The following is a 143812-nucleotide window of genomic DNA, read 5'->3' on the forward strand; positions in this document are numbered from 1 at the left end:
GATTATTTTATAGTCGCTCTCCGGGAGCTTCGGCATTGGTGCCCTTTTTCGGATGTTCGGGTCTTGCCTCTTTTTCTGTGTGGCAGTCGATTTCTTCTCCCCGGCGCCGTGATCGCCAGCGTTCCCGCCGAAATTCGCGGCGGCGTTCGTGCCAGCGTTTCCGCTGGCGTTTCCAGGCTTCCCGCCTTTTTTCATCATGCGGTCGTGCATGCTCAGAACGGTCTCCCACTCACCGTTCTCAAATTCCGAGGGTGCCAGTTCATCTCCGTCGACGGCGTTGATCATCGTGGTCGTCACGGGGCCGCCCCATGGGCCTGCTCCCGTCGAGTCACGGGTAGCTACGCTAGGTCTGGGCGTTAGGCCTAGCTAGCTCTCACGCGTCCGAGAGGTGAAAAGTGCCATGAAATGTAAAATAGTCCACCGTTTGCCCGAAATCCAGTGTCCCCTTGCACGGAGGGAGAATCCGGATCTTCGCGGTAGTTTCCGGCCCGCAGGCCCAAGTTGAACGCCGAAAAACAGCTGCTTGGCGGGAGCGCATGCGACGCACGTCTGCACCGCTCAGCCTTCGGTGATTGTTCCACTTACTGAGCAACTTCCTTTCCTCAAATACAATTTTCGACTGGTGTCTACTGAGATATGTGAGACAGTTAATGCGTAATTTCCTTTGCTCAAATACAATTTTCATTTTCTTCATTACGGCCCCTCTTTCTTCTTTCACTCACACTTCCTCCCTTCCTGTACGGTGCGGTTCAGGTGTCCACCGAGATGACAGAGAATTACAGTCCCATTTCCTTTCCTCAAAAAGCGTTGCGTTCAAAGGGCAACACATCGCGCCGAACGGGTGGTGGCGTTCCTTGGACTCCCTGGCAGCGCTACAACACACTGTCGCGTTCCACTCCCAAAGGCGAAACTTAAGCGTCATTAATTGGCAGGTAATTAATGCACCAACAAAATGTGCACTGAACAATCCCGTAGCAGAATGCAGCTCTCAGGCTTTCGCCTTTCACCACTTTAGCCGCTAAAGTTCCTCGTAATTTTTCTTTTTTCTTTTGCACGAACAATTTTCATGACAACGTATACAGCTTAAGAAGATAAATCGTTTGACACCACTTCGAATGACCTACGTCGAGTAGTTTGGTCGTAATAGACGTCTGAAGATCCAAGAAATTATGGTTTTGGGAACCAAAGGTCGTCGCTACGAACCACTATAACGCGCTGAGCTTCGATTTGCCTAGTAATTTTATGGTTCATAACACGCTATATAGTTTGATACCACTCCAAATAATCTACGCCAATTAAGTGGTTGGTTCACAATCTGTGTACCCATCAGCGCTTCAATTCGGCTGTTTGCACACAGGGGTATTTATAAGGAAACGAAGGTATAGGTTGTTGCGAGGCGCGTCTCTTTTTTAACTCTCCTCTATCTGTCCGCCAGTCGGCAGGCCCGTGATCTTTCCTTTTCGTGCGAAGGCACTCCATCGAGCGTACGGCTCCGAGCCGGACGCCGTATGGGTGCACGCTGCCTGCACGGGTGATGAAGCGACAGAAGCTGTGGTGGACTCTTTATGCCGACGATATCACCCTGTGGACCACCCACGGCAGTGACGGCGACATAGAGAACACCTTACAGGAAGCAGCCACCCTCACCCAAAATTACGCACGGACCATCGGACTGTCTTGCTCCCCAGAGAAGTCCGAACTGCTCCTCATCCGTCCTAAGAACCACCGCTGTCCCCGCTCCCCCATTGCCATTGAACTGAACGGTGACCCGGTACCTGAGGTTGGCACCCTCCGTGTATTGGACCTGCACATCCAGAACGATGGCAAAAACGCCACCACTCTGAAGAAACTCAAGCAGGTTGTAGGCGCGATATCGCACCTCATCCGCAGGGTTTCGGGACGTCATAGAGGCATGAAGGAGAGCGACCTATGTCGCCTCATTCATGCCTTTGTCCTCAGCCGTGTGCTGTACACTACCCCATACTTACAACTATCCAAACATGACATAAACGCTTTGGATGCTTTGATTCGCAAGGAATTCAAAGTAGCACTTCATCTTCCTCTCAACACACCCACAGACAGATTACTAGGCTTGGGCCTCCACAACACAATCGGGGAACTGGTGGAGGCCCACCGACAGGCCCAATACATCAGGCTCACAAAAACCTCCACAGGTCGGTATATCCTGGACTCCCTCGGAATCAGAATACCTGCCAACGACCCAACCCTCCTCGCCATCCCACAATCCCTTCACCGGGAGCTCCTCATCAGGCCGCTCCCGAGGAACATGCACCCGTCCCACCATGAGCAGCGCCGCAGAGCCCGTACGAAGGCACTCCATCGAGCGGACGGCTCCGAGCCGGACCAACAAAGGCCCCCGCGTCGCCTCCTCGCACAAGCGTCTACGTCACCAAGCTCAGATCCTCACTCGGATCGACGGTGACAGCCCTCGCCCAGCGGCTGCATGCGAGGGGGCAGAGTGGACAAGCCCACACAAGAACAGCTATGGATGGCTCGCATTGGCTTCAGCCGTGACTTTCGCCAGAACCCAAACTGATTTTTTTTAGTTTTAGGGATAATTAGTGCCCAAATATTACCAAATACCGCAGCAATGAGCTAATCGGTTTTAATTATACAACTATATTTTGAAGGAATGGCACACAACATCGTTAGGCAGCAACATTTTCATGCGCCTCTGTCGGAGTTTTTTTTTTTCACTAGTGCTGGCCACAGTGATCGGAGCTGTTTGCAGTCGTTTGCATCGGACATGGAGGAATCCTTCCTCCATGGCACCGGATGTTGCCGGATAGCGAGCGTGTAAGCGTGCGTCCTTTTTACGTCTGCAAGATGCATATTTTCGATTCTGTGCTGTGTTAGTGCTCGTGAACGAGCTGTGAAAATGCCGGGCTGCTGTTGCGCTCCCAACTGCAAGTCCAACTATGCAGGAGAGCCGAGTGTGCGCGTGCACATGTTTCCCAACGACCCGGTGCGGCGGGCGGCATGGACAAGAGCTGTTCCCCGGAAGGATTTTACTCCTACGAAGAACACAGTGGTAAGCTATCACACAGTGGTATATGATATGACTTATGAGTCGATTCGGGGGATTTTTATTAACGCAATGTGTACTTTTCCGGCTGAACGTATCCAGCAAGAGCTGAATCGGAATGCTTGCGTTGTTGGAGCCTGAAACGTGCTCATTCTTCTTTTTGTAGTATTGAAAGCCGAACCGAGCCGTTTATGTTTCTGGCGCTACAAAACGTGTTCGTACATAATTTTTTTTTGTCATTTCAGCTCTGCGAGATGCATTTTGTGGCAAGCGATTACGTCAAAACATCAAAGTACACAGATGTGAAGACGGGGAACGTTATTGAAGTGCCGCTGAAAGTCTTCAGGCTGAAGCCGGATGCGTTACCAAGTGTGTTCCCGAATTGCCCCCAGTATCTTTCTCGGCAACATGCATGCACTCGGGAGGCTCCGGAGGAGAAAAGAAAACGTTTTGAGGACGAATCACTCCGCATTGAAATGGAAAAATCTCTGGAAGAAAAACAACAAGACAAGCAAAACAAAGTTACAAGCTTTTCTGAATTCCTTCTTGCTCTACCAAGCTTTAACACTTCGCCGTTTTGGTCTGTGATCAAAATGGAGTCTAAGGTCCTATTCCTGGATTTGACTGTTGAACAAGGCGCCTCTGTACGTTCATCGGTGGTAGTTTGTGACAACATGTGTGTGGAAGTGTACTATGGGGAAACCCGCATTGTGGAACTTCGTGGTGTCACTGTGCCTGCAGAGTTGCAGGATTTGCGACAACTAGGTGACATCCTTCAGCATGTTGAGTGTCTGCGCACTCCTCATTCTTCCAAGAATGACCAGCGGACTCACCATCTGCTTGCAACTGTGGCGGTACTGTTGGAAGAGTTGATATGCAATGATCAGCCCCAGCTACACGAATGGCACATGGAAGTCGTGAAGTTCATAAAATCCCAAGTACACCTCATCCTCAACAACGCAGCACGCTACTCGTCAGACCTGCTGGTATTTGCAAGTCTCCTTTACACCATTTCGCCGCATGCGTACAGATTCCTCAGAAGTTCACTGAAGGTGAAGTTGCCTCATCCAGAGACAATAAGACGTCTCTGCTCCGCTCAACAAGGTAGCCCAGCCATTGAACAGCAAGGCTCCTCTTTCCTGTCATACGCTAAGAAGGTTGCTAACACATTGAAAGAGCATGAAAAGATAGTAACTTTAATAATGGACGAAATCCACATTCAGTCATACTTTGATTTTAAAGCTGGGTCAGTAGCAGGTGCAGCAGTCAACACTGCTAGCCCGGCAAAAACAGCGTATGTCTTTATGTATGTCAAACAACAAAGATGTGCATATTTTACCAGTGGCTACAATTGATGCAAAATGCTTGCATGATTTTCTGCGAATGCTGGTCGTCAAGCTTGAAGATGCAGGATTTAAAGTGATTGCCATCATCTCCGACAATAATTCCATCAACAGAAAGACGATGTCATTGTTTTCAGATCCTCCGAGACTAAAGATAGTTTATCAGCATCCAGTTGACAAATCCCGACCTTTGTTTTTTGTCATAGACCCTGTCCACGTGTTGAAATGTGTCAGAAATAACTGGTTAAATCAACGCAATGCAGGAAGGTACATGTACTTCCCCGATCCAAAAGGTCCAGACCCCAAACCCAAAATCTTGGCAGCATCATTTAACACTTTATGTGAGCTGCATGAGTCCGAACAGAATGAGCTTTTGAAGATTGCTCCGACATTGTCATTGAAGGCGTTGAATCCTTCAAACATGGAGAGGCAAAACGTAAAGTTGGCATTGAGAATATTCAATTTATCAACTGTGGCAGCACTTCAAAATAGCAACCTTCACCTTGCTGATGGCACGGCTCAGTATATCAGCATGGTGCTAACGTGGTGGAATATTGTTAATGTTAAAACTCCCCGAAAAACCAGCGGCTTTCAGACGACCTGCAGAAACCTATAACGTCGACACCTGGTCCCCAGTTAGAGTTTTTGGGGAAAATGATGCAGTGGCTAGACTACTGGGAAAGTTTGAAGCACGATGCAGGACATTTGACAAGGGAAACGCACTCAGCTTTATGTCACACAACTCATGCGCTCCATGAGATCACTATCTACTGCCTTGAAGAACTTGGTATGGAATATGTTTTGCTAGGCAAATTTCAGACAGATTCCCTCGAGGATCGCTTTGGTCGGTACCGTCAGTTGTCTGGTGCCAACTATCACGTGTCCATCAGACAGATTTATGAGTCCGAGACAAAGCTGCGGTTGCAGAAAGTGCTCGAGTTACCAGACATTGACATGGTGTGCGATGTTCCTGTCATTAGCTCCAACTCACTGTTAAGCCAGTTTGATGTCACAGTTAGTGACAGTGATATTGAGAGGAAAGTGGCAAGGCTTCCAGCTGTGACATATGTTGCCGGTTACTGCGCTCATGCAGCTCTAAAGAAACTGTTGTGCCAGTCATGTAAAGAAAATCTGGTAATGGATGATGCAGAGATAGACATTGCTAGGAATGTCCTTATTACCAGCATGACTAGGGGTGGGCTGAAGATTCCACGTGAACTTGTTGTGAATGCTGTGCTTACCACAGAAATAGTGCTCGACAAGCTTAGGAGTCCACGCTTCGCCAAACAGTTCTTTGCACTTCCTAAGCAGAAAGAAGTTCTAGTGGCTCTTGTGTACGACATCCGCAATGATAATGATCACCTGAATGTTTGTGTTAATGGGCATGCTCCTCAACAAGTCATGCATTACATTTTGAGTGCAGCAGCAAACACCCTTTTAAACAACTTGTGCAAAGCACCAAACGACAAGTTAGCAAATGACAAGTTGTCTGCCGCAAAGTCAAAGCGAAAAATTCAAACTGTTAAAAGTTGAGGTGTCATTTATGCAGTTTTGTTTACACGGTATGGTTTGTAAAAAAAATACCTTTTTCTCTCATCAATGTCAAATAAAATGCCCTTCATCCTACCTTCATTCTCAAGATGGTTTCTCGTGTTCTAATCTGTTTCTGTTCTGTGTGACGAAAAATTGTGCACGCCTGGTTTTGCAGGCTTGAAGCAATAGTATGTGCCAAAGCAGTGAAGTGTATTCGCAGAAAAGTTACTCTACCAACTTTTTTCTGACACTGACGTGTATCACATTTATGTGCACTTTTACCAAAATGTATTCTTGTACACCGACAAGAATGTCAAGCTGTGTATAATAAACGACCCTGTATTGCTGCTGAGCAGAAATGAGTGTCATTTTATGAGTGTTCATTTCCTCCACCTTGAACTCTTGACATTGTAGTTTCATGTAATGTCAAATTTTGCCATTTTCATAACATCCCTGATAGGGCTTTTGAAACTGTAAGCAAAAAACATCTGAAAGTGATAACTATATTATAATCGTGGCTGTAGGTTGAAAAGTGAATAGCTTATACTTACCTGACAAAGAGGTGATCCCCAACGGTGATGATAAAATTTTAATCTATCGCATCCAATCAGTCAGAAAACTGTTTCTTACATGTGTAAGCATGCAAAACGCCTCCTTAAGGCGCGAGGCTACAATCCGTGGCGATTTTTCCCGTCCAAGCTTCGTACATAACTGTAGATACGGCATTTTAGTCAGTTCCTACGTGTAACAAGAGTCAGCGAATTTAGTTTTATTTTGCGGCAACGCGCCGCTTACGTGGAAAATCGGGCGAGGTGAAGCCCACTTTCAGGACAATCTGACCTGCGTGACGTCACGCCGCCGTGTGGGGGCCTTAAGTCTTCTAGGTGGTGTTGGCCGGACGCCGTATGGGTGGACGCTGCCTGCACGGGTGATGAAGCGGCAGCAGCTGTGGTGGACTCCTCTTTATCTGCCCTCATCACACTACCTCTCCCTCCCGACACCTCCCCAGAGGCTGCAGAGAAAGCCACCATTGCACTCGCAATCACCCGCACGGAAGCCCGGTACATTTTCAGTGATTCAAAAACAGCGATTCTAAATTTTGCTCGAGGCCGAATCCATGTCCCTGCTTTTGGCATACTGGACTCACCCGATGCACCCCCGCCCCGCCAAGTGGAGCTGATATGGGTGCCTGCGCACTCCAGGAATCCCGGAAACGAGGCTGCCAACCATTTAGCCCGAGGTTCTTTAAACCGGGCTGAGGTGGCCTCGGATGCGGGATTCACGAAGGAGCGCATGCACTCATTCAGTGAGCTGACCCAGGTATACAGAGCCTCACGCCAGCTCTACCCTCCGCCCCACCCCTCCCTAGATAACAGACACGCAACACTTTGGCGCAGATTACAGACACACACTATCCCCTCACCCCTTAACCTAGCCCACTATCATCCCTCCTTCCCTACTCCGGCATGCGCCCTATGCCCAGAACCCTTTGCTTCTTCCCTCCACATCCTTTCCCTCTGCCCGGCGGACCCTCCCCCGCGGGACCTAGAGAACCTCAAGACCTGGGAGGACTGGGAGACACTGCTGCGCTCGGAGGACCCGGCCGTGCAGACCATCGCCACCGGCCGGGCTGCCAGTGTTATGGACCTCAGGAACATAAACACTTGAGTGGAGTGGGGTCGTGCGGGGGCCCTGGGGCGTGCCCCGAATTCCTGTTGTAATAAATTTCTCTCTCTCTCTCTCTCTCCTCTTTATCCGCCCTCCTCACACTACCTCTCCCTCCAGACACGTCCCCAGAGGCTGCAGAGGAAGCCGCCATTGCACTAGCTATCACTCGCACGGAAGCGTGGTATATACTAAGTGACTCCAAAACAGCGATTTTAAATTTTGCTCGAGGCCGAGTTCATGTCCCTGCTTTTGGCATACTGTACTCGCCCGATGCACCCCCGCCCCGCCATGTGGAGCTCTATATGGGTGCCTGCGCACTCCGGGAATCCCGGAAACGAGGCTGCCAACCTTTTAGCCAGAGATTCTTTAAACCGGGCTCAGGTGGCCTCGGATCGGTAATTCACGACCGAGCCCATGCACACGTTCAGTGAGCTGACCCAGGCATACAGAGCCTCACGCCAGCTCTACCCCCCGCCCCACCCCTCCCTAGATAACAAACACGCACCACTGTGGCGCAGACTACAGACACACACTCTCCCCTCACCCCTTAACCTAGCCCACTATCATCCATCCTTTCCCACTCCTGCATGTGCCCTATGCCCCGAACCCTTCGCTTCTTCCCTCCACATCCTTTCCCTCTGCCCGGCGGACCCTCCCCCGCGGGACCTAGAAAATCTCAAGACCTGGGAGGACTGGGAGACCCTGCTGCGCTCGGAGGACCCGGCCGTGCAGACCATCTCTACCGGCCGTACTGCCACTGGTACGGACCTCAGGAACATAAACACTTGAGTGCAGTGGGGTCGTGCGGGGACCCTGGGGCGTGCCCCGAATTCCTGTGTAAATAAAGTTTTAGAGCGCAGCTCTTTGGCGTCCGTTCCTGGGTTTCGCGTCGTCGTCGGCGTCGGCGTCGGCCTCGGCCTCGTAACCAGCTCCGCCCCCAATGTCACGCCTTTCAATTGGTCGAAATGCTCGTGACGTCCCAGTGCGCGAATTTCAAATAGGGCCAATTGTACTTTGGCTAGTAACCATGCAACCAATCAAAGGGATCGTATAGTGATGCTGCAACTAAGTTGGACTGAGTTTAGTTAATTGCTTAATTAATCAATTATCCTAATTAATATAGAGGAGAATGAAGAGGTCAGAAGAAAAGAAAAGAAAGACGCGCGCCGCAGCGACAACAGCGTCCGCGGAAGGAGACGCTGCTGAAAAAACAGATAAGTACGAAGCCGCGTTCCCTCCACCACCACGCACTTCCCCACTCAGTAAGGCGTTGCTCGTTTCATATACGTTGTGTCGAACATCCTAGACAGTTCCAACAATTGTCAGGTTAATGACAGAACACGATGGATAGAAATACAATAATATAAATATGAAATAGCCTAATTAACCTTTCTAGTTAGACCGCATAAATCAATAAAACCGAGAACAAAATTGGTCGAGTTGGGGAATCGAACCAGGGTCTCCGGAGTGCGATACGAGCACGCTAGCCACTCCGTAATGCCAGCTGAATGGTTTGGAATGAACAAAGGCGCGTCTAGCTAATACGGCGTCTTCGTTCACTCCCATCTTCCCCCTTTCCCTTACGGCGAGGTGCAGGTGTCCACCCAGATATGCGAGAGAGAGAGAGATACATTTCCTTTCCTCAAAAAATAAATTTACCGTCCAGCAAGGCGTACAGCCGAATTGGCGATGGCGTTCTGTGGACTCCCTGGCAGCGTTGCAAGACGCTGTCGCATTCCACTCTTACAGGCGAAGCTTAACATGTTAACCACACATCAGTAACACACGCAGACAGCCAATGGACGCGTCATTCGCTGGCAGCACTTAATTCATCATTCACAACCCCATTCTTAACGTACTCTCCCTTGCCGCACATGCCAAGGACGTACACCACGATCACATTCTGCGCCATTCCTCTGTACTTTGCTTTGCTGAAACCTGGATGGATCCCGAAGAGCCTCTCGAAATCATAGATTTCCTATACTGCTGTGGTGCTCGCAGAGACCACAACAGAGCGGCGGGAGTCGCTATCTACTTGCGCACAGGTCTCTCTGCAATACCAGTCGAAATGTTTGGCACGTCACATGAAGTTGGCGAACTGTGCGCCGCAAAGTTGCCCAACGGCTTGCTGGTAGTAGCTGCCTACTTCGCCCCTACCGCACTCACGAAAGACGTCGTGCACTTCCTGCAACTCGCATTAACCGTCCATCGATCCACACCGATGTTAGTAGTGGGGGACTTTAATGTTGACATAAAGACAAACAGCAATTTCCTAACACTTATGCGGGAGAACATCCCGTTCCTCTCGCTCGTAACGCGTCCCACGGCTGTGACAACCATGCGAGGCACTTGTATAGATCTCGTCTTTGAGAATCAAGCATTGGTGTACCAAGTCGAACATATATCAGTCTATTTCTCCGACCACAAAGCTTCCTTCATGACTGTCAAGAACTGTTAGTGGAGTCTTTGTTAAAGGAATACGTGTGAAAAATAAAAAAAAAATTCTGTGATAGCGCATACATGTGTTGCTCGATTTCTTTGCCTCAATCTATCGAAAAGGTGAAACAGCTTATTTGCTGCGCTCAAATTTCGCATTAGGAAGTAACGTAATCGTCGGTAATTTTTTTTCTCTCTCTCTCTCAGTCGCAACACCAACAAGGTGTAGTAGCATATGCGCACTTTTATGCGGCACTTGGGTGCTGCTTATAAGTATAGCTCGTTGTTATGCAACCGGTTGGGTCACATGGTGCCACCCTGCTGCGTTGTTATGGTACGCCTGTAAACTAGTGACTACCACCCATGGTTACGTATTAGGCGGCCATTTTAGTTACCTTATATAGAAATTTAATGACCTTGTGTTCAATACTCACAAGACCTTGAGTAACGTGAGTAGTAGAGAGAGAGAGAAACCTTTATTTACACAGGAATTCGGGGCACGCCCCAGGGTCCTCGCACGACCCCACTGCACTCAAGTGTTTATGTTCCGAAGGTCCATAACACTGGCAGCACGGCCGGTGGCGATGGTCTGCACGGCCGGGTCCTCCGAGCGCAGCAGGGTCTCCCACTCCTCCCAGGTCTTGAGGTTCTCTAGGTCCCGCGGGGGAGGGTCCGCCGGGCAGAGGGAAATGATGTGGAGGGAAGAGGCGAAGGGTTCTGGGCATAGAGTGCATGTCGGAGTGGGGAAGGAGGGATGATAATGGTCTAGGTTAAGGGGTGAAGGGAGTGTGTGTGTCTGTAGTCTCCGCCAGAGTGTTGCGTGTTTGTTATCTAGGGAGGGGTGGGGCGGGGGGTAGAGCTGGCGTAAGGCTCTGTGCGCCTGGGCCAGCTCACTGAATGAGTGCATGCGCTCCTTCGTGAATCCTCGATCAGAGGCCACCTGAGCCCGGTTTAAAGAACCTCGGGCTAAAAGGTTGGCGGCCTCGTTTCCGGGATTCCCGGAGTGCGCGGGCACCCATATCAGCTCCACTTGGCGGGGCGGGGGTGCATCGGGCGAGTCCAGTATGCCAAAAGCAGGGTCATGGACTCGGCCTCGAGCAAAATTTAGAATCGCAGTTTTAGAATCGCTTAAAATGTACCGGGCTTCCCTGCGGGTGATAGCAAGTGCAATGGCAGCTTCCTCTGCAGCTTCTGGGGAGGTGTCTGGAGGGAGAGGTAGTGTGAGGAGGGCGGAAAAAGAGGAGTCCACCACAGCTGCTGTAGTGCTAACGCTCCAAAACAGCGATCCTGCACCCGACGAGCAACCTACAAAAGTGCGACGCGGAATACGAGCCAGGTGACAGTCTGCGATTGGACACTGTAAAGCTACCATGATCTTAAAGCTAGGCCACTCGGCCGCTACCCTACCAGATCCTTCGACGAAGATGTGAACTCGCCTATGAATTCCCAACGGAGAGACAGTATATCAGCTACGCCGGCGCACCCAGAAGTAGTGAATATCAAGGGCCTAAAACCCACCCTATCACGTCCGGGTTTCCATCCTGATTGTTTATTTTGGCTGCCTTTGTTCCCTTCCACTCTCAAGCCATGTTTTTAGGAGAAAAGTAATGTTGTAAAACTTTTTCTTTCTCGGAAGCTTTGGCATGCGCCCTTTTTGCTTTGGTTTTGACGTGAGAAACGCCGAGATTTCTGCGGTTAAATTGTAGCCGAGGATAACTACTTCTACGTCGTTCATTATTGGCATAGATGCTTTTCGCACCTTATCTCAAAAGTTCCCCATTATCTTTACACTGGCCACTGCCGTCGGCGGCGGTAATTTTCTTTTTCGACGACCTTCAAGCACACTTGTTGTTGCCTCTGCCTACGAGTTTTTAATAAATGATGTCCAGGCAAAGCGTTATTCCGCATGTCTAAGTACTCGGCTCTCTGCCATCTGCACTACGTGAAAATATGTAACCGACAAAACAAAGATTATTTTGCTCATCACCTGCTTCCACATCTTTGGGACAGAATAATCACTGCAAGAGAAACGCTGAAAATGACTGGATTTGACATGATGCTCGAGAAACGATTCTTTGATGTCAGCAGAGAATGATGCTGATCGCTCTGAGGACACGCAGCATGTTTGGGAATGCGGTACGGTTCACAAAAACAATCAGGAACGTAAAATTGATCGTTTAAGTAAAACACTTTATTTCCCCAAAATCAAGGCTCCTTAGAGCAACGAGGGCAACATAGAGCTGCAAAGACGGTGCGGTACGACTAAAATCCCTACAGTTGCCGTGGTAGTATGATTCCGTATGGGTTCTCAATATTGGGAGGAAGCCTACCTTCCCCAAGGTAGCCATTGCCTGTAAAGCACAAAATATGTGAGTAAGTGTTTACCACAAAGATGTGCGAGTATTTCTTGTCGTTTCAGTAACAGGCTTGAGAATAAGTAAATTAGAAGAGTTTTACATTTTTTTAATTCGTTAATATTTCCACACCATCTTTTCAAAGATGGCGCCAATTGTTTGCGTGCAATATATTGGCGCCACTGTTGTAGCGGAGTTGTTCCGCAATGACCACATTTTCTATAGAGCTAGACCGTGTTTAAAAACAAAGGGAGCGCACGCGGCAGTCGGACTTTACAGGGGGTGTAAAGTAGGCCCAGCGCCCATGAAACTACATGAAAACTAATGTTTTCAATGCAGTTTTCTCATTTCGCAGTTGGCCTACGATGTCATTCTTTCGTGAAGAGTAACCATGAACATATTGGCAGTAAACAGCATTTCAAAGCCGTTGTATCGTTAATGCGCCTCGAAACTTGCGCATGACATTCTCTCGCCGCTGAAGGTAGGCACCCTGTGCGGCGACCCTCACGCCACACTCTCCCACATCCTTTTCGGCTGCCCTGCTGATCCTCCCCCGCAGGGACAGCCCGCGTTATCAAGTTGGGAGGACTGGGAGGTCGTGCTCTCGTCTCCGGACCCGCCATCGCAGCTTGCTGCGGTGCTTCGGGGTGCCGACGTCATGGACAAACACCGCATGAACGTTACGACGTAGAGTGGGACTGTGCGGTGGTCCAGGGACCCAAGGGGGGTCTAAACACACTTGCCATGATAAAGTTTTTCTCTCTCTCTCTCCATAAAAAGAAATGTAAGCAATACTTGCGAAATTATTTTTGTCCTTTCACAGACCACAAGTGGTGGCGGCCCTTCGTTAACAGTTGCTCAGCGCTTTGAAGAATACTGTGCCGTAGTGCGCTTCGTAACTTTGGTTTGGTTTGGTTTATTGGGGAATAACGTCCCAAAGTGACTGACGCTATGAGGGACGCCGTAGTAAAGGGCTCCGGAAATTTCGACCACCTGGGGTTCTTTAACGTGCACTGACATCGCACAGCACACGGGCCTCTAGAATTTTGCCTTCATAGAAATTCAGCCGCCGCGGCCGGGATCGAACCCGCGTCTTTCGGGTCAGCAGCCGAGCGCCGCAACTATTGAGCCACCACGGCGGGGCGCTTCGTAACTTCGAAGCTATCTTTTTGAAACACCCAGAAAAATGTTTTGTGAAACAGAGCTTACCGCCAAACAGCCGCTATTTATGCTCGATGTTTCTCCGAATCGCGCAAGCTTCTTTACCGTATGCTGCGGCATACGGTAAATTTTATTGCTAACACAGTCGCTCATACCACACAGGCTAGACAGGCTACCACACAGGCTAGACAGGCTAGACAGCACAAAAGGCACTTCTGAAACGCCATGGCAAGCGCCCGAAGGGAACCGCGCACTTTAGCAGCGGACGACCACCTACGACTCCGGCGTCCCTGAGTGCTTTCTGCATGTGTAATCACGGTGATGGTTATCTGATAATATACGCGGTTCGGTTATTTAGGGTTCCGCATAAGTTAAGGACAACGCAGCGATCAAGGTAAAGGAAAATGATAGGTGTAACTTTCAGAGATCTTAAGTGGATGAGGGAAAAAACGCGGGTTAATGACATCGTATTCTAAGTGAAGAGGAAGAAATTACCTTTGGCAGGGCATGTAATGCGAAGGCAAGATAATCGCTGGTCCTTAAGGGTAACGGAGTGTATTACAAGAGAAGGCAAGCGTGGCAGGGGGCGGCAGAAAATTAGGTGGGCGGATGAGATTAAGAAGTTTGCGGGGACACAGTCGGCGCAGATGGCAAAAGACGAGGCTAATTGGAGATACATGGGCGTAGTAAGGCTGATGAGGACGCTGTGCCATGTGGTAGCAATGTCTCACTGCACCAGGAAGTTGAGCGAATAGGAGAAAATCCCAGCGCCTTTGGGCGTATGTCCGACTTCACAACGCACATTTATTGCGGCTTTTGAAAAAGACGGCTTCAAAATGACGTAGCGTACTTTGTTCTACTTGTATCCGCCAACTGTTAACAAACAGGTCCCCCCCCTAGTACCCTGTGAGACGAGAGGAGTTACCGGTAAGTCTTGCTTGCACATGTTTCTACCAGTCGCGCATCTCTTAGCACCGGGAGCGGCATCCGACTCGTATGCGCGTGTTTCGCGGTGTTTAAAAATACTGCGCCTTTGAAATCACGCTGCATATTTTCACAACCTCTTTCCGTGTGTTTATGGTTACTCTTCTCCAAGGGACAAAAATACACGCGCACTTTGAAATCAGAAAACTGCTTTGACAACTCCCTATTTATCTCCCTCTCGACCTGTGCTCTAGCCACTAGAGGTGCCCACTCGATGGAGGCAGACTTTAAGCACTGCCATTAAGTAGCAGTAATCTCTTGCGTCCACATTTTGGAAACTATATTTGTTGACACTCAGACCATATTCCAAGTAAATGCTACAGGTAAAATTCCACTTCTGGTTGTGTGAGTATTAGATTTTTTAAATACGAATCGAACTCGAATAGTTGGCTTTCAAGACCAGATCGAATAACATGCGTTTATTCGCTCTTATTCATCTAACCTCGACCACAAAGTACAGAAATGCTTGTGAATGCACTCCGTGAATTTCGACTTTTTTGTAATGGCGGGGCCATTTTAAATATTCAAACTATATATAACAGATCTGTGCAAACGTGAATGCTTCTGCCGACACTGGTTGGTGGCATTTGTAACTACCACGTGCTTCACGTTCCAAGAGTAATTGTTACATACTCGCGAACACAATACCATTGGATTATTGGCTGCGTGCTCAGCGTGCACTGCTCTGAAAGTCAGTGGCCCTCCATTAATGCCTATCGTTAAAACAGCAGCGAGTGCAAGGATAAGAAATTAGAAAGCACAAGATGTGTAGTGCTTTAGTAGTCCGGTTATTATCTTGCTTTTTTCTCTAGTTCACGCTGGAATATTTTGATCGTCCAACCACCTTGCTTTAAGTGGTGTCGCAGAACATTAGACGAGAAGTTAGCCTTGACAGGCTTATCAGTTGCATTGATCTCAGAGAAGTTGTGACATCATTCGCAAATGCGAACTTACTAGAGTTCAGCTAACGGAGCTCCAGGTTAGTGTTAACTTTGTAAAATAGTAGTTGGCACCTATGCAAGGAATGTACTATCTTTTTCCTGTTTTTTTTGTGAACGCATTTTTTAGTTTATTTACGTTAGCGGCATTTTGTAACCTGATATTTGAAGAGTAAACTAGCTTCGAGGGCGACACTGTAAGGACTGCTGAAGTGTAGAATATACTTATGGATATAATATTTGCTCCGATCGAAGCCTGACCGCCATCATAACATGGCGAGCCCCAGCAGCACAGCTGATCGACTCAATGTTGGATATGTATTGACAAAGGCGGGTCTTACAAAGGAGAGTGGAACCATTCATTTGCAATTCTGGGCCGATTACCTAGCCGCTTGGGAACGGCTGCAATGAGCTCTCAAACGTTAGCATCAGTGTACTTAGTACGCGATCATCATCCCACCACCTCCCCTCTAAAACAGAAATACTCCTCTCGACAGTGAAGTGTCCAGAGTCTGCGGTAATGAGAACTTACATTGAATCTTGTCTAGGTCTGAAGCTACTCCCTCCAATGTCTGGTTGGAGTCAGAGCGGATCATCAAAGAAAAGTCTGCAAGCATCTCGCAAATCATCGCTTTTTTAACTTCTTGGTTTTTGAATTGAAGGCCTTCTTCGACGCAGCACTGTGGGAAAAGAGATCACCGCATGGTTAAGAGATGTTCTTGAATCCCACTATCTACCCTTCCGTAGCGACACAGAAAGGTGAGCAATTAATGTTGCTCACATACGCAAGTTTGTTTTCCTGCCTAACGCGGATATGTCAGCAAGTAATGGAGTGTATCTGGTAATTATATTATTTCTGACATGCCAGCTTTCGGTCAGTTATAAAAATCACGTGTCCACTGCAGCACCATACTGACATAATTTCACCTTGGATGTTACCCTCATGCATTCTTCATGCATTGAACTTTCTTAGCCCATTTTTCGGACTAACGCTTCATCATTTCATATCTTACATCATTACTTACCGTTGAACTTTAATACACATTTAATAGCCGCATTTTATCTTCCATCCTTTTTCTTTTATTTGCCTTTTCCGCTCCGCTCTCCTTAAGTCTGTCTCCTGAATTACCTTTGCAATGCAGAGTAACATGCCTGTGAATTTCAATCACCGGCTAAATTCTCTGTTTTTAATTAAAGGGTTTTACTCTCTCTCTTTTCCTAAACAGCCAGAAAAAGGAAACATGGCTCGTACCCCATTTCCGCACCGATTACAAGCCCCAGTCTTCGCATCACAACCTTCCGTCCATTTTAAATAAGGGCGGACACATCAACTGTACCATACCTGTTGAACTACTTCAGGTGTTTTTTTTTTAATTTCGTAATCCAAATCTTTTTCCTCTCTGCGTTTTCCTGTATGTTTTTTTCTTTTTATTCTTCGTTTGCTGTTCCTAGCGGTGATGTTTTTTCATTGTGTTATTATACTGTTTTTGCTCCTACATTTTTGCAGCGATTATGAACACTTTTGCTCTTGTTGTTTTATAATTTCTTGCCCTTTCTTTTCAAGCAACACATTTTTATTTTTTTGGCGATCAGTGGCGGCAATTTTAAGGCCTATTCATTTTACTACAAAAATCCTGCGAGCGAAGCAGGTTTCTTTTGCGGAAAAACAGGATCGTATCGTCATGTGTTGACAGTCTTACCAACAGAACCACCGGTGTTTCTCCGTCTTGTTCGAATAAAGGTAGATCTGACAGCAGTTTTTTTTTTGCATTTCGCGAGTTAACTCGCGAAAGCTCCCTTCAGCAATGGAGGCGTCACCTCATTCATAGAAAGGGAAAATGTTTTAGGCATTGCGACTGTTCTCGTTAGGCTTAGCAGTGGCACAATCGTCAAACGAGCGAATTCACTGCTCATACATTTTTTTTATAAATGAAAAGTGATGAACCGAAGTCCGTGCGCCCAATTAGGGGCCGTAAATATACTGAATAAGCACTAACGATGACATTCTCGATTCTAAGCGAAGGGTCCTGCTTCAAAGCGTGCCTTTACGTTACGAATGCTATCTCCTTGCGGGCGCAAGAGCCGAAGTGGACGCTGTAGAAAAGTTTCCGCAGCCACATGTCAGCGGCTACTATTTTGGGGGCTAACGTGTTACTACCAGTTGTTCACTTTTCGCACAATTTCTGTGTTCGGGTACTTTCACGAGCTCCGTCCTCCTAAGAGAAAATAGAGTGTCTTCAACTTCTGGTCAGACACTACCAAGGTTTCCTTGCTTAGGCGCGTCAGAAATCGGACGCGCCATATTCACCACAGCCGACGCCTCCGGCGCTGATATCTGCAGAGTCCTGCCGTACTTGGGAGAACCCTTTATTGGATGAAGTGGCAGCAGCTATCTTGCGGACAGGCCTAAGAGCTGTCGCCATGAAAACGCTTCATTACACAGCGAACAGCGCTCCATTGCGTCACACCTCAGCAAAACAATCGGACGACGAAAACGGTCCCATTCCCGAGGAGTCGGAGTAAGAAAGTTTCCTGAATTGAGTTTAAACGGAATTTGGCGCCCCTATACCGGAAGTACCCTCAGTGCAGGGCTACTGCGGGGACGAGAACTTCACGAAGCGGTAGCAAGCGTCCTAACAGCCGGAGTAAAACACATACTGCATTTTTAGCAGTTTTTTTTCTCCCTCTTTTGAAATAATAGTAATAGTGCACGGCATCGTATCTGCTTTTTGTGCCGCTGGTTTTGCGCGTTAGTTCTCGTATGTTTCTAAGCGTAATAAAATCTAGGGACATTTACTTGGGTTTTCATAAAAACCTAGAAACAGGGCTTCCACATCCAACAATTCTGAACAAAAGTGTTTTTAACGGGAAAGAAAGCAATTTTTTTGCATATTATCGGATTTGTATATAAAAGTCAGTATAGCCGCACACCTACTGTCGTTAGGCTTCCATGTTCGCTATATTAACGTTTCTGCTATCGTAAAAAGCGTTCTCCACTGGTTTTCTATGACACTCTAAACTGGTCGATGCGAGCTTTGGAAACACTCTAGAAGAACGATGTTGCAGCGAAAGCTACGTTGGCCGCGAACTTGCGATTTCGCTGTTGCGGTGCTCCGAGGAGGCACCGACACTGACCTTGAGACGTTGCCTAGCAACCGCCGCAGCTGGCGGACGCCGCAGCCGCCGCGAGCTCGCCACGCCATTTGGCATGACGTCACACCACCTGCCTCGCCGCGGAGCCGCCGCCGCCGTTTGGTATGACGTCACGCCGCTTGCCTCGACGTTGAGCTCGCCTACGCTCTCTGCGCCAGCTGCGTCGCATGCCTGATAACAAGCTTTCGCTACGTATATCCTAGCAAAGCCGAGCTAAGCCAGTGCCAAATTTTTACTACAGATCGGAAAAGTGGACCATTGCATTGGATATTTAAGTACCAGCACCTTGCAATATTTCAATACTCAAAATTTTTGTCCAGAAATGTTGGACATGTATGGCAATCGCATGCCCTGGGTGTACCTCAGCTTACCACAAGGGCGATTGTTCTGCACTGCCAGAGGTAGCGATTAATGGCCTCAAAGCGAGGATCAAAGAGAGGATAGTCTATAGACCCTGCAAAAGCTAAAAGTAAAGCTATTGCGCGGTTTAGACAAAACGACAGCGTCAGTTAACGAATACATCAGCACATTTCTCCCTCTCCAGTATAAAGTCGCTGAACAAGAGAATATGAAGAAACAGACTAGAATTGTGGACAAGTCGGCCAATTTTCAGCCAGAGATGCGTACTTTGCAGGAGGTGGTCATGGGAGAAAGAAATGCTATTATAAAATCTAGAGGATGGATGAAAAAGCCGAAACTGGCACATCACCTCGGGAAATAAAAGGAGTAGAACTGGACATCAATGAAATTGATCAGTGTTCTCGGAAGCTGTATACGTGCTTTTATAAAATTTTCGTTTCTTGCGCTATTGTCTTATCAGACCGAGACGCCACCTCTGTGTGCATCATGCCACTCCCACAGTATAATTCTCGCTCGGGCTTTTAGGGTAATTGAACAAATTGTGCTTTTGACAGCACCTAACGGTGTTGCACAGGCAAAGCCTACTGGCACAGTAAACGAGTATAAATCAAAAGTAAGATGAAATGCAAATAAATTTTGCTCGCGTGCTTTCAGGGGAATGGCCGATTCTTTGAAGCTACTTACCATAAAAGTGTTAGTTACGCGATCCTGAAAAGGAAGGCACAGGGCAATATGTTTAAGAAGAATCGAATGCGGCAAGATAGCAAGCAATGGACCATCCTTGTTATGATCGCCACAGCCACCGCACATAAGCAACGGACCTCCAGAGTTCACAGGAAACACTTCTTGAATAAGCAAAACGAATTCAACTCCTTACCTGGACACCTCCGACACACGAAATAGTACGGTACACGCGTTAACATACGAGTGGAGCTCTGCTGCTAAATCACAGCGTTCCCAGATATTTTCTGGTATGTTTTGTAAGCTGCACTGATTGCTGGTGAACAAGTTTACAAATGTAGCTGAACCTGAAATTAACGACGTTGAAGTGGTGACGTCGGCTTCTTAGATACGACTACTTTATGTGACGTTTCGTATTCCAGCAGCGCATCATATATATATATATATATATATATATATATATATATATATATATACATGCCTTGATGCCTTAGGAAGCATAAGAGGGTTCCCACACAGCATCCACTCTCGCCGTTCAATGACGTTCTACGCCACAGCAGCGGTATCTCAGGACATGCTACGTCCGCCACTTAAGAACGTGGGTGGCGCTGATGAACACTCTCAAGATTAGGTTATTTTTAAACATAAATACCCCCGAAAGCAGAAGATTTGACAGCCGTCGCCGTAGCTCAGCGGTAGAGCACTGGACGCGTAATTAGGAGGTCGTGGGTTCGGATCACACCAGCGGCAGGTGGTTGTTTTTTTCTTCTGCTTTTCTAACCAATTAGCTTTAAGCGATAACATATTCACTAATGTGTTAAATCGAAGAACAGCAAAAAATAAATAAATTGATTCCAAATCCCCTGTGTCCCTTGGTTTCTGTGGCTGTTGGCTTCTCTCATATTTACAACGAGCCCCTCATTCCCCTTCCCAGCCCCTCATGCCCTATATATATATATATATAAAGCGACTCAGGCTATGAGGGACACCGTAGTGAAGGGCTCCAGAAATTTCGACCACCCGGGGTTCTTTAACGTGCACTAACATCGCACAGTACATGGGCCACTGGAATTTCGCCTCCATCGAAATTCGGCCGCCGCGGCCGGGAACCGACACGGCGTCTTTCGGGCCAGCAACCGAGGGCCGTAACCACTAAGCCACCACGGCGGGGCATATATATATATATATATATATATATATATATATATATATATATATATATATAATGGTCTGTGAACCTTAAGGCTGTACTTTTGACAAAAAGCGGTTAATGTATTGAAGAGAAACCTTCCTTTTATATATGAAGCGTGACTACAGAAGAATAGAGTTTGGCGAAGCATGCCTGACTTACCCGGCAAGATGCAGAATTGTTTATGCACTGAAAGGAAAAAATGTGGCCTGGTATAAGCGGTTTAGTATGCAAGAGTGACACACTGGCTATGAGGGAAACCGTAGTGGAGGGCCCCTGATTATTTTCAACCACCTGGCGTTAAATCATGTGAACTGAAATCGCACAGTACACGGGCGCCTCCTCCATCGAAGCCCAGCTCCAGCGGTCGGGACTACACCCTCGTCATCGGGCTCTGACGCGGAGTGCTCTAACTGCTGTGTCGCCATGGCAGGTTTACAGAAAATAACTGAGGCTTTAGTCTGAGCATTTGTTATTGTAGTAATTGGATAATTCGATTATTGGAAACGAATGAAGTGACATATTTTAAAGCTTTAATGAGGGTTAGGTTTATATTAACACCGCCAATGTTATAGTTTTTGGAAAATTGGAACTAAAAAACATCCTATTACAGTAATTTGGAGAGAGAATAATCGAATGAAATTAGCAGCTCTGCTCCTGAATCAATAGCTCAGAATGCTTGCGCGAATGTGAGTTGTCTGATTGGAGACACGAGCAGTAGTTTTCAGCGGATAATTTCGAGAATATGTCGAATACTGTTGGTTCACAAGAGTTTGTTTGGCAAAATATACACTTTGAAAACAGTGAGTTTTCCAAAGCCGTTACAAAAAATACGCACAGAGTGCACGTAAAATTAATGTTTACCTGGTTGCGAGTGCGGAACTAAAAATAAAAAAACTGTCACAATAAACATCACAACAAAAGTTGTAATTAGCTTGAGACATCGGTCGAAACTCCACAAAAAGGCACTGCGCATGATATTGCACCAAGGAGACAGAGTTGTTGTAAAAACACAAAAATTGACAATGCTAACATGGTGCTGCGTAAAAGTCTCATATTAGCGGAAATCAAACTGAATCTCGCCATTTTTTGGCAACGAGTTCACAGCGCCCTCTGTACTATCCTCCTCACTATACTATCTATACTCTATACTATTCTATCTATACTCTATAGTATCCTCCCCACACTATCCTCCTCGAAATCTCCGCCTGCCTAGCAGTGCTTCTCCAAACAATAGCCTGCCTTCCAATGTTTGGCCGTCCGGTCAGTTTCCGCCATGCGTCCGAAAGGTGTGACGCAGCGTACATGAAGCATCCACATTGGCACACGGTTCTACGCTTGCTCCTCACTCCGATTCACCACCCTGCCATCTTAACAGTGCTAATGCGGCAGTGAAATACCGCTTAGATGTGCTATACCCGCGCGCCCTCGCTCTCCGAATCCACCGTGGCCGCAGCGCCATCCAGTGCATGTAACACTTAGTGCGCGGCAACAACTTCAACGCCCTTGGTGTTCGCCGTGCAACAAAGCGCAAACCAACACGGGCGCAGTGGTGTAACGGCGACACAAAGGCCCCCTATAGTGTACCACATACAGGTTTCGCTACAAAAGCGCATGCTTGTTTTCCGGAGGACGGCTGACATCCGCAGTCCGAAACTGTGAAATCTAAGCGGATTCATGTGAGACCAGTAGATGCTCTACATGCTTAGTGAGTAGGTGCTCCCACTTTCATCACAATGACTCCTGCAACTGAAAATACCCTTTAACTACTTCATGGGTTGCTGGTATCAAGGTGGATCTGTCGTCCACTGGTGCCATGCATGGTACAGGTCACTTCCCTCCGTCACGCAGCGTGCGAGGGGGCGTTGTGGTAGTTTGGCAGTTTTGAGGTAGTCAGTGATTTTTTTGGTAACTGTAATCGCTTGGTCGCTGGCTGGCCTAACCGCTAACCTGATTAAAGCCGCACCCTTACAGTTACCTGAAGTGTCATGTTTGGAAGATGCACTACCTGGACCGAGAGGATGCACTGACCCTGATTCCAAGGGTGAAACACTCGCGCTAGGGAATCACGCATATGAAACACTGACTTAGCACTTTCATTTCAACGTGTATAGCTCTTGACTCTCGGTTTTTTGGATTGAACTTGGCCATGCGGACACCGCCTCGATGGAACTGCACCAAAATAATTGTTAACTTTTAACAACCACAGCCATCGAAAATCAGGGTGGGGAGGGATTCCACGTACATTAGGGCTCTGAGGTAGGCACGCCCTTCGTGCTGGTGCCCGTTCCTGCCATGATGCGTGGGGATGCTCGTGTAAAAAGTGTTTTATAAATCGGTCCCACTAACGAATATGGTTCAATCGCGCCAGCACTTGTTTGCACGGCAAATGGGGCGACAGTTAACTTCCGGCAACCTTCAGATCAAGAGTAGGGTGGAGATAGACTGCATGAAAGACGAAAGCAAGTTCGGTTACGTGCTTAGTCATCTGGACCGCAAGCGAGTGGAAGGGACAGAAGTTGTACTGTTTCATCGCCTTCGATCGCCAGTTACTCTCGAATAGTAGCCTTAATTACGACCTCGTTGTCACCTGGCTCTTGCTTCGAGCTTAGCGGGCACCGCTCTGCCATCCCAAAGCAAGGGCCTGTAGAAAATTTCGGGACAGCCTGAAAAGTTGACAACGGGAATGAGAACAGTGGTTCAATCACTAAGAACTACATACCCGAAAGCGCGGTCTAGCCATACATCCTTTTTTGTCTGCTTAAAGATCACGGATGGAGAAACAGACGACGTCGGCCTATATTTCAAGTGTTTGTTGTTGCTTTTTTTTCTTTACAAGGTCTGGAAGTTGAATGGGCGAACTTATGTTCTGGACAAACTTATGCACTGCAATATAGGGTACAGGGTATACAGTATACAAATGCTTCGTAATTTTTATTAACCAGACACTCGGACAGAATCAAATATAGAATACATTACTACTCTGCCGAACATATCAAATCCTTGCAATTTCGCACAAACCTAGACGTGAGTTTCTGGCGTAACGCTTAGATCGTTTTGGCGACACACCGACACTGTTCTTATTATATATCACGCAATAAGAGAAGCACTCTCCATTCCCCTAGAAAGCCGCGAACAAATTTTCTCGGCCACTACGATCTCAATTTTTGTCATAGGCTACCAAGGCGTGCTTTTTTAGAAGAAAAAAAGACGGCCTAAGTAATAATTCTCTGTAAGTATACATATGCACAAATATCAAAGCCCAAATATGTTATTAAACCCGGTGCGCTTACCTTGTCCATTCCTGTAGGAACCCTTATAACATCTTCTTTGCAGGACAACTCTGGGGCCTGACTGCTGAGAGAGCTCAGTTTCTTCTGCAGAGATTCAGCCACTAGAAATGGAACGGCGAAAACAATTGCTTAGCTCTAAGGGCTTTCTTACGAAGGCCAGATTTCATGTAATCCCAAACGATAGCTGTGCATCGGAAAAGGACAAATTTAAGAATGCCTCTGTTACCTTTGAATGAAAAAAAAAATGCGCCCTTATGAATCACAAAAGTTTCGACTGCTATGGATTGTCACGATATCGTGAGCGAATTGATTTTTGGTTGGCACCGCAATTATAATTATTCGGGCCAACATGCCCACCACTGCACTCTCCGTAGGTTTGAAGGGGGAGGAGCGATAAACTTCTCTACCCCGTGTGCGGAAGATGAGGGTCGACTCCTCACCGGCGATAGGAGCCACGCCTGATTAGGCGTTGACCGGAGGCATGAGGCGTAGGCAAGTTCCTTACCAAACACTTTTATACTTGGGCAAAGAACATCCACAAAATGTGCAAAACAAAGCCCAACAAAGAAGCGTCAATCCAGAGGCCTGACGCGAACAACAAGCACAAAATCAGAACACAAACAAATATTAACAGGAAAAGGAAAACATGGGGCTCAGGACTGCACAGCGTTATCAGAACAAAGCAATACTATACAAAAGGTTAGAACAAGAAGAGACAGGACAAATAGAGTTCAAGCGAGTGGGGAGAAATGGTGGCTTAGCTGCGGGGTGGCAAGGTCCGGTCGCAGGGAGCGTCGGGCTGCAGAGGCCCGCGGGGCTGATGGGGGGTTGCGGATACTGGCGAACTTGGGCCACGCGTCTTGAGGGCGCCGTCGCCGCGCTCTACGCGTCAGACACCCGCCTAGGCTCGCTTGCCGACCACTTCCCTGGCTGACATCACACACGTCCGCACGCACCGAAATCTCCAAGCCAACTGCCCGGCTCGCGATTTTCCCGCCGCCGCGTTCTCATGGCAAACAAAAAAGAAACAACCAAACAAATCCTCAAGGCCCAGTGCGCCGACGATTCGCAGTTGTTAAAAAGGGGGGAGAAGAAACACGAAGAAACTGAAGGGAACGCAAGGGAAAGCTACGGTCCTAACGAGAAGCGATGCCAACTTGCCATGGGCGGGAAGGGTGCTGGGGCATTCAACCGGCCGCTTCCCGTCCCTACATCGGCCAAGCGCTCCCTTCCCGGTGATAATCCTGGGGAGGGGGCGGAGAAGTCTTGACCCTCCAGCGTCGCGAGCGGTCAACTACCCCCGCGAGGGGTGCAAAATCGTCGCCGCCGCATTGTGATCCTTTCGTGATAAACTGAGGCGCCTTGCCTATTTCTGCTGCAAAAGTGAAATACGTACAAGGCAGGCACGACTTTGTGACATGCATGCGACTACTTCTATCTTCCGCATACAGGAACACACGCCGCAAGTCTAACAATCAGCATCGTCATCGTCCTAACAACTTCCGCTACAGCCCAAAGGCTTCTCTCATGACCCTCCAATTAAACCTGTCTTGTGCAGCTGCCCTCGCCTTCTCACCACAAACTTCCTAATCTCCGCCTTCCCTCTACTTTTCTGCTCCCTGCCCCGCCCTCCTGCTAAGCTTGCCTAGTCACTCTTCTGTTCCCCGAAGGGCCCGTCGGCTATCTTGCCTTCGCATTGCATGCCCTGAACCTGGGGATTTCCTCTTCATTTCAATTAGCGTATCGATAACTCGTGTTTTTTCCCTGGTCAATTCTGATATTTTCAGGTCCCTTAACTTTACGCCATCATTTTGCTTTTCATAGCCCATTGCTGCGCCCTACGATTGTTTGAAAGCCTTTATTTAGGCTCCAGGTTTCCACACCATATATGAGTGCGGCAACATAAAGTGTTGGATACTTTCTTCTTGGAGGATACTCGTAAGCTGCTATTACTGACCTGAGAGTGCCTTCCAAGTGCACTTCACCCGTTCTTATTCGTAGTTATTTCTCTCTCGTAGTCCGGGTCAGCGGTTCCTACCTGCTCTGAGTACACGAATTTCTCAACAACTTCCAGTGCTTCACTGCCTATTATGAACTGCGGGGCAATACTCGTTGGGGGGCTAGTTAGTGCATGTTTCCAGAAAAGGGTTGTAGCGCCGAAACAGACAACACACAGAAAGCCAGACAGGACAGGTGCAACTTCCAACTGATTTATTTACCGCGAATGCAAATGAATATAAGGCAAACGATCAAGAGGGATACAAGAACCACATATGCGCGGGAGGGTTGTACAAAAATTGAAAAAATAGATAGGTGAGTCAAACAGGTGTCTTACCCTCGTGTATCTAAAAAACAGTTTCATCGCTGCAGTTGTTTTTGATATATAAAGCCAGTAACAGTTCACAGTCTTTCCGGTCCTTACTTCTGCTTAAAACCATTTTTGTTTCAGCCTTGCTGTACACAGTGATGCGGCTTTACAGTGATGCGGCAGATGTGAACTTGTGCCATTTTGTAAATCCTGATTGTGTTCTGCTAATCGGTCGTTAATACAGTGGCCGGTTTGGCCGATGTACTTCTTTCCGCACGTGAGTGGAATCTAGTAGACGACTCCCACGGCACATTTAACCATCGGAGCTGCATGTCTCTTCTTACATTCAGTTCTCTTTGCCTTTTTGGGATCAGTTGTAACGTATAGGGCAGCCAGTTTCTTTTGGGCGGAAAAAACCACAGGAACCTTGTATTTTGTTGCCACATGCTTTCAATTGTGCGCAACCTTATGGGTGTTCGGGATGACACCGGTCTGCTTTTGGCTTTGGTGACCTCATCTTCACTGCGTTTTTTACTACATTCTTTCTTCAGTTTTCTCAGCAAAGCTTCTGCTCCTGCGCTTACGATCGACGTTGGAAGGCTTGCTTCTCCAACTTCCGAACCTGGGTTTGAAAGCTTTCGCTCGCTTTATGGCAACACGATTTCTTCATCGACACTTCCATGCACATCTGGGCAATAGTGCGCTTTACTGTCTTCGAATGGGCAGTGTCATAGGGCATTACTTCTTTTCGTGCGCGAGGGCAATACATTCAGCAAAAGCTTTCGTCTTTAAGGGTGATGTTACTGTATCAAAACTGCAACCTATTGCCTTGGGCAAGCTCATGGGTAAAGTCCAAACCTTTTCAAAGTAGTTTAAAACCAGATAAGACATCTTCCACTCTTTGTAGGTAAGATGAGGGAACCTGATTTTTTTTAATAATTAAAAAATCGTCAACATATCTAAAAGTTTCCAGCACTTTGGCTTCGTAAAAAGTATCCACCAATGACCTGTCCAGCTCCGCAAGAAAGATGTTACACAGCACAGGAGCCACGCAGGAACCAAAACGAATTCCCATTTTTTGAACAAACAGCTGGTCTTCAAATGATACCACAGTGCAAGACAGGTAAAACTCTTACATTGCCATCAAATTCGCGATAGAAACATTGGCAGCATTTTTAAAAAAACTGCATCATTCATTTCAATGCATGGCTTTACAACGGCTAACAGCTCAGTGTGTCGGATAGAATAGAAAAGATCGACAACGTCAATAGAAAACATATAGCCTGAAGACCTATTGTCATGCAAAAATTTAGCAACATTAAGAGAGTTTCTGCAAGAAGAAGGGGTCTTCGACTTCTAAACTATTAAGACGCCTTAGAAGGAAACGACTGACATGTCTCTGCCGAGCTCCTCTTTCGCTAACAATACATATAAATGGAATTCCTTCCTTATGTGTTTTGGCGGTAAAAAACACATTTAAGTTATTTCCTTTGCAAAGACGAATTCCCTTAGCCAATTTATCCAGACCAATACTTTCACACAGAAAAACCGCATTAGATTTCAGCTTGCCTAGACTAACCACGGTCTTGCGGAAATTCTTATGCACAGCCTCATGAGCCTTCTCGTTAAACATACAAGACTGTATGACGACGAATCCACCTTATTGCCCGCTTGAGTGAGTCTAAGGTTGTAGAAGTCAAAGTGGTCGGCGACAGGTACGTCTGCTTTACGTTTGGCTGCAATTGATATGTTTTTCCCAGAACTCGGCGAACATTGGCGGCATGAAGCTTCAGTCCTACTGGCGGCTCGCCGCCCAAACCAGTGAATTCCTAAGGCAAAGGACGTTGCTGCTGTTATCTAAAAGTGTTGAAAGAAGAAACCAAGACAGTATAGCATGGCGCTTAAGGTTCTGGGAGGTATTAGTATCCCGGAAGATGTAGTCGCTGTCCTTAGGAAGGTCCCGATGTTCAGCACATACCAAGGATTCCGAGCCATGAGCTACTTTCCTTGAATCGAAGGATTTCCAGTAAAGCTGACCCCGAGGACCAGGAAAGGTGCTTGCTAGACGGCGTGGGCAGTCTCAACAGGACCGCGCCCATCAACGGAGCTAGACATTAGTCGACCACCAAGAGAGTCGTTAAGTTCTTTGCCGACCACAAGCTTCGACTCACTCAAGCGGACAAGCAAGGTGGATTCGTCGTCATACCATCTGGTATGTTTAACGAGATGGCTCATGAGGCTGTGCATAAGAATTTCCGCAAGACCATGGTTTGTCTGGGCAAGCTGAAATCTAATGCGGTTTCTCTGTGCGAAAGTATTGGCCTGGATAGAATCGCTAAAGGTATTCGTCTTTGCAAAGGAAATGGCTTAAATGGTTTTTTACCGCCAAAACACATAAGAAAGGAATTCCGTTTAGGTGTATTGTTAGTGAAAGAGTGGCTTGGCAGAGCAATGTTTTTAAGGCATCGTACTAGCTTAGAAGTCGAAGACCCCTTTTTCTTGCAGGAACTTTCTTGATGTTAAATTTTTGCATGACAATAAGTCTTCAGGCTATATGTTTTCTATTGACGTTTTCGATCTGCTCTATTCCATCCCAGACTGAATTGTTAACCGCTGTACAGTCATGCATTGAAAAGAATGGTGCAGTTTCTTTCCAAAATGCTGCTGGTGTTTCTGTTGCGAATTTCATGGCAATGTTACAGTTTTACCTGTCTTGCACTGTGGTATCATTGAAGACCAGCTGTTTGTTCAAAAAAGGAAAATTTCCATTGGTTCCTGCGTGACTCCTGTGCAGTGTAACATCCTTCTTGCGCAGTTGGACAGGTCCTCGATAGATACTTTTGAACAAGCCAAGTTGCTGAAAACTTTTAGATATGTTGACGATTTGTTAATTATCAAAAAAAAAACAGGTTCCCTCATCTTAGCCACAAACAGTGGAAGAAGTTTTACCTGGTTTTAAACTACTTGGAAAAGGTTTGGACTTTACCCATGAGCTTGCCCAAGGCAATAGGTTGCAGTTTTTAGACATTAACATCACCCTTAAAGACGAAACTTTTGCTGGATGTATTGCCCTCGCGCACGAAAAGAAATAATGCCCCATGATTCTGCCCATTCGAAGACTGTAAAGCGCGCTATTGTCCAGATGTGCATGGAAGCGTCGCTGATGAAATCATGTTGCAGCTGCTGCGGTGGCTCAATGGCTATGGTGCTCGGCTGGCCCCAAAGACGCGGGTTCGATCCCGGCCGCGGCGGTTGAATTTCTTTGGAGGAGAAATTTGAGGCCCGTGTACTGTGCGATGTAAGTGCACGTTAAAGAGCCCCAGGTGGTCGATATTTCCGGAGCCCTCCACTACGGCGTCTGTCATAGCCTTAGTCGCTTTGGGACGTTAAACCCCATAAACCAACCAAACCAACCAAATCATGTTGCCATAAAGCTAGCGAAAGCATTCAACCCAGGTTCGGAAGTTGGAACAAGCAGGCTTTCCAACGTCGATCGTAAGCGCAGCAGCAGAAGCTTTGCTCAGATAATTGAAGAAAGAATGTAGCAAAAAAGGCAATGAAGATGAAGTCAGCATATCCAAAAGTCGACCGGTTGTCATATCGTACACTCATAAGGTGGCGCACAATTTGAAGCATGTGGCAAAAAAATACAAGGTTCCTGTGGTTTTTTTCCGCCCCCCCGAAACTGGCTGCCCTGTACGTTAAAACTGATCCCAGCAAGGCAAAGAAAACTGAATGTAAGAAGAGACATGCAGCTCCGTTTGTTAAATGTGCCGTGGGAGTCGTCTACTTGATTCCTCTCACGCGCGGAAAGAAGTACATCAGCCAAATTGGTCGCTGTATTAACGACCGCTTAGCAGAACACAATCGGGATTTACAAAATGGCACAAGTTCACATCTGCCGCATCACTGTAAAGTCGGCGGTGAAGAAAGAAAGATTAAGTGTACAGCAAGGCTGAAATAAAAAAAAAAGGTTATAAGCAGAAAGAGAAGAAGAAGAAGTAAGGACCAGACAGCCCGTGAACTGTTAGAAAATTTCTATATCAAAAGCATGTAGCGATTATGTTAGAACCCCATCAGTTGCCATATATAAGAATGAAACTGATTTTTAGATACACGGGGGTGAGACACCTGTGTGACTCACCTATCTTTTTACAGTTTTAAGGCGGAAGCCTTTTAATGCCTCATCGCTGTAAGCAGGAGCTGTCGACAGAAATGTCACGCTTTTCATTTGGTCGAAACGGTCCTGACGTCACAATGCGCGAATTTCAAACGGGGCCAATTGTACTTCTAACCATGCAACCAATTAAACGGATCGTATAGTGATGCTCCAAGTAACTTTGACTTCGATTAGTTAATTGCTTACTTAACCAATTAGTCTAACCTTTCTAGTCAGACCACATAAATAAATAAAGCCGAGTCGGAAATTTGACGAGCTTGGGAGTCGAACCCCGGTCTCCGGAGTGCGAGCCGAACACGCTAACACTCCGCCATGCCAGCTGGATGGTTTGGAATGAACAAAGGTGCGTCCAGTGAATACGCTGTCTTCGTTCGCTCCCATCTTCCTCCCTTCCCGTTACGGCGAGGTTTAGGTGTCCACCGAGATATGAAACAAAGATACATTTACTTTCCTCAAAAACCAATTTACCGACGAGCAAGGCGTATTTGTCCGCGTTTCAGATTGGTCCAAATTGTCGTAACGTTACGGCGCGCGAATTTTGACGTGCGTCCACCGAAATAAGTGAGGCAGTTACTGCGCAACTTCCTTTCCTCAAATACAATTTTTGACTAGTGTCTGCTGAGATATGTGACACAGTTACTTCGTAATTTCCTTTCCTCAAATACAATTTTCATTTTCTTCATTACGGCCCCTCTTTCTTCTTTCACTCACGCTTCCTCCCTTCCTGTACGGTGCGGCTCAGGTGTCCACCGAGATGACAGAGAATTACAGCCCCATTTCCTTTCCTCAAAAAGCGTTGCGTTCAAAGGGCAAAGCATCGCGCCGATGGGGTGGTGGCGTTCCTTGGACTCCGTGGCAGCGCTACAGCACGCTGTCGCGTTCCACTGGTAAAGGCGAAGCTTAAGCGTCATTAATTGGCAGTTAATTAATGCACCAACAAAATGTGCAGTGAACAATCGCGTAGCACAATGCAGCACTCAGGCTTTCGCCTTTCACAACTTTAGCCGCTAAAGTTTCTCGTAATTTTTGTACAACACTCGCGCGCATGTGTGGTTCTTGCTACCTTATATGCATTCGCATTCGCGGTGAATAAATCAGTTGGAAGTTGCGCCTGTCCTGTCTAGCTTTCTCTGTGTTGTCTGTTTCGGCGCTACAACCATTTTCTGGAAACGGCTGGGCCCTTCTGAAACTATGAAACATTGAGTTATATTGCGTCATATTATTTTTAGACCAATCATTCTGCTTGGCCTTTCCGGTTCTCAATCATGGTTTGTAACCCGTGCATTTGGTTACGCAGCAAGAGAATGCCATCAGTAAATTTGATATTACGAAGGTATTCTCCATTAACTTTTACCCTCAACTGTTCCCAAACGAGTTCTTTAAAAAGCTCTTGTAAACAGGTGCTGAGTAGTACAGGACAGATCCTGTCTCTCTTCCTGGCGTCCTTCCCACTGATCTCCATTAGGTGGCTGGATACCGCATTCCCGCTTTCTGAGACGAGCGCGAGTGAAGCCACCGGAAGTTGGACGGCTTGTCCCGGAAGTCGGGTGTCTGCTGTGTATTTCAATGCAAAAAGTCGCGACTTTCGCCCTTTTGTTCTCAGTTTTTTGCGTTGTTCTTGTGTAATGTCTGCTGTTATATGAAAGGAACAAGCAAGCTGAACGCGAGAAATGTGAGCATTGTGTGCAGAACCCGGTAATTTCAGCGAAACAGAAGAAAACAGGCATGCAGGTCTCACTCTGCCGTGGCAAAGGAGTACGTGCATTAAACACTATGCTCTTGTGTGGTTCTTGCCTTCCGAGCGTAAAGGAGAAGTAGTGGAATGACGACGAGGCTAGGTCATCTTAAAACCGAATTTTCGTGCAGGAAAGAAAAGGCACAGCGCAAGAGGAACGACCGACAAGAAAGACGAATGCTGCAGTGCGCGTGAGAAGCGCTGTTAGAAGTCAACTGCACCAAGCATCACGAATTAAAACCAATTCAGGCTTAACTTGCTACAATAAGAAACAGTACATGACACGCTCCGTCGAAAAAGCAGTACCATACCTTTTGGAGGCGCTAATGTGAACCAACCGAACACCGTCGACACCTCCCCAGATAGTAACCTAGCCCTCGCTCCGGTTCGGTCTACACATAATTCGGTAAAATGGTCGCTGCAAAGTCAAATGCCTGGTGAATGTTTCCAACTATTCTTTCTTATATGTATCCCCCATTGATAGCATAACTTCGGCTTGAGCGCGGGAACAAGCATCACAGTAAAGAGCCGAGTTGGCGACGCTACCGCGGGGCGACACAGAGTTGAGAAGACGAAGCTCCCTGTGTGTCGTCTGCTAGCGTCGTCCCATTGCGATGCAATGGACCCTTATTTTTGAAACGTCTTTCCCGAAGACTTCGCTGGTCTCCTCGTTCATTTGACGGCGCAACAGGTAGGCATTGTCATGTAAAAAGACGAGAACGACGAAAAGACGAAATGCTAAATGGGAAAACAAAACTGGAACTGAAAAACCGTGCTGAGGTCCGATTTCATGCACTGCCAAAGGCTGACTTCCGGGAGAAGGCCGCTCACTTCCGGTGGCTTCACTTTCGGGCGCCCGGTGCGGCATCCAGCTCCCCTAGTGGAGATCAGTGGTCCTTCCTGATTGGGATTTTATCACTCTGCCTACCCAAGCAGCAGAGGTAATCGGCCCAATATTGCAAATGGATTGTTTCACTCTGTTCGTTTGTAGGACCGGCCTTTCCCAATACATTTCCAATGTTGGGCCGAGGGTATGAGGGACTGTGGTGGCCCTACAGCCGCTATGGATATTATCAGTACATTTTCAAACGCCTCTGCTACGCTGTGGTTCCGCAATGCCAACATGACTGATCATGTTTCAAGGCAGCTAAGCGCGTGCTCTTAATCTACGAAAGCTAGAAATAAGGGATGGTTATGTTCCGCTCAATTCTCTGTCTTTGTATATATGGCTTGAACACGGTTTTTTTGTCAAGCAGCCTTCATTCAAACCAACCCGGTTTTTCATTTTACAGAAGTGTTAGGTTCTACACTATTTTCTTAGTGAATACCATGAAGGCAATGGACTGCAAGCTGATGTGTCAGTAGTTTTGAACTCCTTGACCTGCCCTTTCTTCGGAATTATGATAATTTGGCGTTCATCCCAGGTTCTGGTATGCACGAGGTCGTATGACATAGCCTATAATAAGGTGGCGCTCGGTACCGGCATTCTCCCGGCTGACGTATGTAGTCCGGCTGACTTGTTACTGTGTCTCCTCTGCTTAGCGAACGGGGAAACATTAGCATCAAGCCACCTTCTCTTTTTCTGAATCGGGTGTAACGCTCTGGCGGCGATTGAAAAAAAATGGCTGGGGTTGAACGTGACTTGAACCTGGTTATAGGAGCGGAAGCTCTGTTAAGCATGATCTCCATTGTGTCAAATGAAATGTCGAGGTAAAGGGTCAAGGTCAGGTACCCAATAATCAAGTCATATGACCACGTGGTCGTACTACCATGGCTTGGACCATACCGCCACGCAGTTAAGTTTGGTTTGACTTTGTGAGGCACTTAAGATTATTGTCCCATCCATATAGAAATCAGAAATTGTACTCTGAGGATTAAAGCCCTCACTTTAATAATTTGAGGACTGCTCCATCAGTGACCTGAACATTGGAGTATTACCCACACGGGGCTATGGTGTCCAGGATACGCCATACCAGCCCCTAATCAGCATCGCTATTCGTGCAAATCAGTGTCCCTCAGGATTTCGTCTACGACCGAGTGTGGCTTACAGCAACTTGGTTGCCGCCACTTTGTAAACATCACCAACCTGACGGATCGAGTTTGCCTTAACAGAGACCTCGACGTGTTTTGCCAGCAAACAATCCAAACGGGCCGTAATGGATCATTAGAAAGGGCATATGACCTTCGCGATTTAATTTGTCAGTTAAGCGCCTGTCCACCAGAGAATTAACATATCTTTCGAGAATTTGCTCGCTATGGTGATCAGTAGAAGGGGCATTTATAATGTATTGATACATGCATTCGAAGAGGCAGAAGTAGTGCATGCGCTAGTAGAGCAAGAAGTTGGTTGTCTGTCGCACGCGCGCTCGAATCACTGAGGGACCGCCGCAGTTTTTTCGTCTCTGATCCGGTGTTCTATTTCGCGTTGCACGCTACAGTTTGGTGGAGCAGTGCTGGGTACGCTTACCGACCTGAGCACTCTGTACATTGTCACTACCGACGTCACACTGGTTCACCAGCGACCCAGCCGCCGTCTCCGCGGAGTCACCTGAATTTGGGCCCCTTCCCCAGCCAACAAGGACGACGCAGCCTCGAACGCCGAGTCCAGCTGACATGGCCACTGACAACAGGCCCCCGGCGCCGATTCAGCCTCGACCGTCGAGTCCAACTGCCATGGCCACTGACACCAGGCCCCTGGCGCCGATTCTTTGCCACCCACCGCGAACACCGCCATCTTTTCACGGTGTCGGGTTCGAAGACGCTGGGGATTGGCTGGATACCTTCGAGTGGGTCGCACGCTACAACGGCTGATGCGACGAGCGCAAGCTAAATAACGTCTACTTCGCTCTAGAAGAGTCTGCCCGGACGTGGTTTGAAAATCACGAGGATATACTTCCCACCTGGGAGACGTTTTGCCGGAGTCGCCTGGCCACGTTCCCCAACGCTGACCGCCGGGAGAAGGCTGAAGCTGCGCTGCACTCTCAAAATCAGCGCACGAACGAAAGTGTGCGCAAGTATACCGAAGACATGGCCCGTCTTTTGAAGTGCGCCGACCCCAACATGACAGAGGAGAAGAAGCGGCGCCAAATCATGCGTGGGGTTAAGCAGGAGCTGTTCGCGGGCCTCGTGCGCAGCCGACCCCGTACGGTGGCGAAATTTTTTACCGATGCGACAACGATGGAGACGACGCTGCAACAACGAGCCCGCCAGTACGATCGGGACATCAACAGCATGGTGCCCGAAGGCTTTTCGTCGTGTCTCGGAGGCAGTGCAGACACCTTGCGCGAACTAATACGCTCAGTTGTCCGGGAGGAACTTCAATGGATCCATCTGCCCCAGATTGCACCTGCGCCGCTGGCAGCGCTGACCGAAGTCGTCAAGGACGAGATGCGAGAGGTTGCGCAGGCACCTCCTGTCCCCAAAGCGCCGTCCGGTTTGATGACCGACCCACGTACTCATCCGTTGTACGTCGCACGACTGGCTACTGTCCCATTAAACCGACGCCTGGCGTGAGCAACAACGGCACATGTCACGCAAACGTGCCTAGCTACCGTATTACCCCGACGACTCCCGTGAGTAACATCGCCGCATATTCAGTAACCGCACCTGCTATAGCTGGGCCACGCCCTCGGAAGTCAGATTTGTGGCGTACACCGGACCGGAGGCCTCTCTGCTACCTCTGTGGGGAGCCCGGTCACCTCTACCGAGCATGTCCATACCACCCAGTGGGCCTTCGCGGTTTCCGTCTCGACGCACCTTGCCCTCAGAACGGCGAACGACCGCATGAGATTGTGCAGCATATCTGGGCGCGTCAGAATTGTGTCTACTCTGGGAGCCACGAGCCCCGTTCGCCCTCGCCTCTCCGTTATCGCGCTTCCAGCCCTGGCCGCCAGAGTAGCTCTGCTTGCGGTCGCTCGCCGAGTCCGCGTTGGGAGAACTAACACCAGAGACCTCTGGAGGCAAGGCCGCTGACGTTGGGACGTGTCAAGATCCTCCATCGCGAAACCATCTAGCCGACGATACCTGGACAGATAGAGGCAGCGACAGTATCCGATACGGCGCATCCGATTTGCGTGTTGCAATTGATGACACTGATATTACCACGCCACTCGATACCGGTGCTGATTATTCTGTTATGAGCCGTGCCTTTGCTGGAGAACTTAAGAAGGTTCTGACGCCGTGGACGGGGACCCCCATTCGCACCGCTGGTGGCCACCTAACTTCCCCTGAGGGCAAGTGCACGGCTAGAGTTGGGATTTGTTGTTTCACGTACGTTGGTGAATTTGTTGTACTCCCCGAGTGTTCCAAAAACTTGATTCCGGGGATCGACTTCCTGCAATCGAACGGCGCTGTGATTGGCTTTCATGAGGCACGTGTCACGTTCTCGACCAAGCAGGCAGTGGCGCACATTGACTCCCGCGATCCCTGCAGCAACGCTCTGCGCATTGTCGAGAACGACGTTACGGTGCCGCCGCGGTGCAGTGTTTTGGTGCTAGTGCGGAACGACCTCTTTCACGGCTTCGAGGGTCTAGCGGACAGCCATACTCCACTGATGCTTAAGCGGGGACTTGCTGTTGCAAGAGATCTCGTCCAACTACGTGACTACCGTACCCACGTCCTCCTGACTAACTATGCCAATGAATATCAGCACCTGGTCAAAGGCAAGCCTTCCTCCACGACGTTGCTGAGGTTCCAGATTCACCAGGGTGGAAATTTGGGCAAGTCGGTATTGATCCATAACGTAAGAGTGTTGTCGTTGTTGGTGTGGGTTCTCTCCCCTTGTGTCCGTCGTCCTGGTTTTGCGCTACTCTTACGTTACGCTGAGGTTCCAGGTTCGTGCACCGTGGGAGGACCTACTCCAGAGTATGCTGGCCCACAGAGTCAGTCAGAATAAATCCTGCCCTACCGTCGGTTCAGCAGAACCTTCTGTCGGACCTCTTGACAGACTTTGCGGACTGTTTCGCTACGTGCTCGAAGGTCAGCCGAACTCCACTCGCCAAGCATCGTATCATCACTGATGAGACTACGCGACCCGTCTGCCAGCGCCCATATCGTGTTTCCCCGGTGGAGCGAGAAGCCATTCAGAATCAGGTTGCCGAGATGCTTGCAGACGATGTCATTCAGCCATCCACCCGTCCATGGGCATCACCTGTGGTTCTTGTAAAAAAAATAAGACAATACTCTGCGTTTCTGTGTTGACTGCAGAAAACTTGACAGCGTGACCACAAAGGACGTTTACCCGCTTCCCAGGATAGATGACGCGCTCGAGCGATTGGGGAACGCACAATACTTCTCGTCATTAGATCTTAGAAGCGGGTACTGGCAAATCGAAGTCGACGAGAAAGACCGGGAGAAGACGGCTTTCGTGACGCCTGACGGCCTCTATGAGTTTAAAGTGCCCCCATTTGGTCTGTGCTCAGCACCGGCCACGTTCCAACGCATGATGAACACTGTTCTCTCCGGCTTGAAGTGGCAGTCCTGCCTGGTGTACCTGGACAATGCCGTTATATTTTCGACCACCTTTGACCAACACTTGGCGCGGTTGCGCATTGTGCTAAAAGCGCTCAAATCCACGCAACTAACCATAAAGCCGAGAAATGCAATTTTGGCTTTGAGGAACTGTAGTGTTCGGGCTTCTTTGTGTGGCGGGCCCGGGAGAGCGCCGCAGAGAGTCCGGAGGCTGCTGTGGTCTCAGACGAACTGTCTTTTAATAACATCTACAAAAGCATTTTATACACAAGACACTGGCGCCACGGTACGGACAAACTGAAAGCGAAACCGAAACTTAGACGATACAACATATTCTCTCCCTTAGAAAAACATGTCATGCGTTAGTCAGTGGTTAGCTGATTATTAACGATAATTGAACATGGAGTTGATATAATGCACACTTAAGGAAACGAGAAATAGAAACATAGTTTACAACCACAGTATGACAGTCTCACAGGTGAAATGAAGAGTAGTCGAAAGTCGCATGAAGTGAACAGAGAAATAGCGCACACACATCACACACGCTGGAACACTGAAGCACCTAGTTGCCTTGGTGTTTTCAGTCACAGAACGACTTCTATGAAGGATAGCCGTAGCGATCCGGTGGCTCTCTAGCTCTTGTAGGCTGAATGCGTCGGTGCTGAACTTCGACTGTTGGAGGATTGGGCATGCTTGGCAGTGCTGCGCCGTGGCATGCTTGTTCCTGTGTAGCAGACAATGGTGGATCAGCCGAGGTGGGTGGCAGTTTAACACTGTCGTAAGTGGACGATGACGAGGGCACCTTGGTGAGTCTCGATGCGTTCCAGATCTTCCCGTCATCGAGGAGAAACGACGATGGTCCCTTCCTCGTTCTCTTTACGCGGCTGACTGTAGGAGGGATCACCCTTGAATGCCACTGTAGGCGTCTTTACACGGACGAAGTCATCTTCTGTCACCGTTGTCTGTCTTGCCGCCCGGCGAGCATCTGCGTATTTCTTGCTGTTTTGTTGCATCTCCACCACGCGTTGGCGCATCCGACGAAGTTCTGTTGCCGGATCAGTAAAGAAGGACGGTGATGGATGTCCAACAATGTCAAGCCGTGTTCTAGGCAATCTTCCGTGCAGTAGCAGAGCGGGAGCTATCCCTGTAGTAGCATGAGGCGTGCACCGGTAGATGCCGAGGTAGTCAACGGCTGCTTGACGAATGGGACGATGTTCGAGCAAAGCTAGCTGAACGAAAGTCTTGAAGACGCGGTTAAACCGCTCGACTAGCCCATTTGCCTGTGGATAATAGAGAGACGAGTGCGTGAGACGAATGGCGCGCTCGTTCAAGAACTGTGTGAATTCTTGCGACAAAAACTGAGGTCCATTGTCGCTAACAATTTCGTCGGGGTAGCCTTCGCGGGCGAAAATGGACACTAAGAAATTAGTCACCGTACTTGTTGAAACTTCGCTACAGAAGTGTACTTCCGGCCATTTTGAGAAGTAGTCCACTAATGTAATAGCGAACCTACAGTCTTGCGGGGCTCTTTCCATGGGGCCGACGATGTCGATGGCCAGCTTTTGCCATGGGCGCTCAGGAAGCGGTACCGGCTGAAGAGGAGAAACCGCAGTCTTGGCGCTTTTGTCGGCTGCCTGACAGACGCTGCAGTTATGGATGGCAAGCTCGACTTGCTTGTCCATGCCTGGCCACCAGAAGCGTTCCCGTAGTCGCGCCTTGGTACGAACTATTCCTGGGTGCGCTTCATGAGCCGTAGCTATTAGCTGCGGTGTCAGCGAGAGGGGAACAACCACTCGTTCTCCACGCATTATCAAGTCGCTGACCACGGAAAGTTCTTCGCGCACAGTGAAGTAGGGCTGCAGTTCGCTTGAAATGAACTTACGGAAAGGCCAAGTCGACTCAACATAGGCCTTGACGTCTTTCAAAATAGGGTCCTCGCTAAGAGCCTTTTTGAACTGCTCTTTTGTGAGGCAAAGGGGTGTAATGAGACGTAATATAATCTCCTCCTCAACGGAAACATCTTCATGTGAAACAGAGGCAGGAAGACGAGAAAGGGCATCTGCAACGGCGTTCTCTGATCCCTTACGGTACTCTACTGTGTAATTGTAGCGGAGAAGGCGTTCGGACCACCGTGCAATGCGAAGAGGCCGCCTGCCCGTTCCCTGAGAGGACAGGAGCGAAACTAAGGCTTGATGGTCCGTGCGGAGTGTGAAAGGACGACCCCACAACTACGTATGCCAGTGCTCGCAGGCCCAAATGCATGCAAGTGCCTCGCGCTCTCCAACCGCATATTTCCTTTCCGCCGGAGATTGCGTACGAGATGCAAATGCAATTGTACGTAGCTTGTGCCCGTCCAGCTGCTGGAGAACAGCGCCAAGTCCGCAGTCAGATGCGTCCGTGGAAACAATTACAGGAAGAGTCTCGTCAAACATTTGAAGTACCCGGCCGGATTGAAGCAAGGACTTGATACTTCGGAAACTAGCGTCTGCAGCGGCAGTCCAACTGAAAGGCTGGTTCTTGCGAAGGAGGACTCGCATTGGTTCAACAATGTCCGCAAGACTCGGGAGAAACTTCGCGTAGTATTCGACTAAGCCAAGGAAAGAGCGGAGTGCAGTTGCATCAGTTGGGGCAGGAGTGTTAATTATTGAATTCACTTTTTCCGGCATTGGCGAGATACCCTGGGCGGTGACCTTGTGACCCATGAAGGACAGCTCTTGTACGCAAAAAGTGCATTTGTCATTTAGTTTGAGTCCTGCATTCTTGATGCGCTCAAGAACAGTCGTCAGGTTGGTCAGGTGCTCCCGCTCATTCCTGCCGAACACGATGATGTCATCGATATAGAAAAGAACAACTGAACACCCCTGAAGAATTCGCGACATCATTTGCTGGAAAACGGCAGGGGCCGGCTCCAATCCAAAGCAGACTCGTTTGAAGCGGAAAAGCCCTTCATGGGTTATGAAGGCGGTTAAGTCACGGCTGTCGGGGTGAAGCGGTACATGATGGTAGGCTGATGCCAAGTCCAACTTCGAGAAGTGGGTTGCTCCTACGAGACTGTGCAGGAGCTCTTCTGTGTGGGGAAGGGGAAAGCTGTCCGTGACGACGGCTTTGTTGGGTTCTCTCAGATCCACACATAATCGGATGCTAGCGTCTTTTTTTCGTACCACGACAACGGGAGATACCCACTCAGAAGCGTTGATACGCTCGATAACGTCAAGTTGTTCCAAACGGTGCAGTTCCTCCGTTACCTGAGGTCTAAGTGTGACCGGAAGTCGACGGAGCTTCGATGTTACAGGTGGAATGTTGGATCTAACTTTGACGCGATGAATGAACCCTTTGGCCATGCCAAGGCCTTTGTCAAAAATGGTTCCGAATTCGGCAGACAGACATTCCGGAAGGTGTTTATTCTGTTCATTTCCTCCGATGGCAGAAGTTGTTGAAGTCTGAAGACAACTCAGAGAGGAACCATCAATGTGCAGGTCCAAAGCTTTTATGGCGTCAACACCAAGGAGAGACGTGCCTTGTAATACAACATAGAAAAGAATAGAGGCGGAGCGGTCCTTGTATTTGACTTCTGAGTAAAAGCAACCACGCACTGGAATGGGCTGTTGGGAATAATCGAGCAACTTCACCTTAGGAGAGTAAAGCGTTGACGTTAGTTCGAAATGTTGTTTAAAAATACTGTCGGCTAAGATAGACACAGAGGAGTCAGAGTCAACGAGCAGCTTCAAAGGTGTCTGAGCAACAGAAACATCAACAAGAACACCGGCCCGACGGGGGCTACCCACGGAAAGAATGTGCAAGACTTCAGCCTCTTGGGAAGAATTACTGCATGCGACGTCCTGAACAGCTACGGGGCTGCGTTTTCGCCGATTACAGACAGAGCGAAAATGCCCCAGGCGGCCGCAATGTAAACAACGCTGGTCTTTTGCGGGGCAGCGCGGGTACGAAGCCAGATGCTGCAAAGAACCACAGCCAAAACAAAACGACGTGGAGCCACGCGAAACTTGAGAACCTTTTGGGGGGCGATCAGGAGGGGCCTGGTTGTCGGAACGGGAGGCACGTGAGGAAACCGAGCCGCGTCGTTCGGGCTGGATATTGGAACGGGCCGACATTACGGAGTTCCGAGCTCCGCGTAATGTCACTCTACTGACGTTTGCAGAAGAGAACTCGCGTAGCTGTTGCGCGGCTTGTTCAATCTGAAGCGCGAGCTGCACGGCGCGAGAGAAAGAAAGTGGGGAAACTTCAAGAAGAAGGCGTTCGCGGATCTGTTGAGAGGCGACGCCTTCCAAGAATTGATCACGCAGTGAATCCTCCACATCAACAAAAGAACAAAGCGCTGCGAGCTCTCGTAATGCGGCAACAAACTCCTGGATAGACTCGCCTGGCTGTTGAACTCTGCGACGAAAACGGTGCCGCTCAACAATTACATTGCTCGTAGCAGAAAAATGCAACGACAAGGCTGTGATGGCTTGGTCATATACAGACGGTGAGGCTGGGGCTTCGGCGGTGCTTGGGTCAGCGGCAGCATGCGCGGATGAAACCTCTTGGGTGATTTGTGAAGGTTCGGAAACAGGGATAGGCAGGGTGTAAAAAATACGCTGACCTTCTGTACCGATGCTGTGCAGAAGAAGGGCCTTGCGACGCTCGGGTGAGAAGGTCGACGATCTTGAGGCCACGAGGAACGTTTCGAACATGCGGTGCCACTGGGGCCATGGAACAGCGGGACGGCCCGGGACGGGAAGGAACGGCGGCGGCGGAGGGATGGCGGCGCTCATGGTGCTGAAGCAGCGAAGGAAGGCTCAGGAACGAATATGAAACCTCGTCGCCATTGTAGTGTTCGGGCTTCTTTGTGTGGCGGGCCCGGGAGAGCGCCGCAGAGAGTCCGGAGGCTGCTGTGGTCTCAGACGAACTGTCTTTTAATAACATCTACAAAAGCATTTTATACACAAGACACTGGCGCCACGGTACGGACAAACTGAAAGCGAAACCGAAACTTAGACGATACAACAGGAACTTCGCTTGATTGGTCACGTTGTCAGCGCACAAGGTGTTCGCCCGGACCCTGAGAAGACCGCTGCCGTCTCAGGTTTTCCACGCCCAACTGACAAGAAGGCTGTTCGCCGGTTTTTGGGCCTGTGCTCATATTATAGGCGCTTTAGTCAAGATTTCTCGAAAATCGCGGAACCATTAAACGCACTGACCCGCGACGACGCGCCCTTCCTGGAGGGGGGGGGGGACCGACGAAGAGGCTTCATTTTTTTTTTAGTTACTGATTCTGTGTTCGCATCTATGTACTCTTGTTTGTGCTTATATGTCCATAATGCCTTGTTTTTCAGTAGGCTAGAATAAGCCTCAAGTAGAACTTTGTTATTAGATGTAGTGTTTCATGTATGTCTTGGACTCTGTTTTCTGATTTATATACTCATCGTACATTTATGATGCAAATTTTTGTCAAGCGCTTTTGTCTTTTTTTTTGCTGAGTGTGTATGTATTTTCCTGTGTTTGTTCTTCCGTATGTATTTTCCTCTGCATAACGCTTACTTTTGTGCCTACTTTTCTTTGGTTTTTTTTCCATATCAACAATACTATTTTGTACCGGCCCGCCGGAATTTTGTAATTTTTGTTTGTTTGTCATGTAGTAGGGGGCTGAGGCCCTGTCAGGCAACATTGTGCCTTTAGCCTCAGCCCCTTCTTAGGCAAATGTCTAAGCAACAAATAGAAAGAAAGAAAGAAAGAAAGAAGGAAAGAAAGAAAGAAAGAAAGAAAGAAAGAAGGAAAGAAAGAAATAAAGAAAGAAGGAAAGAAGGAAAGAAAGAAAGCAAGAAAGCAAGAAAGCAAGAAAGCAAGAAAGCAAGCGAGCAAGCGAGCAAGCGAGAAAGCGAGCAAGCAAGAAAGCGAGCGAGAGAGAAAGCGAGAAAGCGAGCGAGAGAGAAAGCGAGAGAGAAAGCGAGAGAGCAAGCGAGAGCAAGCGAGAAATAGAGAAAGCGAGAAATAGAGAAAGCGAGAAATAGAGAAAGCGAGAAAGAGAGAAAGCGAGAAAGAGAGAAAGCGAGAAAGAGAGAAAGCGAGAAAGAGAGAAAGCGAGAAAGAGAGAAAGCGAGAAAGAGAGAAAGCGAGAAATAGAGAAAGCGAGAAAGAGAGAAAGCGAGAAAGAGAGAAAGCGAGAAAGAGAGAAAGCGAGAAAGAGAGAAAGCGAGAAATAGAGAAAGCGAGAAAGAGAGAAAGCGAGAAAGAGAGAAAGCGAGAAATAGAGAAAGCGAGAAAGAGAGAAAGCGAGAAAGAGAGAAAGCGAGAAAGAGAGAAAGCGAAAAAGAGAGAAAGCGAGAAAGAGAGAAAGCGAGAAAGAAAGAAAGAGAGAAAGAAAGAAAGAGAGAAAGAAAGAAAGAGCTTCGCAGCCGTATACAAAGTACTCCGATATTCGGCCGTTTCGACGAGCATGCTGCCACGGACATCCACACTGATGCCAGCAATATTGGCCTTAGTGCACTACTGATCCAGTGGCAAGACGGTGCAGAACGCGTCATCAGTTATGCCATTCGAACACTTACGCGTTCCAAGACCAATTATTCTACGACGGAGAAAGAATATCTTGCAGTGATATGGGCCATCGATGGCAAGTTCCGACCATACCTCTACGGACGACCCTTCCATGTGGTAAGCGACCACTACTCATTATGCTGGTTGGTGAGCCTCAAAGACCCCTCAGGACGCTTGGCTAGATGGAGCTTACGCTTGCAAGAATACGACTTTACAGTAGTTTACAAGTCTGGCCGTAAGCATAGGATGCGGATTGTCTGCGCCTATCCCAATGAATACCGAAGAAACCACCGATGATTTTCCTTTCCTGGGCTCTGTTAGTACCACCCAAATGGCGCAGCTTCAGAGGGCGGACTCGGAGTTGGCGCCGCTCATCGATTACCTCGAAGGCACTGAAGCTCCAGTAAAACAATTATGGTGTTGTTCTGTCTTGTTTCCTTCTCTCTTCTTTTTCACTCGTTGTTGCTTGTAGTTTCTTCTTTCTTCTTAGTAGGTCCCGTTTCCCTGCTTCGCCCCTGAACCTCTCGATTCCGCCGGATTAACTGAGAACATTTATTTAATTAACACTTGATTAAAACAAAAAGGTACAGTAAAGTTATAATGATGACAGCAGCATTGAAAAGAATAACTGAGCTGGGCCGCCCCTGGACTTAAGACAGTCCGTCGTCCTAAGCGAGCATGCGGGAGGAAGTCCGTCTCCTACCCAGCTCCGACCTCAACTGCCGCCCGCTCAGAGCTCGCGGCCGTGGCTGGGCTTCTACAAAAACATGTATTCGTTCAGCGCTCTCATATTACCGAGGACGCTTTCCCCCGGTTTCGGGGAATCCATGTACCGCGGACGGGGCTGGGGCGCCGGCGCGTCTGGGCCTTGGTCCGCAAGGTTAGGATACCCATCCCCGCCGAGAAGCGCACATTTACGACCAGTGGATGCGACATACGGCAAAGAAAAACAACGCAAACCCAGGCACCTAACAGATGTGCGGGTGTAATCTGTCGAAGGCGTCCGGAGCCCCGCACATGCGCGAAGCGGCGCCGTCTACGGGGACACACGGCGCCTTACATGTCGGTGCTAGAACGAGACCCAACTAAACCAGTTGCACACTCAATGCTCACTCCACGCAAAGTGCGAGTTCACCCGCGGAAACAAACATCTCAAAATGCGGGTGATGAACGCGCGGTCTGTCCAGGGGGCCCGCTCCGCACGTCAAACAACAGACAAACAAAAGGTCCGCCCCCGAAGGCACGCGGCACCCCGCCGACGCGGCTCGGGGGTATCGCTGTACGAAACAGAACTCGAAACAGCATACAAAAGACAAAAGTTTCCTCCCCGCCCGGGACGCCCGGCATCCCGGCGAAGCGGCTCGGGGTGTAACTGTATAAAAAAAACACAAGCAAAAGAAACGCGTACAGGCGGGTGCAAGCGACGACCTTACACGCCCCTTCTAAGATCGTTGCAACAACCTCACTCGTTGTTGCACACGATATGTAACATAATTAAAGGTCGTCGTCAGCACTACCCCAATGCTCAGAATGCAACTGTTTCAAAAAAACTATGCGGTGCCGTGTTACGTGATACAAAAAGGTAGTTGCCACATGCAAGGCGTATACCATGGCACCGTGCAGATGCATCTTACATGACAACAACCACTGAAGTGGTCCCTATACCAGCCCTCGGAAACCACAGGTGGCGATGGCGGCTCTTGTTTTTGGTTCCAGTCACCACAGGCAAAGCATCTGCCAGGCTTTGGTCCAATCGCTGCGCCTCGCAGGATACCCAATTCTGTGGCGGTGTCGTTTCCTCGGCGAGCGTCTCGTTTACCGCTACGCGTACCTCATCTGTACTCAGATCTGTCTCGATGTTCTCCGACGACGGAGACTCTTCGACCTGCCAGCTGCCTGCATCTAAGGTGTTCGCCACCTTCCTTCTATTGTCGGGCATTCTGCAAGCGCTGCTTCGTGTCCGTTCAAGCAGGTGCCAAGCCCCTTTGGAGAGCAAGCAGTCTGCGTCTTTCGACGCCAGCTCCTTCGTTACGGCGCATAGCAGCTGTGCAGCTCCTCTCACCTGCCGACTGTCACCTGCTGTTAAGACAAATGGTACCCGAGCTAGTTTTGCTACTACTTTAGCACCAAACGCGGCAACAAGTGTGATGTTGCCAACATCCTCCGTCAGGTTGCTAGGTATAGCGCCCTCTTTGATCACTGTGATTTCGGCGCCCGTGTCGATTAGCGCTCTCACAACCACGTCGCCGCATTTCAAGTCAACGTACTTTGGCGAACTTAGTTCTTCTGTCCTGGGTGTCTCCGCACCGGACTGAACATCAACATTAGCTCTCTGCTCGGTAATATCCGTAGCTCCACCGCTACAGCTGCCAGCGACGTTATAATCAGCCTGCGCTACCCTGTTCACGCTTTTCTGCTGCGTACTGCCAGCTCCCTGGTTCATAGGACATGACCGCGCAAAATGTGGGCCGTTGCAAATGAAGCATGCCAAGGGTTTCGAAGCAGGCGACTTTTCTCGGGAAGCTGGGGCGGAATTTTGCGGACACGATGGTTTGTGGACCCCGGAGGGGCTTTCGGCAGCGAATGTTTGCCTCTTTCCCGATCCTTTTCCCTCACAGTCCTCGAACGCCTCCACTAGCTTCGCTACTTCGTGAGGCTTAACCCAGCTGTCTCCTTCCTCTCTCTTGACATGTTTGTAGGCCTCGGTGCTTAGCGTCTGCTTCATCTGGTCTGCCACATTCAGCGCAGTGAGGTCCTCGATCGTTTTGATTCCCCGTGCCGACATGTAAAAAGCATAGTAGCTCTCAATTCTCGACGCGAAGTGTTGCCAGGTCTCGTTTGGCGCCGGCACGGCGTTGCGGAACTGCCTGAGGTAGTCACCTGGGGACAGACGGAGCTCGGACAAAATTGTCTTTTTGACCTGATCGTAGCTGTCGAGCTCTTCGATAGAGAGCTTGGAGAACAGGTGTGGGATCCGCCCACTTACAAGAGGCAAAAGTAAATGGCTTTTAACCTCGTCCGGCACCTTATAGGAGCGAAAAATGCCCTCGATCCCCTCAAGCCATACCGGCACTTCTGGATCTTTTGGAATCTGGGTCAGCAAACTCTTTAGACGCTTAGCAAAATATGCAAGCGTCTCTTCGCGCGTTTGCCGCCCGCCCGCTTGCGAGCCCTGTGCTGAACCGGTTTGCAGCTCCAACTGCCGGGTTCTCTCTCGCTCGATAAGCAGCGTAGTTTTCCTCAACTCCAATTCCATCTCCATCTCCAGCCGCTGCATGGCCACATCCGAATCTGCTGCATTACCTGCCCCCTTCGCTACTCCCATCACACTTTCTGTCCCCGTCAACTGATCTATGCTAGACTCTGTGGTGTTACTACCACTTTCATCTGTATTCATTTTTGCAACCACTGCACCGCTACGTAGGATCATACAAAGGACCTGTGACTCGCCTTAACGCCTCAACTCCGCGTCAGTGGGTTCCGAGGACCAGCAGAAAGACCACTCACCTTCCTACAGGAATTGCATGCCCTGTCGTCCCCGAGACACCCGCGTCTGTTGATCTTGCGTCTCTCCCTCCGGTCGAATTTAGGCACAGTCTCCGTCCCTTGCCGCCCGTAGCTCTCGCTGCTCTCCGTTGTCGCTCTCGATGTGAGGCACGGCGAACGCGAAAGCACACCGCTAGTCCGTCAGCGGCTGACGTGCCTCTTGTGGTTTAATGGCACCGCTGGCTCAATCCGTTGTCCGTCGAGCCGGAACTCTGCGGCTGCTGTAGCGCTAGTCCGTCAGCGCTAATGTGTCGGTCCGTTGACACACCCAGAGCCGGTTGTTCCGCCCGTCGACCGCTGCGCTGGGAGTCGATGGCTCCTGCGTCGTCAGTCGCTCAGCGCTGATCTGTTTTTCCTTTGAGCCTTGAAGCGCTCAGCACCGCTGGCTCGGTCCGTTGGCCGCAGTGCTGGACGCCTCTTGTTGCTGCGTCGCTAGTAGTTCAGCAGTCCATGTGCCGGTCCGTCGGCACGGCAAGCACAGCTGGCTCGGTCCATTGGCCACTATGCTGTGATAATTCTTCAGCTGTTGTCCTCTTTCCGGCGGAGACGTTTCTCAGGCACGGTCCGTCGGCCCGATCGTTTTCGTCCTCGAAAGGCCTGATGTTCGCCGAAGTCTGACAGGAAACGGCGATCCTGTCGCAGGCTGCGCCAGTAAAACAATTATGGTGTTGTTTCCTTCTCTCATCTTTTTCACTCGTTGTTGCTTGTAGTTTCTTCTTTCTTCTTAGTAGGTCCCGTATCCCTGCTTCGCCCAATGAACCTCTCGATTCCGCCGGATTAACTGAGAACACTTATTTAATTAACACTTGATTAAAACAAAAAGGTACAGTACAGTTATAATGATGACAGCAGCATTGAAAAGAATAACTGAGCTGGGCCGCCCCTGGACTTAAGACAGTCCGTCGTCCTAAGCGAGCATGCGGGAGGAAGTCCGTCTCCTACCCAGCTCCGACCTCAACTGCCGCCCGCTCAGAGCTCGCGGCCGTGGCTGGGCTTCTACAAAAACATGTATTCGTTCAGCGCTCTCATATTACCGAGGACGCTTTCCCCCGGTTTCGGGGAATCCATGTACCGCGGACGGGGCTGGGGCGCCGGCGCGTCTGGGCCTTGGTCCGCAAGGTTAGGATACCCATCCCCGCAGAGAAGCGCACATTTACGACCAGTGGCTGCGACATACGGCAAAGAAAAACAAAGCAAACCCAGGCACCTAACAGATGTGCGGGTGTGGTCTGTCGAAGGCGTCCGGAGCCCCGCACATGCGCGAAGCGGCGCGTCTACGGGGACACACGGCGCCTTACATGTCGGTGCTAGAACGAGACCCAACTAAACCAGTTGCACACTCAATGCTCACTCCACGCAAAGTGCGAGTTCACCCGCGGAAACAAACATCTCAAAATGCGGGTGATGAACGCGCGGTCCGTCCAGGGGGCCCGCTCCGCACGTCAAACAACAGACAAACAAAAGGTCCGCCCCCGAAGGCACGTGGCACCCCGCCGACGCGGCTCGGGGGTATCGCTGTACGAAACAGAACTCGAAACAGCATACAAAAGACAAGTTTCCTCCCCGCCCGGGACGCCCGGCATCCCGGCGAAGCGGCTCGGGTGTAACTGTATAAAAAAAACACAAGCAAAAGAAACGCGTACAAGCGGGTGCAAGCGACGACCTTACAGCTCCCATTCCGCGTGTTTTTCTTCGAGGGCTCCGCACCTTCACTTTACGGTCTGGTGTTCTCTACAAGCGCAACTTTACCAACAGCGAAGAAGCGTTCCTACTTGTCGTACCGTCACAGCTGCGGCCTGAGATCTTGAGTGCCTGTCATGATGCACCATCCGCCAGCCACCTTGGAGTCAGCCGTACACTAGCCCGGATTAGAAAAAGTATTATTGGCCCAGGTTACTCCCATCGGTGCAGGCCTGCGTAAAAACATGCCGTGAATGCCAACGTCGGAAGACTCCTCCATTGAAACCAGCCAGATTTCTTCATCCCGTCGATTCACCCAAGACCCCTTTCCATCAAGTGGGCATGGACCTCCTTGGTCTATTTCAGAAGTCTTCTTCTGGAAAGCGTTGGATAGTCGTTGCAACCGACTGCCTCACACGGTACGCTGAGACCACGTCTCTTGTCAAAGGCACTGCTGCTGAAGTGGCGCAGTTCTTCGTCCACAACATTGTCTTGCTTCATGGAGCACCCGCCGTTGTTGTTACTGACCAGGGAACTGCTTTCACGGCCCGCTTAACCCCGTCCGTGATGTTTCTGACGCACACGAGCCATCGATGTGCTACGGCGTATCACCCGCAGACAAACAGTTTGGTAGAGCGACTCAACCGCACACTAGCCGACATGCTATCAATGTAGGTTGACGTCGAGCATCGAACTTGAGACACCATTCTGCCGTACTTAACGTTTGCGTACAACACCGCCCTGAAGGTGGCTCAGTGGTTATGGTGCTCGGCTGCTGACCCGAAAGACGCGGGTTCGATCCCGGCCGCGGCGGTTGAATTTTTTTGGAGGAGAAATTCTAGAGGCCCGTGTACTGTGCGATGTCAGTGCACGTTAAAGAACCCCAGGTGGTCGAAATTTCCGAAGCCCTCCACCACGGCGTCTCTCATAGCCTTAGTCGCTTTGGGACGTTAAACCCCATAAACCAACCAACCAACCAACAACACCGATTTGCAGGAAACAACCCGACTGACCCCCTTTCTTCTTGTCTTCGGTCGGCAGGTACCACTCCGTTGCATGCTATGCTGCCCGTCGACCCCTACTGCGACTCTGGCGCTGACCTCGACGTTAACATCTTCGTTCAGCGTGCTGAGGAAGCACGGCAACTGGAACGCCTGCGAATTAACCGCCAACAGGAGACTGACGCCGCTAGGTACAACCATGGACACCGTTTCGTCAGTTACGCGCCCGGCGACCTTGTGTGCATTTGGATACCTGTTCGTCGCCGCGGGCTTTCTGAAAAGTTGCTGCGCCGATACTTCGGCTCTTACGAAGTATTGCTCCGCATCAGTAATGTGACTTATGCGGTTGCTCCCGCCCCAACAGCTTGTTCACCGCGCCGGTCGCACCGAACTAAAGTCGTGCACGTTGTTCGCGTGAACTCTTATAACGACCGGCTACCTGACTGAACAGCGGTTCACTGCAGCTGCGTTCTACGCTCTCGCTGGCTTTTCTCTCCTAGCCGCATCGTGTCGATGCTGCAGAAGAGGGGGGCAGTGATACATGCCTTCGAAGAGATAGAAGTAGTGCATGCGCTATTAGAGGAAGAAGTTGGTTGTCTCTCGCACGCGCGCTCGAACCACTGAGGGACCACTGCAGTTTTTTTCGCCTCTGCTCCGGTGATCTATTTCGCGTTGCACGCTACAATATATAACTGATTGGGTCAGTGCACGTTGCACTTCATCTTCAACAGCTCTTGCTTGCGGCTCTTCAAGTGACCAACAGTCAGCAGCTCTTGTTTTCTTAATATATGCCGTCACTGGAGTGCCGTTGCAAATGATAACGATTAATCAGTGCTGTGCTCTTAAAAAAATTAGAACAAAAAGGCGTGTATTGATTCTACTGGCACGACCGCAAAAATGTTTTGAAGGTTCGAAAATATTGTGAAACGCTTCACAAAATGGAATACTTATTGGCGCCCTAAAACGGTCAGTATGCCTTTCACAACGCAAACTATTTGTACAACAAGCGGAGCGTTTCAGGAACATATGGGATGCATGCTACGGCCTTGACAATAAGAGCTCAACTGATTAGACAGACAGACAGACAGACAGACAGACAGACAGACAGAGAGACAGACAGACAGACAGACAGACAGACAGACAGACAGACAGACGGACGGACGGACGGACGGACGGACGGACGGACGGACGGGCGGGCGGACGGGCGGGCGGGCGGGCGGGCGGACGGACGTGCGGGCGGGCGGGCGGGCGGACGGACGGGCGGGCGGGCGGGCGGGCGGACGGACGGGCGGACGGACGGACGGACGAACGGGCGGGCGGGCGGGCGGGCGGGCGGGCGGACGGACGGACGAGCGGACGGGCGGGCGGACGGGCGGACGAACGGGCGGACGGAGAGACGGACGGACGGAGAGGCGGACGGAGAGACGGACGGACGGACGGGCGGACGGAGAGACGGACGGACGGACGGACGGGCGGACGGAGAGACGGACGTGAACGTGGATGTAGACGTGGATTTAGATGTAGATATAGATAGATGGATAGAAATAGATAAGAGCAACTAGCTTTCGTTTTCGTAAATCGTCTTTGCTCAAAGCTGCAGGCAGAATGGTTGGCTTGTCATTCTTACGGTGGAGACTACCGGCTTCTCTAAAATGGAAAGGTTTTGGGATGTCAGAGCCAAGGTTCGCTTTGCCTGACACAGATTTAGAGCTTGGGGGAGGGGGTATAGTCATCCACTGAGCGGATGAGAAGCAAACCATGCTGCCTGGGTTCTTTTTGCAACGATGATACTTGGCGAAGCTGGTGATGCGAGTCAATTCACTGTTAACACAGAGCAGATCGAGCCAGCTTTGAGGCCTCCGAGGCTCGACCAGCAGAGCCCTCCACTTCATCCTCACAAGTAATTGGCGCTGCCGGTAAAACAGATCGATAAGCTCTGTTCGTGCTCTTGTAATCTCTGCAAGTACTCACCATTAGGGTTCCTTTCCTTTGCTAATCGTACGATGACCTTTTCGAAGAGAGCTGCTAATACTTCCGGTTGTTTCCATTGACTACCCAAGGTGCACTAGAAAGAAACAGGTATTGTATTCTCCCTTGCTGGAAACATCAGGTGTGGAGTTAATATATGATAATGTGGTAGAACGTAGGGTACAACAGAGACCACATAAACGGGTCTTGTACAGGCGTGCCAACTAACTGCACACCACGTGGCAATCGCGAAGCTTTCCCTGAGTCATAGATTTTGGAAAAATATTATTTCGGCATCCTTTGACATCCTTGGCTTTGGACGTCCTGAAACAAAGGTGCACTAACACTAGAATATTCTTATGTTGCCTCCAATCCGAAAGAATTTTTTGGTGGGGAGAGGGGAGGCACGGCCATTTCTGGTAGAAGCTGGGCCCAGCACCACTTCTTTAAAGGAAGAGAGTTTCCCCTCTGGCTCGTTACACTTAACTGCGCACTCTTTAAGCAGGACACCTCTTTTACTAAATTTAGGCCTTAAATACACAGGCAGTGCAAACTGACTTTTAGGCTGACACCTTGCAGGAACCGTAATCTATCTTCAAACAGGTAGGATAACCAAGGCATTCGTTGCGAGATTTTTTTTTTTTTGCAGTGGTGTGTAACGCATAGTGAATATGAATTGCTGCACACATTTGGCGTACGCTTGGCAAAAAAATTGAACGAACTTCGTTCTCCAATACAGTAGTTGCACCACTTTTCTCCTGATTTGTATAAAATTAAATTCTGTCCTAATTATTGCGACAATTCCAGCATAATCAACGGCAGAATTAAAAAACAAAAAATTTCCTTGCTTTGCTTTCTTTTCTACATCCATGTGTGTATCGCAACGACTATGTCATTTCATCACCCCTGTCTGCTCAAAGCTCCTCATTATTAGAAATATCCTTTCCTAGATAATTCGATTATTTTCTAAAAAGTCAAAGGGGGATGCCTTCTGCCAGAAAAAAGCTCTTGGTGGAGGCGATCAGCTCATCAGGGCTAGCCCTCAATGCAGACGAGCGCCATTTCGCGCTCGAGTATCTGCTGTTTCTAGGCTATATCATATCCAACAACTTATACGCCTGTATCCACTGAAATTCGCTGCTATCACACAGTTTTCACAGCCGTAGGACAAGAAAGCTGTGCGTAGATTACTGGGACTCCGTGCATATTGCGGACTATTTGTAAAGAACGTTTCGCTCTTTGCGGAAGCCTTGAGGCGACTAACGAGGCCGGATATGCCATTCGAATGGGAGTCTCCGCATCGTGAAGCATTCGAAATATTTCAATGTTGTTTATATTTGCCGCCCTTGACCGTACACCTCGATAAAAAATTCTCCGCTAACACTGACTCAGTGTTCGACTTAAGAGTGTTAGCTCCGAGAGCTTGAAGTTTTTACATCTGTGTGCTCAGCAAAAGTGGACAAGACCAAATCCAAACATCCGCTGATGCTTCCTTTCCTGAAACATCCCTTCTAATGCACAAGTAGTGCCGTCTGCCCCAAGAAATTTGGACTATTAATGCAATTTACAGCCACCTTCGCTATATCCGGTATATTTCCAACACGACGAATTGTTTGACACCAACCGCAACCTCCTGCAACAAACGGTTCGGCCGTAATGGCCGGCCGTCTGAGGGTCCTCAGAATGAATGGTTTGGGGACGGAAAGGTCGTTGCTGCGAATCCCACACATATTTTGGGCTTTATCGCAATAAGTAATATTATTCTCAGGAGCATTCCAAGTCATTTGACATCACTTGGAACATTGTGCGTCGAACGGGTGGCCCCCTAATTTTATGGAATTGGTGGTCCCGGGGGGTCCCACTTAGATGTCCGCTATACTGGCACATATATAACTGATCGAAAGCACACGTATAAGTTAAGACGCTACGCTCCCGGTGTTGCTGTGTGATATAGTGTGGTCACGTGGCTACTTTTTTGGTCAATTTGACCTTTATTGCAGAGAGATGCGTCCTTTACAAACGTAAGCAGTAAGAGTTAACGCTCTTAAAAGGCCGAAATTGAAATTTATACAGCCGCAAGCAGTGTGGGGTTGCGCGCTGTTCTCGCTCAGAAGCAGCAAAGCGGCAAAATTGTCCCAGCGTACGCAGCCGCTCTTTGCCAAAGGCCGTGCAACGATGGATACCGCCACTACTACGTGACAATATGAACTACCGAGAGCTGTTTAGAGCTGCACAGCTCTGCACACAGGAGACGCCATCTTCTGCTATTATTCGCATATTCGCCGCAGGTTCTGCACGTGTCTACAGTGTCTTTCAGTGCGCACGTGAGGATACCGGACGTTAAGTCCGCACCATTTCACATTCTGCCGGAATAAAATGTATAGTTTTCAACCCATGGATATTAACGAAGCTCATTCTGTATTCCGCTTTGCAGTCGTGCTGCATATTTGCTTTAAATATGTCGTCGTATCCGTCTCATGAGCCATCATCACGGCTCCTCGTATAGGTCTTGTTCACTTACGCGGAACAGCATTGGTAGAGCGTATCCAAAGAACTGCATCAGAAGTCAGGTACATGCAGAAAGAGAAAAACAGCGTAAATATAAAAAAAACGGTGCTCAAGAAATTCGGCGATGGCGTACTAAATAGAGAAGGAGGTGATTAAGCATGCGCACATTAGGCATAATAAGAGCGCAGATAGTTTATTCATTTCTTAAGCAGGATCTGAGTACGGATCCTGAAGAGGGTACCATGAAGAACAAAGTTTGTCTTCTTCTGAGTGCTGGCTTAGTGGTATTTTTGTGGATTTTTGAGGATTTTTGGTTCTTTCATTCACACTGCCTATCCTCTTCAGCTTCCAACTATTGAGAATAAGCGCGGCGTTGGCTTCTACAGAGGAACTGTGGGATTAGTCTATCTCTCGGCTCTGTAAGTCGCTGCCAACGTTGGATTTCTCGGTGATGAAAGTGCGCGCTCCTGTAACTGTGGCTCACATAAAGAATCTTAAAATTGCCAATTCTGAGCTCTTTTTGAGTGTAAGCGGAATAATCATTATTAAAATCGATTACAAAGTTTCAAGCATGGTGAAAGTGATAATTCAGCTATCGGTTGAAAGCACAGGTGACTAAGTTCCAGCGTTGCAAAATCCATCCCTAGTTGATAGATAATAAACTGAAGTGCAGATAATGGTCAGTCTGGAAGATTATGATCTCCATCGTAGGCAAGGTACAGCTGTTACAGATTCGGCGAAAAGTTACCATGTTATGGGGACCGCCTCTGAGCCATGCAGTGAGGTTTTGTGATAACTGCGACAGTCTATGGCAGAGCATTGTACAAAAGCTGAAAATTATTTTTCTGCGGAGATATTTCCGTGTTTGAAAAACATTCACCGAGACCCGCAGCGTGGATTATCGTACATCCTCACGTAATATATCACCGCTATTTCTTTACAGTATAACCCATTTCAAATGAACGGCCGTAATGGGGCCTATGACGAAGTAAGGCGGTGGGACAGAAGGAAATACGCACACGCGGGAAAAGATCACGTCGTTTTCAGCTTGCTTTTCCTATCCGCCTTACCGAAAAGCGCTGTACGACCACTCTCTTGAAACTCGGGAGATGCTGTTAAACAATTGGCCGCGTATACATAGTGCTAAACCCCCGGCACTTCTACCGAGGTGTACTAGGCTTCTGCCAACACTCTGTCATCACCGTTTTTCTTTTCATTCATCTCTGTTTTGCATTGGGTTTCACTGTGATAGCACGCATAAGGCATCGTTATGATTTGGTTTTGCTGAATGCTGCTGCACAACTTCTAGCCGGGAGGATTCTAGAGTTCGCAAGAAATTACAAGCAGAAAACATAGTGCTATTGCAAGAACAGTGTATTCGCTTTTCGCACAACAAATTTCCCCTTCTGTCAGGTTCACGTTTCGTACTCACGAATTCTCTGATGCACGTGTATTGAACATCGGGACACTGCAAAGAACGTAGAAAATTTATTGAGACAACTTGAACGTGCGGCAATCTAATTAGGAAACCGTACTCCTGAAAACTTCCCTCCCGCAGTAGGCGGCGCTCGAGGTGCATGGAAGTATTGCCAGCCGCTGCTTTTATCGATATGACTAACCTCAGCTACTTCCTCACTACACCTCAGTAACGCGAAGTTATTTTTGCTTGATACCCCTCCACACACGGGATTGAGCGCGACACACCATAAAATGCTCACTCGGATTTGTTATGAATATCTTGAGGTATTGAAAGCGGCTATTGTTATGAGCTGAAGCAATGACTGCTAATTTAGCTGCCAGCGGGAAAACAATCGTTGCACCAGGTTTCGAAAGAGCATTTTATTCAAGCCGCTTGGCTAAACGAGGCACCGAAGCCACAGCATCAAATTAACATGTTCTGCCAATGGGGTTTATATTTTGAGATCGCTTTATAAATACCATAAAAGGCGCCATTGCGGGTTAGCGCGCATTCCGAGTCCACCAGAAGTGACATAAATCACGAAAAAGTCAGAGAAAAGTTTTTGAGCCTTTGCTGCTGCCACATTGCTACGCCTAACGTCGATATGTAACAATGGTAGCCTGTTTCTAGTGACAGCGTCACCGGAAAGTGGTTTGAGAGTGTTGATTGTTTTTTACACATTTCTCAGTTTCGCTCCGTCACGTCCGCAACGCCGTCCGCCGTGTATTTTGTAATAAAGACGCTGAAGACGAAGTTTCAGGGACGCTTCTTCGTCATCGTTGATCTCTCGCGCACGAGGATTCAGCTGTCCGCACATGCTGGTGCATCCTGCCTCAGCTGCCTTGTCTGCTCCTGAGCATGTGCGTCGGGTTTGACAAAGAACAACTGGTGCGCCTCATACCGGTCGCGACACGAAGAAAGTAGGCCTGCGATCTTTGTCACGCATATAGGGAGTCCATGGCGAATTCTCAAAGCGGATGATGCGCAAAATATTAGAACGAGGAATAGCGACCAGATTAAAAGCGGAGATTAGTCAAGCGCGATGTTGCAGAGTGGGTGCTTGAAATGCATGGTAACTGGCTTGATGTGCTCTCTATAACAAGCAGGATAGGCTCAGCTAGAACCGGGAAGATTCGTACCCTGACAATGCTTGAAGCTGGCAACAAGAGCCGGTTTTGAAACAAAAATGCGGAGTTTTTGAAGTTAGGAATGTGACTTCATTTTCACAGCAACAGTGCATTTTATGTGGCAAGTCATGGTAGATTTTAACCGCGGTCATGTGCCTCTTGCCGCAAGCAATTGAGGCCACGTGACGCATGACAAGTAGCTAAGGCATGCATAATTTTCTGGAGAGAAAAATTTATCATCGTCTTCATCAGGGCAAAGGCCTCTCCCGTGTCTCTCTAATGAACCCGATTCCTCGCCATTTGCGGCGACCGTATTCCCGCAAATTTCTTAGTCTCATCCGCCCACCTAACTTTATGCCGCCCTCTGCTACGTTTCCCTTCTCTTGGAATCCAGTCCGCTACCCTTAAGGACCAGCGGTTATCTTGCCTTCGCGTTACATGCCCTGCCCAAGCCCACTTCCTCTTGATTTCGACTAGGATGTCATTAACCCGCGTTTGTTCTCTCACCCACTCCACCCACTTCCGATCTCTTAAAGTTACACCTATCATTTTTCTTTCCATAGCTCGCTGTGTTGTCCTTAATTTAAGCTGAACCCTCTTTGTTAGCCTCCACGTTTCTGTCCCATAGGTGAGTACCGGTAAGATACAGCTGTTGTATACTTTTCTCTTGAGGGATATTGGTAAACTGTCATTCATGATCTGAGAGAACCTGCCATATGCGCTCCACCCCATTCTTATTCTTCTAGTTATTTCCCTTTCATGATCCGGATCAGCTGTCATGACCTGCCCTAAATAGACATATTCTCTTACTACTTCCAGCACCTGGCTACCAACTGCGAACTGCAGTTCCCTTGCTAGGCTGTTGAGCATTACTTTGGCTTTCTGCATGTTTATTTTTAGCCCCATCTTTCTGCTCTGCCTGTCTAACTCATTGTTGATGCTTTGCTGTTCATGTCCTGAGCGACTTAGCAAGGCAATGTCATCAGCGAATTTCAGATTACTTGGGTATTCTCCATCAACTCGTATCCCCAACTGCTTTCATTTCAGGCCCCGGAATACCTCCTGTAAACAGGCAGTGAACAGCATAGCCGAGATCGTGTCTCCCTGCGGGACACCCTTCCTTATTGGAATTAAAATATCTGTCTTTATGGAGAACTATGGTAGCTGTGCAGTCGTTATAAATAACTTCCAATAGTTTCATCAAATCTGTCCCTTCATTACAGAGATTGTCATCAGAATTAACCCGGTGAGTCCAAGGTGTCTAATAAAAGAGCATGCTTTCCACTGCTTAACAGGGATAAGATTAAATTTAGACATCAAGAATAGTTTCACATAACACTCTTCTACACCCGGATTCCGCTATGCCTGCATGACTGCTAAGGTTTCTACTGAGTCGAATGCTTCCTCGTAATCAATGAACGCTAATATATAGGGGCTGGTTATACTCTGCGCATTTCTCTATCACCTGATTGATGGCGTGAATATGGTCTATTGTTGAGTATCCTTTACGAAAGCCTGCCTGATCATTCGGTTGATTGAAGTCTATGGTTGTCCTGACCCTACTAGCGATTACCTTAGTAAATAACTTCTAGGCAACAGACAATAAGCTGATCGCTCTGTAATTCTTCAAGCCTTTGACGTTTCCTTTCTTATGAATTAAGATAATGTTAGCGTTTTTCCAAGCTCCAGGTACGCTCGAGATCACAAGGCATTACGTATAGAGGGTGGCTAGTTTTTCGAGCACAGAAATTAAGGTGGACACTTAAGGTCCTTACGTGCGTTGAATGCGAACGCATCGTTTGGCCTTAAGACCTTTACCCTATAATCCTTGGACGTAAAGGCCTTTGGGGTAAAGCCTTAAAGGTCAAAGGATGCGACTGTGATGGCATTTGACCTAAAGGCCTTCGACCTAATACTCTTTTGGCGGAAGGCCTTTACCTTTACAATACAATACATCTTTATTTTCCAGACGACAACTGGATGGTCTCTTGGGCTAAAAGCTACACAAAAGCTTGACGAGGCCCAAGAGACCATTACAAGGCAGCAACGTAAAGAATAGAAACATAATAGATGAATATTACATAGGTAGACAGTAATAGGGTAATAGAAACAGTTACTGTGACAAGTAATAATGATGTCAATCACATAAAGCAACCAGTAATGAACTGAAACCAAAATAAAACAACTGAAAAGCACATACGCGGAAACAACAAACAAAAATTAATGGATCACAGCTGCAGAAAATAGGAATGTTCCTCAATTCCTTTAATGTTCTTTTAGGAATGTTCCTTTAATTCCTCAACTCTGAATGTGCTTGACCTAAAGATCCTTACAATATACTTATAACGCCACTGTGACGACTCTATCGCTATAGTCGCTCATGCGCCATTAAACCCAATACAACAACAACGTCTCTATCGCTATGTCTGCACAATGTCTACAATGCGTACGCGCATTGACTATCTAATAGCCTTTTTGTGATCACGTGGCTAGTCAGATGGCATAACACCGATTTTTCGTGGCTACTTTTTACGGTCAAAGCCGTCACCGGGTTTCGTTGCTCATGGGCCGTATAATGCTTTCGTATCAAAATTCACGATGTGACAACCTCTTCATATGTGCGTTGTAGTTTTAGGCCAGCGTCTACGGCGTGGAGTATACCTGTGTATGGTCGCGTTGGCTTATAATCCTGCGAAGATAGGTACAGGGTAGCCCTGTAGTCAAAATTACAATTTTGTAGAATTCTCTTCTATGTTTCGGCTAATATGGCTTTGAACAATGTAAAGCCATATTAGCCGAACCATAGAAGAGAATTCTACAAAATTGTAATTTTGACTACAGGGCTTCTGTCCCAGCTTATTCTTCGTATATTAGAGTGTGCGCAAAAAGCAAGAGCGTTCTCATATGGGCCTACTGCGGCGCGGTCAAAGCACAGGAGATGAGAAGCGCTCATCTGATGGGCAACGGCACCACTCGCAAGGGGTCCGTAAACTTAACGGCTAGAAAACAGCGCCCAAAATAACTGACCAAAGGGAGTGAAACAGTGCGGTGGCAGTACAGGGTGTTTAACCTAAGTCTTTACACGATTTTTTAACAGGCTTTTCGAATTAAAAGAGCGCTTTTTTTCGCTATTTCGTTACAGCGGCTATTTCGACGAGTTACGTGCATTGGAGAGTTCAGAAGACTAGGAAATAGAAAGAGGCGCTCGCTATAACATTACTGACCAAAGAGTTGCTTTGCTTGCAAGCGCCGCGAAACCGATATGTATTTTGGCACGTTGTAGCCAAAATTTGCTCGTCCGCAGCGCCGATTTTAACAGCTTTTTCGAAATTCTAGAAACTGATGTGTACACGCCTCTCAATAATTAAAGACCCTAACAGTAATAGTTAAGAGGCTCACTATTCAATATTAGTTAAATAGCCGGCTAGTCAGCACCTCTTGGCTGTATTCTGATGTACTACTGCACTGACAATGCTATGCCGAAAAAAACGCTTTTCTAACAGAAAAGTCTAATTTTAAAAGTTGTGTAAAGTCTTAGGTGAAACAGCCTGTATGTAGCCCAGGCTAAAATGAGCAAGAAGCCGGATCGTAATCGTGGGTCATGAAAGGCGTTGCCTATAGGCTTTCGCCGTAGACCATCTTAGTACTACGTAAGGGAGCGCCAATGTTCCAATATTTTTACTGTAGTTTCTTTTTTTGTTTTTAAGGCCTATGTAGCATATCTAATATAAGTGCTCAGCGTTGTTAGTGCACAAGTACTGACTCTCTGGAGCGAGGTCATTGATGCCTCTAATGCTAGTCGCAGTGTTTTGAAACCCGTAAATAATTTGGTCTTGTTAAGTTTGTTATCGTTAGACGACAATATAATGGCCTAAAGTGAGGCTGAATATTCCATCAGCCATAATCAAAATGGCTACAAAGCTGGAATAAAAACATGACTAGAATATGCCCCAGCCCCTCTTTTTCACTTCGAGTACACAGCGACCTTTTCCACTGCAGCGTTGAAGAATCCATGAGTTTGGGATACCAGAATAAAAGAGACTAAAAAAGCGCAAGAATCAATGGTTCTCACTAAATACTGGTGAAATCTAGGATATTTTGTTTTAAGTATCGCTTTGAATGTGCTGCACTTTTTCATAGTCAGACTCTGTACTGAAGTGGCATTATTTATTACTGCGCATACTGAGACAGTGGTTACAAACGGAACAGGCATGTGCATTTTAACTTGCCTTCAGAAGGTCTTGATGGGAAAAAAAAAAACACTTACGCCTCTGATGGTCCCTAAGTCAGGAAACTCCACGCGGACGCAGTCTGTAAGTCACAGAAAGAAGACGCGAGATTTCACGTTTTGCTGAAAGCACTCGACGTAAGATTGAAGCGATGGTCAAAACCTTCCTTCTTTCCGTCTAAAAATAGTGCAGCAGTGAAAAGATTGTGGAAGAAAATATTACCGTGGAAACAATTTCAGCACTGTTTTCCCAAAGCAGCCTGAGGCAAATGCACTCTGGATGTGAATTCGCGTTTCATAAACGTATGACAGCTCATTTACATTGTCATCACCCAGCTAGACCGACTCGAGTGTAGTTTAACATCAATATGCAGCCCATGATTGTACGCGCCTTTTTCATACAAAAACAACAAAAAAAACGTTACAAGCGACGTTAGATTGCTCAAATCATACAAATCGTGAATAGCAGCTCAACCTATGTGCTTCAAATGAATGTTCTTCTTAATGGAATTTGTAACAGGCTATGTGCTTCGGAGAGCACATTTAGGGCATAATTGTTCTCATTCCTGCAGGTGAACATGTTTTCGGCGTGCGTCTGAAAACTCTGACAATAAATAATGAATTGCTGCGTGTTTACCTCAACGTTCTAGCACAAAACTGAGATGCGCTACAGGGTCTACCAGTTGCTCTCGATGTAATTAAACAGGAACTAATTCTTGCCCTTTGCGAAATAAAATATCTTGAAATATTATCATTCAACAGGGTTCAGATATATTAAATCGGCTACATGGTAGGAGTTAAGCCGGCTGGCTATTAATATAAGCCATGTTTGGAAAGAATGCGATATCAGCGAAATATACTCAAGACATTACAAGTTTGAAAATCCGCCGCCCTCGCCTTCAAGTTCTGCAGGTGGAACAAACGGTCCAGAGGTTATTACCTGATGTCGATGCCGGCGGGAAGAGTCCTCCTAGACATAAAGCGGTGAAGAAAAGGCAAGAAAGGGCCTTCATTGCGAAGTACAGCTTTCGACTGCCTAAGGAAAGATATGCTGCACGGTCACGACGCCCGGAATATATAATCCACCGGCTGCTACGAATATGCGCATGGTGCCTGAACATCGTGGCATGCTACTGACAGATGTACCTTACCTGCCAGCCGTTACGTAAACCTCACATCACCGCTTTATCGTGACGTTCGTTAATGAAGCTCGGGAACGGTAGACAGACTAGAGCAGCAAATCATTCGCTGCTTATTAAATGTCAGAGTTTGATGGTGGCTTTTGTTCCTAACATGACGTGAAGAAATATAAAGTCTGAAGTATGAGCTGAGAGTGCTTATTATCCAGGAATTCCGAGGAACGTCGAGATGGGAAACAGAATTAAGAAAACAGTCTTTCCACAAGTTGTGACTCGGTACGAGCCATAAAACTAACCGACATTGCGGGCCGTAGCGCAGATGTTTACGACCAGCAGATAATCATTTTCTGCGTGACGGACGGCGAAAAGCTGTACTCCACTTGACGGGCTTATATGGAGGTGTACGGGAGAGCCCTTTGTCCAGCAGAGTATGTAGTTAGGCGGACGATGATAACATCCGACTGCCAGCTTGCGTCACCGCTTCACTGCTCCAGTAAACCTCATTTCAAAACTCGCAATGTAGGACTTGTCATCTGCATTGTCGCTGGCTATGGCAAACCCGTGACAACCGGCAAGCATTGTACCGCCATGCGGACCCTTGTAGTCAGGAGTACGACGTTTGCGATGGCTCTAGTTATCTTTAGCTTTCATGCACATCCTAAAAGCGGAGCTCCGGCTCTTTGCGAGTACCGTTTTTATTTTATTGAAGAGAGTTCACTCAATAAAGGCTTCCAATGGAGAAACGTAGGATATTAATACGTAACTCAAGGCATTTCGCGGGAAACAAGATGCGCTAATACCGGAGACTGCATTTTAACTTGAACCACTGATTCCTTTTGAAGAACTGTTTGACGTACATTGCTTGACAAAAGCTAACAACAACAGAAGCCGAAGAGCATAACGCATGCTTTTTTTTTAAATATAATTCGTGCTGCTCTTCAATGTGAGATTAAGAGAGCAGTTCTATTAAGCATAATTTATTAGAAAGCAGAAGAAACAACAATCACAGGCCGCAGGTGGGATCCCAACCCACGACTTCCGAATCCGCGTCTAGTGCTCTAACCAAATAGGGCTGTCCGATCTGCTTTCGGGGGTATCTATGTGTAGTGTAAGCGAAGCTTGCGAGTGTTCACCAGCGCCACCTTCGTCCATAGCGGTGGACGTAGTGCGTCCTATATTACCGCGAGTGCCACGTAGAAACATGATCGAACGGTGAGGGGGGAAGCGGTGAGGGGGGAAGTCTTACCCTGACTAAGGCATCAAGGCTGCCAAAATCGAGGTCATCGTTAGCCATTGAGCAGACAAGGGAAGGGAAAGGGGGGATCGTAATGATATACATGAGGAAGCTAATAGTCACCGATGCCAAGGAGCATACTTGACGTTTTTTTTAATATAATTCATGGCGTTCATCAATGACAGATTAAGAGGGTAATTATGTTAAATATAATTTATTAGAGAGCAGCAGAAAAAACGGCCACATTCCACAGGTGGGATCCGAACCCACGACCTCCGAATTTCGCGTCCGGGCTCTACCAACCGAGCTTGACTTAATATTGAAGCGGGTAGACGACGACGACAAACAGCGATGGCACGAGTGGGAAGAGTAGAAGACGAAGAGTAGAAGACGACAAAGAAGTTCGGACTGTGTTCTCGGTGCCGCTCGCAGCTGTTCTTGTCTATTTGTAAATATCTGTAAATATATTCTTTCCCGCAACATATTTGGTGGAGGTGCGGATTTCCCCTACGTCTACCGACGACGGAGCTCCGCAGCGGCCTTCACTCATCATGACCCAAGACGCCGCCCAGCAAACCTCAGCCCCGGCGATGACATCACTCGTTCTTTCTCCCCCTCGTGACCCTGGGACATTTTCTGGTACAGACAACACTGACGTCGACGACTGGATCAGCATGTACGAGTGAGTGAGTACCTACAACCGCTGGGATCCGACCCTCATGCTCGCAAATGTAATATTCTATCTAAAAGACACCGCCCGGGTCTGCTATGAGACGCACGAAGACGATTTGACCAGCTGGGACGTGTGCAAAGAGAAACTCCGCGAATTGTTTGGACGGCCGCTCGGCCGAACGCTTGCCGCTAAGAAGGACCTCGCCTCCCGAGCTCTCATAGCCTTAGTCGCTTTGGGACGTTAAACCCTATAAACCAAACCATCAAACATCTACGGAGTCCTATGTGTCGTACATTCAAGATGTGCTGGCCCTCTGTCACAAAGTGGACGCCAACATGCCCGAATCTGACAAAGTCAGCCACGTGTTGAAGGGAATCGCCGACGATGCCTTCAACTTGCTTGTATACAAGAACTGCACTACAATCGACGGAATTATTAAGGAATGTCGACGCTTCGAGGAAGCCAAAAGCAGGCGTATTAGCCAGCCGTACACACGCCTCCCCAACACGGCTGCGACTTCTTCATGTGAAGACCTGCGACACCGGGAAACTCCAGCACCCCCAGAAAATCTGACCCGCATCATCCGACGCGAGCTCGAAGCTATGTCCCCTGCCGCCCTGCATCTACATGATGGCGACAACCGCTTGCCTACCATCTCTCTGGTACAAGCTGTCGTCCGCCAAGAGCTTGCAAACCTTGGTTTCCAGCCCGTCAGCCCTGTACGGTCTTCACCACCACCCGAAATCACTGCGATTGCTCCTGGACGACCTTCGTACTCCTCTCCACGTCGCCGAAACCCTAACGATTGGCGGACAACCGACGACAGGCCCATTTGTTTCAATTGCCACCGCATTGGCCACATCTCCCGCCACTGTCGAAATTATTGGTCCCGTCGCAGCACATACCGTCCTCTCAGCTCCCACCGTGACGACGAACAGTCCAGCCACTACACGCCCCCTCCAGCCCAGCACAGTGCTCCAGTCGACGGCCAGATTCCCCGCTCCAGCCGCTCCCCGTCCCCCCTGCGTCGACAGTCCCGTTCGCCCCAACGCCGTCGCTCCTCTCCTGGCCCCTACGGACGCTCGCAAGCGGAAAACTAGACGCTGCAGTGTCTGGAGGTGATGCTGCAGTACAGCCCCAGTCCCAAAATCCTCGATTAGCCCTTCGCGCACACCATAATTTGCTCGCCATTCATGTCGATGGAGTGCCTGTGCGAGCCCTGATCGATACAGGCGCGCACGTATCCGTCATGAGTTCAGCCCTACGACGCCGCCTCCGAAAAGTACTGACCCCTGCACCCAAAGCCGTTCTCCGCGTTGCCGACGGCGGAACGCCTCATGTTGTTGGACTATGCACAGCCCGTGTGACCATATCCGGCCGCCATACATCCGTTCTGTTCTCTGTTCTGGACCAGTGCCCTCATGAAGTCATTCTTGGCCTCGACTTCCTGTCTGAGCATTCAGCCCTCATTGACTGCGCCACTAATGTTGTTCAGCTTGACCTTCCTCTTTCTGCTGAGTCGCCGTCCCCAGTTATACACCGTCTTTGTGCTGTCGACTTTGTCCGTCTACCGCCTCAAGCCGCAACTTACATTTCTTTCTCATCTGTTCCCCCCGTACCTGATGGTCACTACGTAGTCACTCCGGAACTTGACGTTGTCCTGACGCGCAGCATTGCGCTTCCACACACTGTATTTACAATGTCGGCCAACCGAGCGTACCTTCCGGTCCTGAACTTTGGTTCATCCATCCAACCACTCCCGCAAGGCATCTCACTCGCCACGCTGTGCCCTGCTGCCGAATGTGTGATATCAGTGGTGGACAGCTGCTTACCTTCCACTCAGCAATGCCGGCTGCCTGCGGCCCCATCAACAGTGAACCCAACGGACGACTACGCCGACATGATCGCTTCTGACCTACCGCCGCTGCAAGCTCGCGATCCTAGGTGCCTCTTATCATCTTTCCGCGACATCTTCGACTTTGATAGCCGTGTTTTGGCTCGGACCTCTGTGGTGACGCATCACATAAACACCGGTGATTCCGCTCCTCTCCGCAGACGTCCGTACCGAGTGTCCAGCGCCGAACGCACCGTCATAAATCAAGAGGTGGACAAGATGCTCGCAAAAGACATCATCGAGCCCTCGTCAAGTCCTTGGGCTTCACCAGTCGTCCTGGTGAAAAAGAAGGACGGCAGCTGGCGCTTCTGCGTTGATTATCGGCACCTCAACCGCATCACAAAAAAAGACGTATATCCACTCCCAAGGATCGATGATGCATTAGACTGCCTCCACGGCGCCAAATATTTCTCTTCAATTGATCTTCGATCGGGGTACTGGCAAATTGCCGTTGATGAAAAGGACCGCGAGAAGACCGCCTTCGTGACGCCTGATGGCTTATACCAGTTTAAAGTCATGCCGTTCGGCCTCTGTAACGCCCCGGCTACCTTCGAACGATGATGGACTCCCTTCTTCGTGGCTTTAAATGGTCCACTTGCCTCTGTTACCTAGACGATGTTGTGGTTTTCTCGCCTACTTTTTCCACGCACCTCAAGCGCCTCTCTAATATTCTGACAGTATTTCGTAACGCCGGACTTCAGCTGAACTCATCGAAATGCAAGTTCGGTCGTCGCCAACTCACTATTCTCGGACACCTCGTTGACGCTTCTGGTGTACGCCCAGATCCCATCAAAATTCAAGCTGTGAAGGACTTTCCTCTTCCAAAGTCGTCGAAAGATGTGCGCAGCTTTGTCGGCTTGTGCTCGTATTTTCGCCGTTTTATCAAAGATTTCGCCGGCATCGCTCGTCCCCTCACCGATCTTCTGAAGAACGACACCCCCTTTACTTGGGGCCCTGCTCAAGAGAACTCATTTTCAACCCTCGTTCATTTGCTGACCACTCCGCCCATCTTAGCACATTTTGACCCGTCATCTCCCACAGAGGTTCGCACGGACGCCTCCGGATATGGCATCGGCGCCGTCCTAGCCCAACGTCAACAGGGTCAGGATCGAGTCATCGCTTATGCCAGCCGCCTACTTTCAGCCGCAGAGCAAAATTACACCATTACTGAGCGTGAGTGTCTTGCCCTTGTCTGGGCAGTGGCTAAATTCAGACCCTACCTGTTCAGCCGTTCATTCGCTGTTGTCACTGATCACCACGCTCTCTGTTGGCTGTCTTCACTAAAAGATCCCACCGGTCGCCTTGGTCGCTGGGCATTGCGCCTCCAAGAATACTCATACTCCGTCGTGTACAAGTCAGGGCGCCATCACCAGGACGCTGACTGTTTATCCCGGTACCCTGTAGAACCACCTGACCTAGAGGACGCTGAGACCCTGCCCTGCCTCTTCGCTATCTCCGGTCTTGCCGATATTGCCAACGAACAGCGCCACGACTCATCTTTACGTCCTGTCTTTGATGGCATCCGTTCTGCAAACCGATCTCCGTCTCTGAACCTTTATGTGCTCCAGAACGGCATTTTGTATCGCCGAAACCTACGCTCCGATGGCCCTCCGCTCCTGCTCGTGATACCCCAACGTCTACGCTCTTCTGTCCTTGAAGAACTGCACGATCTGCCGACAGCCGGTCACCTTGGCGTGTCCCGCACGTACGCTCGGGTGCGGCATCGCTTCTTTTGGCCTGGTCTCTATCGTTCCGTCAAACGTTACGTGGCCGCTTGCGACCTGTGTCAACGTCGGAAAAGGCCCTCCACTTTGCCTGCCGGTCTTCTGCAACCCATCGACATCCCTCCGGAACCTTTTCACCGTGTTGGCCTCGACCTTCTTGGCCCTTTTCCGACGTCCCTCTCCGGCAACAAGTGGATCGCTGTCGCAACTGATTATACGACTCGGTACGCCATCACGCGTGCTTTGCCGTCCAGCTGCGCTACCGATGTTGCCGATTTTCTTCTGCAAGACGTCATCCTTCACCACGGCGCCCCTCGTCAACTGCTCACCGACCGCGGTCGTTATTTTCTATCCAGAGTAGGTCACGACATTCTTCGTTCGTGCGACACGCAGCACCAACTCGCGACAGCTTACCACCCACAAACCAATGGGCTTACGGAAAGGTTCAACCGCACGCTCACCGACATGTTAGCCATGTACGTATCGCCAGACCACCGAGACTGGGACGCAGCCTTGCCTTATGTGACATTTGCATATAACTCTTCCCTTCATGACAGAACAGGCTATTCTCCTTTCTACCTTTTGTTTGGTAGGCATCCCACCTTGCCTTTGGACACACTCTTGCCGCCTTCTTCAGCCCCCACCACTGCTTACGCTCGGGACGCCATCTCCCAGGCCACGCTGGCGCGCCAAATAGCACGTAGTAGGCTTCAAGCCTCTCAAGTTTCCTAGAAGTCAGCCTACGACCGCCGTCACCAGGCCGTCGAATTTACCCAAGCATCACTCGTCCTTCTCTGGACGCCCTCTCGCAGCGTCGGTCTCTCCGAGAAGCTCCTTTCGCACTACCGTGGCCCTTACCGTGTCGTGCGCCGTGTTACCGACGTGAACTATGAAATTGCTCCCATTCAAACCTCACCATCGTCCTCTGGCGCCACCACCGACATCGTCCACGTCTGTCGCCTGAAACCTTATCACGACGCTCATACGCCGCCGCCCTAACGCCGAGACGGCGTTTCAGCAGCCGGGGGTCCTGAAGCGGGTAGACGACGACGACAAACAGCGATGGCACGAGTGGGAAGAGTAGAAGACGAAGAGTAGAAGACGACAAAGAAGTTCGGACTGTGTTCTCGGTGCCGTTCGCAGCTGTTCTTGTCTATTTGTAAATATCTGTAAATATATTCTTTCCCGCAACAATATTTACAGATGTCGCTGAATGACGGTAGGATGTAGTGTCTTAAGGTTCCGCATGCCATCAGTATTACATCGTGAGACTCTTTCTGTGCTGACAGTTGTTAACGACGCAAAAGCCAGTTTTAAACGTTCCAGTGCCGTTCATCAACGCGCCATCTACACTGAAAACAGAAAACTAGTTTATTTTCTTTTCGCTTTGTCTATTTTCCTCGCGGCAGCTATTTCTGAAGCACTGTTGAAAACACCGGAATGTACAAGTTGAGAATGGCCAAAGTGGAACCCTCCATGAAAGGCGGCAAATGTTGCCACTCAGCCGCATCAACATTTGACTGTGCATTAACAAAGCTGCTAATCAGCAGCTTTTTTGTTGCTTGCCCTCGCATATTTTGTACCCCTGTAAAAAATGCAAAAGAAATTGAATTGAATTGAATTTTGACCGATATCTCGGCAGCAGCGACTCAGGGAAGGCTGCCGCATAATCCGACTTTGGTGCAGGGGGCGATGAAGAACCGGTTAGTATTTTACTTGGACCCGTTTAGGATTAAGCCGCGGGTTTGAAAAGGGCATTGAAGTTGCATATGTTACCGGTTTTCTCTGTGGGCTTTCCGCATCGTTTACGCATAATTTTATGCCTCCTTCGCTGTGAAGGGTACACCTGGCTTTCTCGCGAAAGCGTGCCTCATTATTGGGTCTTAAGTGATTGCTTCCAACCAGGAAAAGTGCACGATCTACAAATTTGGCTTTTTTCGGAAGTATTTGCTTTCGGGTAAGCAAACAGTTTTGATATCGAAAAGTTTTTCTCAATTATTTCTTTCGTTATGGAGTATGTGAAGGCAAATTTTGCGACAAATTTTCTAAAAACAGTTTCGCAAAGAATTTCGAGAAGAAAGTAAACATCTATGGGAGGCTTTATTTTATAAGTTTCCGCTAAAATTTCATTCCAAAAACTAGGAGATTTAAAATTTAACTCCGTAGACAAAAATGAAGACAAGTGAACGCGCATCTTTATCGTTTTATTTGGCTTCCTTTTGTATGTATGTTGTGAACTTATTAATGCGATTTTCCTGAGCCCAAAAATATTTAACGAAAACGCATAAATATTTGTAATGGGTGGCAGGCAGAAGGATCAGACATGATGACAGATGACTCAGAAAATTTAATACATTATGGCGTATCGCGAGCGCTCCGCCTGTGTAGCTGCCTCCATCATTGTCTTCCTAGTCCGCAACACGACCCGGGGCCAAACGATCGCCGCATACTCATAAATCCTATAACACTGTGGACTAGACAGAGGGGAATACGTGCCACCGGCTGAAGAACAAGGCAAGGGACGGGAAATAACACTGAGAAGGATACGAACACACACAAAAGCTCAAAAAGACTTCCTGCAATCTACCCGGAAGACTATGAGCCACAGTGCGCACACTGTGGTATAGGGACGAACCTATACCACATGGTATGTCCTGCGAAAAGCACGAGGTGTTAGAAAGAGTGACAGAACCGGCGATTGAGAGATGGGAGGAAATGTTGTCCAGATCCTCCCGAAAGTTCAGCAGAAGCTGACCGCAAGGGCAAGAGCGGCTGCAATGTCCAACGAATTCCCGGAATATAGGGACCGACCACATTTTAGTTGCAATTAAAGTACTTTATCATCGTCATCCCGATTGCGAAATAAGAAGGCTTGCTCAGTTGATGAGATGCAGGACATGACCAAGGGTGTGACTGGATTGTTGTAGACGCAAGAGAAGGTCAAGAGCTTGCCGCCACGATTAAAAGACATAACCGGATTATGGGCGGATGAAATCTGATCAGTGACACCTGCTAAGCCACCGGTCGCCAGAAGCCAATGTCTAGGTCCATGGATTCACCAAACGGTAGGGGCAGAAGTGCCGCCTTTATGATCAAAAGCATCGGGCGAGTCAGAGTAAGTCAGGACCATTCAGTGGAGGAGCGGTTGGTTGGATCTCGTCAAGTCGAGCTGGAGCGATACTGGCAAGTGCGAACCACCAGCTCACCACAGGAGACCTCGGCGGACAACAGTATCCGAAGCGCAAGGGAACGGGTTGATGTCCAGACCCCAAACTTTCACCAGATGTTACGTGATGGCAAACGAAACGACGAGACATGATGAGAGATAGCTATGAGATGATTTAATATCTGCCAGCTTAGCGCAAGCACTCCAAACATGCCACGGCGTACTTCGGCGCCTTCTTGCTCCGCAACAGTGCCCATTTCATCCGTGGTTGGGAGAGAGTTTAAAAGTAAAATATATTTCATACCTCCCCTCGATATCCCAATTATCGACGTGTAGCACTCAAAAAAGGTCAAATGCCACTTGGTAATTCGTGCGGTACGAACTGACTAATAGGAAGTTCTCGTTGAATTGGAACGATTACTCTTCTTGCGGGATTATGAAAATTCTTAACAGCTGTGCGAACCTTGTTAGTCTGGCCTCCCACGTACATAAGCCGCCCAAGTAGTAAGCAACAAACGCGCAGCCCTCGCCATTCAAAATGTAAGCTGTACTATTGGCTATTTTGGTGTAGTGTGTTAAAGGCAACTGTCACGGCCGGTGGCTCCCCGCGGGTTATTCCATGGCAGAAAAGCGGCGCATACTTGAAGAGCTGTTATCTGCCCAGTTTCCCACAAATTATCGGCAGCCATGTTCGGAGCAGGAGCCCCCACACTACCGCGGCTCTTAAGCCAGCGCATTCGGTAAATTATAGATGGAGAAAAAGAGCGTGTGTGCTCGCAACGATCCAAGCATGTGCTCGGTGTTTTGTACGTGTGTACCGCAAGAATGGCCTTGGCTTACGTTTGAATTAAAAAACCTCACCGTTATTCTTCGTCGCTTGTTGCTGTAAACAATGTCCGCTTCTCACTATCATGTGCACCAAACCTAAACTTCGTGGTAGCATTAATGTAAATGTTAAGTTCTACGTCAGAAGGTTTACAAACGCTGTTGTGTAGTCCACAGGTTTTGCTGTGTAGGGTTGTGTAATCGTCGAAAAACTGCTGCTGCATGCATGATACCTCCGCGCATTGACGCACAGCTCAAGAAGCAGTGAAAATAACCTGTGATGTGGGTGGCTTGCGTTTACAGGCAAAACCCGCTCGGAAAGCACGCAGTTCTACACCAGCATGTGTTCTTTGTTCCGGTGTCGATGGCTTTATTGAGGATGTGCATATTTTTCAGGCTTGGATTATAGATATTCAGGACGTCACTGAGACATCGGCGTTAACTTGATGCTGCACACTGTATCATGCAGATATATGCTGAAGAGTTATTTACGTAAGCATAGGCCCGAGAGTGCTGGTTTTATTCTCAATTATACCGAACAATTCAGGACAAAGATGACGAAAGTCAACAGTCACCGAAACTACGGAGCATAGGGGATGATTTTTTAATCTGTAGTGTTCATTAACTAGGAGATTAATAGCGTAAATGTTCAATTACTTAAAGGAAGTTGATAAGAAGGCAGAAGAAAAACAACCACAAGCCGCCGGTGCGATCCGAACTCATGACTGAAATTCGGAGGTGATGGGTTCAGATCCCACCCATGTGGCATGTGGTTATTTTTTCTTCTGCTTTCTTATCAACTATATTTAAGTGATTGAATATTAACACTATTGACCTCCAACTAATTAACACCACAAATTAAAACAAAAACCCCTATGCTGCTTCGTTTCAGTGACTGTTGGCTTCTGTCGTGTATGTCAAAACCGGCACCTCTTTTCCCTACCCTTGTCGGCTTCATAATTGAGGACAAAAGTGCTTTTCAACCGGCGGGGTAGTGTTACATTAGGCGGTGCATTCATAAGGAAGGAAGAAGAAGAAGCTCTTGAGTTTTGTGAAGAAGACGACGGTCGAGCAGTGTCGGCCTGTGCCTGCAGTAAACGCCTGCGGTTTTAAAGCCCTGTTTTCCGTGTCCGCTCTCTGCAATCCCAAGCGGAACTACCCCGTAACAATATCTTTGAGCGGGATAGGGTATATGAACGCATTTTTTAAATATATTGTAAGATTTCACTGTAATAAATCAATACATCCGCAGATCTTTCTTCGACACGCTTGTATTTCTTGCTACTAACGCTTGAGCTAAAGCCAAAAGCTTTCCATGTGTGTTTTCTATGGCAGTCTTGATTGCTCGGTGCGAGAGAAGGAAAACTTTAAAAGAAAGATTTTCATCGAAAGAATGAGCCATTACCGTCAATATTTCCATAAGAATACCTTACAACATTCCAGTATTCAAAGATTATGACCATGAGCGTTGTACGTGGTCAGGAGATGCTGTATTAGTGATACACTGCGCAAATTTCCATGATGGTAACAAAGACGCGGCGGCGCACTGGTTGTTCGAGCGGGGGAGGACGGACACTTCGGATTCGCGACATGCTGCATGGGGATTACAAAGTCCACGAGGCACAAATCACACTCCGGTACTAGGCACGTCTTGTGTGCGCCGAACTAGTTCGGAGAGGCGTCAGCACTCTGCCAGAGTACTCGTGGTAGCGGTCATTTTCGCAAGGCCAAGGGGGAATTTCAATGCGTTCCAGAAGCTTGATGTGAACGTCTTCCAGGGGCCGTATTACGGAACTGTCAAATCAAAAACTTGTCAAAAACGCGTCAAAAACTCGTCAAAAAGCACCGCCGTAGTCGCGCTCCTATTGGTCGGCTGTGTCCGGCGGCCATGTTGCTTTCTTGCGTCATGGGTGGCTGGCGTTTACGTCACGGACATGACAGAAGTGGTGACGTTGCACGCCTAATTATGCAGGCGCATTTTGACGATTTTTTTTGACGGCTTCGAGGCGGTCAAAATTGGACCGCTCCGTTTTTGACAGAAAATGGCGGCGGCGGCAGCGGCGTCGTATGTGGCTGCGGCGACGCGAGCAACGGCGAAGGAGGGCGCACGAAGACGCGTTTGACTTGCCGGACGAGCTGTTCCGACGCCTTTTTCGACTGGAGAGGCAGACTGCGGTGTGGCTATGCGACGAACTCGCCGATAAATTTGGAGGTTTGCGTGCGAATGCGCTGTCGGTGCAGCGGCGGGTGCTGTGTGCACAGCGGTTATTTGCGACCGGCGGCTTTCATGCAAGCTTCGGCAGCCGACGACACCTCTGTGCCACAGCTACATACAAATAAAACATGCTTATGCTGGCAAAGAACTTTATTTTCACCTGCAAATCGCACTTCGTGGCCGTCTTCTGTTTACCGGTCGAGGAAAAAGAAACAGACGACCACACATCACATACAACGCTTCACGCTTTGACACTTTTTTCATCGACCGTAAGAGCCGAACACAGACCTTAACAAGTTGGCTTCGTCGATTTTTCCGCACTTAGAACAACCGTACAGTACCTTGGTTTTCTTCGCCACGTAAGAAAACAGTAGCAAGGCGTGGAACAGCTGTTCACGTGCAAAGCGGCTTGTTGACGTTTTACCGCCGTCTGCGCATCCCCGCGGCAGCAAAAGTTACCCACCAGGAAATTTAATAGCCTAACTTCTTGCGCTTCTTGTTTTTCTTAATATTTTTTAGCTTTAAATATCATTTTTTGGCAAAATAAAATAAGAGTTATTTTTATCGCTGTGCATTTCTTTACTCTTTTAGGAAAAATTTAGCAGACGGTCCCTCGTCGTGCAGGCAAATGCTTCGGGGCGCCGCTCTGCTGTAATTGGCTGATTCCTCGTTGCGTCAATTTCGCGTCAGGTGTCGACGTCACATCGTTTCGTCATTTTGACGTCAGTGTAAATAACTTTTGACAGATTTTTGACAAAGTTCCGTAATACGGGCCCAGAAGCTTGATGTGAGCTTGCCGCATGCTCCAAAGAAGAGGGAGACTACCGCAGAAGGCCTTCACAAAGCGTTGCATACAACCGTGATGAATTTTCAGTGAAGCATCAACTTGTGGTGATGAAGAGCGTGCGGATGATGAAGGCAAGTTAGCAAAATTTCATATAAATTACAGACATGCAGTGACCAAGAGAGTAACTTGTCAATGGTCGCATTTAAAAATTTTTGGTTAGTGACGCTAGTTACTGGGGTGCCTGCACCTTTCAGCACGCAGTGTGCAAGGTTGGCCCTAACAAAAAAAAAAGTTAACGCGTTTCTTTGGTCATTGACGCACTCCGTTTTCATTATATCACTTCAGTTGAAATTTGGGCCTTCTGCAAAATTGCATGTGCAATGAAGCTATTCGACTTATATACTATACAGGAATGTCGTCAGCGCACAGCTAGATTTCCTCAGATGGTGGGATGCATTTCTAAAACCCAATCAGTCAGATAAAAAGATGCGGCACCTAAAACTCATTCCTGAAGAGTCCCTAGAGATACGTGGTTTTGGGTCGTCGTCGTCGTTGACGCGTATGAAGACTTATCATGAGGATATGCAGCTGTACAACAGGCCATTAATACCATTCACTTTAAGACTGGACGCATTAACTCGCGCATGACGGTGAGAACTGCTTCCTTGACATCAAAGAGCATGTAATATGTTATAGACCACACCACTCTGTTACATTTGACGTGGTTTGAAAGGGAAGCAATGTTGCGGATGTTGCTATTTGAGAAGCCTCGCGTTTATTTATAGATAGTAAGACTTCATCACTATCACTTTTCAGCCAGGAACGTAAAACTACTAGGACTGAAGGCGTTTGTTTCTGAATGACGCACAGCGATTCCAGCCTTTCCAAACGGCTTATGTCACTCGAAACAGAATGTTACTAGAGCGAAGTCATCTGATGAACGTATACTCCGCGCGTTAAATGCAAATGCGATATTTCTCAGTTAATGTCAGCGTAAAATAAATATGAAATAAATGCGGAAGCACGTGCTAAGCCATTCAGGATCGAAGGACAAGAAGGAAGAGAAAGTGGAGAAATGTTTCTTTAAAGCAACGGCATAATTGATCTTGAGGTCGAGTGGGTGGCTTCGTCATTCAGGACATCCACTGGTCACGGCTGCTTGACGAACTTGCTGGCAGAGCGCTTCTTGCCCCTCGAGGGCATCGCCGGACAGCTGTACCTCCCACAGGCGGCTTTAAATTTCGCGGTTTGCACCCGCAACCCCCCCCCCCCCTCACCACCCATTCGAGATGTGGAAGAGTGTGGGTCGTGTGTCGGCGCACCAGGTGCAGGCGCCATGATGTGTTAGTGGGCACATTTTGCTGCATCTGCGTAGGTTTAGGAATGTGCTTGTTTGGATAAGGCTCAGAGCTACTGCGTCTTCAGGGCTGAGCATTTTGTGATACGGACGATGCCTCGAGGACGATCTGGATATCGAGGCTTTCGCCGTAAATTGACGGCAGGGACACCAAGGGAAAGAGTGAAAATTGTTCGTACGATTGGTTTTGCCCCCCTTGGTTGGTCTATAGGTCTATCGCGTGAACGCCATCCTGCCCATCAGGACCGATTTGGCATCATCAAAGATGGTTTCTCGCATCTGATGTCATTCGGCCCCTTGAGGATGGCCTCGTGAGAGATGTTGTCGAAGGCCCCCTTCAGGTCGAGTGCGAGCATCCCCTTTGGGATGCCCTATAGGACTTCTCTTAGGATTAGGAGCGCATCTTGCGCAGAGAGCCCCAGCCTGAAGCCCAGCATGGTGTGCGGGAAGATGTTTGCCTATATGAAATTTTGCACTCGGGCTTGGATGACCTACTCGTGCACCTTATCGATGAGTGAAGTCTGCGAGAAGGGACTCAGGGCTTTGATCGCGGAATTATTGTCGGTCTTGGGGTTTGCCACGATTTTCACATGTTTCCACTACTTCGAAACCTGGCCATGGCTCCAGTTCTTCGCTCAGATATTCGGGTCCCGTGGGTCACTTCTCCCTCCAAGATTATCCAGTTCTCCCTCTGTCCAGTTGTAGTCTTGATTCGCCTTCGTATTTTAGGAGGCAGGGTTGTACGAGGTCTCTGCCCAGGTATCCGACATAGACGCCCTGATCGTTTCCGGTAAATTTGTGAGCTATGTCTTGAAACGTGCGACTGGTTGCCAACTTGGCATTGTCGATCTCGATCAGGAAATGCAGGATGGCCCACGTCTGCGCCGTACAGAAGCGCTTCGATTGATATCCCGCATGTGAACAATCATTGTGCCCGTTTTTGTCAAGATTTCGACAGCTACTTTCACATATAAGTATGTTGATGTACCAAGGAACGAAAGAACGTGACTATAAGATTTCAGTTCGACATTCTACAGTCAGGATATCTACGATGATATTTCTCAAACTATTTGCTGATCGCTGTGGTGTCTTAAGAGCAATATCTTCTGCTATGAATGCATTTCGCCCCAAAAAATTATTCTTGCTGTCTAGGAATACTAGCGTTAAAGGATAGTACTGAATACCCAAAATAAGATACTTTTTCCCGTTACACAAGAAGTTTGTTACTATTTTCTGCTACACGATATCTTTAATGGGTTAATGCCCACATATGCAGAATTGGTCATTCTCTACTTAGCATTCATAGATCCCTGGGAGCCATCATACCACTCCTGGTACAGTGGTAGAGCGGTTAAGCGATGCGCCTCTGACCTCTGATGGCAGGTGCTGCACCTGGTGGGGCTGGTGCGACCAAGGTTGCTCATCTCGAGTAACCTCTCGCGATCAATCATTAATTTAGCTTACATCTACCATGTTGCGCAGTTTACCCACAATCCGGTGGCCAGGCTGTGGTGACGCCACAAGGTTACATGACCTATGTGGCCCGTCTGCCCCCTAGGTTGCTTCTGTGGAGATTTTTCGGTCATGGTTAACGACGCCGACAACGCCGGATTTTCAGCGACACGAGCCTGCCACGCTAATACTATTTGGAAATATTTATGTTGGTGAAGTTGGGTAAACTACCTTCCTGTCTTCTCTCGTCGCCTCCTTTGATTCTACTTCCCCGTGAATTAGAGACCCAGATCTGACTGTTTCGTCAAAACATGCGAGCCGTGCGTGCTTTATTTCTTGCGATTTTTACCATGCCAAAGACCACCGAAATCTGGGGCCCATTCAGTGGAAATAGTTCATCTAGGTTGAAAAAGAATGCGCGATTGTAAACCTGCCCACAGTTTAGTTCAGTGCGAATTACGGTGGCCTAATGGCGGCTACCAACATGGAGCATGCCAAAAAAAAAGAGAGATTGTTTTGGAGTAATTTATTCCCTTTGGCTTCTTTCGGGCTATGCAAAGAAAAATGACTGCTGCACTTTTTTTCGGTTGGGTTTCCTCGTTATTTATACGCCACAAAGTTCTCGCTCTATAGTACAGTTGGCTGAAATACAGAATCATTATCTAACAGCAAATAAAAATGACATGGTTATAACGTAGTTAAACTGAGTAGTAGATTTGCGAAGGCACGCGTTTAGCCTAACTGGCTCAATGGCTCAAGGTTTTGCTTTGCTAAGTCGTCAGCACGTCTGGCGGCGATATTAAAAGACTAGCGCAATAAAACTAGGACAGACGTAGAAGGAGACAGGACGAGCGCTCGTCCTATCTTCTTCTATGTCTTTGCCCTAGTTTTATTGCGCTAGTCTTCTAATTAACGATGACACACCAACTAACCCAGCTTTCCGCCTTGATTGTATAGCTTTCGCACTAGTATGAAATCTACGGAGGGTGCCCGAATAGTTGCCATGAAAACATCGCGTCACGAGACGTCGCTTGTAAAGCTGTTGGGTGAGGTATTTGAGAACTGAATAATATGAACATATTTCCATTGTCTAAAGAGAACAAAAAGATCTACGCTCTTCTCACTTTCGTCTCGTTGCGCATCGCGTGGTCTCAATAAAACTTCGAGACGCTGCTGCGGCGGTCAGCTGCGCAAGAATTCTGCTCAGATGATTTTCCTGTCACACTGCTAGAGTTCAAGAACAAGAGAGACCGTCAAGCCGGCAACTGACGGCCGCTGTGGCTCAGCGATTATGGCGCTCGGCTGCTGAACCAAAGACCAAAGAACCATCCCGACCGCGGCGGTCGAATTTCGCGAAATACTAGAGGCCCGTGTACTGCGCGATGTCAGTGCACCTTAAAGAACTCCAGGTGGTCGAAATTTCCGGAGCCCCCACTACGGCGTCTCTCATAGCCTGAGTCGCTTTGGGACGTTAAGCCTCTACAAGCCGAAACCCTGACTGCGTAGGGACAATACTGACGTTTTGTTAACTGCTAATGTCAAGTAGCAGTGCGTACGCGTACCTGGAAACTCCCACCGCAGAGAGGTTTTCAGTGCTGGATGCTGTCAGCGTTTAATAGGGCATTAGATCGTCGCAGAGGCCTTCCATTAAGCAGGCGCGTATAGACTTCGAAGACTGGAAGCAAATTTCGCAGCATATTACATTCTGAACGGCACTCGCTAAATCAAGACTTCAGACTGCTGAAGCTCACGAAATTATCAGCCCTAAGCGCCGCTAGGTATAAGACCGGGGTGATCGTTCTTGCGTGTTAAAAACATTCAACTTCTTATTGCTGCCATATAGTTCGAGTTATATGCGTACCCAATAAGGATTAGGGTCAGACGCCAACCTTGCTCCCTCTTTGTGCGGTTCTTCGGCTTTCCTTTGACTATGACTCGTTCGGGGCTTCGTCTACAAAAGGTTCTGTGTGTGCGACGGTGTAGGAGTCGCTTCTCAGGAAAGGGATCCCCGCAGAAGAGTTTGAGCTGGCGGACCAAGAAACAATGGGAGACCTCCCACCGGACCACACCTTCTCCCTGAGGGAGAAGTGAGTAGCCAGTGGCTTGAGATGCGCCGCAGGGTCCCCCGTCGTCCTCTGCCAGTCCTGAGGATGATTCTGAGCTGGGCTTGGCAGGTATCTTCGTGTCAGTGGGTGCCGAAGTCCTCGGGATGAGCGATGAGGCAGCAGGGATTTCGGACCGTCCCGGATGCAACACAGCGGCAATCATCGGCAACACTATGCGAGTAAGCGGTGGTCCGATCAGGAACTGCGACTGGAAGCTGGACGTCACAGCCGACAGCGATGACGTCTTTGTCACGGAAGTCTGGGATCGCAATGTCTGTGCTACCTTCGCTGTGGTTATTTCTCGGCTTGTAGATGATATCCCGGCAGCAGCCGTTTGTTGGGTCAGAATAATAACACGAGATAGTTCAGGGTTCGTAGCCACAACCGAAGACTAGGAATGCCTCGCGTGGTTGTTTTTCCCTCGTATGCCAACCTCTCTGGCCAGTTTCTCCCTGGTGAGAAAACAGAGCGAATTACGTTGAGAAACGAACTGTAACGTGATTAACAACATATTTCTGAAAGATGCGTTGCCCATGTTTCGTAAAATGAAATGAACTATGCTAATTGAAGCCATGAAAAACGTCGACTTAAGTGTCCCTATAAGTTCAGGACGAATTAAGTCCAATAGACAAATACAGTCACTCATCGAATAGGACACTTTATAGTAAAGAAAAAAAATCGCATAAAGCAGCTATTAGACTTCATGCCAGTGCGCTACTCTTGCTTGTTTACAAATCAAAGCATATCGAATGCCATTCAACCTTAACCCAAACCCAATCGAAGCAAGCCTGGAGACGTCTCATGCGCTGCACAGAGAACGTTGTCTATAGTTTAGCCCAGCTTCCTTTGCTAGCAATTCGCTTTATACCAGAAAATTTCTTCCTTTCCTCAAGGAGACCCACGCGATATGATGAGGACTACGGTTCATTTTTCTTTCTTCTTTATTTTACTCCTACCACCATCTCTTTCCTAATGAATCTTCTTTGAATCTTGTGGGAATCCTGGCTTTCCGCCGTCGCCTTTGCGCGGCTGTGCCGGCCTCCCGCGTTGTTTCTCCTCTTTCCCTTGCTCCCGCCTCAGGCGGTGGAGAGGCGGCTAGGTGACTAATCACTGTCATTTTGCCACAGCTCCGCCCCGGCTCCCCAACGGCCTTTGCCATTGGCGCCTTTTGGCGGGAATTCGGGACCCGCTAAGGGCGGCCACGCACGGCGCGACCGTCCGAGCGGGGCCCAGAGAGAGAGATCCCTCCGAGACAGCGTAAGGTGCGTACACTACTGTTTGTCCGTGCCAGCCTTTGCCGTTCGGACCAGTGCTTACTCGAGCTCGCCCGCACGTGTCCTCTGACCTGCAGCGGCTCGAGCCTGTCCAGCGGGGTCCAGCGACCTCCGACAGGCGCACCTTGCGTTGATTGCCCACTCTCTCTCGCAACCGGCCCAACGGTCGACACGAGAGAGGGATGACAGCACTGCCGCGGGGACATTCTCCTACAGCGGCGTGCTAGCGGCGCGCATTGCTCGAGTCGCTTCGTGCGCGCAGCGGAGCCTTGCTCCTCGCGCGCCCCCGGGACGGGGTGACGATTGAGTGCGTGTGTACTGCTGAAGGACGACGTGAATAAACGTCTCCTTTGTGAACTTGGGGGCCTATTTCTTTGCGGCGAATCGCTCTCCTCCCAGCGGAGGTTGAGTGCGCCGCATCGGTGTCCCAGTGTGTGTGTGGTGACGGCTGATCGGGGCCCTTGGCTCGCGCGAAGCTCGAACCCGCGGTGGGTGGTGGCCTGTGTCTACGTAGAAACCCACAATCTTTGCTTCACGCCCGCTTTCACGGTGCGATTGAGATGCCCAGCGATTCGCTAGATAGTTGGATCCTATCGTTTCCTCAAAATTAAAGTGAATTTTAATTTGCAGCTTGGTTCTTGTGTCCAACCAGAATGAGATATTTACTGCACCGTTCCTTTCATCATGAGCATTTATTACTGTCAATATATGTTCCGCACTGGTTATTTATTGCTCAAGCTGCCAAATTACTTTCGACATGGAACTTAAAATCAAAACTATATGGAGCTGCGAAGAACCTTTTCGTCCTGTCGTTGGTCGTGCTGCGTCTCAGTTTTGTAACACTCTAAGATTTCTTTCCTGGCGGCGCAATGGACTGTACATCTCATACAGAGAGAGAGGAAAACTTTTCTATCAACAAAGGTTGAGTGATACCGCAGAGGGTGGAGCCCTTTTTTTATTAGAACAGGACTAATTTTGTCCGGAAGAACGCAAACCTTAAAATAAGATATAAAAAGGCAGGCGTTGCTAAGACGGTAATGCTTATCTTTGCGACTAATTTAGTTTCCAACGCAATTCTTTCTGGCTTTTACCCACAAAAAGTTTCCTTTCTTTTTACGTTAGCTTGTCTTTTTTTGGTTTTTGTTACACGTGCGCTCTGCGGTGTAGCGCACTCCTTAACATTCTCCGGTAACCGAAAAGGGTTCGTTCGTTTTCTCTTCATTATTTTATGATAATTAGAGTTAAAGCTCTAGCGCGCACAAACTAGTTTGGTTGGCTCGCAGGTAATTTCACCCTGAAATCCAACCCGGAACATTGAAACCCAGCGGATTCTAATGGTCCTCCTCGGACGGCCGCGCCCCGGGCGTGACAGCCAGTCTTGGAGTGTCCATGAGCCGGGTGACTGATGTCCCTGCTATGCATGAACAACACTAGCAGAAGAAGCTCGAGCACCTAGCTGACACGGCGCGTGAACGTCAGAAGGCGGCTGAAGTGGAAGGCGACCTTTTGGAATAAATCGCAAAAGGGCACACACACGGAAGGAACAGCGAAGAGCGCCAATAAGACTACTCACTTCTCGAATCAAAAGGACGTCTTTGTCACGCTTGACATTTGGTGGATTTGGTACTAGCCACAAGAAAAGCTACGAATGAGTCCAGTTGGCTGTTTTTGAATGACTTGCTTAGCGCGCTGCTCTGGGTACAAAGCTGAATGGAGGGAAACAAAATATAGGGGTCACTCAATATCCGCCTTAAAGGTATGACGCGATAGCGTAATAAGTAATTCTTCCCGTATATGCAGAAGGCCCACTGTCTCCTGAGTGGCTCTTTGGGCACAACCGGCCAAAGTCATGCTCGTGATTTTTCGCTCACAACGCAGAGACTTCCCCCTAGCATGGCGAGAGCATAGGAAGGCATAATCAGAGGATGGTTACAGCGGTAACCGTGCGGAAGGTGGTTACCGTAAAAGGAAGAGGGTATAGCGAGAGCATGAGAAAGCGCAAATGGTATGTCGGTGTCATGGGAAAAAATCGGAGGGTAATTACCACAGAAGGAGAAAGATGGTTGCCGTCGAAGGAGGCTACGGCGATAGGAGGAGGTCATGGCGAGAGTTTAGGCACGCGTACCAGAGTAACCAGAACGTGGTCACCATGGAAGAATGGCGAGGGTGCAGGAATGTAGCAAGGTCCAATTGCAGCCGCTGCTGCGAAACGCGCCGTCCTAGGAGATTATCGGTGGCGCTGCGCTTCTAGAGCGGTGGAGAGAGAGAAAAAAAAACTTTATTGTAAAAGGAATTCGGGGCATGCCCCAGGGTCCCCGCACGACCCCACTGCATTCAAGTGTTTATGTTCCTAAGGTCCATAACACTGGCAGAGCGGTGGACTGGAGAGTAGACCTAGATGAAAAATGACTACGTGTGAAAAATTAGGCAGAGTGCCCCAGAAGTATACAAATCTGAGGTCGCTCTATTTACCACTACCACACCATACCATAAAGTATAAATACTTTAATAGCTGTAGCTTAATTCCGCGTTAACCAGTGGGAACCGTCCGGTGATTTTTTTTTTATATATACCCCTAGCTTTTCGCCCAATATCGCTCTTTGAACCACTCAGTTGAAATCAATTATTCGCTCGACTTTTTTCTTTTCGCTCCTTAACAAACCATGACCTGCACGCAAATCATTTACCATTCTCCGTGGGAAAATGCGTTGCTGTTTAGTTTGCATTGCGGAGTGTTTTGCAGCCAGATTAGCCATTTGAGCGGTGGGAGGAGAAATCAGATTTGATGGAATGCATCTTTGCGCATGAGCCGAACACAAAATTGTGCGGAGGCGAACTTCAGGTCAACTAAGCTAACCAGAGGGGGGGCAAGCGATAGCAAGGCAAGCTTGAACTGATCAAGAAGACAAAGATAGAATGGCGTTAGACCAATTAGAGATTAGTGGGGGACACCATTGTACCGCTGAGGACGTCATCCCGCAACAATGAGCGTGCTATGAGTCAAAGGCAGTCTTGCCAACCACAAGAAAAAAAAAGGTTGTTCATTTTTCTCAAAAACAAAAATGCTATTCTTGCCTCATTGCCAGCTCTTGCATTGCCCTATTCTGTCTTGGAAGGAAGGAAATCACAACGGGGGGCATACAAACCACGAGAATCCCATCGACTGCCGGATGAGGAAGAGGAAGAGTAGTGCGAGTTTAAATTTATACCTATGCAGATGTGGGTGGTCTCCGACAAACCTATGTGACTCATGCGGGGACGTTGAATCTGTGGACCATTTCCTGCTCTACTGTCTAAAGTTCGCACTTCAGAGAAAGATTTACCTGGAGGTCCCTCTCTCCAGGTTAGGACTCCCGTTATCTCTGCCAGTGTTGTTATCGTTCGGAGCGAGCGCCAAAGGATTTGCATTGGGTTCAATTTGCGGGAATCTCCATGATTACATAATTGCAACTGATAGGTTGATTTGCTAACTCCTTTAAAAGTCTCGGAGTTTTTTTTTATTATTATTAGTATTAGCGCCAAAATGTTCTTTGTTATTTCACTTCAAATATTCTTCTGTCGTTTTTCATGAATACATTTTTCAAAATTCACGTTTGGCTCCGATATTTTGTCGTAATCCTATGAAAACTTCCTTATGTATACCACTATACCTTGGCCAATCCCCCCATGTGGGTATGTGCCATTATAAAGAGGTGAAGAAGAAGAACAAGAAGAAGAAGAGGTTGGCCAATCCCCCCACGTGGGTATGTGCCATTACAAAGAAGAGGAAGAGGAAGAAGAGGAGGAGGTTCGTGGGCTGAGCCAAAAGGCTATTCAGATTGTTTCAATAATCGACGTGACCACAGACGGCTCCGAGTTCCGGGCAGCATCGAGACCGCCAGGTTCCACAGTGAGTGACAGCTATAAATGCTGCTTCAGTTCCATAAACTAGCTGTCTTAGAAATTCGCATCGCCGTGTAGTTTTCACGGCGTACCTCCTACCTTCTGTAAAGGTTATTTCGAAAACGCTGTCGTTACGTGAGCTGGAGAAGAGTGTTGCCTGGCGCCACCTCAACGCGATTACAGCTGCGCCTGCACAGCCAGATTAATATCTGCTCTCGCTGCTTTCTGACCACGGCCAACTGTTTTGACTGGCGACGCTGGACCTCAACGTGCCGTATTGCTAATATGTCCAGATCTAAAGTCGACGCCAATCATATCTGCGCCTTAAATCATGACCGTGGCTTGTATTTCCTTTTAGTTTAACCGCATACACGAACATCCATCCCGAGCAGCTGTAGTTGCTTCATACTCCGCTTTCTGCAATAAAAGGCACCTCATTTTTATAGTTGTGAGACGGAACAAGTTTGTGATGACAGCCGATGTGATTGTTTGCTCCACCAAACAGATCGGGAGCGCATACGGTTTTGTTTATCGATAAGGCATCGGCTCTGTCACCGAGGCTTTTCAGTGATAGGAGACATCTTTGGCGTCAGTATTAGAATTCTCGGTTACGTTATCATGTGAGCAGATAATCGCCTTCGCAATCACGTTAGTGTTCCTCACCATCGAGCACAGTGCATGTATACACGGCTAAATTTTGCAAAGGCAAAGCGAACTCACTTTGAACCTTCATTCGTAGTTAAAAAATGATAGTGAGGGGCAGCTGTGCTTGATTACCCTCCCCTCACCACACCGTTGCAGGAGCCCACAGACGCGGAGAAGTAGAGGACCCACGATGAAAACAGAGTCGACTGCAACGCTTTCGGCGGCGGGTGGCGAGGTGAGGTGACGCAGGGCACTGTGCTCTCTTTTGGAGGTAATGCAGTCCAGTGGAGAGGTCGATGTTTCACGGAGGGAGGCCATGATACCATTCAAATCTCCGCAGCGGCATGCTGCAACCTATAAAGGCGTTTCGTGTCCTCTTAAAGGCTGGAAATGTGGCCGCGTCAAACTTTAATTTTGGCAATGATTAACAGCCACGAAAAACAAACAATCTAAAAAAACTGTAGGAGAGCTGCTTCTTATGAGTGAATTAGGCCAGCGATGATAGCCTTTGTTGTGTGGAAAGTGAAGTGCAGTGTTGGATAGTTTCGTGTGTCTGTATTTCTGCGTGTGGCCGCACTGGGGCCTTGTAAGGCTTTTAATGCAAACGGGCAACTTAGTACACCCATCTGTTTAATTCCACCACACAAACCAACTTGACATGCAGTGCGCAGGAAATAACAACAGGGACTTGGTCAAAGGTGTTCAGGCCTCATGGTCTGCTTCTGAGTCTTGTTGGGATTGTTTGCGACATTCATGAAGTTTGAAATCTTTAGAGTGGAAAGGAGTGTTATTCTCGTTGCCCAGCATTTTGATAGCTTCACAGGCGCAGTACGTGCCCCACTACGTGGGCTGAAAAGCATACCTTCTGTCCTGAAATATTTTCACCAACGTTGTGCGTTAATGCCTGCTAAGTGCTTTTGGCGCCGACATTATCATCATCACCATCAAGCTAACTACGCCCACTGCAGGACAAAGGTCTCTCTCATATCTCTCTAGTTCACGCTATCCTTTGTTAGTTGCGGCTACAATATTCTTGTAAACTTGCTAATCTCAACTGCCCACCCACTTTCTGGCGCCCCTGCTATACTTGCCCTTTCGAGGAATCCAGTACGTTACCAATGAAGACCATCGGTTATCTTACCTTTCCATTAAATACCCTGCCCCTGCCGATTTCTTCTTATTATAATCTACATCCCAAACTTTGCAGCATACCAATGCGCTGTCTCGTGCGCAGCGGAGGCGTTCAACAAACGTGACTGATGTGTTCGAGGTACATGACTGACCAGTGCGCAGCACCTGGCCAGCCATGACAGGGAAGGACTAGACGGTCCGAAAACGATACAGCGTGAAATATATGCCGCCTATCGGAACACACCCAACTTTCATCCACGGGGGGCCTAGAAAAAGGGCCCGAACGTATCGGATCCCTGCCAGCTTTGGTTACACCAGCTTTGCGGTATACGGCAGAAACAAGCTCAGAAAACAGGCTAGGAGCATCACGGTTGAGTTCGCACCGCGCAGCACTGCTCCGCTAAGAAGTGAAGCTTTTTTAGAAAGTTTTGTGAATTTCATTTTGAATAAAATTTTCTTACAAGGTGACGAAAAAGAAAAAGCAACACGTGTCTACAAGCATCTATGTCTGGTAGCCGTTAGTGACTTTTTTGAGAAAGAGAAATATGTCATAATAAAGGTCTTGTTTCCGACATGTAATATCGATGCGTCAGCCATACTGCGCGTCCTTAATATGTATTCCAGCACGCGTAATACGAACACATTGTTTAAATCTCCAGCTTTTAGTCCCTAAAACTTTATGTCGCTGACAAGTAAAGGAGAAGCGGAAATTATCTACTATAGGATCACAAAGCTTACCTCCTGCGGGTAATATATAAAATATCGGCATTGTATACAACGTAAGCAGTAACACTGCCAGCGGATCTTAGAGCGATAAAGACACAAAATTTCGGATTTTTTTCTTTTGCTTATAATGATGAGCAAGGCCAGGCCTCCGGAACGATGTAACGGGAGCTGCTATGTTAGAGTTGTCTTTAATTTATTGCAGCACTGTTTCTTTTACTAAGTTTCAGTTTCGATTTCCGGGTGGTTTTCAGCTCAATTCACAAGGTACGAAACAGTGTGGATATCGCTGCACCTCTTTCTGCTGCGAACGAAAATGGCTTGAGACGGTTTAGCGGATCGCGGCGGACGACGGTTGTGCGAATTTGTTACTGTCTAACATCGCAAGTGACTTGCGGCGGGTAGTGGTAAACAAGCTGTTGAAGTCACAGTCCGTGGAAACTGAAAAAGTAGGATAAAATCGGTTCTCTAATCGTAGTCCTGTTGCAAGAACCACTTCGAATTCTGCTCAGTTGAACGGCAGTTAAGCTTTCCGTCCGACATTGAAATGAACAGCAGTCTGCTGCAGTTACACGGCATTTTTCGCGAACCACAGTTCTACCTCTGGATTACGTAATCGCGCCATGCTCAGGCAGTTTAAAATAAATATGCTCGCAGTTTGGTATTTTTAATTTTAATATTGTGCAAGTTTTGTATTTTTGGTACGCTCTGGTAGAACGTCACATGGAGCGCAGCCAATCCAGTAGAGCCATGTTTGGATACTTGCTTGGCCACAGTTTGTCTAATATCACTTCACTCATCTGCCGGTTTGCACTCATGCCACTAGTGAACTTTGCTGGTTGGGACTCAGGCTATACTACCAACTGCAGAAACTTTCTGGTGATATGAAAACAAGTGGCAGCGAGGAATGCCCCGATTCGGCCAGTACGTTGAGTCCATCGACCATCATCTTGTCAGTTCACCCGCTGCTCAACTGATAGCCCTGACCTCAGTTTAACTGTGAGCGGCCTTTGGGATATCAACGGTAGTTGGCGCTGCCACGTAACAGAGCTATCCGCCCTTCACTTCGTCTGATGGTGAAATGAACTGTCATCAAAAAAGACGTGTAACAGGGATATAGAACACACTGAAATATATCTTCAGTTCCACCAATCCTAGGGTACTGCACACTGTTATCCTCAAAAACCAAATTTAGGTAGTTGGTCTCTATACTCTTTTGAAATGTTTTATGTAGAGTAGCAGTGTAAACGAAACTGACAAAGTATAAGAGTCATGCAGACAGATGAAGCTTGCGCGGATAGACGGAGGTTTTGTTGGGCTCAGCCTCAATATAATTGGATGCGCAAATATTTGTTTTGAGCTTGCGTGAGAAAGAGTGCCATCTTTGAAGGAAGATTAGATGAGTGAGCCGTCGGGGCCAATTTGGAGAGACGGAGAGCTTTGTTCAGATCTGAGAGCGAACTGCTTGGACAATAATAGTTTGCAACCGCCGCCGCGGGGGCTCAGTGGCTATGGTGCTCGGCTGCTGACCCGAAAGACGCGGGTTCGATCCCGGCCGCGGCGGCTGAATTTCTTTGGAGGAGAAATTGTAGAGGCCCGTGTACTGTGCGATGTCAGTGCACGTTAAAGAACCCCAGGTGGTCGAAATTTCCGGAGCCCTCCACTACGGCGTCTCTCATAGCCTTAGTCGCTTTGGGACGTTAAACCCCATAAACCAAACCAATAGTTTGCAACCAATGAATGCCACCAGGGAACGACAGAGCCATGTGGGTGACTGACGATTACATATCTGCTGGAGTACGGTGGCTTCCAGTGGTGCAGGGCAGGGTTAATTTGAGACGTAGTTAGCCTCAGGATGCAGATGCACGCTGCCAGCGCTGACCAATGGAACTGGCGCTTCAAGGCTGCAAGAAGCGGCCAAGAATGAAGCCATGTATGACGTCTGCCACTTTGCATAAACAATATCTTATTTTCTATCGGGCATGCGAAGTGGCGTGAAGTGAAGACTGCCGCATATATAATATTAAAAATCGTGGTTTGGTGATAATACAGCTGCAGCCAAGAGGAAAGGCGAGGACGTAGGGCATGCAGTGCGAAAAGCAGATAATCGGTATTTTGTTATAGTAACAGACAGCATATCAATGGGGCATCTATTGACTGCGAAGATGGTTCCACGAAATTTGAGTGGATAAGACGGAGAGGCTTCTGCTCGTGCAGAATAAGTTTAGCCGGTCATCAGAGGGTAAACGCAAATGTTCTCCAGTGGTGCGGACTTGGACAAAACAGTTATAATAGTGATGACAATGGAATAGACAGCGATTATGCGATAATTTTAATCAGCGCAGAAAGTGCTAGGTATGATGATACTTTACCGGTCACCTGGTGAAAGGCTCGTTCATTTTGATTAAAGCCATGTCGGTGCTCTTCCAGACTCACACATTTGCCTATTAACTCACTCACCCATAAGCGGTGAGTCGACCTTAGACTTCGAGTTCTCTTATTTGGTTTTTCACAACGTTTGCACTACAAAGTCTAATGAACTGAGGAAAACTGCCTGTTTCGGGGCCCGGAAAAGAAGGTTCTGCAGCAGTGGCTGCATGTTTGTAAGCCCTCGTCTTGAATGTTTCCCCTCAAACGTACGCTGGTAGCCTTGGCGTGCGCATTTTTTGAATCAGGGAAAACTTACTTAGACGATACGAAAGACCACATTTTTATTTATTTCGAACACCTCAAGGGCCTTCGGGTGATTGCTTTAAATGCGGTGTGGGCTAACAGCATGGTATTAATAAAACATTAATTTGGTGGCTTTCTTAAAATTATCCGGGCTTGCATGAAGGACAGCACCTACGGGGAGACTGTTCCAATGAGGAACTGTTCGGATAAAGGAGCGAAGGTGGGTCATAGGGCAAGCTGTAGGTGGGTGAACGGCCATGTGGTAATTTGTGCGAGCTGAAAAACGACGAGCAGGTTAAATAGGAAAGCTGTGAGGGAAAGTGTTTTATATTTTATGACACAAAGGTAGTCTTACCATTTTACCACAGTGCTGGAGATTGGGTAGGACTGCTTCAATTTTAAGGTAACACTTGCGGAGTGCGAGCAGTTAGAGCTGATTAATTAAAAGGCTTGGTTTTGAGCGAGTTTGCAGATTCGTGCTCTATTTTGGATCGAATGAGTGCTTTATAAGCTAGTAATTTATCCTCCGGCGTAGCTAGATGAAAATTACGACTTAGGTAGCCGAGGGTTTTGTTAACGTTGTTAGCTATCCTCATTATGTAGGTAGACTAATTAATTAAGATTCTGTGAGATGTCAACACCAAGATACTGAGTAGTATTGAAGGTTGAGGCAGTGGAGTCGTTCAGAAGATAATTTGTGATGGGGTAACTTTGTAGTCAGAGGAAGGAAATAATTGCAGTTTTGTTAGTGTTTAAGACCATCAGCCGTTTCAGACGCCACTCATCTAGCTTTACGAATGAGTAAGTCGTAACGGTCCCAACGTAGCAAGCAAAAACTCAATATTTAATATCAGATACCCTTGTTTTCTGCAGACTGAGAGCAAAATGCGAGGCCGGGCGGCCAGCGAAAGCTGTAGAGACAAAAACAAACCACGAGACAGCAAGGATGGCATTTTCGGTATAGCCACCAAAAGCATCCACGTGTTCGGAGTCCTGGCCATCGTCTTGCTCGTGTGTGCCTTCCTCGGCCTGGTGGCGTGGTCTCAAGAGAAGGTACGACCATACACGTTCACACTATCTTAGAATTGACTACTCGTGTGGTACTAAGCTGACGGGACACCCCGAAATAGACTTTGTGCATACATGACTACCAAAATGAACAACAGATAACAAGAAATAATGGGTGCACAGTACAGTTCTAAGAAAACCCCTATAAAAGGCAGCAATCGACGAAGATAAAAAATTTTTGGATGTGACGGAAGTGTTTACCTTCAAAAAACGGGAGTTTCTATAGGCTCTTGCATCGCACCAATTCTCAGCGACATCTCTTTGGCACCAGTGTAGAGAAAGTTAGCTCCGATTCTTGCAGGTTTCTTTGTCGTTAAAATTTTTGGCATGTAGACGACTATTTGGTTTTGACAAGTGTAAATAGACAGAACTTTCACGCCACTGTACAACGGATCTTAAAACGCTTTAGCACGGCCTTATCTCCCTTAAACATAACTCATGAGATGCCAGAAGATCTGTCTATTCAAATTCTGGACATAAAACAGAGCCTCCAGGAACGTCACATCTGCTGGTCCTATGAACCACGGTGGAAAAAAACCTGATCCTTCCATTCCACTCGGCTCATTTTAAGATAGTGAAACATGCCATCTCTAACTTATGCCTCTCCAACGCGCTCAAAAAAGTCTTGTACACATTGTACAGCGTCTAGTGTTCTTAATCAGAGGAACAGGCTAAAGGAACCAGGTCACCCGTCTTATCTTCTGGTATCTGTCGCTCTGAAGTTGCTGAAGCATACACTATCTCAGTCCGGAAAGGCCAAACCTAGTGAGCCTATTCCAAAGAATGAAAGCAGAAACACAAAAAGTGACGGTTATTCGATATTTCCACTCTTTCCCACAATCTCAAGAGGATAATGAGCCGTGCAAAAGTACAGTTGGTGTTCTCCGCTTCTGAGAAATTATCAAACTTGTGTAATCGCATGAACCCACGTCCTAAAAAGCCATAAAATGTAGAAAGAAGTATTAGGACCAATATGTCACATGTGAAAAGAACGTAATCTATTTTATTCTGTGGAAACGCAGCTGGAAATACATAGGGCAGATCGGCAGATGCCTCAATGATAGGTCGCGAGAACATATAACGATGTCAGGAACGGTGTCAAAGGGGATCTTCCTTGCCACATCAGCGCAAAGGAAAATCATGAAAAAATAAAGAAGTTCCGTGGCTGTTATCCGGATTTAAAAACCTCTCTTGTCATTGATTACCACAAAGATCAGCTCACAAGAGAAATTATAGAGGCGTTCAATTTACATTCGCAAAAAGAAGATACGTCCGTCAGTGCTGCCTCAGTGCTTTTATCTGACAAAAAAAATGCATTTCATGTCTGCTAATCCGTAAATGTTGTTCGACGATGACGCTGTTCGAGTGATTCCTTTATCTTTCCATGGTTTTATATTTGTTGTTCTCTGTAAAGTGCTTATATTGCCTGGCTTCATGCAACAAAACTTCAGTTGTAAGTTAGCGCCCGTCCTGTTTGTCTCCCTGTGTCCGTGTCTGTTTAGAGCTATGTGGCAATTGATACTTACGCGACTATTTTTCCACGCAGACCATTCCATCGAAGCCTAACCCGGGTTTTACGGATAATAGCATCTTTGGTGACCCTGGTGAATCCGGATATTTCGGCTTTTTCGGCGGTTCGGGCAACACAAAGTTCCCGCTGCCACCTAGGAGCGTTCAAAAGGCGACAGTTTCACCGAGGAACGCTCCATCGATAAAGCGTTCAACACTAGCACGTCGGTCAGTAAGGACGAAGCCGCAGCGATCCAGCGCCCTGAAAGTTGCGAACATTACGGAGTTCGCAGCGCAGGACTCGTACCCGTGCACCACAGAGGACTGCCGCCGCCAAAGTGCTTACCTGAAACAGACCATAAATTTCGCGAATGACCCTTGCCACGACCTCTACGACTTCGTGTGCGGCAACTACCGGGGCAACCCGGACGGTCCCTACACAAAGGTAATTGGAAAACGTTTGGTCTCCTCTCACGGCTGTGAATCGAGTATGCCATTTGTTCTTTATTGCGTTTATGACTCTACTCTCCTCACTCTCAGCTTTCATTCCTCATCATCATCAGGCTGACTACACCCTCTGCAGGGCAATGGCCTAACCCATGTCTCTCCAATTAGCCCTGTACTTTGCCAGCTGCGGCCACCCTATGCCCGCAGACTTCTTAATCTCATCCACCCATCTAACTTTCTGCCGCTGTCTGCTACGCTTGCCTTCTCTTGGAATCCACTCCGTTACCAAGAGAAGGCAAGCGTCTTACGTCGACTTCACACTTGGGGTGCTTCGGAAAATAGCATAGCATACACTGTAAGGACCTAAGCCGCTTATATTAGGTGTTGTTTGCTACCTCAGTGTATTTTCCACTCTTAGGGGAGAGTGCGTCAAAAAATGATCAAACCAATCTGTGCTTCACGGGAACGGGAGCCAGCGCCTTCACTTTCGGCCGCTTGCAGGTGTTTCGTTTACAGTGCTATGCTTTAGAACGCAAGGATGCATGCCATTATTATTCATTAATCATGGTGCACTTCAACGCTGGTATAGTTCTTACTGGTTGAACATCATTACAAATAGATGGCGTGCATAAATCGTTTTGTCTGTAAATATTATTCCGTTGTATTCACAGGCGGCATTCGGTGTGCACATTAGGCACCAGTTGCTCTTGAGATAGCAGAAGTTGAGTCGCCATACGTGTTCAGTCGATTGCTGCTCAAAAGTGTGTAGTTTATTGCGAAGAGTTTTGCTACCTTTACTTGTTAAATGGAGTCCTGTATTCGGCGCACACAAGCAGCCAGGCCGGCCATCTTCCGCGCTCTCCGTTCGATCACGTTCTTCGTGGCATTTTCGCGTTGTTTCATTTTTCTTTCACGTTTCAAGTTTCATTCACGTTCTGTGGGAAGGTGGCAGTGGTGGTGAAAACTTTATTTACAACTGGGGAGTTTAAGACACACAGGTCCGTGGGCCCCCGCACGGCCCCACTGCACTCAAACGTTCATGTCCCGAAGGCTCATGACGCTGGTAGCCCGGCATGTGGCGATGGCTTGCTTGGCCGGGTCCTCGGAGCGCAGTAGGGTCTCCCAAGCCTCCCAAGTGGTAAGGTGCTCCAGGCCCCGCGGAGGAGTATCCGCCGGGCAGAGGAAAAGGATATGGTCTAGAGTGGCTTTGGGGTGGTGGGAAAGGGTACAGGAGGGGTTTGTGAAGACGTGGTGACAGCACGAGCGTATATAAGGGGAGAGTAAGGTGCGTGTTTGAAGCCGCCTCCAAAGTGTCTGATGATAATGGTCGAGGGAGGGATGGGGTAGAGGGTAGAGCCGACGCTCGGCTTTCTAGGCCTGCGTCATTTCACTGAATGAGTGCATGCGCTCCCGCGAGAACCCCAGGTCGGAGGCCGCCGGTGCCTGGTTGAGAGAACCTCGGGCTAAAGCGTTGGCGGCCTCGTTTCCGGGATTCCTGGAGTGGGCAGGCACGCATATCAACTCCATGTGGCGGGGTGGGTGTGCGGCGAGGGAGTTCAGTGTGCGAAATGCAGGGACGTGAACTCTCCCGCGAGCAAAATTTAGTATGGCAGTTTCAGAGTCCGATGGAATATATCGGGCCTCCGTGCGTGTGATGGCCAGGGCAATGGCGGCCTCTTCGGCGTCCTCCGAAGTGGCATTAGGGGATATGTGAAGGGTGTAAATCGGTTGGAGGGAGGGGTTCGTGATGGCTACAACCGCGTCCTCGCCCTTGCATGCGGCATCCATCCAAACGGCATACGGTTCCGTGCCATAGTGTTTGTGGAGTGCCCGTGCGCGAGCTCTGCGGCGGGGTTCGTGGTAGGTGCGGTGCATGTTTTTGAAATTATTTATTAAACCTTCTGTGGGAACGTTCCACGTCCAGCGCTGGGTTCGGGGGTGGCGCTGGTGAACGCACTCAATGTTAGGCGAAACGCAAGGCATGCAGAGAGTTATAAGGCTAGACAGACGCCTCCGTAGCTCATTTGGTAAAGCGCGTACACGCCATGCGTACTTTGTGGCTTGGGATCCCATAGGCAGCATGTGTTTGTGCAGAACCGTGCTTGAGACCGCTGTGAATTAAGGCGTCTACGGAGTTGCGGGCTCGGCATTTCCAAAACGCTTGGCCAATTTGCAGGCCGAGCACGACATGCGCAACGCCTCGATCTCTGCCCTCCACACTGAAGCGGTGCCGGCCAGGAAGCAGAGCGCCTGGCAGAAAGCCGCTGGACTCTTCCAGGCCTGCTATGGGTTGGTCACTACGTATCGTAACGAGGTGAGTTCGAGAAAGCGCTGTGAGAGATGTATTCTTTCACACGAAACATACATTGGCGAGCGGAACCTTATTATCCATTTGACAAGTTGCCGTAGGCTATGTCCGAGAGTAGCCTGTCCTCTCGGACGCAGCCTATTTTCCACGGGTGAATGAGAACTGACGACAGGCCCGATAGCTAGTCCAACCAGGGCTTAACTCGTTTCCTTTCTTGAGGAAAATGGCCGCCTTCTGAGAGGTTTCTTTGAATTTATTGGTTCAAGAACTATGTGGTTTAATCTTTAATGTAGTGCGTCAAAATGAGGCCTCTTAAACCAATTTTTAGACACATGTTCTTACAGTCGAGCCTCCTTACAGTACAACGAGCCTCACGGTCACGCGGATTGCGTTCGTTATACTTGATACTCGTAGTAAACGGACGCTCCTTATTCGTAAAACTCACCTTTTGAAAGAAGAACCTTTCTTTGGAGGAGAAATTCTAGAGGCCCGTGTACTGTGCGATGTCAGTGCACGTTAAAGAACCCCAGGTGGTCGAAATTTCTGGAGCCCTCCACTACGGCGTCTCTCATAGCCTTAGTCGCTTTGGGACGTTAAACCAAACCAAACCAAACCAAAGAAGAACCTACCGCGGCGCTTTCCAATCTCTCAAGGGCGGTCACGTTCTCCTCACTGAGATCATTGCTGCCAAAAATTTGCTTGCTTCAGGGACGGGACATAACTAACCGTGCTTCAAGCGTCCAAACCACCTAGTGGCAGGAAATCCACATTAATCGCATTCACCGGCTCCACCAGATCCCGACTGTGCCATCTTGTCTTCATGCGAACGTAGTCATCCGAGTCAGCATCCGGCCAGCTACGCACCAACGACGCGTCGCCACAAATCTACGTGCGTCTGATTACGTCTGTTTTCGGGAGCGCCATCTAACATTGTTGGACACAAACAGCGACTAAAGGATCGCAGCTCACGTTTCCACACAATGTATCAGCTGCGCGTGATAGGAGAACAAAAGGTGGAGCCTAGGGTGCAGGTGGCGCATACCATACCGTGACCAGGAAGGCACTCAAGCATCTCAATTCGCTGCCATTACGTGATGCACGGCCATGCTCAGTAGCTTCTGCTCCTACTACGGAGGATTTGACCAGCCGGTGCATACGCAGGTGATGATTTACCGTGTTGGCGATTAGTGCACGCTTAGCCTGCGGTTACGTACAGTTTCAATGTCGGCTTTTTATATTTTTTCTGGGGTGGCGTCGCAAAGGCTGAGAGCTGTTCCTCTGCATGCGTTTGCTGGTAGCGCAGTTTTCCAATTCGCGGCCGAGTTTACGACGCCTCCTCGTTTGCTAAAACCGAGCTGTGCGGCCAAATTTGTTCTTTTTATCTGAGACGAATTTCAATTTCTCTAATGTATATTTTGGTTGTAGCCCCGCAAACGTTCGTAATATGCTAGCGTTCGTTATACCTGCTGCCGTTATAAGTGAACTCCACTGTATTACGTATAAATAAAGTTCGTTTACGAAATCAAGTTGCTCATATAAAATGTGAACAAAACGTGTAAAGATACGCTTGTACCCACAAAGCAAAACTTTTTTAAACTTTGGAATATATAAAATGTCTGCTTATGTAATAGCAAATACGTATGAAAAAAGTCAGTTCTCACTGGCACAGTTTTTCCATCTAGGCCCTTTATTCGGCACGCAGTCGGAAGAAACGGTTCGGCGAATCCTTCCGAAAGCAGGCGGTATCAAATCATGCCCAAATCATGTGGAAACCCTCCTAACGAGGCAAATAACATCGGTGCCATGAATATGCTTTTCACAATAGTCGCTCACTCTACCGTAACGAGCGCAAATAACAAACTAAGCTACGCGTTGCCTCTGATGTTCTAGGCTGGTTCCTCGGATCTTCTTCACCCCGTTAACTAAAATCGGATGATAAGCGAGCATCTTCTGAGTGACTGCTACCTAGATCATCGATAAGACCAACTGTGTCCGCCATTGAGCACTGAGGATGCTACCATATTTTCAAGGCGTACAGGTCATCACAGTCTCTTGACAGTGGCAGCGCAAGGCTACCCATTCTACGTGAAATGCGGCCAAGTGACACATTCCTGTATTATATTTATCGCTCGCGTTCGTTTGCTAAACTGGTCATCATTACTTTATTTGATTCGTTTGAGATAATTAATGCTTTGATGACTTACAATCGCTGGACGACGAGTTGCACGAGCACTGTGGTCAAATTTTGTAATTTCTTCGTGACGTTCGTGACCGCTTTTACAGCGTTTAATCCACAGAGTGCTTTCGCTTAAGTAACGATTTTCTCCATCGTGATGTGTTCAACTGGAAGATCATGCTTTCTCCACACTGATGTTCAGAATGCTAACCAGCTGAAAGTGGACCGTGCGTGAACGCTTTACCTGTGGTAGTATTAACCAAGTACAAGCGTCAGTGGACGGCTATGTCGGGCTTACTACAAACCTGACATTGTCATTTCTTCAGCCGTGAAAAGTAAAAAAATTCAGCACTTTCTCTTCGTGATTACTGCTGGCAGCTTGGTGTTGTCATGGCCAGTTCCACTCCCTGAATACGCTTTCACGTATCTCGACCATCTTTTATAGTCACGATGATCTTAAGTCAAACTATTGTTCGCATCTCCTTAAAGACGACGCGATAGTTCGAGGTTACACAAACCGAGCGAGCGACGACAAGGGGGAAACCAACACTACTCCGAACACCTACGGAGAGCTCACCATGTTTTGGAAGTTAGGGCGCCGTAAATACCCGCTTTCCCACAAGACACTCACAAGACATCAGGCAACTACATGGAGACGGCTACAAACAAACTCATACCCAAGTCGCTACATATACAGTAAGATTTGGCCCACGCAATACACTCCAGAATGCGTGTGGTGCGGAGAGATAGCCACCTTCTACCACGCCAAATGGGGCTGTCAGGCGAGCCCGATAGAGCCCAAAATTACAAACCCGTCAGTCGAGCAGTGGGAGGAGCTTCTGTCCAGCTCCGACCAGCAAGATCAGCTTGCGCTGGTTGAGCGGGCCGAGGAGGCAGCAAGAACCAATGGGATCCTGTACCTAGGAACACCACCTGCTGCTCAAGACCCCAACCCCTAAATCTCGTCCCATTTTGCGGATAATATGAGCGTATTTGAAGGCCCGAGTTGGCATAGGCTGCCAAAAAAACAAAGTTGGCAGCGCCTGCCAAGTTTACCTTCTTGTCCCTAACAGCAGCAGCGATGCTTGAACGACCAAAAGAAACATTTAGTTCTCCATAGGTAGACCCAGCTCTCTCGCTTGTCCCTTTTCGTTCTTAAAATCAAGGCATTTCAGTTCGCAACAAATCACAACGTGCCGGGAACGTTCGCAGCTTGTAGAACTGAAGTCGTTGATGGTTTCGCTCAACCTGGACCTGCTGAACTTGTGGGCTTCGCGGACGGTCGACCCCGCCGACATGGTGGTGCGCCTGGCGCTGGACATCGGCGCCCCTGCAGTCTTCGACTTGAAGATATTTGATGACACCTTCATCGACGAAAAGCGGCTTATACAGGTGGGTGCGTGTTCCCGTTTGCTCCCTCAGGGCTATTCAAGCTCTAGGGAGCCAACCTGGAAAGCGGGGAACTCGGAAACCTATCAAGCTAAGCGCTCCCTCTCTTTCATGTCCAACATTGCCGGACAAAAATTTTGAATATTGAAAAATCGTAAGATGCTATAATGGAAATATTGAAGGTAATGGTCCATTCTTCTGATGTATAACAAGATCTGTCTTTTAATGTGTTTCCATCGATCGCATCGAGCAATTAAGACTTCCTCTTTTAAGCTTTCGTGATGGCAAAAAGGTTAATTGCGAAAAAAATTAAAGACCGCCGTTGGATGGTCTGCGGACATATTGCTTGTTATACTGCAATCTTGCATTATCTGAGAAAATTGCGCGCATAAAATGTTTCCAACTCAAAAATGCATTTGTCCAGAATTGTTGGCTACGGAAATGAGGCAAAAATTGTGATTTCAGAAAACCTTTACGGCACTAGTGATTTTAAACACGCAAGGACAATTTATCCTGTGACAGCGCATTGCAATGTTATGCCTCATCACTTCACTGTGAATAATCATGGAAATTGCTGAAGCGAGTATTTGAACCTTAAATAAGCACAGAAGCCTGGAAGTAAGTATATTCTCTAATAAGATACCAATACTGAAGGTACAGGCTTCGCACGTTATCGAAGAGAAGTACGCATACCTTTCAGGTCAGATGCCTTTAGCACGTGAGGACCTTAAGTGCCCGCCGTAGCTAGTGCTACTGCACGGTATTCCGCCCTTAGCCTTGCTGAACCGTCTAATTTTTTGGCCATGTATGGACTATATTAACCATGTCTTACTTGAGCAAAATAATTAGACTTGGAACATGCGCGTCCCGCACCGCAAGGGACGCTGAAGGCACCTGCAGTTGAAACTAACTCGACTGCCTAAGGGAATTAAACACGTTGTTCATCTCTGCTGATTGCGCTAGCTTAGAATGCGCAAAGCGGTTTAGTTTTCTGAACAGTCGCCTTGTTACCAAGCGAGCGCTGGTCAGATATCCGAACATCTTGGGGATATTTCTGCCCTAGACTCATAATTTGAGAAGCGGAGCAATCTGATGGGAGTACATAATTAAATAATGCGAACAAATTGACCGCTTATGTTTTCTTTCGCTGTCATAGTCTTTTGCGCTTTTTAATAGTGAACAGGCGAGTGATATTAAGTGGAGAGGAAGCTTCATTCTAGCAGGCTTAGAAATCCATGCGAGAATAGGCATATCCGCTCTTCGTTTCCATGGCAAGAAGTTCATTCCCGTCACCTGTCAGTAATGATGTTTTCTGTACGACAGAACATTCCTTCTGCTACTAGGATAACGGCGGCAGAAAACCTGACCCAGCTCTCTGGCACACTTTATCGTTGAAGTGGTACAACGAATTACTGAATGCAACTTACATTGGCGATTTTTTCTGACCCCCTGATTCATGCGAAAAAGTAATCAAGCAATGCAAAATCTCTACAAATAACACCAAGGGGTAGATTTTTCTTTAACTGAATTCATGCCCAACATTCTTGGAGAAACATTTTGAATATTGCCGCGAATGTTTGTAGTGTTTGTTCATTCTTCGGAGCTTCCGGCACGCCACTTTACCGCTTTGTTTGTGATGCAATACGCGCCTTGATTTATCTCGATTACTCGCATCCAGGCGGAGCCGATTCTACGTTGTTCCATAGTGTTCTAGTAACTTTCAAAGCTTTATTTCGAATGTTCGCTATCAGCTTTAAAGTGAGCATGGTCGACAGCGGTGGGAATATGTTCGACGACCGCCGAGCACACTTGTTGCTACGCCGCCGCCGAGTGATTCAGTTCTTTGCGGGCGCAAGTCAGCCCAAATAAAGAGTTTCGTTTAGGAGCCATTCTCGCTGTTTTCCTGTTCGCCGCACTGCAGTTACCACTACGCGACAATATTGAAAAATTGCAAGATACCGGCGTGGACATATTGAAGAAAAGCGTTCATTCTTCAAATATGTAGCCAAATCTTTCCTACTGTTTCCATCGCTCGCATCGAGCAGTTGCCATAGAAAACAAATGGTGAATGCTTCTGACGATAGCAAGAACGTCAGTAGCAAAAAAAATGCGCACCTTTCAATGGCAGACCTGCGGATATATTGATCGTTATAGTGCAATCATACATTATATGAAAAAATTGCACTCATAAACTCTTTCCCGTTCAAAAATGCTTTTGCCCAGAATTTTTGCGTACGGTACTTTGGAAGTTTCGGTGATGTATACGCGATTTCGTCCTGTGTGTTGGTCTCTCTGTGTGCAGTTCAAGATCAGCGACTCTCAAGCAGCGTGGCACTCGAAACGAGCCGCACTGAAGCAAAGATCGTCAAAGAAGGTCGGGGAATACATATACGACCGGCTGCTGTTGTACCACGACTTCGAACCTGAGAGACATAAGAGCTTGGTGGATACAATATATATTTTCGACGAACCTCGTGAGTGCATTTCATTTTCCTCCTCTCCTGAAACCCGATCTCTAACCTGCCACGCGCGTGAGAGCTTTCACTCGTCTGACGAGGAATGCACCCGCGGTTGACATGAATTGCACTACGCCGTTGTTTTATTTGCCAAAGAGGAAGGAAATTTTGCAAGCTTTTTCTGGTACTCTAATCCCTGTCAGGCAAGACAATGTGAAATTTCGAAGTCTGCTGGAATATTTGCATAACGTTGTACAGACACTGAGGCGCCTGTCGTTCCGATGCGGCAGTTGGCACTTGCACTTGAAATTCCTTTTGTTCTTGAAGGTGGTGGCTCAGTAATGGTTGGGGAACCCTTGGCATCTTTCACAGCAGAGAAAGAGAGGTTCATGGCTCCTCTAGTCAATGCCTCTTGTAGTTGTCACCTATTTAGAATAGCTGTCTACGAGTATGTTATTTAGTTAACAAGCCGTTTTCATGGCTACGTTATAGACACCGATGGCGAACATCAAAAAACTTTCGCTGCCTTTGTTCATCATGTACTTCCGCGTTGAGTCAGCCTAAAAAAACGCATTACCAACTAACCCAAAGCTGCACCTTCCTAAGATCAGAAAGCAGCTGACTTGCATTGACGAGCAAGTCAGTTAATTAAGGCCTAATTTTCGAATTTTCCTTGCGCTTCTTATGGTCATCACAGATTTCTAGCTGTCCGTCAGTAATAGCCATACCAGTTTTTAGACTTTCGAAAAAGCGATCCTCATCAGCGACGATTTCATGCAGTGCTGGTTCTTCAAAGAGGCCAAACCTAAACCGCGCGTCCGAGGATCGCGCGCAGTCACGCCACAAGCTTGCGTCACGTGCTCGCTCCCCATGTTACGGCGTGCGTGAGCTCCTTTAAGCAGATTAGCCTGCATGGCTGGGGCTTGAGTTTTAAGACAAGTAAAACGACAGGAGCTGGACGAGGCCTCCAGCCTCCAGGAAGTGGCCTGCGTGTCGGTTCGTCTGCTCTCGTGTGCGGTTGTTCCTGTTGCAAGCTGCAGAGCTTCGGCGCTGTTCGAACTGAGCCTGGTACAACACAGCGACTGCAGCGAACGCGCGCTTTTAAAGCGAAAGCCTTTAATGCCTCATCGTTGTCTACAGAATGTGGTCAGCAGAAGTTTGTCAGCTGAGGTGTCACGCTTTCTCTAGTCAGACCAGAAAAAAAAATATTTGTGCACGATGGGACTCGAACTACCGTACTTCAGATCCGCAGCCGATCGTGTTAATGGTTACGCTACTTCCTGCCAACGCAGATATGTAGTTCTCCTTGTCTAAGACGCTGGAGAGTGCTTGCAGAAAGGCGTCGAATCAGATGGATGCCTCCCAAACGCCCTCCAGTGTCTCCAGCATTTAATATTCACAAACAATTCTATATTCAATTAACACCTTAACTACACAGCAGTGACACAAGCAGCAACACCACACAAAAGGCTTTCACCTCACCGCACACTAGGTCAACAATGTGCCCCCTGAATTTTTGGTTGGTTTATTGGTTTATTGGGGTTTAACGTCCCAAAGCAACCCAGGCTGAGGGACGCCATAGTGAAGGGCTCCGGAAATTTCGACCACCTGGGGTTCTTTAACGTCATCGCACTGACATCGCACAGTACACAAGCCTCTAAAATTTCGCCTGCATAGAAATTTGATCGCCGCGGCCGGGATCAAACCCGCGTCTTTCGGGTCAGCAGCCGAGCACCGTAACCACTAAGCCACCGACCGCGGCGGGGCCTGAATTTTTTGTATCATTCGATAGCTCTACACTGTAGAAGGAAGTTTCGAACTGCATCCTCCTCGCCATAGTATACCGACATGTGCTGTCTGCGGCGAGACCATGTCTGAAGAGGCATGCCGGACTTCCAATCAATCGCGGCTCGTTCCGAGCGCGTGAGTAAGTGGCCGACGATGGCGGAGGGTGCAAACCCAGCGGAAACATTTCATTTGTGAATAATTGTTTCCATTCGTTTGCTTGTAGTTCACGTGCCCTCGTCCTGTGTTGCCTCTCATGTGAGCGTCCCTTCTGGGCAACCCCCCCTAACTATTGTCATTTGTCTATGGACAGTGTACATATTATTAAGACAGGAACGATCAGTTCTTCGCTGAAAGTGATGAATTTCTTTGAGAAGTATAGACTATGACCCATAGGAACTCTATCATCGTTTCAGTGCAATAATTTACTCACTGCAATAACTAATTTGAATGTAGCGGTGTACTGTTTCTAGAGGACCAGTTATCTGTTCCAGGTTTCTCGCATTTGAAGAAAGGACAGGCATTAGGGAGACGCAGCAGTTCTTTGTGCCTTATTTTATGTTCTGGTTAATTTCTGCTCAGCTAAATATAATTTACGGCCTGACCGTCAGCCTGGCCATGTTCTGGTGACTGCCAACACCTCTGGGAATAAGCTTAGTCCTCAAGGAGCGAAAAAAAAAATAATGACGAGTCCCTCTTATGATGTCGTTCGATCAGCTGGTGACAGCTCCACAGGTTAAGCATTTTCAGTGAACACGGAGCGCAAAAGGAAGTTATATCCATCGTTTCTTGCCGCCGCGGTGGCTCAGCGGTTATGGTGCTCGGCTGCTGACCCAAAAGACGCGGGTTCGATCCCGGCCGCGGCGGCTAGAATTTCTTTGGAGGAGAAATTCGAGAGGCCCGTGTACTGTGCGATGTCAGTGCACGTTAAAGAACTCCAGGTGGTCGAAATTTCCGGAGCCCTTCACTACGGCGTCTCTCATAGCCTTAGTCGCTTTGGGACGTTAAACCCCATAAACCAAACCAAACCGTTTCTTGTCAGAGGTATGGGTGTCACTTCACAGCAAAATAGTGACAGCTGTTGCAAATTTCCGCCGCGAAAAGAGTTGGAAAGTTTTCAGCGTGCTTCTTTTTTTTCCTGAAAGGCAGTTTTTGTTCTCAGATTTAACCGTATAGGCGATTATCTGGCAATATATTTTTTTTTCAGTTACCTCAACCCTGACCGGGCACGTAAAGTCGGACACTGAGTTTACCATTCGAGCCATTCAAAATATGGGAGAACGCATGGTTCCGCTCCTAACTCCAGGTGAGTGCTGGTTTGTCTAAGAGAGAGCATAAATACTCACTGAAGTCAGTACTATTTCCCTCACTGATAAAACGAGTCCGCGCATGCACAAACCAAGGCCCTCAGACCGCCCACGCTCGCGGGACTAAAAGTACTTGCGCCTTTACTGACGAAATTTGCTTTTCACATGCGTAGATACTACACGTGCTACTCTCTCTCTATCTTATGAGTGCACAAATGTTAAAATCCGGCAAGGTGCACTCGAGAAACCCCGTTCAGTTGCACTGCACCTCGAAGACGGCAAGTGGTATCTTTATATGAAAACTCCACGGTGATGTTTGCGCCTTTCTCGCCAAGGAAGAAGCGCAACAACGGCGACGCACCCTAAAATAACAAAAACAGCTCGAAGGAGTGTAGAAGCGAGCAACTTATGGATGTATTGTTTGGCAGTGTGTCTGAAATTTTCAAAACGTGTGATGGTGGTAATTAAGCAAACATCTGGGAAACGTCTTTAATTCTATTTCATTTTATCTTAGTTTTTTTCAGGGGTATTGTATGAGGAGTCGTTATAAGTGTGAACATAGATGTTGGTAACGTGTTGGTAGTCGTTTGATTTAAGGTATGCTAACACTAGTTGTGTGAGAATACTGCCGCGAAGCTTCGTACTGTTTGTTTGTTCACGCTCAAAGCCACCGGCACTCGACTGTGTCATTTTCTTCGCGACGCGAGGTGCATGCGACAAGATTTATCTCGAGTGGTCGCAGTCACGCGCAACTGCTTCCACATTGTTCCAAACTGTTATAGTCGTTTTTGGTGCTTATCTCCAAGGTTCCTTCACAGCTTTTTAACTGAGCGTGGCCGAGAGCGGCCGATTCTGTCCCTCGACAAACGCCTAGCACGCTTGTTGCCATCGCCACCGCCGTGTCATTCAGTTCTTCGAGGCGCCGTCACCACAGCGTGACAGTAGAAAGAACGAAAAAAACCAGTGCCATGGTTCCAAAGAAGTTGTGTTGCGCTAGTGAAATTAACTCTACGTGGAGTTCAGGTAAGCCTCGTGCGCGGTGTGTCCGCGTTTTATTGGAACTCCTAATAACATCGCGGAATGTCTCACGAGCTAAGGAGTAATTTCTCTCTCTAGACGCGCTGGCGCCCTCTACCACCATCAAACGCTTTATATAAATCACATTTCGCTATCCACACTGGCTTTCGCATGTAGCCATCTTTTTCTAAATATGGAATTGTTCATTTAGGAGAAATAAAAATCCACAAGTACACAAATACTATATTGCCCCCCCCCCCCCCCCCCCTTCCACCCGGTTGCTCACATCACGCCTACCACACGGGCCCGCACTGGTTGTTTTCAGGGTTGAGAAATTCACCGCCATAGCGGCTTTTGTTTCTTGAAGGAAAGGAGTCGAATAACGTCCTTCCCGACAGGAACTTAGACCTAGAAGGTGAGGGTCCTGGTTGAGCCTGCCTACAGCGCTCTGCTGTCGCTATACTGCTTGCGATCTTGGTGTCTAGTTGTCGTTCCTTCGCAATGGTGCAATGGTAATGCTTTCCAAATAATGGCTTCGCACTCTCAGTTGCTCGGCCCGTCCAGCGTTATGCATTCAGCGCTTGATTAGCCCGCTCGAAAAGAAAATGGCGGGAAGAACGAAAAGATAGCAATGTTGGAAGTGTTTGTAAAGCACTGCGCGAAAAGAACTTCGACGACACCCACACCAAAGTTCACGCTTCTACTGCCTTTTTTGCGTGTGTCAGCGAAGCTATTCAGGCTTTATCATGGAATGGTACTCCTCGAAACACTGCCGGAACTTCCCTGTTGCCTTTTGCAGACCAGTGGACCCACTTATTGGCCAAGTATACCAACGACGTGTACAATGGAGGCGACATGATCCAGTTCCAGACGCAGCTACTTGAAGGACTAATGGAGCTGATGCAGGTGTCCTATTGGGGAAAAGAAGGTTTCCGCACCATGTTGGCTTGGGGCCTCTTCGATGCCCTGGTGGACTACGCAATGCCGCTGCAACTGGTCGGCAGAAAGGACAAGCAGGTGGCTTGCTACGACCTCGTTCTACAGGTCATGGAGATATCCGTCACCAGCCGGTACTTGAGATCAAGTGAGTCCTCGCTGTCATTTCTATAGAGGCGAAACCCTATGGTACGCGCACGCAAAATAAAGAGATTGTAGAGAACTTTTATATTGTAGAAAATGTCAAGCGCGTAAATTCTGGTTGTTTACGAAAGAACAAAGGCGGAAACAGCGTCCTTCCCTGTCTTGAAACGAACGACAGCATATTTTACTTCACTGCGATTTAGCGCATCAGGTAGTTTTTCACATAATTTGCTTAGCTCTAGAACATAATATCCAAGTGGACTCAAGCAATGTGTTTAAGGCTCTAAACGATGTATGTTCTCTGTAGTCAAGAATTACCATTCAGTGCGGTAATTTTTATATATTTATGTTTTAATTGGCGACATTTCAAGACTGCACAAAAGGAAAATTCCACCTGCCCAGCTGAATAATTAGGCAATTTTTGTCTGGGCGCCGTAAGTCTGCATCCTTGGTCAGGTCACCATCGTGAATCACGGGGTCTCAATTCCACTTAGAACTTATTCCCGTTAATAAGACCACTTGAAGAAAACGACAGAACCGCAGCAAATACACAATAAAATGTTGGTCTTTTTTTTTGTAACTACAGAGTTCTTGTTTTTTACTCAGTTTTCCTGTAGCTCTGCAGTTTGTTTTATATATTTTTGTACACTGTAGTGTAGTACCTTCCCGTAGTAACTACACAAAATTATTTTGGTATACAAATCTTTCTATTGCTAAAAAATAATGACCAAAAAAGTTGCAGAAAATCTTGTGAAGATAGAAAATTTGGTTTTGTTTGCCGACTGGGAAGGCACACTGCAGGTCTTTCGAAGCACCAGTATTCACAAAAGAAAGAAACGAAGACACACCCTGCGGAGCCATGCTAGAATTACCGTAAAGAGCGGGAGCGGCCATCTTAAAAACATTGAGTTTATTTCGCGTACTTGGCTTCAGATAGCTGAATGCAGCTTGTGACAAATGATTCCATCTATAGACTCGCATTTACGGATCATCACTTCCAAAGCCGTGGTCGAAATCGACCCCAAAGAAGTCCCGTGCGATATTATCTCACCATTATTGAAGGTGAGATTGTCGAAAATTTCTGTGGTTTTCACCAGTGATCTAGTTTCCACATACGTTGTTTTGTTGCCCCGATAGCGCCTACGGTTGCGCGAATACTTAGTCTTCCAGGATCAAAACTATTGCGGAGAGTTTTGTACGCTGTTTATCTTTGCCGCTTAGAAATTAGATCATTTTTATCATCACTCACTAAATTTGCAAAATTAACAGTACCCCAATTTCTTTCATGCTGCTATCGAAGTTTGTTTTTCATTACGGATCAGTAGACGTCAAAGGGAGCAACTAAACCCTGTAACCTTCAAACAAAAGCATATCCAGCAACAATGCAGTGCTGGATGAAACGACCGTTCAGTTTATGACAGCAAGATTAAAGCGAAATGGAGACTTATTCACAACTCGAAATGCAGGTATTTGTTTATCGACGTTCTGTATTTCTGCTTGAGCACGGAATGTCACAGACTAAGGGAGACGACATAAGCGATACTCGCTGCTGCTGCATGAATTCACGGCTTCTCGAATTCTCAATTGACGTCACTTTTAACATGGAGGCTAACATATAACATGACCTTCTTTTTAGATTTTTCTAAAGCTTTCGACCTCGACCACATTGCACATCCCGTCTGATCCCGGATTTATCTGCTCTTTCCTGAATTGTTTAACATTGTCGTGGCTTCGTAACTTTCTTTCTTTACGTCAAGACATCAGGAGAGTCGACAATTTCACCTCCTCACTCTGCGACGTAGCGTATGGTGCACCTGAAAGCAGTGTTCTTGGCCCCTAATTGTTTCTAACATGCATTACCGGCTTGACTACTGACGACGTATCTTCTTTCCTATGACTTTTTCATAAGTTACCGTTCAGTAAATTCCATGGATGATAACCTCGCTTTCCGAACTCAGCTCAACGTCATTTCAAATTCATGTAAATGTCAAACTATTGTAGCTATACTAAATGTAAGGTTATCTCTTTCAGTTGCAAGCCCACCAACTGTAACTTCTCCTACCTCATTGATAACACAGCAGTGACTCAGGCATAATTTTATAAGTTTTAGGTAGTCACTTCATAATTGAATTGAATTGAATTGGCTTTTTATTTGCAGGAAACAATACAGATGAATCCCTGCGGGTGGCGTAAGGCTAAAGGCTTGGAAGCCTGACGAGGCCTTAGCCCCCTCACATCAGTTACAGCCTGCAGCAGCAGCAGACACACATTTTCTGAATTTAAGCATGTACGCGGTTGCAATAGGATAACATGTTCACGCTTTTCAATTACAACACAATGAATACGAGAAATACACAGTACAATGCAGCAATATAACTAAAGTGCAGTTCAAAAGTTTTGAGCAAGAATGACGGTCCATAGGCATTCATGTACAAATGAAAAGAAACTAAGCCATAACTTGCGTACGTTGCGTACAAACTGCAAGTTTCTAATAACACAATTGAACAGAAGTGAGTATTAGCGTATATCACAGTCTAACAAAGAGCAGTACGAAAGGGAAACAAAAGAACAAACTTAGAATAATAGTTGCAAATGCATGATAACCATGTAGAAGATGTTTACTGTATTTGCAATGCGTTTATGGTTCTAAAATTATATTTGAGGAAAATAGGAATGCTCGATAATTTCGTTTGAAGGCTCTGAATGGTTGGCTGAAGTCAACATAAGATTCGTGTATGTTAAGCAGTCTAACTATTTGATAGTCCATAGCCTGTTTGCCATAGTTCGTTCTGAATTTTTGTACCTTTCTCTTACGATTCCTGATTGCATATCTCATGGAGGCATGCTGGACGTTATCGGCATATAGCTGTTTTTTGTATATTAGTTGCATTATCCGGAAATTGTACACTCTTTTAACTGGAAGGATATTATGTTTGAAGAAAAGTGGTTGCGTAGGCAAGTTTCTTACTTGACCTTTGTAATTCTCTAATATCCGAAGTACGCGCTTCTGCAGAACTAATATTCTCTCATAATTCCCTTTGGTGGTCGTACCCCATACTAGCATACCATAGAGCAGTTTGGAATAGAATAAAGTGTAGTACATTTATCTCTTCAGCCAAAGAGGTAAGATATGGGCCACTTTACGTAAACATCCTACAGAACGCGCGAGTTCCGAAATTAAATAATCTACATGATAAGTCCATGACAAATGTTCGTGAAACCATATTCCAAGAAACTTTCGCGTCTGCACTTTCTCCAAGTAATGGTCTTCAAACTTAATATTGATATTATCACATGCATTCTTATTGATGGGTCTGAATACTATGTATTTAGTTTTTTGCGCATTGAGCTGCAACTTATTTTTTTCTAGCCAACGGGACAGTTCTAGCAGATAATCATTAGCTTCATTTCTTATTTCTTGGATGGTTGTGCCTGTAAAAAATATACTTGTGTCATCAGCAAACAATGTGATTTCAGGTGTGTGTTTTAGCTCAGTGATATCATTAATGTATAACAGAAATAGTACTGGCCCTAGTATCGAACCTTGTGGGACACCTGCTTTTATAAGTAGTTTCTGGGAACATACGTTGTTCAAGGTAACGTACTGTTGCCTCATTGACAAGAAACTCTGGAAAAGATTTAAGCTAATGCCTCTAATGCCACATCTGTTGAATTTACTAAGCATAATATCGTGATTCACCGAATCAAAGGCTTTCCGTAAATCGAGGAAGATACCTAGGGTATACAGCCTCCTGTCAAGATTGTTAATATAATGAGTTTTAACTTTTACGAGGGCTTCTTCTGTCGTCTTGTTTTTTTGAAAACCATATTGGGATGGCGAAAGTATATTGTATTTGTTAAGGTAAGTTGTAAGGCGCTTGTGAATGCACTTTTCATAAATTTTTGAAAATGCGGGCAGGACTGAAATTGGTCGGTAATTTGAGATATCATTTGTAGAACCACCCTTATGAACGGGGACTACTTTCGCCACCTTCAGTTTCTGTGGGAAGATTCCAGTCAGAAACGATAGGTTTATTAGGAACGCAAGTATTGGACTAATTACAGACGAGACTTCCTTTATTGGCGCTACCTTAATTTCGTCATATCCACTCGAAGCAGTGGCTTTTAATTCCTTTATAAATCTGGCGACCTCAGCTGGAGTAACATCAAACAGCACAAGAGAATTAATTTGACTAGTTTCATCATAGTTACAGTCATTTTCAACCTGGCCTGTTGCAGGCATTGCTGCATGCACAAAGTATTCATTTATCACGTCCGCTAAGGGTTGACCTTCGAAAACGATGTTATTAATTTTCATTTGTTGAGGTACACTGCTAGCTTGATTTTTCCCTGTTAAGAAATTAACTTCTTTCCATATTTTTCTTGGGTCCGATCTTATTCGGGAGAATAGTGACTCATAGTAGTCTTTTTTTGCTTTCTTTACGTCGCTATTTAATTTGTTCCGAAAGCGTCTAAACTCAAGAAATAAGCCATAATCCTTACTGGCAAGAAATTTATGAAACATTGTGTTCTTTTGTTTAATTCTTTTATAATTCCTAATTTTACGTTTCTGCACTTTTGCACTTTGTAACGGAAAAGCATCATTGTAGCAGTATAGAAAGGTATCCAGAAATAGGTCGTATGCTTTGTCTGGATTTTCTTCCGAATACACTTCAGTCCAATCTGCTTGCTCGATCAATACTCTAAACTTAGTCAGTGAGTTGTTGCATATGATCCTGTGCTCAAAATTACGAGTTCTATCCTTATCTTTTCTGAATAAACATTGGGTGGCGATATAAATCGGCATAAAATCGGATATAAATCGGATATAAATCGATATAAATAATCGTTCATGGAGTGCGCATACTTACGTCATTTGTGTAAAACCTTCCAGATCATTCGGGTACCTACCCTGGAACTCGAGCAGCTCACTTAACAACGTGAGAAAAATGGCTTTACTAACAACTGGGCTGCCGCAACTAGAGTTTGCATCCCCGATGTGCCCCCCATATCAAATCTACCTTATCAGCATGCTAATATCCGTTCGAAATAGAGCCGCTCGTTTCATTACAGGTAACTACAATCCCCATTCCAGCGTAAAAAAGCTCATACTTGATATCCCTCTCGAACCATTATACATTCGTTGTAGAAATATAAGCTCACAGCCTGATAACAAGTGCGCTGTCGTGGTCATAGAAGCGTTACTAGAACGAGAAAACTTCCTGCTCCCATGCTCTATCACTGGCGTCAGAAAAAGATGCGCCACTTACCCGCTCCTCAATCTCAACAGCGTGCAAATACCCACATAGCAGTGCTTTTAAGCTATATTAAAAAGTTTTAGCAACAATGTCTGAATGTGCCAGAGAAACACTCGCAACAGAGCAAGTGACGTGGTTCCGCTAGCTCCGATCCCTCTTGGACTAGTTCGTGGCGCCGCCGTAGCGTGGCGTTGGTTTCATCAAAATCACCAATACTGGAATTTGCGTAGAAGTTTACGAAAAAAAGCACCTCAAAAACTGACATTGCTATGCCTTGGCAGACTTCTCGCCCTAAAGGGACACTGAGGGCAATTAAATGCAATTATTCACAGTAAAGATTCGTTACCTTTCTCTTTGTGGCTACGTTCACATTCATCGGGGAGCAATCGGCGATTCCCATTGGCGATTGGCGATAAAAACAAGTTTAATGATCTCTCCGCCAGTTGATTCAAACTCGCAAAGACCCTTGTCGAAAAGGGCGGGCTCCCACCGTTATGAATTCAATGGCAGTGCAGCGTAGCCTGACGAATCGGCGTTAAAGAAATGGCTGGGTTCAATGTGGCTTGAACCTAGTTATACGAGCGGAAACTCTGTTAAGCATGGTCTCCATTGTTTCAAATCAAATATCAAGGTCAGGGTCAGGCAACCAATGGTCATAGTCATATTATCACGTGGTCATTCTACCACAGCTTGAGCCATACCACCACGCAGTTAAGTTCGGTTTGACCTTGTGAGGCATTGAAGGTCATTGTCTCATTCATATCGAAATCGGAAGTTTTACCCGAGGAGTTCAGTTCTCACTCTAAAAACTGATGTGGACGAAGCGATTTTACTTGCCAAATCGACCGCTGATCTTGGTGCGTTTGTTACGTTTCTTCATCTTCCCTGGCTTATACAAGCTCCATTTTCGGGGAGAGTAGTCTCTTTGCGATTATAACGTGGTACCCTGTCGATGCAGGCCAACTTCGATTAGTCCTCAGTGCCCCTCTGCACTGCGTTCGCGCCATGATTGACTATTCAGTTTAGTTGCGCCTTAATACAAACTTCGGAAATAGCATTTTTGTGTAAGAATATTTCCATCGCCAACTGCTCAGCCAGCACGCTGGATGCCGCTGTTGATGCGTCTCTTCCTTGGTGCGCCATGCAGGAGTCAACGCGGATACGCTGAGGAAAGTAAAGGACATGTTTTCCAAACTACAAGATGCATTCGAAGCGACGCTGCACAGCTCCGGCTGGCTGAAAGGAAACGGGCTCGACTTAGTCCTACGGAGGCTGCACATGATGAAGGTCCTCGTCGGCGGTCCTGGTCCAAGGCTCGACGAATCCTTCGTCAACAATCACTACGGTCAGTAGCATATGCCGCTGTTTGCTACCATGAGCGGAGGGGAGCAGTGTCGACCTGCGGTCCGAGTAACAACTGAATTTAATGAAGAAGGAACGTTGTAACGTTCTTAAGAAGATAGCGAAGTTGAACCTGGCAATGTTTAAGCTAAACCTCCGCCCTTTACGGTCCCCAGAAAGGGCATCTAAAATAAAGTTTGCATTTATTGAAATCCACTGTGCAAAAGAAACAGCTTTTGATTAGCTGTTTACTGTGGCATCCGATGCGCAACGAAAAATGTCGTTGAAGTTTTCTTTTCTCACGTTCTATTTATCGGCAAAACGCACAATCTCCGCTGCACGTTTCGCTGGGAAAGCTGGAACGGAGTGAGATTCTGACGCCGCTCGTGACAAACGCTTCCGGCTTTTCGACCAATCAGGTGCAGCCGGCAACGACAGGTTCAAAAATGACGCGAACTCGAATTCGGGCCCATATCTATGCGCTAAAAAACAAAGGGACAATGTCTTCATCAATATGGATAAGATCTACATCAATCTATGCAGTAGTCAATGTAATCATAACCTTAATGAGAAAGGCAGCAGTGTACAGCAAATTGGACATCCCTTCGGTAACGAAAGAGGAAGTAAAAAGAGCCTTACGATCAATGCAAAGAGGGAATGCAGCTGGTGAGGATCAGGTAACAGTAGGTCTGTTGAAGGACGGTGGCGAGATTGTGCTAGAAAAGCTAGCCACCTTGTATACGCCATGTCTTTTGGTCCAGAGCCTACCGGAATATTGTAGGGACGCTGGCATCATAACAATCCATATGAAACTGGACGTCCATGACATAAAAATTACATATGGTTCAGATTACTGTCCATTGTCAACAAGTTACTTACTTCGGTAATCGCTAATAGAATCATCAAAAACACGCGTTGGTCAACCAAATGACCAGGTAGACTTTCGCAAAGGCCACTCGAGAAACATGCTCCTATGATTCTTAGTTTCGATGACTGTTCGCTTCACTGTAAAAAAACTCCGTGACTTTACGGAGACTTACTACGTGGAAAAATGGAACCATTTGCATTTTTAGAAAGCATGGAGGGGGAGACCGTACTTCAGTTCAATAACGGAGGAATCGTCATTGTTCACCTGTAGACGTTGCAGGGAAGAAAACTTGAACATTCTGTTAGGCAGCAAAGCTTAACACCACACAGCGGTTGACTCCTTCGGCATTGTGTTGCCGCCAAACGCATTAATAACTTAATTAAAGACAACAAAAACAGAGCAAAGGTCGTCATGATTCGACCCCAGTGCTTACTTTCATGCGTGCATGATCAATGATACTTTGTTATTGGAAAGTGGGCAATATGTGTCTCTCTGTTTCAGTGGGCCCCTGAGCCGCCCCAGCTAATACGGCAACTGTCACAGCAGCGTTGCGTTTTTGTTTTTGTCAAACGCTAATGACATTGCTGTTAAATTCTTTTTTATAGCATTTGTCAAACGCTGCAAATGAGCGGAGAGACGAGTCAATGGCGCGCTTTTTTAATATTCGCTTCTGTTCAGGGCTGCCCACAGAGCCGAAATACTCCAGGCCGTAGCACCTACTAAGGCTTTTTCAAAGTGGTGTTTTTCCTTCACATGTATGCATGCTTGTATTTCGAAGTCGAGCGTCCGCTTGCAGACAATGCGACCACCATTCTCCGCGCGCGCAGCTGCCTTTCCATACATGGCACCGAAAGGTCGTTTCCTCGACTCGTGGTTCAAGGCCCTGTCGGCGAGGGCCCGCCAAAAGTGGGCGGACCAGACGCACGTCTTCTTTAACACGAGCACGGCCAGTCCAGCCTACCTCAAGAGCAGCAACGCCGTTGTCATCCCCGTGGGCGCACTGCTGCCCATTTTCTTCTATGTTGACGGAAACGCCGCGTTGAACTACGGCAGTATTGGCAATGTGAGCGCCCGGCTGTGAAACCTACTTCACACAAGACAATAGGAAGGGATTTTGAAACACACCCACCTAGATCCCGCGTGAATTACAGCGCACATAAGCCTTTTGCGTTGTTTTTTTTTTAATGAATCAGTTTTCAGTGGTTATGGTGCTCGGCTGCTGACAAAAAAGAAGCGGGTTCGATGCCGGCCGCGCCGGTCCAATTTCGATGGAGTTGAAATTCTAGAGACCTATGTACTGTGCGATGTCAGTGCACGTTAAAGAACTCAAGGGGGTCGAAATTTCAGGAACCATTCACTATGGCGTCCTTCATAGCCTGAGTTGCGCTGGGACGTTAATTCTTTTCAATTCAATGCAATTTAATTTGATTTTCTAGAAAGATTCTGGCGGGTTTATAGGCCAGCTGTTCCTGACAGCTTCACAAAGGCCTACAAAACCACCAACCCCCATAAACTAATCGTATGTAAACCAACCAGTTCCGTAGCCTAAATACCACTGGAAGTTGGAGAAAACTTTCGAAATGAGAAATCCACCGAAACAGGAACCGTTGTTGGGGTTTAAAGAGAATAATGGTTAAATGTAACGGAGTGGACTTCTAGAGGTGGCAGGCCTAGCAGAGGGCGGCAGGGAGTTAGGTGGGCGGATGGGATTAAGAGGTTTGTGAGGATACACTGCAAACCGAAAAACACCCGGATAGGAGTAAATGGCTCATCGCGTAGCGCACTCCCGAAAAGGGGTTTTTATACTCCTCAGAATAGGAGTATATCGTCTACTCCTCTGTTTGAAGGGGTACTTTCGGAGTGCTAGAAGGAGTAAAATGTTACCGCTCTGCAGACGGGAGTTTATTAGGAGTAAATTTGTGATCACAAAGGAGTTAGCATGGCAATTAATAGAAGTATTATATACTCCTTTGCAGCTACCTTTATAGTACATTTCAGGAGTACGTGCCTGTTCCTTCTAAGTAGTTTTGACAGGAAATTTTTTTAGAAATATTCCTTACTATAGGGTTACATTTATGATTCCCAGACGAGTACATTATTTCACTTGACGTGGAAGCCGATTTGAAATAAAGTATTCGTAACGAAGGCTCACTTTAGAGCTTGATATTCCAGGATGAATGCGTCGATGAAATTACAGTGATTTATTTCAAACAATGTTTTATTGGGTACAAAACATTTGAGACATGTGTTCGGCAGCTTGCTTTCGACGGTTACAGAGAAACAACGTCTTGGCCCCTGTAGAAAAGAAGAAGAGTGCCTTAACCCACGCTGTCTTTGGGTATAGAATTGAAATACCCAAAGGAATTAAAATAGAGATGCCACACTTGAAAGCAGGGAGGGAACCTTGAAATGCTTTGCTGTCAACATACGGGCTCCTTCTGAAAGAAAGATTAGAAAAAAAAGGGCATCAAAGGAATTGCACCTCTAAGCTTGAGGTATGACGTGCTCCAAGTGTAGAAGTCAAGGTCCCAAAGCCGTTCAGAGTGCACTTTTCAATAAAGTAGGTATTATTGAAGTTTAAACGTTTTTCATGACAAAAGATTAGCTAGTAGAACATAGTAGGTAATCAACTAGCTAATACATACCTGTACCCTGTCGGATGACAGCGGCCAAACGCGGTTTTCAGGGAATCACAAATTCCAGAGAGCCACTTTCGTAAACGTTAAGGTAATACGGCGAATAGGAAGCAGCATCGATAGGGAACATTTTTCCCGCAAAGCATAAAACTGAAAAAATAAAATGGTCTTCCTGAGGCACTTGCGCATTCGCGCTGCCTTTGGCTGCGTTCCTGCACTGAAAGAGGCCTTGCGATATAATTTTCTTTTCCACTTGTCAGAGGTTCCTCATGGTTTTCAGGCACCATATCAGAACCAATTATTGAAATCAGAACATGCAAACAAAAGAGAGCGCTTTGCATACACGCAGCGGAAGCTTACATGAAATTTCCTTGATGGGAGAACCCGCAGCTACGCATTTGCAGGGTCAGTTTGTGTATAGGTCAGTCAAAGGCAGGGCATTGTTAGGAATAGAAAGCTACCACCAGACCCACCCTTCCGCCGCCACCTGTCTTCTGTTAATCTTTGCCCTCACATTCGTGGCCAGAGTTCAAAAGAAAATATTCTACACAGGTCTATCTGGCTGGGAAAGGAATATACCTTAAGTAGGAAAGAACGCCAACCAAAAAAAAAACGAAAAAAAAACACGACGTTTCGGAATCTTCTTGGTTCTTTCAGCAGGTGTGACTGCGACGAGTCACAGCTTGCCTTGTTTAAGCCTTCGGTTAGTCATCCGCCGGGTCACTGGTCGTAGACCGTTCATGCAAGAATAGTTCCCTCGAAATCAGTCTTGTCAACCCGCGCTTCCTTCCTTGTTCATTTGTTTGGCATCCGCTTTGTGCTGCTTCAGCTTTTCTGGGAAATGCTTGCTTTCGCCAATGTACTACGTCCAGCACGAGCAGGGGATCTTATACACTGGCGTATGCTTTATTCTTTTTCTTTCGCTGCCTTCCCGGGATCAGCAGTCTGAACCGGAACGCTTGCCTCCACGAGTTTCACACAATGGAATGTGTTCGGAAACTGCACGCGAAGTGGAAACTTCTTTCCACATTTTTCAAATGCGAAGAGCTTACAAGATACCACATTTTGGAACTAGACGCCTAACGATGCAGAAAGGCAGCGCTCAGTACGGTTGCCACCTCATGTCCGCTGCCGAAAATCGCTGCAACGTTAAGATGCCACCAACTCGGAAAATGTAACAGTTTAGCTAATCTTCTTGAGCGCTAAGGCGTCGCCATGTCCTGTGCTATGACTGAAAAGAATAAAATCGCTTCCATTGTTTGCATAACAAGGCCCTCTTAAAACAGAGGAAAGGAAGCAACCGATTAGGGCAGGCAATGTTTTGTTCTCAGCACTGTTCGTAATAACGTGACAAAAATTCACGGATCCCAAGGCTGTGCATTTTCACCTGTCATTGCCTGTACAGTTTTTCCATATTCATGGGGCGTGAACGCATGAAGAAAATTTGGTCCCTAGAAGAACTGACCGTACTTCCAGTTGTACATGTTAGCGTAACAGCCACGACTGCAGTGCCACACTCTTTTTTCAGCCGCATGCAACAACAAATTTCTCAGATACTTACTTCATGACTGCTGTGTGAGTTGGCTCTACCGGACCACGATGAAGCCTTCGCTGTTTTGCTGTTCTCGTTAAGCCTTTCATCTCGGCGCACCCGTGGTTCACAGCAAATCTACGCACACTGAAAAGGGAGCGGCGTTAAGTGCATGCGCGTCTGTGGCATCAAAGGAGAGTTTAATGCTGCTTACCAGTACACACGACGATGATAATCCGGTCTTTAGTATTCTTGCAATACAGCCAAAGAACGAGGGGCCGACGATGTCGAGAAAACTGATCCGTCACACACACACACACACCGCCATGACGGCGCGGCGAAACGGCAGCAGCCAACACTTGTATGCTGCGTAGACAATGAATGACCAGCCGCTGCTTCTGCATGTATTGCTGGCTTGAGTGAGACGTTCATTGCAGCACGTTGCTGCTAAGGTCGATGATGTCCAGTCTCTTACGTCACGATAAGAGCGCGCAAAGGAGCGGGTGGAAAACTGACGGCTGCGGGGAGGTCGACGCGTCACACACCGCCATGTTGGCTGTACTGAGCTCGGCTGGCTAAGCCTCTCGCGGACTGCCGTCGCAGGCGATACAACACCAAGCGTTCTCCGAACACACTGGAGGCTTCACAGGCACTGTCTGCGGCGCACATTGGTGCGCGAGGCTGCGGCGATTCATTGTCTCGTAACATGACAAACGTGCGTGAAGCAGGAAAAACAGAGGCGACAAGCGAGCAGGCAGCGACGACAGAGCCGGCGTCGTCACCTGCAAGTGCAGAGAACCGGCAGCTGCCACTAGGCGGCGGGCAGACACTAAGGAGTGCATAAAGGGCCTGAATGAGTACTGAAGCCGACATACTCCTGCTTGGAAAAGTAGTAAAATCATGTAAATGCTTTATTTTACTCCTCGCTTTCGCGACGGCAGTAAAAAAGGAGGATTTCCTCTTTTTTACTACTTAAGTCGATTGCGCAATTTTCAATAAGGAGTTTAAAAGCGGACACTTGTCATTTATACTCCTATTTGGGCTTACTTGTGTTTACAGTGTAGGGTGGCTGCAGCTGGCAAAGGTCAGGGTTAACTGGAGAGACAGGGGATAGGCCTTTGCCCTGCAGTGGGCGTAGTCAGGCTGATGATGATAATGATGAAAGAGAATAAAACAAGGTGATTCCTGAACGCAAGACAAACTTTGGGAGAGCTCGTACAGTCGACTATCGTTAATTCCAACTCTCCCAAGGGACGCTGCCATATCTTCAAAATCAACTTTGTAAAAAAGGAACCCTTAATTAGAACTCTACATAAGTGAAACACGCTTCCTGTCTCCTTCGATTTAAAATTGTTTGAGTTGTGTGCACCAAACCGTATTGCTGAAAGCAGGCACCGAAACAACGCCCCAAGCCTGCAACTTTTTTAAATTGTATCAGCTTTAATGTTGGGTGAAATTACTGTTCGCGACGGCGTGAAAATTGTTTTGCCGTCATGTGACGCCTTTCTGGCTGTTAGCGTTATCGTACCTGCTTCCGTCGTGCCCTGCCGAACCGGAGATGTTTTGAGACAATCAATATCATTGGTATTATACGACTGTCTCTAAGTACTTAATATGAAGAATACTAGCAATCACTGAAGCCAAAGGAAGCCTGGTGCAATTTTTTTTTATTTGAGACCTTGATGAACGGGAATCTAGAATTACCAAGATTTTTAACCTGAAAGGTAACTGAATAAAAAGTAGCATAAAAGACAGCCACATCCTGCCGGTGGAATCTGAACCCACGACCTCCATATATGGTGTATGGTGCTCTACCAACTGAGCTACGACGGCGGCTGTCGAACTTTGTACTTTTGAGTGTATTCGTGAGTCGAATAACTTAACCTTTTTTTTTTCAGAGTATATGAAGGAAGCCAACAGCCACCGACACCAAGGAGCCCGAGGGAACCTTTCTGTTTTAATTTGTGACGTTACTCAATGGGAGATTAATAGTGTAATAATTCCATCGCTTAAAGACACTTGATTAGAAGGCATAAGCTGAGCGAAAACCCTGTTATGATACTTAACCAGGGCCTCGATTCCGGCAGCAGTCTTGATGCAATAGATAGCATAGGATGGCTCTCGGATATTTCCCTCGCTCACCTTTCGATCACGTCCCACGCGGCACTCGCCGTAATACAGGACGTACTACCTCCGCCGCTGTGGTCGGGTTTGGCACTGGTGAAGATTCCCAAAAGAGCTTAGGTTGCTCGAAACATGAATACGCTCGAAAGTAGAAGGTTGCACAGCTGCCGTCGTAACTCACTTGGTGGAGCCCCACACGCGACACACGGAGGTCGAGGGTTCAGATTCCACCTGTGGTGTGTGCTTGTCTTCAGATCTGATTAGAACGCAGATGAGAAGGTTTTGGTTGATTTGTTGGTTTACTGCGGTTTAACGTCCCAAAGCGACTCGGGCTGTGAGGGACGCCGTAGTGTAGGGCTCCGGAAATTTCGACCGCCTGGGGTTCTTTAACGTGCACTCACATCACACAGTACACGGGCCTCTAGAATTTCGACGCGGCGGCAGAATTTCGATGGAAGCGAAACTCTAGAGGCACGTGTACTGTGCGATGTCAGTGCACGTTAAAGAACCCAAGTGGGCTGCGGCCGGGATTGAACCCACGTCCTGGCCGCGGCGGCAGAGTTTCGATGGAAGCGAAATTCTAGAGGCCCGTGTAGTGTGCGATATAAGTGCACGTTAAAGAACCCCGGGTGGTCGAAATGTACGGAGCCCTTCACTACGGCGTCCCTCATAGCCTGAGTCGCTTTGGGACGTTAAACGCCAATAAACCAACCAGAACCTTTTCATCTGCTTCCTAGTCAGCTATCTTTGAAGTAAAAAATATTCGCACCAATAATTTGTCGTTTACGAACACTACAAATAAAAAATAAAAAAGCATCATCTATAGTTTCCTTACTTTCGAATGCAGTTGGCTTACTTCAAATGTAGTACGTCTTAACCAGCCCATCATTTCCCTACCCTTGCTTGCTCGAAGCACAGCAATATCTCACCTGCGCATTCATCATCCCACACAAAGTACTCACAAAGGACTAAGGACCCCAACTCCAAATGGCGTTCAATTTCCTTGTTATGTTGAATACGTAACTAAGCACTCCGACTACGCCAGTCGGATTGCCTCGATGGTACTATTTAGAACTAGCATAACTAGAGGGGAACCCGCAATCCCATTAAACCAGAAACGGCGTGCAGTCGATTTTGTGGCATCCGTTATATTGAAACAGCGAAGGAAATATGCCGCCATTGGGCGCGGAGAGGATACGTTTAATTCCGTTATAAGGGAGTAATTACTCATTAGCATAAACCAACCGCATTCATAGAGCTACGAATGAAAGCTATACAGCTTCCGCATCAATTGCGTATTCAAGAAAATTGTCCTCGTCCACGGTTCGAACCCAGGACCACCGGTTCAGCGGGCCGATCGCTCTGCCACTTCGTCACTGAATCTCCATATCGTAGTATCGTCTGACTGATTAGCGCTTCCGAAGTATGAGTTTATCCACAAGCTTCGCAGTTTCACATTTTCTATAAGTTTCCAAATCTACTGTACAGCTCCTCTATTTCTTCCTTGTTAAATACGCAGGTCTGCACACCATCTCAGACACCGCTCTAACTTGAACACCACTAACTGCGGGGCGAAGGTCTTCGCCTATGTCAGAGACTTCCTCTCTGCGCGTCAGGCACTCCTCCGGATCGAGGACGAGGAGTACGGCCCGTACTCTATGTGTACACGAGGAACACCACAGGGGGCGGTGTTATCACCGCTCCTTTTCAACATCGCCATGATGCACCTGCCCGGCCGACTGTCTCAGGTAGATGGCATAAAACACGCACTCTACGCAGACGACATTACAATCTGGACCACCGAGGGGAGCCTTGGGGAGATAGAGGACCGCCTTCAGCAGGCCGCCACCATAGTCGAAGCATATGCTGCCGACTGTGGTCTCCAATGTGCTCCCGCCAAATCAGAGCTTCTACACGTCAGGACAAACCACAAGAACAACACGTATCTACACATTTCTCTGTCGGGCGGTCCCATCAGAGAAGTGGCAGAGCTCCGGATCCTGGGTCTGTTCATCAATAACAAACTTAAGCCGGACTCTACTACAGCGAAACTCAAGAGCATAGGTGAACAGGTAGGGCGCATGATCCACCGTGTTTCCAACAAGCGGGGTGGTCTGGGGGCAGCGACGCGCTACGGCTCGCCCATGCCTTCGTGACCAGCCAGATCCTCTACGCCGTGCCGTACCTACGCACCACCAAACAACAAGACGAGCGCATTGACGCCATCATCAGGAAGGCAACAAAGCGAGCACTGGTCCTCCCGGTGGCTACCTCCAACACCAAACTGAAGGCGTTGGGAGTGGTAAACTCCTATCAGGAGTTGCGGATGGCCCACCTCGTGAACCAATATACGCGGCTATCGCAGACGGTTCCTGGGCGCCGCCTGCTAAACCGCTTACACATCCAACACACATGCATACCAGAGGGGACGGAGAACCACCGGTGCTGTAGCGCCATATGCTCTTGGTCGCTCCGCTCCCGCGTAACATGGACATGGCTTCACATGAAGGCAGACGACAAGCGCAGGTTCGCACGCTTGAGAGGCAGTATGTATATAAAGAGGGCGTCTACTACGTGGACATCACAGGGCCGTCGCCCGCGGGATTCTTCACGGCTGCCATAGTCCACCGGGGAATGAATGTCGATGGGCTATCTTTTCGGGCCCCAAATTCAACACGAGCAGAGGAAGTCGCAATAGCTCTCGCTGCCGCCGATCCAAAATCGAGAACGGTTATCACAGACTCTCGCCGGGCCTGTGAACATTATCTTGCAGGCGAAATATCATATCTTGCCTCCCAAATTTTAAGACGCGCTCCTGCCGATCCAACTCGCACAAAAGTGATCTGGGCTCCTGGCCACCAGGGTCTACGAGGCAATGAGGCCGCTGATGCGGCCGCCCGAGCGCTCAGACACCGGGCTCCTCATCCTAGCTCTCCTGGCTCAGAAGCTTAAAAACCGCTTCTGCGGTTCCGCGAAATCCTAATTCATTATTGCGACAGCCACCGTCTTTACCCAGTACCTGCCAAGGGGCTGAGTAAGGTGGAGGAGCGAACTCTGCGGCGCCTGCAGACAGGAACTCTTCTCTGTCCTGCCATAGCAAAACACTTCGATCCGAACACAGATTGGCACTGCCCACACTGTGGAGAGATCTGCGATATCCTTCACATTGTGTGGGCATGTACTCAGAATCCTCACCTTCCCCCTTCCCCCACCACCACCCGAGAGGCATGGGAGACTGCCCTCCTCAACTGCTCCACACTGGAGTCTCAAAGGGCTCTAGTAAAGCGGGCGCGAGACGGGGCCTCGTCGTGCGGTGTCCCGGACTAAGAATACCGATTCATGTAGCAGGGTTTTTTGACCCTCAAACTCTCTTTGCATATTAAAGTTTTTCACCACCACCACCGTAAGAAAGCGGTTGACGCTGTAAAGACCCCATGGAGGGCGTAAATAGATGAAGCGTTTTGTGGAGACAAGCAACTTCAATCGCTTCTCTGGTGTGGATCTGGTCTGATTCTTTGCCCATTGTTTCGGAATTAGTAATGAGCTCCTTTTAACGACTACAGAATGCAGAGAGCATTACTCCGTTTGAAGTAGAATGTTCCCACCTGTTTTTCACAGCCTCTCTGGTTAGGTCTCGAGACGCGTCCCTTTAAAGACCGCATATGGTTCCAAGTGGTCGGCAAATATAGTTAACAATCTCATCTCACCGCCAGAATCATTTTCACTAGTCAGCAGCTATAGACAAACCAGCGCTAATTATATCGTGGCAAAAAGCGCTTTGATTTGTTTCGGTTAGTGTGCGGCAGCAACGAAGCGCACATCCTGCGCTGGTCTTATCTTTGCGCGGCATCGCGTTCTGATAACGTCTTCGCTTTTTAAGGCGGAAGCCTTTAATGCCTCATCGTTGTAAGCAGGAGCTCTCGACAGAAATGTCACTCTTTTCAATTGGTCGAAACGGTCGTGACGTCACAGTGCGCGAATTTCAAACGGGTCCAATTGTATGTTGGCAGGTTACCATGCAACCAATTAAAGGGATCGTATAGTGATGGTCCAAGTAAGCGGGACTGAGTTTAGTTAATTGTTTAATTACCAAATTAGCCTAATTAACCCTTCTAGTCAGGCCAGAGGAATAAATAAAACCGTAGAGGAAATTGGTCGACTTCGGGAATCGAACCCCGGTCACCGGAGTGCGAAACGAACATGCTAACCACTCCGCCATGCCAGCTCGATGGTTTGGAATGAACAAAGGCACGTCTAGTGAATACGGTGTCTTCGTTCACTCCCATCTTCCTCCCTTCCCGTTACGGCGAGGTTCAGGTGTCCACCCAGTAATGCGAGACAGGTACATTTCCTTTCTCCAAAAACCAATTTAAAGACGAACAAGGCGTACAACCGAACGGGCGATGGCGTTCTACAGACTGTGTGGCAGCGTTGCAAAGACGCTGTCACGTTTCTGTCTTAGAGGCGAAGCCTAACATCTTAACAACGCATCAGTGACACAAGCAGCAACACCACGCTTAAGGCTTTCGCCTCACCGCACTTCAGGTCAACAAAGTGCCCCCCTGAATTTTTGTTTTGTTTCTTTTATGCAGGCCTTGGGCCAGCAGATTATGAACGCCTTCGACTTCGAAGCAGGCGCCAGGTACTGCTCATCTGCGGAGGCTAATGAGCGCTACTTCAACAATAAGCTCTGCGTTCGCCAGTTACATGAGCAGGTAAATCTTAATCAGGCCTCATGTGTCGGGCCCGACGCGAGCTGTGTTCTCATTAGAACAGAACCGACTTCGGCGCCGTGTTGCGGGCATCACCAAAGGCAAATTCTTACATCAACTAGGGCTACCACAGTGCTCGGTGCACCTGCATGGTGTTTGCGTGCGAGGCCTGCTATGAAGTTATCCCCGGGGTATTAAGGCGAAAGCCTTTAACGGCTCCGTGGCCAAAACGTGTCAGCATATTTGTCCGCGTTTCAGATTGGTCGAAATGATCGGACGTCACTGCGCGCGAATTTTGACGGGTGTCCACCGAAATATGTGAGTGTTACTGCGTAATTTCCATTCCTCTAATACAATTTTCATTTTCTTCATTACGGCCCCTCTTTCTCTTTCTTCTTTCACTCCACTTCCTCCCTTCCTGTACGGCGCGATTCAGGTGTCCACCGACGGGACAGAGAATTACAGCGTCATTTCCTTTCCTCAAAAAACGTTGCGTTCAAAGGGCAACGCATCGCGCCGAACGAGTGGTGGACTCCCTGGCAGCGCTACAACACGCTGTCGCGTTCCACTCCTAAAGGCAAAGATTAAGCGCCATTAATTGGCAGTTAATTAATACACCAACAGAATGTGAAGTGAACAATCGAGTAGCAGAATGCAGCACTCAGGCTTTCGCCTTTCACCACTTTAGCCGCTAAAGTTCCTCGTAATTTTTTTCTATAAATTTAGGGAGCTGCTGTACACATAACCAGAAATATCTGCAAGGCGGATAAACAATGACTCGCCTATGTGTTGCGAAAAGTATAGCGTTCTTTGCGTTCATGTAGGCGGGGTATCCGGGACCGCACTCAGCAGACAGCCCAACGGCCAGGCCGGCGGACGTCAGCGACCTGGTGGGCATCACGATTGCGTACGAGGTGCTCCGGAGTCTCCCCAGTGTTCAGCAGACCCAGACGCTCCCGGGCGTCAACCTCACAGTGGAGCAGCTCTTCTTCGTTGGTCATTGCATGACGACGTGCAAATACGATGACCTCACACCGAGTGGTCCTTTCGCGGGCCCCCGCGCCCGCTGCAACGTTCCAGCGATGAACATGGACGCCTTCTCGGCGGCGTTCGGCTGCGGCGCCCCGGCGCGCATGAACCCGCAGCGCAAATGTCCGTTCTGGAAATGAGTTCCCAGTATAAAATGATTCGCACAATCCTTAACTACGCCCTTACACTGTCTCATCCTATGTTATTTCACCTCAAACGAAAAATGTGGAACACGGGGCCACAATTACCTTTGCAGAAACTGCTTTCTAGAATTCGTTCGCACGGTCTTAGAGTCATCGCTGCTAGTCGTAATGACTCAGCAGCCAGGAGTTCTTGCAGCTTTCTACGCACTCGCGGATTGGGCACGCCGAGCTGTGGAGGACCCGCTTCTATGAAGGCAAACTGCAAGCGTGTATTAATGCGGTATTTCTGTGCCCGGATGAGGAGAATCATGACTTGGGGCTCTTAACCGTGCGGTGTTCTTCGTTGCTGAGGCGCTTGAGCACAATAACGATTTTACGCAAGGTCGCTTTCACAGAGGCCGCGATATAGGAGGCTTACTTGGCTGAAGAGAGCGGCCTTTTAATATAGACGGAGATCAACGCAAGTGCGAAAAGTACAATCAGGCACTTGATGTCATGAGACCTCGTGCCAGGTTCCAGAGGATCGTAGACCGGCTCGAAGGGATAGGCTCCACATTTTTCGTCCCAACTTGAGAAGTGTCCCACGTATACAGCCTTTGCCAAAAGTAACCAGGCTGCATGGTTCGCTTCTCATTCGCCTAGTGGAGTCCTTACAGCTTCCCTAAATATCAAAACGTCTTGTAAGCTGACGACAAGGGTTCTTCTTACCTTAAAGAGGTTTAGAGACCTTAATGAGTGCACGAGTGCTCCACTATGCGACGGAGAAGCAAACCTCGCGGCCTGGTTACCTTTGGCGAAGACTTTACACGTTTTCTTCATCCACCGATATGGTCAGAAGTATCAATAGACTAGATCTGTAATTACAGTCATGTCTAAGAACTGCATGTTGCTCACAGGGTGCTTCCAGTGCCCTTTAATTCACGCAGAGTTTTTTTGCAGCGTCTTTTAAACGAAATAGCAGTTTACTTCTTTCCGTGACGTTTTTGACCTTATCAGTATCACGTGATGACACCAAGCATGGTACGTTACTGAATCACAGGTTGACGCCGTCCTGTTTTTAAGGACCGCTTTTTGTGAATGTTCTTTCTTGCTACAGCCACCTACTGTTGCTAACCCACAGCGCAGTATTGAGTAAAAAGTGTTTGAATTCTTCATACTGGCTGTAGTAAAATCATCCCTACCATCAATGCTCTTCACTGCTTGTTCAGGCGCGGACGGTACAAGCTACATCGGCAGCCAAGAAAATACGCCTTCGTGATAAAAACAGGTCGGTGTGGGATCTGATCCCTCCTTGATAAGGCTACCTCAGGCAACACGCTACGCGGCAGGGAAAGTTTCATCTGCGATGTGTGTGACATGCTGCACCACCCTGCATTTCCAGGAACAACGCTTTGAACTCCTCAGATTGGGGGGTGACGCGGCTCCAGCTTTTCCACATGCAGTGAGTGCAGCACGAGGAGCTATGGAAGCTCTGACTAGTTTGCTATGAGTAAAGCGCACCAACTGAAAATCTCAATCAGAATCTCAAGTTGAAACGTTTTTACTTGTTCGGTATGTAGGATGATCTTCGGGCCCAGTTGAAGGCATCCTGTAAACGTTTATTTTATTAACGTATTTATTTACAAAACACTGCAGGCCGAATCTGTGCAAGCAAAAGAAGGTACAGTCTTTGTCAAAATTAACGAGGCTGCATGGTTTGCTTCTCATTCGTATAGTAGAGCACTCACGGCTTCCCTAAAGACCAAGAAGTTCTTTGAAGGGGAGGACAGGGGTTCTCCTTACCATACAGAGATTTGGAGCTTGAGGGCTGGCATAATAGCTTCAATATACGACTGGAAAGCAAACCGTGCAGCCTGGTTACTGTTGTTAAAGATTTTACATTCATTTGTTAAGTATTTGGCCTTAGAATCGGCAACAACAGAGCGGTTACAAATAAGTTTGCTCAAAAAATTATACATTGACAGGAATAAAACAAGTTACGAAGCAAAGTACATGATATGGAATTACGTGCCGCAGAACACTGCCGAATAAACAATAGTACGCTATGGCTCTGCTCATAATATTTTCTAACTCTATAGCCAGGTATATAAACTCTCACGACATTGCAGGAAGGAGACGTGAATCTTTAGGCAAGAGTTCCAAGAGGATATATCGTTCGGGAAATATGAACATTTGTACGTATTTGTGCGGGCAAAGATTGGCTTGATGCTACAACTGTGTTTGTCTGGAAGGCCTGGTTGTGTCATTTTCGAAGTAATCATATGGTTGAATGCCTAGTTTTCCAAAATGTAGAGAACAAAAAAAGCGCGGCCATTTTTCTTCCAGCCAACTGTTCAATGGCTGCCTGAAATAACATGGCAGACGGACAGTCTCTTCGCTTATACCGTTTATGTAAGAATCGAACTGCTAATCTTTAGGTTTTTTCTCATTTTTCTACTTTGGTTGCAGTGAGGGGGTTTTCATAATATACTTGCGTATTCAAGACCTGATCGAACTGTGGGTACGTACGTTTGAAGCTTAAGAGCACTGGATGAATTGCCAAGTTAATGTTTTAAGGAACCTAGCTTTTTCCTCACAAAGGAGCAGATGTTCTGTGCATGCTCCCACTCGAATTGCACTGACCTCAGCCCATGCGGACCGCAAGTCGGCATCTTTTGGAAGAACGAATTTTCGACCGTAAACGAGGTAAAATGGGTGTCTTCTATGTTTTCTGGTGCGACGACGGGTGCGAGCACCGCTACATGAAGAAACGTATCCCACTCTATGTGCTTCTCGTCGATGTATACCTCAAAGACGCCAGCCATTGTTCGGTTTACTTGTTCAACGGGAGCACTCTTCTGGACATTCGCCGTGTCCCGAAGAATAATCGTCGCTCGTGACCGACTTCCCGGCCCAGTCTCTACCTGATGAACATGAGCCAGCAGTGATATTCACCCACGTCACAACAAGCGCAATTTCGGCGTGCTAAAACAGTAGTCACTGCGTATGGAATAATGATGAAGAACGAGTGAGGCCCAGTCGACTGGTAACAATGCGGCCACTATCACTGCTGCGGTCAGATAGGCGAAGGAGAGGAGAGAGTAAAACTAAACTGCCGCCCTAAAGTTTAAATTCAGATTCAAGTTTATTCATAAATGCATACATTAATGATGATTAGTGATGAATACAATAAGTAGGGCGGAAGAAAGTACACAACTCAAAAGGGGGGGCTTTCTAGAACAAATGAAGTCGGTAAAATCGCAAACTGTAGGAAGTAGTATGAAAATGCATCCTGCAGAGAAAGCAACAGTAACATCAATTCCAGAAGGAACTTTAAACTAATTACGTGCTTCGAATGCGAAAGCATCGCTTTTTATTTTTATTTTATTTCTTTTAAATTTGATCTATTCCTCTCTATAGTGGCACACCTACTCTTTAGCGCACAGCAGCAAGGCAACGCTTATACTACGTTCACCTTTGCTCGCCGAGAACCGAAGCGCTTTTCTCCGTGTTTATGGGAGTTTAAGTATGAGGTATATTTTGATGTGCGATCCTGGCCGTCCGTTTTTCAGCACATATTAAGTGTCACAAAAACGTTTGTACTAAGACTTGATTTCAATGCTTTTTCCTCTTCCAGTTAACCACTCAACATACTTTAATTGCAGGAACATGATATACTGACACGGGTGCGAAAATTCTTTTTACCATGTGCTAAGACTTTCCTCTACAAGCTACATATGGAACATTCCTCGTGAAGACTTGGCTTCAGAAAAAGAGGATTTTTGTGTAGTTTGTGAACTTGGTTTCCGTTTTATGGGGTTTAACGTCCCAAAGCGACTCAGGCTATGATGGACGCCGTAGTGGAGGGCTCCGGACATTTCGACCACCTGGGGTTCTCCGCATTGCCGCCGCGGTGGCTCAGTGGTTATGGCGCTCGGCTGCTGACCCGAAAAACGCGGGTTCGATCCCTGCTGCGGCGGTCGAATTTCGATGGAGGCGAAATTCTAGAGGCTTCTGTACTGCGCGATGCCAGTGTACGTTAAAGAACCCCAGGTGGTCGAAATTTCCGGAGCCCTTCGCTACAGCGTCTCTCATAGCCGAAGTCGCTTTGGGACGTTAAACCCCAATAAACCAACCAACCCACCTGCGGTTCTTTAACGTGCACTGACATCATACAGTACACGGGCTTCTAGGATTTCGCCTCCATCGAAATTCGACCCCCGCGGCCGGGATCGAACATCCGTTTTTCGGGCCAGCAGCCGAATAATAAAATCACCACCACCGAGCGCCACAACCACTGAGCCACCGCGGCGGCTCTGCCACCTGATGTTCCTGTAACTATTGAACATTGCTTCACCATTTGCAAGGACGCAATTTAGCTCTAGGATCACTTGCAATGGGCCTTGAAAAAGCGAATTTATTTGACTTCTCTTACCGTACGATACTTACCGGAGTGCAATGTGTTGATGAACCTCTTGATACGCTCTTTTCTTATTGGACAGCACAGCTTATGGAAAACTAGAATGATGGACCGGCACTGTCAATCAGTTGTTTCGACGAAATTTAATTTCTGGCTTATAACTGCTCATCGGAGGGGAGCGTATGAACAGATCCACTTGAAACCGGAGTGGCAGTCCCTCTTGGCGATGTGCTCAGCCTTACCTCCTGCCTAGTGCTATGTTGCCCTGCCTTTCATGCCGCTTGCTAAAAGCTTTAAAAATTCATGTAAATAGAAGACAATATCAGTGGAGAAAGTACCATGCTTTCAGGGGAAAAAAAAGCTTTTGTGGCCTACCGGTTTCATGCTCGCATCGCAATCTGAAAGTCCCGGGTTCAAATCCCCTCACCTATAAGTCCCCCCCCCCCCAATCACACAGGGAGCCTTGCCCGCCAGCGCCAGGAACCTTTTAATGAGATGGCCTAGCCTAGGGTGTCTGTCCTTAGGTGGGCTGTAGACGTTCAATATATGTAGAAATAGAATATATAGAAATAACGAAACCAGAATCACTGATACGGGCTGCTTACAAAACGGCACTGGGTCTCCCAAAGACAGCATCAACATCGCGCCTCTTGTCTCTCGGCATCCAAAACACGCTCCAAGAAATCTGTGAGGCACAAAGATTGTCACAGCTGAACCGCCTGGCCATCACTCGAACAAGCCAGACCTTTCTAAGCAAGGTGCACCTCACAGTACCCTACATGGTCCACCAACGGACGGGACTTCCTCTGTCGATCCGCAAGAAGATCCATCAAATCAAATCAAATCAAAAATTTATTTTGAACATTGATACAATGTTGATGGCTTCCGTGACAAAAAGCTGTGAGGACAGCTTGACTAGGTCAGGGAACCATTTTGGCAGCAGCGACTTCATATACACTTCAATAATTCAAATACAAATGAAATGTGCAACAGAATACATACATTGTCCTACTTACTGAGTACAATAGTTAAAATGCAAGTGAATATTGTAATGGAATACACGGACTTCATTCATCAACTTAACTACGCCAAAAAAGAACAATGTGCCCTACAATAAAACTACGCAACAAACCAATAAAAATTAGTACCATAAAGCGTTTTACACGTGAGATCCCGATGAGAAGGCAAACACACACACTCACTCTGTATGCCCAATTTCACAATTACCACTCAAAATCATAAAACAGTCTTAGAAAATTGCCCAGAAACAAACATGCTGCGCAATGCGGTGCGCGTTAGGGCAATGGAACCAGAAAATTGTGTTTTAATCTTGTTCATCAAATCCCCAGAAATATGCATCCCACATTTAACGCGCAGAGAAGAAACACCAGAGCCGAAAGCCTGCGCAAGAAATGGGATAGCTAACTGCCCGGATACGCTCTACATGGATGCAGCCGGTCCAATCCAAGGGCGGACGACCATCACCGTAACGAATCCCGAGGGGAAACTGAAACAGCTGCGCGTCAGTGCGCACGTCCAACCCCACTCACACAGAAGAGGCAGCCATTGCGCTACTGCTAGCTACCAACCCACGCGCTAATGTACTGACAGATACACAAAATGCCTGCAGAAATATAAACAAAGGACTAGTCCATCAATCAGGTCTCACACTCTTAGCCAAACATCCTCCTAATCAAGCCTCAAACTATACGGTTTCCAGGCCACACGGAACACGCGGGAGGGAATGATGCCGCCCACAGGCACGCCCAAGCTCTCTCATACCGGGATTCCCCGTTAGCCGACGAGGCAGAAGAACACGTTACACAGCCTATAATCCGCTTCGCCGAACACCTACCAGCCTACAGACAGGTCAGACAGACATACCCCCCTCCTCACAAAACTCTAGACAAGGCATAAGAACACACCCTTCGCCGACTACAAACAGACACTCTTGTAACTTCCCTTAAACCCCACCAATGGTACCCCTCACTCTACAAACCAGAGTGCCCACACTGTGAAGAAATAGCGACAGCTTTTCACATGGTGTGGGCATGCCAATTCAATCCTGCCATAGACAGACGTCCCAGTCCCAATTTGGAGCAGTGGGTTGCCATTCAGCACAGCGAGGACCCCACCAGCAACGAGGACTGGTTCGCAGGGCCCACGCTGCGGTGCAGGCCACTGGGTTGCCGGAATAGGCGGACCACCCAAGGTTCCCGTAATTGCCATTGTTTAAATAAAGTTTTCGATCAATCAATCAATCAATCCCCTCACCTTCGGAATATAATGCATTAATGCTAAAGTCATTACTACTCCCATAAACGAGAAAAGCCCATAAACGTATGTAGGCGCTTGGCGTAACCGTCTTTAGACCAGAGGGCCCAGGCGGTTCATATTATCCATGTCAGCTCAGAAGACGCAGGAGAGGGAGAAGATAGCCTATATTCCCTATGCCCTTACCTTCCTCCGTTCCCTTGGCAAATTGGTAAATTGGTTTTTGAGGAAAGGAAATGGCGCAGTATCTGTCTCGCATATCCCGGCGGACACCTGGACCGCGCCGCAAGGGAAGGGAGGAAGGCAGGAGTGAAAGAAGAAAGAGAGAAAGAGGTGCCGCAGTGGAGGTCACCGGAATAATTTCGACCACCTGGGGATCTTTAACGTGCACTGACATCGCACAGCACACGGGCGCCTCTTGCGTTTCGCCTCCATCGAAACGCGGCCGCCGCGGTCGGGTTCGAGCCCGGGTACTCTGGCTCGGTAGACGAGCGCCTTACCACTGAGGCGCGGTTCGGGTGTCTATCGAGATGTGAAACAATGACTGCGCCATTTCCTTTCCTCAAAAAGCAATTTTTCATGTAGAGTGCAGGGGACAACCGATGGCGATGCATTTCTTCAGCTGTTGCTCCCAGTGTTTCTAGCGTGTATTGAACATTTTTCTACGTTTATTAAAAATAATAACTGTGATAATACCATTGACAATGTCAAAATAAAATTTCATGGTCACCTTTACTTCAGTAATCAAATGAAGGCAGCCGGATCGCCATCTGTACGAAGGAAAAGAAAACAGTGGAAGACGCGTCTGTGCTTCACTATACAGTCTTCCGATCTGCCTGCCTCCCCTTTCCTCGGTCCTGCTGTCTGTGCCGTTCGTATTCTGTGCGACCCCCGTCCTCGACTCGAAAGGTGATCCTTCTCACGTGCCGTCGGCGCCGCCAATTATCTTCGCACTTAAGTTCTCAGCTCTGTGGCTTATCGCAGCGCCCTGCAAATAAGGAAGACAGCGTTAATTTGCACGTCCCAAGCAAGCGTCTCTAACCAATATGCTCTAACCCCTCCGCGCGTGCTTTTCTGCTCAGCGAGCCGATGGCCCACGTGTTGTGTCAGAGTAGTTGTTTGGTTATGGTTTATTGGGGTTGAACGTCACAAAATGACACAGGCAATGAGGGACGCCGTAGTGAAGGGCTCCGGGAATTTCGACCCCCTGAAGTTCTTTAACGCGCACTGACTTTGCACAGTACACGGTCCTTTAGTAATTGTGTTGTGGTGTGCAGGGCTTAACGTACCTAGCTGCTGCATGTGGTTTCAGAGGGACGCCGTTGCCGTGCACAGAAATTCTGGTTAAAAACATTTTTGCCCGGAAAAAAGCTTCTGAACGCAGTTTTTTCCTTTATTGTAAAATTTGAATGTAACAATCAATATATCCGTAGATCTCACGTGGACAGGATTGCATTATTTTGCTATTAACGTTTTCGCTATCGTTAAAAGCACTCCCCATTGGTGCTTTATGGCAGTCTTAACTGTTCACTGCAACTGATGGAAAAAATTAAAAAAAAAAATATTTTTCTACACACATCGGAAGAATGGACCATCAGCTTGAATATTTTCATAACAGTACCTTACAATTTTCTAATATTCAAAAATTAATATCAAAGAATGTTGGGCATGGAAGGATGGCAGATTGTTTTCAACCATGTGGAATGCTTCTTCAAAGTTTGCTGACAACGAGCAACACATGGGTGTTAGCGCTTTCCATTTCCACGGATATGAGGCCTCTGCGGCCGATATTAGGTCTAGCGAGCTTGGGTTACGAGCCGGACGCCGCATCCACAGCAGCGGTTGCGTTCAAAAGAGCGGTTATTCTGTAGCATTCCTCTTTGTTCGAGCGATTACACAAAGCGCATACCGTAGCTAGGTTCACTGTAACCGTAGACGTAGCACACGCTCCCTGGCGTTCTTCAAAACCACACGTGGTCGAAAATCAGCCGGTCGCCCACCACTCCAAGAAAGAGAGAAAGAGGTGCTCTAGTGGTGGTGGTGGTGTAAAACATTTATTTATACTATGTACAAGAGATGTATTGCTTGGACCGGGCCTGAAGGGCCCGGCCCTCACAATCACTAGGAGGGATCCCTATTCCGGGACTCCTGTGGCCTCCACGGCAGCCCGAGCTCTTGCCACCAAGGCTCGTTGGTCCTGGAGGGCTGAGCAGCCGAGCAAGGCAGCCTCACAGCCCTCTCGGGTGGGGTGGGGGTTGGGTGGGAAAGCAGGATTGGCAAGTCATTCCCACACCATGTGATACGTGTCCGCAAACACTACCGCAAAGTGTGGACACTCATCCGAAAAGGGCGAATTTAAATGTTTAAGCACTGCCGGGCATAGTACCGTGTTGCTGTAGAGGCGAAGAAGCCAACGCTCATCCGCCTTCTTGAGGCCATCACAGGGGGTTGGGTATCGGCCGTGAGCGTTTTGATACAGGAGTACAGGAGAGAGATATCCCGAAAAGTAATAGCCGGATTGAAATCAGTAGCCACGTCACGCAGCGAGAGAGCCGATGCCCGGTGGTTAAGCGCGGGTTGTAGCGTCCGCTACCTTATTTCCCTCTATCCCCGCATGTGCTGGGGCCCAGATGATGGTGCGCCGGGTTGGGAAATCCCGGCACTCACATCTGTGTAAAATTCCAAGGCAAGATCTGGAATTTGTCCCTATTCAAAACTGCGGCAAGCTTCCCTTGAGTCGGTGATAATGACTCGGGATGCTGCATCCGCGGCTGCAAGTGCGATAGCAACTTCCTCCGCGAATGTCATGTTGGGGGCACGGAAGGTGAGGCCCTGAACTGGGTTGTTTTGTTGGACGACGGCAGCCGTGTACCAACCCCCATGGTGTGGACCGGCCGCGTCCGTATAAAATACCCCTGGTTGAGCACCATACTGCTCGGAAATGGCCTCCGTGGCGGCGGCCATCATGGCATCCTTTGTCATGTTATTGGGGAGGGGGCGAAACCTGCAGGGCGAAGCGCCAGGCCTCGGACAGGGATACCCGCTTCTTCTGTTGGGTTGTGTAATTGGTTGGTTTATTGGGGTTTCACGTCCCAAAGCGACTGAGGCTATGAGAGACGCCGTAGTGAAGGGCTCCGAAAATTTCGACCACCTGGGGTTGTTTAACGTGCACTGACATCGCACAGCACACGGTCCTCTAGAATTTCGCCTTCAAGAAATTCAGCCGCCGCTTCCGGGATCGAACCCGCGTCTTTCGGGTCAGCAGCCGAGAGCCACTGAGCCACCGCGGCGTGGCGGTTGTGTAATTGGTGTGGACGCTGGGCAGAAGGCGTCTACCAGCACGTGTTTTGCTTAACCGCAAGTATTTCTTGTTGAGAAGAGCCTCGTGCAGCTCGCCAAAGGTTTTCGTCATCCCCAGGCCGAGGAGACGTTGGTTGGATGTTGCAATTAGAAGGTCGAGAGCTCTCTTATAGATTTTGCGGAGAATCGCTTCGAGAGCGTTCTCATCGCATTTGCGCAGGTGGAGGTACGGTGCCGAATACAGGATTCGGCTGGTTACGAATGCATTGGCCAGCCGCAGGGCGTCTTTGGATCGCAACCCACCTCGTTTGTTTGATACACGGCGGACCATACGGCCCACCTGATCCTCACCTTGCGGTGCTTCTTCAGCGTGGTGTCAATCTTGCGATTCTTTTGTATGTAGAGTCCCAATACAGTGATTTCATCGTGCTCAGGTATCGGGTCACTAAGCAGGGAGAGGGCAATTTTGGTTGTGCACTTTGGATTGGGACGTATGTGCAGGAATTCCGATTTGCTCGGGGAGCACTCAAGGCCGCAGTGGCGTGCATAATCGCCCACAATCGCCGCCGCTTGCTGCAGGTTGGCCTCGATTTCTCCAGCCGATCCGTGTGTTGCCCACAGGGTGATGTCGTCCGCATACAGGGCGTACTGCACATCGAGGACCTCACCCAGCAGGGTAGGGAGCTTCATCATGGCCAAATTGAAGAGAAGAGGTGAGAGGACTGCTCCCTGTGGAGTCCCTCGCGTACCAAGTTGGTACGGTCCATGTTCACTGTCTTGGAGTCAGATATATGATTGCCGATCTGTGAGGAATTGCTTAATGTATTGGAATGTGTTGTACCCACAGTCCACTTGAGACAGGTGGGAGAGGATGATATCATGCGTCAAATTGTCGCACCCCACAAGTCCAAGGTGAGGACCACCTTGTCGTCGCTAGGGTGCTCGACATGATCAAGAATATCTCTATGAAGTTGCAGCAGCACATCTTGTGCGGACCGGTGTGGGCGGAACCGTACATGGTGTCTGCAAAGGCGTTGTGCGTTTCTAGGTAGGTGGACATTCTGTCACGGACCATGGACTCCATCAACTTCCCCACACAAGAAGGGAGAGAGATGGGCCGGAGGTTGTCGATGTTGAGAGCTTTACCTGGTTTGGGAATGAATGTGACGAGAGCCGTCTTCCAATCCACCGGGAGAGGCGTACCTCCCGTCCAGATATTACTGAAGTGTTCGAGCAGCCGCTCGTAGAACGGTTCGGAGAGGTTAGCGAGAGGTTTTACCATCACCTTGTCCCTGCCCGGGGCTGTCCCACGTTTCATTTTGGCCACGGCCGCTTTGAGGTCGTGAAGTTGAAACGTTCGATCCAGCTTTTCTGGAAAATTTTCGACTGCCTGAGGATGTTTACAGTCGGTGCAAAGTGAATCTTTAACGTGCACTCATATTGCACAGCACACGGGTGCCTTTTGCGTTTTGCCTCCATTTAAACGCGGCCGCCGGCGTCTGAATCACAACCAGGGTTCTCCGGCTCAGTAACCCGAGCGCTCTAATCACTGGGCCACCACACAGATTGCCTGGTACAGGTAGGTAGCACTGCTCCGCCCCTACAGAAAAAGGGGTGTGTGTGGACGAGATGGTGTGCGTGCGGCGGTGTGGACGAGATTTGAAAAATGGGTGTACAGACATGGGGAAGAAGGTGCTAGAAGGGTAAGGTCAAAAATTACTAGTGGCCTCAACTATGAGTCGGGTAAATGCAGATCTCAGCTCGGAATGTGGACTCCCATTTGTCGAGACCAAAGTGGCTGCAGCGAAAGTTTTCCGGTGATAGCTAATATAAAAAAATCTGCCTTTTTCACAAGGTGTGGACTGGGCAGTTGATCGAAAACAAAAGCACGTGGCAGACGCAGGAGCGATCCGGTTCTACGAGAAGCCAGCTGCGCCTGAAGTCGCAATATGTGTGTGTGTGTGAGTGTGTGTGGGGGGGGGGGTTGCGTGCGTGCGTGCGTGTGCGCGTGTGCGTGCGTGTGTGTGTCTGTGTGTGTGTGTCACTAACATGAACTCCGCATGCGCAGTAGGATATGGCGATTGTTTTCACCAGTGGAGCTGGAGCAAAAGAGGCGCGCATGCGCAAAGCGGCCGTGTGAAAGAGGCGGATTGACAATGTAGTAAGCCAAGAGGCAGTTGCTGTCTCACTCTTGTTGAACTCTCCAACCGCACCGTGAGGCAAGGTACGGTGAAGGAAGTGAAAGATTACGTTCTGTTATGCGTAGTTTAACATCTCAAAACTGCGGATCAGCTATATGGTGCTCGGCTGCTGGCCCGAAAGACGCGGGTTCGATCCCGGCCACGGCGGTTGAATTTCTTTGGAGGAGAAAATCGAGGCCCGTGTACTGTGCGATGTCAGTGCACGTTAAAGAACCCCAGGTGGTCAAAATTTCCGGAGCACTCCACTACGGCGTCTCTCATAGCCTCAGTCGCTTTGGGACGTTAAACCCCATAAACCAAACTTCTCCGGATTAATCTGCGCTACCTGCGGTTCTTTAAAGTGCTCTGAAATCGCGCAACAAACCGGCGCCTTTTCACATTTCCCCTGCGTCGAAATGCAGTAGCCGCAGCCATGATAGATACCGCGTCCTCTGTCACAGCTGCAGCAATCGACTGCCAAACATGGGACAAGGACGCGGCCTTCGCAAAGTTCAAACAGTCAAGTTGGAGACTAACTTGCGACTGGGATTCGAAGTGATGACATTGCAGCTTCAATTAATTGTATGCCTTCCCAGAACTTACCTCTTCCTTTAAGGCGCGGTTGAGGTGTCCACCGAGGTGTGGGACAGGTAATCAGGGGGAGATTGCGTTGCTCAGCTCGGATCCGGAAACACAACTCCGAGTGAGCTGGGCCCTAGAGGTCGCCAGGAAGCACGAACTTCCCGACCCCTGATGCCATCGTGAGGGACCAAGAACGCTATTTCAAGACGACCCTAAACCCCTCACTTTCCTTGTCTTGATGACAGTAAAATTTTGCCGCCACTACCAACTCAAGCCATTCGAAAGCATTCAATAATAGCCCTTGAGACGAGTGATATGCGCCTACTTCTCATGACATGAGCGATGGGCAATTTTTTATAGCCTGCCGGTTTTCCAAGCGGAACATGAATATTTGCAGTGCTAGCCTATACACGAACGAATTAAAGAAGTGTCCCGTAAAATAGCATCTTTACCTTAGACACTGATACATGCTTTAGGTTATCACCAGTTACGTGATATTTCCCTTTTTTTTCTAGGGATGGAGTACACTGACCAGGTTAATGATATACCGCTGTGGAAGCCGTCCTCATCCACGCTCACCATGGCCAGAAACGTCCCAAGCCTGGGTACAGAAAGCCAGCTTGGATCTTCTTGGGCTTCCTCCGCACAAGCCGACTACGTCATGTGGCCCGTGGCTTCTTCTTCAAACCTGTCCATGTGCGAGTCTGGCGAAGCTGCCTTTGAGAACGAGCCGACCCTCAGCGCTGACGAGCATCGAATGGTTTGCGAGTGGTCGCTTCTGAGTCACCCCAGTCCCACCGCATTACCTGAGCAGTCCGCTCTTGACTGTACCGGGCTGCAGCGTTCAGCCGCTCTGCAGTCGAGGGGCCGAGTCTGCTTTCCGGATGGCTTCGCCAGAGAGCACGGCGCGCAGTCGCATCTAGGCTTTAGAGCCTGCCTGGAGCCGCACGTACGCCCCAATCCTGTGAAGGTGACGACTGCATGTCTTTTTTTGTGCGCAAAGCGGTCCTCAAAAGCTTATAAGTCTCTATGACAAAGAGGTTCTAGCGCTATCCTGGCGTTATATTCGCACAAAATGCTTAGATCAGTCGCCTTCGAGTGAAGTTGGCCAGCTCGCCTAGAGTAATTCCCCATATTGGATCGTCGTATTCCACGAGCAAGGAGTGGCCTTGTTGAGGCCACCCTTCGTTTGACGGCAGAACCTGCCTCGCTAATTCGCAACACTGATGTGGTGTGATTTTCTTGATATAGACGGAGGAGGGTGGGGGGATGACGAGAGTCCTAAGCACTGGCCGCTCAAAGTGATTGGAACACACAGGACTCCCCACATCTGTCGGCTTCGCACGTCCTTTTCCAGAAAAGTATAGCCGCTGCTCAGTTCAAACGAAATACGATACAACGAACCGAGGAAGAGTTACTTTCGGAGGGGCTGAAACGAAATGAACGTAGTGTCTTCAAAATTTAAACGACCCCTCAGCTTCGCATGGAAACGATATAGCAACGGAATGCAATCAAGACTGATCCTTCTCCTCTGCGTGGACAGCCCGGACATAATCTAGTTTAAAGCTATACAGTGGCTGATCGTCTTATCAATCAATCAACATATTTTCCTTTCACCAAAGCAAAGATACACGGTGAAAAAAGGGGGCCGAAGAAAAAGCTGCACAGCAGCAGCTTGACAACGCTCCGGCCACCCCGGCAACAGTGACACTGTGTTCGTTAAGAATTTTTCATTTCAAAATTTAACCTAAATACATTTACACTTACATATGCGAAATTCATATTACTCAATACGTAAAATAGTACATATTGGTTCGCAATGAAAACAAAAGCTACTTTAAGAATGGAATAGAAACACTATGTTGTAATCTTTTGAAACAAGCCTTGAACAGAAATATTTCTAAGACATCCGTTTTGCTTAGCTTCTTTACGGTCATGTGTTCTTTTGTGAAGTCGTTTCGTGTGCTTGGGAGTGTATGACCGATTCGTTGACGGCCATATGTAGTGCGTGAGAAAGGAATTTTCCACGGTGGTTGATGACGATGAGTGTAAGCGTGCAGATTAGCGTGTGCGAGAAATGAATGGGGCTTCCCTTGTACCGCTTTCGCGCCATCGGAAGGCGTCCGCGATTCCCAGCAAACCAAAAACCTCTCAGAGACGTCTATAGCTAGACGTCTCTGAGAGGTTTTTGGTTTGCTGGGTTCCGATAAGCCGTGCGTTAATTCCTTACAGACTGTCCCCGCTCGCAGGTAAGCAAGCGCGCTCGCTCAAGCGAGAAACCGCACACCTGCCCCATCTGCCGGGCCAGTTTCGCACGACCATCCATCCTGCGGCAGCACGTCATGGTGTACCACGAGATGGCGCGGCACGGCCACGTCTGCGGAGAGTGCGGCAAGTCGTTCGCGTTCAAGAGCCACCTGGAACGCCACCTCAAGGTGCACACGGGAGAGACCCCGCACGCCTGCCACCTGTGCTCCAAGAAGTTCGCCAGAAACGACAACCTGCTGGTTCATCTACGGGTCCACGCGGGCGAGCGCCCGCATCTTTGCACTCAGTGCGGCCGCTGCTTCGCCAGGGCGTCCCACCTCACACTCCACACCAGGCGCGTCCACAGACCGGGCCCGGTGATCAGCTGCGAGTTTTGTCCAGAAAATGTACAACTGTTGAGAGGTGCTTGGGATTCATCTCGTGAATCATCTTCATTCGCAAACCAACAAGAAATGAGCATGTGAATGCGTCCGTTTTAGTGTCCTCTTCTGGGAGGATAAGTTGAATTGATAAATGGTAGCTTGTAGCCTCCCGACGAGGGTAACGATATTGACTGATCTCATGATTTGCTGGTTATCTTTAAATTATCTTTAAAACAATTGTGTCTTAGTGCTTGCTAATTGCACTGCAAATTACGATGATGCACGAGAGCGTTTAAAACACTGCTGTACCAGTAAATTTAGCTCCTTGCGTGATGAATGATTGCACTAAAAAACGTTGCGAAAGAGAAGAAAAATACAAACGCCCAGGGGTTTGCGAGAGTCTTTTGTCTTCAAATGCATAATCACTGCTGCACAGACAGTTTGTACACTGAGAAAGTTTAGTAGCAGAATCATGCTTGCCATGTTACTCAACCACACGTGTATAATTTTAAATCATTTCGTTACAACACAGACCACGCCAAGCGCTATAGAGTGATCCACACACATATACAGGGATTTTCACCTAAGTCTTTCCACTTTTCAGTTAGAAGAGCACTTTTTTCGGCATAGCATTGTCAGTGGTGTAGTACATCAGAATACAGCCAAGGCGTGCTAACTATAGCAGGCTGGTGCGTTAACTAATACTGAAAAGTTAACTCTTTAAATATTACTCGTAGGCTTCTCATTTATAGAGACGCGTATGGCCCACAGTAAGTAATATCCATATCAGTTTTTAGAACTTAGAAAACTGCGTAAGGTCGGCGCTGTGGCCCAACAAATTTTGGCTACATCGCACCAAAATACATCCGCTTTCGGGAAGCTTGCAGGCAAAGCAACCTCTCCAGTGAACGTAACGATAATCATTCATGCAAGCTGTCATAATTTCAAAATCATCAGAGCACGTACAAAAGTCTGAAAGCAATTAGCTGCTCAGGTTCTCTCTTAGTAACAGCATAAAACCACCCCCTGAACGGTTTGTTCGATTCAAACAATGCACTTGATAAGATGTAAACTTGGGCTTGTTAACATCATCTCGCACTAAGTTTCACTGAGCATTGCAGTATCAAACAAAAAAATGAAAACTCTAGCTTTATATCTGTTTCCTTGCTGCAGAGCAAAAGCTTAGGCTGGCAAGTCTGATTTGTGATGCACTATATGGCCACAGAGTTACCATCGGCATTGCACGAGAAGGATTTTTCCATTCGTGTGCCGTGCGTATTTGTGCCCGTTTACTTTCGCCCATTCCTTAGCCTCTCGCAGCAGCTGCCGTTTGTGACTGGTCGTGTTTTGTTGGATGAACAGGTTGGATTTCTTTTCTTTCAGTTTGGACCGGTTATTCAGCCATTGGTCTCTGACAGATTGTCTGATGTGCCGAACAATTATACCTTGAAATTTTCCAGGTCTGCTTGGGAAACGATG

General features: G+C 47.9%; 4 protein-coding genes, 1 long non-coding RNA gene and 2 pseudogenes across 6 annotated transcripts; 4 read left to right on the forward strand and 3 right to left on the reverse strand.

The window, feature by feature from the left end:
• The first annotated feature begins 4559 nt into the window (after positions 1-4559).
• On the forward strand, positions 4560-5922 carry LOC149336593 (uncharacterized; annotated as a pseudogene).
• Positions 5923-12255: 6333 nt separating this feature from the next.
• On the reverse strand, positions 12256-63210 carry LOC149336594 (uncharacterized). 2 transcript variants are annotated; one of them, XR_016284575.1, is made up of 9 exons: positions 63037-63210; positions 61925-61968; positions 56504-56539; positions 52567-52660; positions 24140-24240; positions 21009-21035; positions 19661-19684; positions 15996-16143; positions 12256-12377 (listed from the first exon to the last, which is right to left on the reverse strand). It is a non-coding gene; the product is annotated as an uncharacterized LOC149336594 (long non-coding RNA). The 2 variants fall into 2 exon arrangements; XR_016284576.1 differs by lacking the exon at positions 19661-19684.
• LOC149336595 (uncharacterized) lies at positions 41240-42964 on the reverse strand. Its single transcript, XM_089554182.1, has 2 exons — positions 41844-42964; positions 41240-41271 (listed from the first exon to the last, which is right to left on the reverse strand). The coding sequence occupies exons 1-2, from the start codon at positions 42604-42606 to the stop codon at positions 41240-41242; spliced, it is 795 nt and encodes a 264-aa protein (XP_089410308.1). The 5' UTR covers positions 42607-42964.
• A 17018-nt stretch (positions 63211-80228) lies between the features above and the next one.
• On the reverse strand, positions 80229-86575 carry LOC149336596 (uncharacterized; annotated as a pseudogene).
• A 4366-nt stretch (positions 86576-90941) lies between these two features.
• On the forward strand, positions 90942-115874 carry LOC149336597 (neprilysin-1-like). Its single transcript, XM_089554183.1, has 10 exons — positions 90942-91004; positions 91658-91837; positions 93399-93806; positions 95985-96122; positions 99505-99684; positions 101984-102155; positions 105130-105228; positions 107046-107330; positions 113732-113929; positions 115621-115874. Exons 1-10 carry the CDS (start codon positions 90942-90944, stop codon positions 115872-115874), a joined length of 1977 nt encoding a protein of 658 aa, XP_089410309.1.
• Positions 115875-125652: 9778 nt separating this feature from the next.
• On the forward strand, positions 125653-126999 carry LOC149336598 (neprilysin-21-like). Its single transcript, XM_089554738.1, has 2 exons — positions 125653-125799; positions 126621-126999. Exons 1-2 carry the CDS (start codon positions 125671-125673, stop codon positions 126963-126965), a joined length of 474 nt encoding a protein of 157 aa, XP_089410864.1. The 5' UTR covers positions 125653-125670; the 3' UTR covers positions 126966-126999.
• A 12455-nt stretch (positions 127000-139454) lies between these two features.
• LOC149336599 (uncharacterized) lies at positions 139455-142435 on the forward strand. The gene is made up of 2 exons (XM_089554184.1): positions 139455-140673; positions 141953-142435. The coding sequence occupies exons 1-2, from the start codon at positions 140221-140223 to the stop codon at positions 142433-142435; spliced, it is 936 nt and encodes a 311-aa protein (XP_089410310.1). The 5' UTR covers positions 139455-140220.
• Positions 142436-143812: the final 1377 nt, after the last annotated feature.

This window comes from Amblyomma mixtum, chromosome 7, assembly GCF_055824585.1.
Source record: "Amblyomma mixtum isolate Tamu chromosome 7, ASM5582458v1, whole genome shotgun sequence".
Classification (NCBI taxonomy): domain Eukaryota; kingdom Metazoa; phylum Arthropoda; class Arachnida; order Ixodida; family Ixodidae; genus Amblyomma; species Amblyomma mixtum.

Excerpts from the sequence above, each read along its gene's own strand:
- LOC149336597 (XM_089554183.1), top strand. The coding sequence starts at position 90,942 with ATGAAGGACAGCACCTACGGGGAGACTGTTCCAATGAGGAACTGTTCG. Across the intron at positions 105,229-107,045 it reads GGTTCCGCTCCTAACTCCAG|ACCAGTGGACCCACTTATTG; the intron begins GTGAGTGCTGGT and ends TGCCTTTTGCAG. Across the intron at positions 113,930-115,620 it reads CTTCGTCAACAATCACTACG|CTGCCTTTCCATACATGGCA; the intron begins GTCAGTAGCATA and ends CCGCGCGCGCAG.
- LOC149336595 (XM_089554182.1), bottom strand. The coding sequence starts at position 42,606 with ATGAGCGCCGCCATCCCTCCGCCGCCGCCGTTCCTTCCCGTCCCGGGC. Across the intron at positions 41,272-41,843 it reads TCCTGATCGCCCCCCAAAAG|ACTTCAACAACTTCTGCCAT; the intron begins GTTCTCAAGTTT and ends AGTTGTCTTCAG.
- LOC149336598 (XM_089554738.1), top strand. The coding sequence starts at position 125,671 with ATGCAGGCCTTGGGCCAGCAGATTATGAACGCCTTCGACTTCGAAGCA. Across the intron at positions 125,800-126,620 it reads TTCGCCAGTTACATGAGCAG|GCGGGGTATCCGGGACCGCA; the intron begins GTAAATCTTAAT and ends GCGTTCATGTAG.
- LOC149336599 (XM_089554184.1), top strand. The coding sequence starts at position 140,221 with ATGGAGTACACTGACCAGGTTAATGATATACCGCTGTGGAAGCCGTCC. Across the intron at positions 140,674-141,952 it reads TACGCCCCAATCCTGTGAAG|GTAAGCAAGCGCGCTCGCTC; the intron begins GTGACGACTGCA and ends CCCCGCTCGCAG.